Source organism: Bacillus rossius, chromosome 1 (genome assembly GCF_032445375.1).
Source record: "Bacillus rossius redtenbacheri isolate Brsri chromosome 1, Brsri_v3, whole genome shotgun sequence".
NCBI classification, from domain to species: Eukaryota; Metazoa; Arthropoda; class Insecta; order Phasmatodea; family Bacillidae; genus Bacillus; species Bacillus rossius.
In genome coordinates this window covers 183522580-183666758 of record NC_086330.1, presented here as the reverse complement: position 1 = coordinate 183666758, position 144179 = coordinate 183522580, and the positions used below count along the sequence as shown (strand labels likewise).

General features: G+C 38.2%; 1 protein-coding gene across 1 annotated transcript; it reads right to left on the bottom strand.

Annotated features, from left to right (window-relative positions):
- Positions 1 to 57133: 57133 nt before the first annotated feature.
- On the bottom strand, positions 57134 to 112162 carry LOC134540818 (collagen alpha-1(II) chain-like). Its single transcript, XM_063383811.1, has 5 exons — positions 112047 to 112162; positions 110269 to 111984; positions 108880 to 110167; positions 57551 to 57673; positions 57134 to 57214 (listed from the first exon to the last, which is right to left on the bottom strand). Exons 1-5 carry the CDS (start codon positions 112160 to 112162, stop codon positions 57134 to 57136), a joined length of 3324 nt encoding a protein of 1107 aa, XP_063239881.1.
- Positions 112163 to 144179: the final 32017 nt, after the last annotated feature.

Sequence of the window (144179 nt, the reverse complement as noted above, 5' to 3'; positions counted from 1 at the left end):
ATAGCATCGAAATACGCATAAGGCAATGCTTATTTTGAATACTTTACAATATTTAAAGTGTCCGAAAAAATTTAAAAACATAACTTATTCACTGCGAACTGTTTTGAAGTATTCCGAGATGTTTCACATAAAAAAAAAACCTACATGTGTATTTTATTCAGATTTTTTTATTAATAAATTAATGCCTTAGGACGCCACCGAACAAATGTTAAAATAAAAACTGTACAGGTTTCACTTAAATAATTTTTTAATATAATGAAATACATTTTATCACAAACTGACACATCAAAAAGTTTACCAGTGGAAAATGTTATTTTTTATTAAAGATTGATGGGTGACGAAAGCGTGAGAAATGTTCACAATGAATTGAATTAGTTTTTAAAAGCAGCTCATCTCAATTGCTTTTGCAGTTTCCGTGGAAATAACTGTTAAAGATGTGTCTTATCAGTACAAGAGCGCGCTGCAATAGAGGTTTCTCTCACAATCTGCCGTCGTACGAGGAAACAGGGTCGTGTGTTTAGATAAGTGGGGCTCTGTCCTGCAAGAAATTTCAAAAAAATGGTTTTTTTTTAGTCAACCATGTATTTCCTTAGACACGCATTTCTGAAAACCAGCCTGCCAGTTAGTATCACGTCTCGCGACGAAGCAACGCGTTATGTCCGGTGACTCGTTACAGTTATAATTATGACAAATTATACATTAAAATACGTGATTTTATTTTCTACATTTATTTTTATTACGTACATATAAAATACGGAAGATAGAACACTGAAAAGAAAATATATCGGTAGGCTACGCGGGAGGGAGCGCAAGATTGTGTTGTATGTATTTGAGTATTTTTCAAAAAAATATGAGTGTGTGCAATGCAATTAAAGAAGCTTCCAAAGCAACCGGCAGTTCCAAACGAACCATTTACAACATACGGACAGAACTGCAGCGACAAGGTACCCTAAGTACACCTGGTAAGGTACAATCAAAAGGGAAAGACAAACAGAAAAATTGCCGAAAACAAACTTACGATGGCATTGTGCAGATTGGGCTACGGCGGATCGTTCACACTTTTTTGTTTGCCAACATTGCTCCCACTTTAAATGTCAGTTTAGCAAAAGTGAATAGTGACGAATCACTGCCAGATTTCTCTCGTACCACCCTTCATAGGTTCCTTCACGACATTGGGTTTGAGTATTTAAGAAGAGGAAACAAGGCAGCATTCATAGAACGTGGCGACATAATTCGGTGGCGGCATACCTACTTGAGAGAAGTATAAAGATTTAGGGATTTAGGAAAACCAGTTATCTATACAGATGAATCTTGGGTACATGTGGGGCTCAGTGTGGAAAAGGCATGGAAAGATACAACACTGAAGAGCACTCGACAGGTAGCCATTAAAGGCCTTTGTTCAGGCTTTAAGCCTCCTACAGGACGAGGTGCACGTTTTGCATTAGTGCATGCAGGTAATGAGGATGGTTTTGTTCAAAATGCTGCCCTTACTTTCTTGTGCAAAAAGAACACAGCTGACGCTCATGATGAAATGACTGCATATGAGAACATAAAAGAAAACTATAAGAAATTTTCGTCTACAATAGGTAGTGTTTATTTGAAATTTATATAAAAGTGGCATTATTACAAATGTATATGTCTAATAGTATAAAATATTATAAATTACGATATGATTTCTTAAAATGCTTCTTGTTCGATCCGAATTACAAATACACACATATCCTGAAATTCGTAATGTGTTAGAGATTTGGCAACAGCGCGCGCCATAAGCCGTGTACTGCAATCTAAGAGTGGGACGGGCTGTTTAAGCGGCACATTTACACTGACTGCTTCTTGAACACGGTTCTCTATTAGATGCAGTCGGTATCTTTCTGAAAGCTGTAGCTGTTGCTGCTCAGCGAAGGCTGATTTCTTCTCGTGTTCCGTCGCGCCGACTGCAGCTTCCCTGCTGGACCGGTGGGCAAACTCCCCCCCCCCCCCCCCCGACCACTTACACCTGTCAACACCAGCGGGCCACTCCAAGCGACAAAAGAAGTGAGCGAGGGGATTACTGCTGCGGAGCGGCTGCCTGGCTCTCGGTATCGTCTAAACGGCCGTTTGACGTGCAGTGCTGCCAACTACAAAAGGAAACTTCGTAATACCCTCTTCCGCACGCTCTATCGACACCCTCCCAAATCCTCTATGGCTAGTCCCCTCCAGAGAACTGCCAAGATAAACACGTTGCGAACGTCTGGTAGGTGGTGTGTGTTGAATCTGGAAATATTTTTAAACCGGAAATCTCTCACAAATGTAGGTTTTCCAAGAGGTAAGAATTACACGACATTTTTCAGAAGAATTACACGACATTTTTCAGAGTTAAAAAACTAAATTTTTGTTATTATTTGACTCAAACGAAAGAATGTTTCTGTGTTACGCATAAATTTGCATAAAGTGCTAATTTGGTTAAATTTACCTTATTTAGGAGATTTTAAACTACTTGGCGTCAGAATCAATGCTTACTAATTTATGTATTCATGTCCGTGATTAGGATGTACAAATTGAAATGCCGTTTTAGTACCACAACATTTCAACTCTAGTGAGATGACAAATATTTACTACCCTACAATTTTTTTTTCATTTAGAAAGCAAAACATTCCTATACCATGATTTTTATTCTTTCAAAACGTTTGTCATGTATATCATTTATCCTTCAATAACGAAACTTTATATATTGTAGCAGAAGTATTAAATTCAATTTTAACAAATGATTAGATTTATTATTTTACAAATTCTTGATTAATTTATCGTTTGGGTAGTATATTCTTGTGTGGTTTTGTTGTTTTTTATATGCAATTGAAAACAATAAATTACTTAATAAAAGTATTGATAAACCAAACGTATTGAAGAAATTCTTCCAAGTTAGTGATGTAATGGTTCATTTTATATTTAAGTTAATTTTTTTTAGTTATTAAATTATTTTTTTTTAAAAAATTACAAAATACATATAAGCTATAAATATAAACTAAAATTGAACTCCAGTTTATAAATAATTTTGTGACTTAACTTTTTTTTATCTTCTAAACATTATTAAAGCACAATAGTTGTTTGATGGTTGCTACAAATTACATATTACGAAATTAGATATATCTGAAACACTTTTTCAATATAAACAGAATTTATTTTTCCGTATTGCCACTTGGACATTTGTTGAAAACTGATATACTGAATGCTTTAACATGGAATTTCATTAAATATCTGGCCTCTAGTCTAGGTATCAATTAACGTGATGTGTGAGGTAACAGGCGTATGTAACATGATTCCCTAATTAATTCGTAATTGTCGAACAAGGTTACTACGGAGGTTTCAATTTAATTATGATCGTTCTCTTTGAGAGTATCAAATTTGTTATGTGTTTTGTTTATACTACACAACATTGCAGCGTAAATAGTAACAAACAAAGGAATAAATCATATTAATGTTATCAATTAGGAAGACTCAGAACCAGTACCACCAGCTCACCAAAAGTTAATGTCTTAATATCTCAGAATTTCCCTCATTTTCATATCCAGATTTTTAAGAATGCAGAAATGGCGTCAAAAACATTTTACATATAAAACTTGTTAATTTAATGTAAGTTAACTTATATAAATATAAAATATTGTAAATAAAAAATAAATTATAACCTATATTTTTTTTTAAATTCATTAGAAAAAATATTAAAAATAAACATTTTTAATGCACTTTTTAATTATATTAAGAAAAAATACGTTCTACATTCAGAAATATTAAACTCATACTATTGAAAAGCATATATATATATATATATATATATATATATATATATATATACATATATATATACACACACATAATAATCTGAGCTGGAGACTATTAGAGAAGAAGGAAAGTGATAGTTAATACAGAAATTGTAGTTTATTTATGAATTGAAATTATTTTAAAGAAAATATTGAAATGAACTCTCTCTATTTCCATTATTATGTAAGAGGATTGTAAACCTGTTTTAATTTTTTGGAATCATATAAATCGTTTAACACATTTATCGTTATGTAATGCATCGTTAATTAGTTCTACCCATAGTTTATACGCATACAACACTTCTCTTCTATGTATACTTGTTTAATGTTTTATTTAAAATATAAGCTCTGTTTGCAGAAATTGACGACTATTTCCAAATGAACTATAGGTTCGGTACAAACTAAGACAATTCTACGGGGGTATAGAACAAACAACTGGTAGGCACGAAGCAAAGGGCCATGACGTCTAATAACGACTGATTCAAAGAATGTGCCAGTTGTGAAGATTTTTCTATTTCTGGAAGTAGACGGAATTGTTGTCTCAGAGTTAGACCACTGTGCTTACAACTTCTCATTGGTGAGTTAAAGGACAAAGGTACAATTTCTGGTTGTGTTGGAGATTATTGAGTAGTAAAAAAAGTTAGTTCCCGAGTTCTAGACTCAGTATTGTAGTGTTCCTTAACCTCATTTTTTGCGAAAGGCAGCGATAATCCAACGTAGTATCGTTTATTACCCCATTCACAGCATAGCCAGCTCCACTTGGCGATAGCTGGTGAATTGAACCATTCTCGAGGTACCACTGTCAGTCTTAAAAGTAGCATAAGGATTTGTTTATTTTAGCTTTGATTGGGTTTTTCATTATAAGATTATCCATAAGCTTGCAGAGAGACTTGAATTAATCTTGTTTTGCAAGCTTACCGCACGAAGCTTCGTTTGGGTGGATTCTAAAATAAACATCGATGATTATGACACAGGCTTGTATTGAAAGCTTGCAAGTTGCTTGAACGAGGATAGATTTGTTAACTTAAAATGAAAATTCTAATATCAGCTTGATATAAACTTTAATCAAGCTTGCCACAAGCTGGACGCGTGGAGATCTGAAACCTTGATTGAATCTTGATTCACGCTTGTAGCCTTACAGGAGCAGGCATTCTGCAAGCTTATAATGCTATCAGGACACCCAATCAAAATTGAATTGAAGTAGTATCAGCACGAAACACTGTGAAAAACACTTTTTAGAAACGTCAGTGGATAAAACGATAAAAAATTCGTGTGTTTATATTCATCCAATTGCTCAGCAGTGAAAATTTTAAGCAATAATTTGTTAATGTTTCTTCATATTATAGGAAAACTCAAAGCTTCGATTTGGATACCCTTTATTATACACATCTCCAAATTTTGTTAATGCCAATTTTTGGGTCGGGGAGGGGGTTGGCAGGTTCGGACAGTTTTAGCAACGTGAGTAAACTATCATAGACTTCAGACACATTTACAAAGCAAGTATACCTTACCAACTACGACAGCCCACGATACATTTTAGTATGTTTACCTCCTGGTAGAAAAATTTAGTAAAACAATTAATTAGAATTTACTGTAAATCATTTGTTAATGTGACTTTTTGCCAGTTGGATATATGGTATATTCTTAAAATTATATACCTATGACAACACGTAGATTTGTTTGTTATATAAGCCAACGGAAACAGCATGATATGACCAAATAAATGAATGAATTTAATTAAATCCAAATAGTGTTTATTTCATGATCCCGAGTCATTATTAAAATTTTTGGTCTGTCTTAAACAACGAAAAATAAATGGTTTTATTACATTTTCATACACAGATTACCAAACATAAATGCTCGTGTAATAATCTTCATCCATTTACATGAAAATTAATATTATATTTTTGTTACTTATTACTTTAAACTCTTTTTTACTTACCAACACGAATAATAAAATGTGCTATTATCTGGATTGACCTAAGCATATTTTACTGGTAATGCTATAAGAAGAAGTAAACCTAGGTTTACATGGGTTCCGTAGCATTATCAAAATTTGAAGGGTAATGCCCCAATAATCACTCAATAAATGCGAATTCGGCGTTTACCCGTGTACAACTATGTCTACCCAAAGCTGACTGGGTAATGTTAGGTGTTGCGTCACTATTGAGCCCGTGGCACAAGCCGCGAAGTGCCGACAGCCACCACGCGCTCAGTGACAGAGTGGCGGCCCAACAGAGTGCACGTACGGCGTCACATGAGCCTTTTTTATAAAAATCTTTAAGATTTATGGTCTGTGATGGGAGCAAATTGTTTTTACCTTGACAACAAATAGTATTTACAATTAACATTAACGATCATGGAGCTATCGAGGAAATGTTCACCAGGAACCAGTTTTCTGTTTGTCAGGATAAACTGATTAATATTTATAATTTTACGCCCGAAAAAAATATGTACGACCACTTGCAAATGAACAATCGCTTTCAGGAGGTCAAAGCAATAATATGTGTACTTATAAAAAAATGTGCTTTAAAGAAGAATGAAAAGGCTACATGAAAATGTTGCAAATAGAAGTGTCACGGCAGCTTGTCTAACTGAAATAAATAACAGTTTTTTTTGTTTGTTTTAATAACAACATAGATTTTATTTTGTGAATGTGCCATTTTGGAATTATTTTCATATTTATAATTTTGACTACATTTCATTACGAATTTTCTCATTAAAAATACTTAAAATAGGTATGTTTAGTTAAGGTATTAATGTTGTGTCGGTCATAAAACGTAAGTTTTTAAACATTTGTTTTATCGAACATTACCCAGTCAGCAAAGGGTTAAACATAGGTGTAAACAATGAAACCCCGAATAAAAAAAAATATTTTGTGATTATTCTGACTTTACCCGAAAAAAATGGGTAACCATAAGTTAAACCGGATACAGCTAGGATTACTTCTTCTTTTTCTTCCATAGTTGCTCTTGACATATATACCCCATAAAAGCAGAATTTACTTAATTATGATAAATTTGGCTCATTCTCACGAGATCGACAAGTGGCCACAACTAATTTGACAAAATTTTATAATCCACTTGTAGCAAAATAATTATCACCAAATAAGCGCACTTATTTGATTACATATATACATATATTTTATTTTTCGAAGTTATTTAGCTTATGATATTTTCGGGCCCGATTGACTGAAAACCTGCTCCACCAACCAAGGTTTTGAAACACCACCTCAACATTTTATCAGTTCATACGCCTCCCCCAAATTCTTCCTTTTCTTCTCCCTCCACTCCTTTAGTGCTAATGAAGACAGTCACCGCACTTGGGAGCTATCAGTGTGCTCATTATTATTCGTCGGCGCTGGAATCGTTACGCTGACGGCGATTTCCTTCGTTCCCGGAAGGGGGGTTTCTTTTTGTCCCGCGCTTAACGGCTAGAAGGTTCTTCGCCCTGCGTCCCCTCCTACAACTCCTATTTCTCTTCCAACCCTTGATCAGCCCTAAACTCCTTTTTTTTAGACCACGTGCGAACCGAGTGCTGGAGTCGTGTTGCGGTTCCGCTCTGCTGGAGCCGCGATGGGCAAATGTTCTCTCTCTTGTTTCTCTCTTTATTTCGAAACTCATTTGTTTCTTTTTCCCCCCTCTTTTTAACTCGCGGTGAGTCGAGGTGCGATAATTGCTCGTGGGCACGGGATAGCCTCGCCGACACTCTAGTGCGCAGGGGCTTTGTGCTATCCCCTCCCACCCGCTTTTTCATTCCTTCCAACATACACCCAGGCACCTCCGGAACATCTAATGGCCATCTCTCCTTTTTTTTTTAATTGCAAGGATGCCGTAATGCGCATCCACGTGTGTGGGTGGGTACGTGTTTTTTTTATAACTTTTATTTTTCTTTCCGCGGTTTCGATGTCAGGTAATCCACAATACGGTGTACACTGTGGGATGCATGTATATCAGGATTGTGTAGGTTACTTACACAGCACGTTCGCCTTTGCAGCGGAAGAAGATAACGCCTAGATGTGTCGCTACATTAAAAAGTTTATATTCTCACTCACATTTTATTAAACTGAAAAATAAAACTTCAAAACAATTATGTCTATAAGTTATTTTTTCCAAAACACCCTCAAACTTAACAGGGATTGAAATACATCCGGTTACGTGTAGGAGAACAGATTCGAAAAGGAGAGCCCAATTAATTAACGAGAGTTTATTTCGTAGCTAATATCATACTATTTAAAATATAGCAATTTAACTGTCTGTCTACAAAATAATCATACTTTCATAAAGTCCAAAGTTTACTCTCCCCACTGAATCTTGGTCCGGCAGTGGCTCTTTACTGCTCGTCTCTTACCGCGCACCTTTGCCCAACACACTGCCTCGCACTAATCGCTCGTCCGCCGCACATACAACACCCGGATGCTTTGGTCCCCGATGCACCAAAATTCGCACACGAAGCCAGTCGCTCGTTATTCACTTTTGCTCAACAAGTAGTCACTGACCCTCTTCCATGCACTGTACTTGCATATAGACCTCGTTGCTTATATACATTCCAGCTATGTCCTGGAAAGGTGTCGCAGCCCTTCTAGCCCAGGTAATGAAAGGAAAAAATGTATAAATGTCGGGAAAAATTAGAGACAAGCTGATATTTTCGCAAGTGTTAGGACCTAACTAGAGGTATATTTTCCCAAAAGTCCCCACCCCTCCCCTCTGTGCTTCCCCCCCCCCTTTTCCCTCCTTTAAACATCTGATTTGCAAGCATTTGGATTATCCTTCATATCTCCGTTGTTATTTATCGCAGTCACATTTTCTATATATCGTTTTATTCCTTGTATTATTATCTACAATAAAGTTTTTTATAGTTTTGCTCTAAGATAAGCAGTTAACTAGTTATTATCTGAGGAATGTCAAGTTTTACAATTTTATGTTAAGTTTGTTAAGAATATTTAAGTTAAAAATTTTAATTTGGGACAACTTCACGAAACACTTAAGATAAAAAGTGTAGAATGATTATTTAGCTGTCTAACGGTATTAATTTTTCATAGTTTGGATGACGATAACATGAAGTAGAGGGCCGTAAGTAAACCAAGAACTCACCTCTCGCAACCCAGACTTAAAAGCAATCTGCCGCACCCTATTCAAGCTCGCTCCGCTGGCCTTAAACGTTACATGTAATTCTTTCAAATTATTCTAAATATATTATATATACAATTTTAGTTCAGAATACAGAAACAAAGTTGGTTTAATTTTTATATTATTTTTGCCAGTTTTGGTTCGGGGGGGCTTCAACCCTAACCCACATAGGATCGTTCCATTATCCACCACCTATGGACCCGCCGTGTTCTGGACTGACAACAACCGGCAGCTGTGAACTAAAATACATGACTGCTTATTCACAGTGTGTGATAAAGAGCAATCAGTATCATCCACAGCATCATGGACCACCCACCCACTTCAAGCTGTTGAGACATTTACTGAATTATTCACTTCTTTATGTGCATTTTTCATTTCCAAACTTTGCCATTATTTACACATCATGCTATTTAATTTGTATAGACAATTTCTACTTACAACAAAAGTAATTCAATGTATTTTACAAACAGATCTATTCATAACGTTTTCGACTCAACGCCTACATACATAATTATTCATCATCAATTGCATATTGATCTTCATCTATGACTGTTTCATTTTTACACGAAAGACCATTGCAGTATTCACACATAGCTGAGCAATGTAAACCTGTCTTTCGACATCCACAATAGTTCCCACATGCAGATTTACATGAACATGACACTAAGTGCAACAGATCGTTTAGTGCAAAAGGCTTAGATGTGGTAATTGGATTACGTACGTTTCTCTCGCCTCCAGCTTCTCTTACACACTCCAGCTTCCATCCCACTCAGAAGGTGGTAAATTATTTCCCAACCATGTCTGGATTTGCAAATAAACCCTTAAAATATGTTGCTGACATGCCTCTGTTGTTGGAGGCATTTTAGCCAAATCAAAATTCGACCTTAAATTTGACTTCTTTGCCATCATAGTGAACTTGAAGTATCGTGCTTCATTCAAGCTAGAATATTTGTTCATTCCATATAGTTCTAGTACGAATCTTTCTCCGCTGATCAGCAATTGTTCTTTCAATACATTATATTCTGTAAACATCAAAGCATGTTTCTTTGCCTCAGACGAAGATTTTAACATTTCAATTGATTTTACCTTGCCTAAACCATAAAAGCATGATGTCGTATCGCAGCCACTCACTGCACGTGCAAATAAGACAGCTTTTCTGATGTCATGTTGTTGTTCAATCAACGTTTTAACATTGCAGAATACTTTGGCTGGATCTTTACCACCTCTTGGTTTACAAAATTACATATTTACATTCTCGGGAGTTAGGGAAACTAACAGAACCAGTAAATCAGTATCGGAACCTACAACCACCACCTTGGAGAACGGATTTAGTTTTTCCATTGCAACCTTCACAATTTCAACATCGGCATCTTCTTCTGCATTGTAGGTGGCTAAACCCTTTTTATCCATTTCAGAAGCTACTGCCTGTAACAATTTTTTTCTTGTTTCTTCAATTTCCTAAAAAGTTTTCTTTAGGCACCATACATTTAGCATTTTTGTTGAAGTTTATGTCACATGAAGTTTTTTTGCTGATCTTCTTGTTTTTTCTTCGTTCTTCGTGGTTGAGTGCTCCGGATATCCATTAAAGATGATAGTGGTATGTTCTCCATAGTTACTTATTACATATTCGCAGTAGTTGTTAATTATATTTCCATGTGTGGAAAAATTTGGCCAGCTGACATAATGAATCAAAAATCCTCCATAAAGTGCAAATATAGTATCAGTTTCATTAATATCTCCCTGCACGCCATTTTCAAATATCTTCATTAATGAAGATATGGTGCCTTTTTGGAGTGACACATCTTCGAATAATAGAGATGGTGGCCTAGATGCCAGCTCATATGCAAGGTATTCTTTTAATTTATTTGGACTATCGCAAACACACAGTATTCTGTTGAAAAGCTGTTGAGGATTAACTGTCACTTCTTGCGATCGAACTTTCACCATTTTCGGTTTTCCTTGAGTTCTAACCATGTCCCTTCTCTGCAAATGTAAATCGGCAAAACTCTTTCCTTCCATTTTCCTCATTGCTGCAATACTGATTTAATAAGCCTGATCACAGTTCACGAACTCGTCAGACACATAGCCACATGATAAAGAGACAAGTTCACCAGATAACTTGGTGAATGGATTGTGATCTCGAAGCCACACAGTGAACTTTTCCAAATCTTTGTGGTCTCTGTTTCTTCTTGATTCTCTAATTTCTACGTGTTGTTCAGTGAATGTAACAGCACATCCCAAAAATTCTTCAATGGCCTCTTGTATCTTCAAAAAATGAGGAGTTCCATACACCCCTTTGGACAGTGTGCTTTCGGTTATGCCTCTGCTGTGTGTCAAACCACCTACATATTTCATTGGGCGCATGAGGCACTGCTCAATACACATATCTGTCCAAGTCCCTGACCAAAATTTGCCACTTCGTCTTACTGTGAACATTCCCCTCTTTGTAAACAATTCTAGATCCCTCTCTGTCAGTTTGGAGTCGATGTCCATCATTTGCTGGATACATAAATGTGCAGATTTCGAATAAGGTAAGTGTCCTGCAGCATGGAAGAACGGAAGCATTTTCACAGTTGTAGCCAAGTGCATATCCCAATCTCCTGTTCTTTCTGCATGAATGAATTGCAGAATTAGGTCTATACATTTTAAAAGAGTCAGCCAAAGTTTTGAAGTCCTGCTTGATGTTTCCATGTTTTTTATAGAAGTAACTATTTAAGCATGAGCTTCAATATCTTCTGGTTTCTTTACTACATATTATGGATCCATCTCGTGGTTCAGAAGTTGCTCGTGAAATGTCTCCAAGGTGGCGATGCTTTCCTTCAGCTCTTCACAATGGTCTTTCATTACATTAACAATTGCAGAAGCTGTGAGTGCATATGCTCTGACACATCTAGCATATGAATGACTATTAAGCATGGTCTGCACTGTGTTTTTACCATACACAGTAGCCCACAAACATTCAAGTCCACTGTCTTCCATTATTGGTCCCACAGAGCCCATAAATGACATTAAGAGGTGAATCCACCAAGTCTCACAACTACCTTTGAAATTTCACTGTCGCTTTCAGCAGAAGCTACAATTTCTGAAGCCTTTAAGAATAAAGGTTGGTCAAAAGTCACTATGCAGGACTGATTTTGTTTTCTGCTCTGTTCAGCAGCAAAACAAAGCTGTAAAAATTGTAGACATATCAGTAGCATCCAAATTAATAAATGGAAGAGCCAAGAAATATATGTTGAGTCACGTTTTCCCCTTCTGCTGTTAATGAGGGACCATGAAACCATTCCATCCTGGTTGGACATTCATTCCAGAAAGCCAAATAGAGTTTAGAGGAAACATGGTTGCTACTGTGAAGTCTGAACTTTTCAGCTCAGCTTTTAATTCGTTGTAGTCTTTCACAGTAATGCTATTAAGTCCGTTGTGGGCTTTTTTCTTTGGGTAAGATCATATCCTAATGCATTCTGGATTAAATTTTCCAGAAGATTTCCTTGCAACCTTTACTTGAGTTTCAACACTATAATCTGGGGTAATAGTTTGGACCCCGCCCATTACATGAAACGTGTTCACGCCATCCAGTGTTTGAACATTGACATCAGCATTATCAAAAACATGCTGTATGAAAGCATCTTTATTGACATTTGGTGATCCTGAATTTATGAGAGCATTAATGTACATGCACATACACGCTAGAACGTTACCGCACGCTTCAAAACCACTCCAAGAACGAGTCTCTAGAAGACGGGCTACTCAAGGCAGTAAACATATCTTAAGAAATTTATGGTCGGGGTGGTTAGGGACATTTCCATGACTCAACAAACCAGCTCCCTCGCTCTTGATAGTAAGCCTGTTGTTTAGCCTCCTGAGGCCACCTACTGCAGCATGCACCAAGGGTAGAAGAAAATGCAGCGCCTTCATCGCATAATCTAGTGTTATACACATGTTATCGTCATCCAAACTATGAAAAATTAATACCGTTAAAAAGCTTAAGAATCATTCTACACTTTGTATCTTGAGTGTTTTGTGAAATTGTCCCAAATTAAAATTTTTAACTTAAATATTCTTAACAAACTTAACATAAAATTGTAAAACTTGACATTCCTCAGATAATATCTAGTTAACTGCTAATCGTAGAGCAAAACTATAAAAACATTTATTGTAGATAATAATATAAGGAATAAAACGATACATAGAAAATGTGACTGCGATAAATAACAACGGAGATATGAAGGATAATCCAAATGCTTGCAAATCAGATGTTTAAAGGAGGGAAAAGGGGGGGCGGGAAGCACAGAGGGGAGGGGTGGGGACTTTTGGGAAAATATACCTCCAGTTAGGTCCTAACTTTTGCGAAAATATCAGCTTGTCTCTAATTTTTCCCGACATAAAACCTTCTTTTCCTGGGCTATTCCGTGTGTCGCGTCATCAGGGTCTACTTTACACTCGAGGACTTCTTACAGGCGGGGCTCTGGAAACGTGCCAAACCTTTGAAGGAGACGACAAGCACCGTTCTAATCGGAACCAAACTCGTGGGCTGACGGCCGCTACAAGTTCGGGAGGAGGGCCTTCCCCGGACCCCCCCACTGCGCAGGCCTGTCTCGTTGCCTTACCTTTAGTGTCCTTATATCAATACAGTCACTTAAAAGCTTTGAGTAACAGTGTAATAGCTCACGACATGGTTATAAATAAATATAGTTTAAAAAACTAAAGAAACATGCTTTTAAAGATTATCAAACTAAAAAGTAAAAAATAATTTTAAAATTAAATTTATGACAATAGTATATAAGCAATACTAGTATAAATGAGAAAAAAGCTTGAGGCGCTTTGTGCCATATTTTTTGAATATTAAGCGCCCCATGCTTTTTTCTCATTTATACTAGTATTGCTTATATACTATTGTCATAAATTTAATTTTAAAATTATTTTTTACTTTTTAGTTTGATAATCTTTAAAAGCATGTTTCTTTAGTTTTTTAAACTATATTTATTTGTAACTTTTTAGTTTGATATTCTTTAAAAGCATGTTTTTTAGTTTTTTAAACTATATTTATTTTTAACTTTTTAGTTTGATATTCTTTAGAAGCATGTTTTTTAGTTTTTTAAACTATATTTATTTTTAACTTTTTAGTTTGATATTCTTTAAAAGCATGTTTTTTTAGTTTTTTAAACTATATTTATGTATAATTATCATAGGGAAATGAGTTACCGACACTACCTATTACCATCTGAGATAACTATTTGGAGTTGCAACGTCACAAAGAAATGGTAAAGTCTCTACGAAACATTTGCAGTTAGATGTATGGATATAATATTAGAATTTACCGGGGAAAAAAAAAAAAAACATTTGTTTTTCGGCGTGGCCGGGAGTAGAACCCACGATCGTTGATTCCGAAAGCTGACGTCACAGAAGTCGCGCGCCTTAGACCGCTCGGCTAACGAACGTAATGAAATGGGTGGGACATTTTACAGTGATAAGTCACTCACTCTTAGTCGAAAGAGTTACAGACGGACAGACAGAGTTACAGACGGACAGACAAACATACAGGTGAAGCTAATATAAAGCATGTAAAAAAAAGGTTGAATGTTTATTGTCTACAAAAATTATTCGTATAATTTTTTTCCTGCGCCGTGCTCCTTAGTAACACATTAATGTAGACATTTTCAGTTAATTAAGGTTTTTTTCAATTTTAGTTATTTTAAATTTGATTTTGATGAATTTGAGAAAACAAAAAAAAATATTAATGGCATTAATTTAATTCATGATATTTTTTATTATATTTAAGAAAATAAAATATAAACAAATGTATAAAAGTTAATTTTCTATAAGGGGAAAGCCTTTTTATAGTGTTTTCATAATCTTTATACAGCAACTCGATCAGTAAAGCCTAGTAACCCTTAGGTAAAAGAGCAATACAAAACACCTGTTATAAAATTAAAATAAAAAAATGTTTCATTCAAAAGTGAGAAAGTGACATAAATATGTTTTGTACTGCCGATGGGTGTTCTCGGAGTACCGCTGCCCATTATGTAAAGTGAGTTAATTGCGATTTTTTCTCTCCGAATTTGAAATGACGTTAAGAGACAGCAGGATCCCGTGAGTTTACTCAGGGGGCACCCGTTTTCTCCCCACCAATGCATTATGGCAATGCTCCATTTTAATCTCTTAACCCTTCACCGTCATCTATTCTTTCATCACTAGGAGGTTTTAAGCCACCTAAGTCACCTGAAATTTGATTAATACAACAAATACTTTAATTATAATACACGAAATATTTATTAAAATTCTTTTTTAAGTTGCAGAAATGAGAATTATTGCTGATATAGTAAAGTGCAATTGTGCTATTTGCCAATATTTAATCAGCAATAACTGAAAGATCACAAAAAACATAATATAAAAATTAAAAAAGGCGTAGTAACAAAAAGAAAATTACATTTACAAAAAAGAAAAAACTTTTCCGGCGTTTTTTTATCTAGAGTTAAAATTATTGAGGTTGACGCCTTTTTAGTAATTATAAACATAGATTTTTGTAAAGCGCGTATGGCGCTCATTGGAAAAGTATGAATATACCTGTAAAAAAGTACTTTAATTAAATAGTAAAGGCAAGTTCGATTTATGTAGCTCTATTTTAAATGTTTTACTTCCATTTTCTATTTTATACGCATGTCTATATAGCAGGCTAATATTTGTGCGGCATGTTACACTTACGTCCAAGGTATACATATCTATTTGTCGTTAGAGAGTCAGTAGGTCAGTGCTGAGCGTAACTAAATATACAATTGGAGTTAGTTGTTCATTCTAGCAGAAAATTTAGCTGCAATCTTCATAGCGAGCTTGACGCACGGGGTAGATCTACTTGTGAAGGGGCCACTCTGATTGTATTGATTGCTCCTCTCCGATTTGAAAATTTGGTAAAATATTAACAGCACACACTGGCTGTGCTCACCAGCTCTAAAAGCGCTGGGATGCTAAGGGTGACACTGGTTTATGCTTCACACGTCTCTTCGCCTCTGTGTGTAGGACACTGACCTAGCGTGCTAAACATCCCCATTCAACATACAATACTGTAAACTCTGTTTTTAAAGTGTAAATATCTTAGCTCTCGGCATACGACATTTGGTAGGAGTAATTTCGTGAATGGAATGAAAGTTGCCTAAACAGAAATGCTAAACCACGGTGCTTCCGTCTGTAGCAGATGGCACGAACTTAAAGTTCAAAGAGAGAAAGGGAAAATATACAGCTCTAAAATTTTATTCCTTATCGATAATCAGATCCAAAACCGGGGTTTAGTCTTTTCGCTTGTAACGGGTCTGTTTCATTATATAGTTAAATATTTATGTCTGCAATTTTAATGTTTTGATAGTCGACGTAGCTGCTGAAGCAGTGATTTCTGGCGGAGGTTACATAAAATACATGTGATTCGCGTCAATAAATGTATTTGGAAAAATACAATTTGTCGTATATTTACTCGCTAGGCATTATTTAAAAAAATTCTACGGTAATTGTTGTGTCCGAGTTTCGTATGAGAACAAACGAATTTTCTCATTATCAAAGTTCTATGTTTACACATGAAATGCTAGTACTGAAAGACTCGCTTACATTTTTATGTGTCCGTGAAACCTCCTGGTTAACATTTTACGCTGTCCGAAAAAAAAATAAGTTCAATCAATCATAAATGAATTTATACCACAAATAAAATGTTTTGAGTGTTTTGCGTGATAAGATATATTTAATAAATATTAAACTATCTGTTGATTAATTTTTATAACTTGGAGCTCTGCACGTCGTTTGGCGACCCAGCCAGGAGGTGATCGCTCGCATGGTTGTGCTCGGAGTCTTAGCGCAGCAGTTCTTTAACGATCACAGTGTATTCCGGACAACTCAAACACAGAACTAATGCTGATAACATGAGACATTTCAATAGTGGAGGTGGAATATCTGACGTTCTCCACAAGAACCTGCCACCTGAAAGTGGCCAATGGACACTATTTGTTTATGAGCTCTTTTTTTTCTCTGGTTGATTGGGGCAAGATGGCTTCAATAACTCTCATCGAAACAGTAAATTTTACTCAAAAGTTTAAGCTGAAACCTACTTATGACTTTAAAATAAAATGACCAATTTTTCATAAATGTTTTAAATATTCATAGCAATTGTTTATGAAGTTAAACTTACAAACAATATATTAAAATGATTTTTAATATAAAATAGTTAAGAAGTATTATAATGTATGTGTTGGCCACAGTAGTATATAAAAGTATGTCCTGTGCCAAGCTTCTGCAGGAGAAGCCGGAGGATCCTACCGCCATCTTGGATTGGCACGTCACAGCGGCCATATTGGATGACCTTGATTTCGACATCAACCATGACCTTAAAAATTGGCCAAAGTTTTTCAAATATTTGCCCAAATTTGCCCTATAATTCGTCCAAATGTCCAGTTTTTTGAAGGAAAAAAATCAGCAAAAAAAATTACAAAAAATTTTAAAAATAAAAAAATTTCCCCATTAAAATTACACTATTTTGCGGAATTCCAACCTTAAGGTGGTTAAAAGGGGTAGGGGAGACCGGGGATGGTTGTAACATTTCAACTTTGATGACAAATAACTAAAAAAGGTTTTTGAGTTTTAGTCAAACAAGTCATGGAAATAGAAAACCGGTAATGTTATTTACGATTGATAGCAGATAAAAAGTATCTTAAGTGATACAACTTACAAAAATTTTGTGAAAACTATGTGGAGGCAGAATGGTACAACCATCCCCACGGCGGGGTTGATTGTAACAGTACTTGGGGTTGGTTGTAACAGCACATTAAGACAATGAATTTTAATCAATAAAGGCTGTAGACTACATGAAAAGTAACATGGATAGTATCTAAACAAAAGGATAATGTTCAAAACACACATCAAGGAAATATTTACTTAAAATACATAAAAAAAAATCCGTATTTAACAAAAACATTTCAAAATTTAGGCCTACCCTATAAAACAGAATTTTAATATTTACATAATTGTCAGAAAAACACTTTCTCTGTCTGATGCATTTATACTAATAATACACAAGGTATATTTCAATTATAAACTCATGGGATTTCACTTTAAATAAATCAAAGAAAATACCATTCTAGCTAATTAATATATTACAATGAAAACAAAGAAAAATGTTAAATTGCTTCTGCAAAAATTTTACTAGGCACTTCTTACTCGGATATCCCATCTGACATGCAGTTGAGACATATATACCACTTGGACTTCTTCGCACATTGAAAATGAGCCCATTGCTTTCAGTCCAAATATTGTACCCACTCCTCCCCAGGTTTGCTTTTTGAAAATGGTTCTATGCAGACTAAACACAAACAAGCTTCGTCATAATCTTCCTCTTCAGATGAAGTTATTTGAATATCCTTCGTTATTCTTTTTTTCAAGTGTGCTCTTGTAGTAACTTTCTTCTTCTTTTCTATGTGTTCGTCCTTGGAAATTTTTCTTTTCTTGTATTAATTTTCGATGACTTGCTTCTCAAGAGTATCTGTAAACACAGCACTCTTACGCTCAATCCTCTTCCTTGTTGTTTTCCTTGTTCCCGATTTAGGAAATGGTAGCACTATTTCAGGAGAAAATTTAAGTTTTGATGTTATCACTTCAGAACCAGATGATGTAGACTGCTTTACTGGTGTTGACGGGAAAGAAGACACAATAACTTAAGTAGACCTAGGTGAAGTGGCCATTGGCCTAGAATACCCGTCAACTGAAGTGTTCTTCACTGGATTAGGCAACAAAGACACATTAGCTTGGGCAGCCTGTGTAAGTGTTTCAATTGAGGCCTTGCCGCGATCAGTTTTCCTCTTGGGATCTCATCTACAAATAGAAAAAAAATCATTCAAACATTTTAAACATAGAATATAAATGATTTATTCCCACATATTTATTCCAATATGCTGTTTGAAAAAATATATTAATTAAAATGTATTAAAATTAACTTTAAACAACGAAAAAACAACATCATGTGTGTTGCATTGTTACACCAGAGGGGCCGGGGCAGGTTGTAACAACCTGCCCCACGCGACATTATTACCGAAAAAACCCTGTGTGAACAGAACTTTTCAAAACATTTGGAAGATAGAGCCAGGTATTTGTAAAGCACAATTACGTTATCCGACAACGTATTTTAAACATCATCATTGCTGCATTACACAAGAGATGGGAACGTAAGTTCGATGAAGGATGTAATTCACTTACCTTTAAAAAAATCAAATAATTTTATGTGGTGAACGTATTCTCCGGTGTAGGGCGTTGACAGTCACGTATAAACTGACTCATGAACAGGCACGTCGCTTGATGTAGACACAGCTGCGCTCTGTTGAGACCTGAACGAACTATGCCGTCTGTTACAACCTACCTTGTGTTACAACCATCCCCGGTCCCCCTACGTAAGTTTTAATTCATTTAGAACTAGAAGTATGAAACAAAGAAAAATCAATTTTTATCTAGAGTGATGTATTGCATTTTTTTAATTTATCGAAATTCTTCTTTTAAGTTGGTGAAAAGGGTGTAAGTTATGATTTATTTTTAAAAAAATTGTATCTACAAAACTAATTGAGTAAATAGTAAATTATTTGATAAAAAAAAAATAAACTACAAATTTGTATTTTACTACTTGCAAGAACCCACCCGTTAAGGGTGTAAAAGGGTTAAAAATGTATATTTCCGAATATACTAGATCTAATTGTATAATTTAAGAAAAAAACAAGCATATAGTGTTAAGAATAGTTTTTTTTTCTTCTGGATTTTGACTGGTAAAGGTGTGAAAGTGTGTCAGTTTTGTTTTATCAAAAATTATTATATCTTAATAGCAAAAAATCAGGTTATAAAAAACTGAGAATGAATATCCTAAATAAATTACTACGTAGGGTACTTTTACAATTTTTTGAAATTCGACCCCGAAGGCAGTGAAACTGGTGCATGTTTGTTTATATAGTAACAAATCATATATCGTAGGAAATTAATATGGAAGTGAGAAACTGAACAAATATAACGGACATTATTATAGTTTAACATAATTTTTTTACCTTTACTATTTTTCTATATTCGACTGTACATGTGGTGAAAGAGCGGTAATTATTTTATTATGGAAGTCATGTCTCTGAAGCTAATCAAGCGGTATGCAAGTTATGGTGTAATATTCATAAACATAAAAATTTACTAACTCTCTTTTATTATTTACTAAAGTTCTACTTATAAAAAAGCTTAAATAAATATGATTTTAATATAAAATATTAATGCCGTAAATTTTAACATTAAATATGTGGTTTTATATAAAAATTAAATATTGTAATCAAATTAAACTTTAATTAAAACATTGGAAATAATTAATTAAATATATGTTAAGCTGCCTTAGATTAGCCAACGTTCTCCGAAATATCATCTCTTATTTTGAAACAGGGTTTTATGTATTTATAAAAATATATTATAGAATCCATTAAATTACTATTGGCAAGATAAACTTAAAATCATTATACATTAAAGTTTATTATTATTATTCTGTTGTTCACATCTACGGTAGTAAAAGTGATGAGTAAAGGTTTTCTTTCGATTAACGGATTTTTCCATATTTACTTAGTTCTGAATTTTTACATAGGCATCCCTGGGTGTGAAGGGGGGGGGGGGGGAAGAGAGGGGTGGAAAATTTTGTAATCTTGTTAATGAAATAATTAGTATAAATAAGAATAAAATAATACGTTAAAAAATAAATATGTTATTTGTGCTCCACATTTCAAATAAAAATGCGATTTTATCAAATTTCTTAAAACAATGGAGGTATTATTTTTAAGTGAAATTAATTATATACGCTTAGAATACCTTTAAAAATAATATATATTAGTTAACGTGTTTATGGTGGAATTAAATTAATTTAAATGAAATAGGTGCGTCCAAAAAATCTTTTCAAATTGTCTACCTAATGAAATGAAAATGAGGTATGTGCGATTTCATCAAGGTCAAATATATTTTCGAACATACTAAAACAGAACTTATAAAATCATATTCTTAAGTTCTATCAATAATTATAAAGACCTACGAATAAAAGTTTTAAATTTTATCAAACGATTTTGTTCAAAATAAATATTATATGTACCTGACAATTTATTCTATTTCTTTAGTAAAACTGTTGGCAATTAAGCACATACATTTCTTTAAATAGTAGGACATTAAAAATACCCGGAAACTGCGGGAGAAAAGCCGCCGGTTTATAGTTTAGAATATAAAAGCTTATCTGATTTTTTGAGGTCAATTTTTGATATTTATGTTTTGAAATTTGTTACAATCTGTACTAATGTGACTACATGTACATACCTAAGTATATAATTGTGCCAATAATTTGAAATAAAATGCCCTTTACTCATAATACTCTCCCAGAAGTGTATCAGCCTCATATAATAATATGTTAATATATTTTTATAGGTAACTTTAACTCTGAAAAATAAGTCAATACACTTTAAACATTATAAGCAGCAGTATCACTTACAACGTTGTTATACTTACCTCAATAGAAGGTAGTTTTCCGGAAAAAGGTTGATTACCTTTTTTCGAAATACATTGCCTTCCACTGTCTTCCAATGCCTTTCGTTATGCACTTTCCGTCTTTTACCTTTAATATTTTTGGATCACTTTTTGTAAGTGACACAACTACAGAACTTGCTTGCAGATACAACGTTTGAAATATTTATCATAGTGTCAAAAGTTTTTTCCAGTAAGAACAAAGTTCCTTATTGAATGCTGGAAAATAGATACAACTTTCTCCCATCTTTACTTCTTTTTACAAACTATGATGGTTAAAAATTTGTTCAGGTGAATGGTTAATATTTTTTAATGTTAACACTTAAAGAAAATATAATAAATATTTTAAGATGTGTTCCTTCTTTTTTGCTGTTTATTTGTATTAAGTTCTCATGAACACCGTGAAATTTTCTTAACGTTTTAACAGAAAAATGTGTGCTCTATTTATTTAGCATAGCAGCACAATAATTGAAATGTTGTTCCAGTGAATTTATATGGAGACTAAACGATATGTCACACGATCTTTGTACGCATAATTTTTATGAATTTTAAAAAAATTACAACAATGATTTTCATGCAAAATTTTGATAAGTTTATCTAATTTGTATGATTAAGGTGTTAAATATTTAGTAAGGTCTGCAACTGCAGCTATAGTACTGTACTTTTAAAAGGTCGGAATTTAAAGAAAGCTTGAAAAATTTCCAAGAATAGAATAAACCAATTTAAATTTTACAGAAAATTAACGCAAATTTGTTATTGCAGTAGCACCAGGGAAACGATTTATATTATTTTCGTAAATTTTCTAAACGCCTTTTTTTAACTTGGAACACTGTGAATTTGTTTTTGTATATAGACAAGAAATATTCATGCGTATATTTTTTTGTATATTAACATGAAAAGAACAGTATCATTACACTATAGTGTTGGCAGTAATAGTTGGTTCAGAATAATACCTGAGCATTTAAGATTTGTTGTGTCCCAGTTCTTCCAATAGTTACAGTTATTTGTAAACCTTTCCTTGAGTACTTTCCAATTTTAACTGTGCACTATAATAGACATATCAAAAAAATTCCAATCACGGAATATTCTATTATCTTTTCCATAATTAAAAAAATATATAATGCTTAAAATGCACCAATTCTTTTAACAAATACTATTATTTCCAAAAACGTATCTCATAAATGAAAAAAAAATAAAACCATTGCAATGTGTTGTACAAATTTACAATATCTTTCTTGTTGTATTACAAACTATTTCTTGGCGACTGGTTTTCAAATAATATTTTGTAAAACAACGAATATTGTTTCCTGTGTATGACATGGTGGCTAGTCACCTATAAGATTCGTTATTTAACGGCTGCCAGTGACAAAGGTGTGCGTAGTCAAGTTCACGTCCTTGTTTATTGGCTTCTGAAAAATTTTACCTCTTCCGCGACGCTCGTGATTCGGTCAGGTTTTACCCAGATGTTTTTCATTGGCTTCTAGACCTTTAGGTTGTGTCAAACATACCGTTATCCCATTAAGAGGGATGTTAGAGTGTAAATAAATGGGCACTGTTGATTATCGCCAGATAATTACGCGAACATAGTGATGTCTTTGTCAAGCCACTTCAGTCATGCTTTGATAAATTTCATAAATGGGCATATATAAGAGCACCAAACCAGATGAGTTTCAAAACTTTTTTATACACATTTTTTGGTTTAATATTGGCTCCTTTTTCTTTGAACTTATGTCATTTTAGTTCAAGCTCGTATATTTTAATCATCTTCGTCGATTACCCATCCCTAACACCAAACAATCCCTTGCACGCACTTAACTATTTCCCAAAAAAAGTGAGTAAATTTAAAAGAAACCCGTAACTCAGTTTCACGCTAGTCCTTTTTTTTTATCGCACTCAGTTGAACTCATCATAAAGTTATTTTTGCTTTCCAGTATTTTTCTTTCTCTCACGGAATCACCTTTACCTTGCGACTTATGTTAATACTTCTAATAAGACTTTAAAAAGTTAAACTTAAATGCTTCGCAGGAGAATATGATTTTTTTCCAAGGTTCTGCCTCAACAAGAGAATTGCTCAATTAAGTGCCAATTCTTTGGAAGGTTTTAATCTGTTTTCGTTTTCCAAGTATCAAGGTTTAAAAACTTCTTGCTTTTACAACTTTGCAGTTAAATACTTTAGTTCAGAGCAATAGTGAGTTATGGTATGTATAAGCCTTTATTTGTTGCAATATTTTATTTTCATTTCATGTTGAGTAATATTTATCTGTGGACTTACATTTCATAACTTTTAAGCCGAGATAAAAAAAACTTATCCCTATTGATGGATATCTGCTTTAATCCAAAAATAACATGTAGATTATTAAATGCTCCGTAATTCTTTTAAATATTGGTTCAAAAATGTATCATTGATGAAACAAAGGCTTGATAAATTTACTAAACTCCTTCAAAAATATGGCACAAATTTATAAGGAATAATGTTTAATAAAAGTGTAACAAGTCGTATATGGTTGTCGGTGGTGGCACAGGAGTATGAGCTTGGTGTCGGTGCCCGTAATATTGGATTGTGACGTCACGGCGGCCATATTGGTATCAGAATCCTTCGAAATTCCTCATATTCACTATAAAAATCTTCAAAAATTATTAGAATTTTCCTAAATACGAGGGGAAAATTCCAGTTTCTAAGGACAATTTCCCAGTTTTTCCCTCAAATAATCCAGAAGGGTCAAATTTCCTCAGAGTGGGAAATTTTACTTAGAGTGGAGTAATTTTCCTAAAAAGGCCCAGCATAGGTCGTAACTGTGTCCTTTTTTGTAAACAAGAAATTCTTTAATTTAAACGAAAAAATCCTAAACAAATTCCAAAAAAAATATATATATATGGTTTTTCTTCCATGTTTTGTTACCTAATCCATTTCAGCCCACGTTTCGATTTTCGGTAAGAGTAAATACGTGATTTTTTATTTAAAAAAATACTTGATTAAAATTTCAATTAAAATATTGCTTACGTCACAACAGTCAACTTGGATTCTGGAAGCTTCCGCCAAATAAAGAATCCGTAATTTGAATGCAAAATTATTGAAAAAAATTTAAATTTCATAAAAATATTCAATACATAAGATTTTTATTTAAAAAACGCACATATATTATGGAGCTCGGAGTCCTCGGTTGCAACCCGGTGAGGTCATTCGATTAAAAATGGCAATCGATCCTTTATACACGGAAGCCACCATCAAACTGACCTCCCACCATTATGCCAAGTATGATGTCATAGCGGCAATTTTATATTAAATATTTTCTTTTCGTCTGCTAGAGGGCGCTGCCACCATATTACTTTAGTTTTTAAAAGCTAGAGTGCAGTGATACTATTTAGTACTAGCCGTCGCGACGTCCACCATCTCGTCTGCAGTCTTAGCCACCATTTTTAAATTCTGTAATTGTTAACCTAGAAAATGGGGAGAAAATCCAAAAATCATCAGAAAATCAGCAATTAATTTACTGATTGACTAGATCGATTCATGTCCTTGGTTCGTTTTTTGACTGATACAAAACAGGTAATTTTATAATATATCACACCAATTTACCATTAAAACGACAGGTTCGAGGGAAAAACACATGGTTTTTAAAATTAAGAATTTATAACATTAATTTTACTCTACTAAGAGTACGCAAATACGAGCAAATTATAAATTATATATTTTTAAGTGTGCAAAGTATGTTTGTTCTCAGTTTCACTCGATATACATGACTGTGTCCATCCGCTACCTTTTCCCTGGTATGGGTTTCTTTGCGCCACATATTTCAATAGCATCACTTACAGATTCTTCTACATCGTGTGATAGGCAAAGAGCAATATTCATTGTCTTGAATACTCTTTTGAAAGTATCATCTTGAAACGTCTCAGGTTTAACATAGTTATATTCCAGTCACAAGTTAAACTTTACTCACCGATAATGTTCCAATACTTTTTAACGTGATTAATAATATTCTTTTTGGCATCTGTTAGAAAGGCACAAGGAAGCCGTTCAGGTAATAACAGTATTAATACTGTTAAGATCGCGCTTGGCTGCAGTGCTTGGCGTCGCCGTGCTCGTTCGGTCTGTCTGCGCCCCCTTCCACCCGCATTCTCTCCCTGGTATCTAGTGTCATACTACCTCGCGACATCCTGACCTACGCAGCGCGCACCTGCCTCAGATCGAGTTACGTAAAAGAGGCCGCACTGCGGCATAAAAGGACTGACATGTTTATCGGCGTGTTTTGTGGAAACCCGATGCTTGTTGCGTTTATCGGCGTTCTTTGAGCAGCCTCCGCGTCCTTCGACAGGACTCACGACGCGTTTCTGGGCATTTCGACGGTGAAGGTCGCGCGATATCTCAGAGACATTCCCGATTGTTCTGGACGGGAACCCAAGGGCTACATAAGGAGGTGGGGCCGACCTTCGAGTCAGCCTGAGTCTGAGTGAGTTCGGAGTGTTCAGTCGGGAGTTCTCCCGCCGGGGAGATCCGGGCGATAGTGCCGCGGGTGCGGCAGAGTGGCGAAGTCCTTGGAAGAAGGATCCAGGGCAGGGAGTGAGTGAGTTCAATGGAGTCGGGAGTTTCCCGTGGCGGAGTTTCCGGGCGCTAGAGTCAAGGGCGCGGGAGAGTCCCGAACAAAGTTGCGAGCGAGGAGTCGAGTGGGATCTCGTTCAAGAGGAAGTGCGTCTGCGGCGGCGGAGTGCGGCGACGGAGTCCCGCGGCGGAGACCCAAGAGGGGTGCTGCGGCAAGAGTTGCGCCAGGGGTGCGGCGTTAGTGAGGTGTGTGGAACCAGTGACTGGGGAATTGACATTTCTTTAAGTGTAATTAATTATTTGCCAGTTTAGAAGATAATTTTTAAGTGACAAGTAGTGGTAATAAATAAAACTGTGTGTGATAAAAATCTTTAATTGGGCTATCCTTTACGAACCCGCGGCAAATCGTAACAATACATTCCACGGAATGCTGAATTTGCCAGGTAAAATCAATATTCATTAGGTTGAAGGTTGTGTTGCATGTTTGGTTGATATCGTAGCTTCTTGCTGCAGATTGGTTTTACTGTTATAGGCATTGAATGTACGAGTCTCAACCTTAACTTGTGGAGCAGACTGCAACACTAGCTGGTCCGAAGTAGGTTAACGGATTTCACATTTAATTATCTCGCATGTAGTCTCAAACTGTCAATACGTGTGAACCATACATCACACTTATCGCAGTAAAAATCGAAGCGTAGTGAGTTCTTCACACATTCTTTGATTTCATGTCTTCGTGCACCTCGAAAGAACGCAATTGTCTTTTTACATAAGTTACAGGGTTATCTATAATATGTATTCATCGATGTATCCTTACACATTTATGCACCAACATGGGTTTTGTGCAATTACAGTCTTACCTGTCTAATGGGAAAAACACTCTGTTTGCAGCTTATGTCATGTCTTTTTAAAATATGATTACCCGCAAACTCCTTTCGACATTTCTCGCAGTTAAATTTTGTAAGACAAGGATTATTAGCACATTCTCTCTTCTTGAGTCGACGAGCATTATCACCATTCGAGAAAATCTTGTCACAGTACTGACACCGTTGTTGGGAAGATACCGATGTACATTCAGTGGACACAATAGATGCTGGTGGTATTGCAACCATTGAAGTCTCCTTCGATGGCGAATTTTCATTCATCAAGGTTTCCTTTGCAGCCAGCACTGCAGAGGAACCACGCCTGTTCAAGTCTCCTCTAATGTTGTTGCTGACGATGATACATATTCTTTCGGGATTTGCGTCGTCACTTACTAGATCTCCCTATCTATGGTACAATTTCCATTAAGGTCTTAGTGGTTGACGTCGGCATCGCTACCATCGAAGTCTCCGCTGCTGATGGTAAACTGTTCATCGAGCTCAACATTGGAACAGCAACTAAATTTCAGGTAAAGTACTGAAGAGAATTGATCCTCACTGCAGTGCAATCACTGAAGGATTGGGAACACCGTCGTTTGGACACCACATACATACTCGCAGCGACTGGTATAAGGCACGAACAGTTACATACCTCCAACTGCTCCAAACTGTCCAAGAACTCCAATTACTTCAAGTGTGCCAAGTGCGCCATGTGCGCCAAGTGCTCCATGAGTTCCAACAGCTACAAATGATCCAACTGCTCCAATTTCTCCAAGTGCCCCAAGTGCTCCAAGAGCTCCAAGTTCTCCAGAAACCAAGTGCTCCAACTACTCCAAGTGTTCCACCGGCTCCAAGTGCTGAAATTGCTCCAAGTGCATTTGGCTCCAAATAATTTTTAGTGCATTTTGCTGGAATGACTATTATTAATCTCAATTTTGTTATTCATTTGTGTTGATTTTTACATCTTTAATTTAGTAGTTGTGTTATGAGAACTCAGATTAGAAATCAAATTTGGAGAAATAAAACCATTACTTATGAAATCCAAAATATGTAATTTTCCAATTTTATTAACATGTGAGAAAAGTAAATCATTATAGTGCGTAGTCAAATTCCCTCAATTCTTTGAGTACAGAGGCTACTTCGTTGATGTGCGAATAGTTTTTTTGTCTCAAGTGAAGCCAGCAGCAGTCTCAACGATCGACAAATATGTTATGATTTTCCCATGTCGTGTAAACAATCTATTGTATTACTGTCATCTTACTTGTGTGTTTAGTGATATGAAAAATTATGTACAGTGCCAGGCTTAAGCTCAGTTAATCACCAAAGTTGTCACAAAAAACAAATTATGGTTTTGTACGGGAATAATATTTTTGATGAAGAAAGGAGAAGTTCACAAGCTGACAGAAGTGTTTTGTTATTTTTTGTGATTTACTGTGCTTTATTTAGCCAAACTTGTGTTGGTTTTCTCCATGTAGCCTACTCCTGGTTATTCCTCTCAATATTTTGTTGGTTTTCTACAAGTTTTTTTTGTCGTTCCTCGCAAGTCATCTGTTCGTTTTATCCGAATGCTCCTGGTTATTTCTGGAGAGACTTCTTTTCTCTGTGTTTAATATGGTTATTCCTAGGGAAGAATTAGATTTTTTTTCTATATGGGCTATGAAATTGTAATCCGTGATATGTTTGTTTGATTAGTGGATTACTGATTGAAAATGAAAACTAATATTTTTATTCCAGGTCAAATTCAGACAAAAACATTCTTTACTCAGTCGTATTCTAAGCCTTAAAAGAGCTGAGATACAATGACATGCAAGACGAATTTGTTTCCCCTTGAGATATAGCAAAGCCCTCCTCTTGAGATTGATAGTAAGCATCCCACATTTCCCGTAAAACCGTCACTGTCTTTACAACACAGCACATGTCTACAATTTTTGACTAGAAATGGAACTAATTGCAACACTTTTTTTGCATGATTTAAATTAACACACACAGTGAAATGGAACCATTGTAGTCAGTTGGAGAAATATAGCCTCGTAGCCTCGTAGCCTCGTATCATTGTAGCTTCGCAGTCCTGTAGCCTTGTAGCATTGTAATCTTGTAGCCAAATGTCGCTGGAGCAATTAGGCCAAATACAGTTGGAGCCAAACACAGTTGGCGGCCTACCGTAAATTGGCGAATGTATCCTACTGAGTTGAATGATCGTGTAAATGTACATCCTTTTCGATAAATGCACGTAGTCAAGTCTGTAGTATCGTGCAATACTGATAGGATCGTATCGTTCTGATGAGATCCTTTCCCTCGGAAGAGATCGTATCGCCCTGGCGAGGTTGTATCCTACTAAGTTGAATGTTTGTACAAATGTTCATGTTTTGTGAATGTGCTTTTAAAGGTGCTTCCTTTTTTGAATCTGCTTCCTGTTATGCTTCCTTTTTAACGATCGTGTAACCAGTCTTTATCTGTTTTAACGAGTGTGTGTCCATTGTGTATAACTTTATGTCCTTTTTTGACGAATTTGTGTCCAGCATTAGACCATATTGACAAATAAGTGTCCTTTTTGTCAAATGTGTTACCTTTTCGTTGATGATGCATCGCCAAGTCTTTAGTCAGGTAATGATTTGCCTCGTGGTTCGGAGATGCCTGCTATATACGCTTGACATTGTACATCACTTGTTTGAAAGTAATTCAAAGTATCGAAAAATTATACCTCTTAGTTCAGGAATGCTAGGCCTACAAATCTGTAACTGTAAAGATCCTGACCTCTTGGTCCGAAAATAATTGTCTTATACGCCTGACATGTAAATGATGTGTTTGAAAGGTATTCCAAAAATCGCAAAATTTTACCATTTGGTTCGGAGTCTCTTGGCCTACAAGTCTGACATTGAACATGACCTGTTTAAAATGTCTGTAGAGTAGCGACACTAGAGGCCACTTCCTGATCACTAAATAGACATGCATGACCAACCTACAAGTTGAGCCTGGCAACCCTACAAGATGTGTTTGTATAATCTATATGAGGTTTCTGTCACACTCTGGAAGTGCCTGGCCACCGACAGGGCGTACCTTGCCACCAACTGGACTTGTTAGCCTGACCAACCGACTGTATATGTGTCTGTCTAACCTACTGGGCGAAACTTGCCACCAACTGTACATGTTAGGTTGACCAATCGACTAAATGTGTGTGCCTGGCCAACCGACCGTTCGTACCTTGTCACCGACTGTGCATGTTAGGCTTATGACAGAATAGATGCGCCTGATCACTGACTGGGTGTACCTTTCCACCAACTGTGTATTTTAGCCTGTCCAACTGACTGGACCTGTGTGCCTAGCCAATCCACTGGGCATATCTGGCCACCAACTGGACTTGTTAGCCTGACCAACCGACTGGATATGCGTGTCTGACTCCACTGACTGGAGGTGTATAGCCAGCATCTGGATGTATCTGGCCACCAACTGGATGTGATTGGACACCAACTGGACATACGTTGTGCCGGAAATAAGGGAATTTCGGCACTTTATTTTAAAATTGTAATTATAATTTTAATTTAATTTTGGGAAATTTTATTTTCTATATAATTTGGTTACAAAAGGGTGATTTGCACTTTGTTAGGCTGTTGTACTCTACGTAGTTAAACTTTTCTGCAGTAGCCAGAGGCACATTTTCTCATGGACCAATCTGATATTTTGCAAGTCTAAGACGTCGTTGGCAGTCCGTTTGACATTTCTCCCGCTTACAGTCACGTCCGGAGATTGTAATATTAATTCCCTACATGACTAAAATTGCATAGAGCAGTTTCTGGCCTGAAAGCTCTATTTCTTAGAGACCTGCTGAGACTAGCGATTCTCGGCACGAACGAGTATCCTGTGGAGGCTCGTTCCCAGCCCCTTTTGCGTTTTTCCTACACTCTCCCCTCCCTGTCCACCACCCTGGTTCTGAGAATTTTGCCCTGGATCATTGACCTGATGTGAAGCCCAGCCGGCAGTGGCCGACTTCAAGGACAATTTTCCATAAACAAAAATATGTGCAAATATGGACCACCCACGACATTAGCAGCCGAAATAGTAAGTTCTTCTCTTGTCAGCAGTGAGTGGAGCTAACGCCCGCGACACCTGTTTGCGACCTTACTAACCCCCCTTCTGTCCCCTTTAGGCCACCAGAGTGCAGCACCGGCTGCGCCATAAGGCCCTATGCTTCCTTCTCGCGTCCTGTAAAAGTTGATCCTATGGGGCTTTCTGTCCCCGCTGGTAGAGAGCGCAGTGGGCGCCTCCTCGACTAAACAACAGAAGGTGTAGTTGCTCTTCACCTCGGTCACCTCCGGAAGTATTCGACCCCTCAGAGCCGAACCTTCCCCCTCTTTTCCCTAGGGCCGAGCGCCCGTTTTAATTAGGAGCTTTGTCCGCCATAGCGACACTTTTTGACTTCGGCTACTCACCGCGTCGTCTCGGCGTCTCCTCTGTTAAGAGGCTTTTTCGCGGCAACTACGAAGTCTGCCTTCGAATTAGGGATGTAATCATCGGTGCTAAGGGATGTGATCCCAGCTTAAAATTTTAGTAGTAGCCAGTCAGTCGTAGTAATTAGAAAACAAGTCATGTTTTAATTTAAAGTTTTTTAATTTTTTTTTATCTTATTAAATGATGATTTCTGCCGCATCATTCGCGCAATTCTCAGTCCGCGCCTTTCGGATGTCGGCGCGAGACATTTCCTGAGCCCAGGAGCTACACCCTTTTCGGTGAGTTACTTCGGTCCTTTTTTTCCTCCCCGAATTCCCATTTGTTGACCTTTTCGCGCTGACTGTGTTTGACTGTCTGGAAGCAGGTCTAATTCGTTGGAATTTGGCTTGTGTTTCAGACAGGGTACAACATTTGGGCGCCGAAATTGCACCCATCATGTTGTCCAGGACCTCCAGCTTCATTTCTCTCTAAATATAGCTTCCTCCTGGGCAGATGTCCTGCTTGAAGCCCCGGGAAAATATAACTTCTCACTACATCCAACGAAAGAACTCACATTTATTAAAACCAGGGAGCAGTGCCATAGAGAACTTATCAATTAAGAAAATTTGAAATTGTTACAGTAATGATTGGATGAACATAACCTGCTATACAATGTATGTTTTGTTGATAACAGTATAGTATAATTTGTGTTAATCCTATCGGGCCAGCCCTCCTTTTTATAACTTATTAATAACATTTTTTTGAGAAACCAAAACAAATTGGAAACAGATTTATTCAATTATTTTTAAATAAAACAGGAAACCTATAGCCTAATCTACTTATTTAGTGTTTATTTATTTATCTTTTACCTATATCTATTTAAACGATCCACTAGCTTCCAAGTTTCTTGTGTGCAGGGAGTATGTGTGTCTTGTTCACCACCTCGTGCCACCTCTGGTAATACTTGTTTTTTTTTTTTATAATTTTGCTCAGCTGTTTCCTAGGCCTTTTTATTAAATTAAAATTATATAATTTTAGGGAACGAGGGGCGTATCAACCTGATCAGAAACAGGAAGTTCCTAACGAACATCTCGATGTGCTTGGCCACCAACTGGATGTGAATAGCCACCAGCTGAACATAACTGGCCATGTAAGTGCCTAACTACTAACTGGACGTGTCTAGCCAACAACCAGGCATGCCTGCCCACTGACTGGACATGTCTGGTCACTGCACCTTGTTACCCAATGGACGTGTTAGCCATTGTGTGTCTGGCCAACCGACTGAGCATACATCTCCACCAACTGGACATGATAGCCTGACCATCCGACTAAACGTGTGCGCCTGGCCAACCGTCTTATGTGCATGGCCACTGATTGTAAATGCCTGGTTATTCGACAGTCATGTGGAAATGACCTGAAAACACATGTAAAGGCATGCTAAGGACTCGCTTCTCCTTCTAAGAAGACTGCAGAAAGCGAGTAACACTGGTAATTTGCTAGTTTTTGTATTTGTAGGATTAACGCAATCAAATATTTTTATAAATTTATTTTGAAACTGTTTTGGTACATTATTGTAATACTTACAACAGTAATATAATGTGCTAATACAGGTTTCACTTGTCAGTTGGTATTGGTTTATACTTTCTTTCTCTTTTTTCTTTGAAGCTTCTTGTGTAGCTTTTTCTGCGATGAGTTGCTTGCTGAACTTCTCGGTGAAGTGACCAGCAGTAGTCCCCCATCATGTTGGTGTTCCAGCGGCCCTGGTAGCGTTTTTCCATCACATTAATGTCCTGGTGAAAACGCTCACCTTGCTATTCACTAACATCTCCCAAATTTTCCGGGAAGTAATCTAGGTGACTGTTTAAAAAGTGAACTTTCAGGCTCATCAAACATCCTAAATTTTTTTACTTGGTTAACATCTTAGCTACAATAGAAACATATTCTGGGTGTTTTTCATTTCCCAAGAACTCTTTAACAACTTGCTTGATTGATAACCATGCTTCTTTCTCATTTAAGGTCATTGTGGATTCAAAGTTAACGTCAAACATCATTTTTATAATGTCAGGTCCGACGAAGACGCCTTCAGCTTCTGAAAGGTGTGGAAACTGTTAGCAGAGATACTTGAAACATGGTCCATCTTTAGGCAAAGCCTTGACAAACTGTTTCATGAGGCCTAACTTTATATGTAGAGGTGGTAGGAGTACGTTTTGTGGATCTACTAGGATTTTGCGCAGAATGTTCTTCTCGCCAGGTTTTAAAGACTCCCTCACAGGCCAGTTCCTTCTGCACCAATTTTGATCCCTTGCTCTACTGTCCCATTCACACAAGAAACAAGAAAATTTTGTAAAACCACCTTGCTTACCAAGAAGCATACATATTATTTTTAAATCGCCACATATCCTCCAACCATGAGCAGAATCGCCTTTTTTATTTAACAATCTATCTAGGTTTTCATAGCTTACTTTCATATGAACAGAATGACCAACAGGTATAGATGCGTACATGTTACCATTGTGCAATAAAACAGCCTTTAAACTAGTTTTGGATGAACCAATGAAGAGCCTCCAGTCTTACTTTTTGTATTCAAGACCAAATTCACTGATCACGCCGGGAATGTCTGAGCAGTACACTAATTCACCTTCCTGTTCAAAAGACTTGGAAAATTGCTGCTCCCTCTTTTTATACACATTAATGCTGATTCCAATTGCCAACAAGTTCTTTTCTTTTAGTCTACAGCCAAGCAATTCAGCTTTTTATTTCGTTAAGCCTGATCTGAGTAAACAATGTAGGCCCTGCATTTTCTGTATTACATTGTAATTCTTCAACATCTGGTTCATCTATCTCAGATACATCATACAAAACTTTCGTTGGAATAGAATTTAAATTATCTGGTGGTTCAGGGACCGGGAAAACCTACACCATGCCCTACTGGTCGGATAGCGGACGGAACGTTAGGGTAGCATATTACCTTCTTGTTTTTCGAGTTATGCCCAGTAATATCAACAACGCAAAAGTAGCAATCATTGTAATGATTTGTTGGCTCCCTCCATATAATAGGAACAGCAAATCTAAAGGTTTTTTACCCTTTTTTTGACCATTTTCTCAGATCTTCAAAACATACATAGCATACATTATGCGGCTTGATCACCAAGTTTAATTCCAAAGTATGATAGATAAACGTTTTTCACAAAGTCTGAAATATTTCTTTGGTGTTTCTTAATCACAAACTCACCACAAATATAACAATAACAGTCAGCAGAGTTTTTACAACCACGATTAGACATTGTACTGAGCACATGTACAGGAAACATAAAAGTGAGGTTAGGTTGACAACAAACCAAACATCAGCTATTTACTGTAAATTAGATTCAACTTTTTTTTTTGCCAGCAGTTATGTTTGAGCAGTGATTCCAATGTCCTTTACAACCATTATAACTACTTTTTCAATTAATTGAAAAAAATAAAAGCTGTTAAATTCTGTAGTAAATCGGTTAATTTTATATGTTTATTTATAAAATGTGAACAAATGGTGGTTGAAACAGCTTCTTAAGTATCATATTTGGATTCAGCACCCTAAAAAACATAAGAATTTGGTATTTTAAGTAAAAAACTTTTTTCAATGTTGGCCTGTGTAATTAAATAACGTATGTAAAAATAACACAAATTCGTAATTGTATTTTTTTATAATTAAAGGAATAATTGCGACAACCGCTAGATGACGTTGCTGCGATCATTCTTTTCAGTACACTATACCAGGTGCACTAGTTAACACACATCACCTGCGAAAGGGCACCACTGCCAGCTTGTTTCCTGTATTCGATACAAGAAGCGGTTTTGTCAAGTAGTACAATTACGAAATAAACTAGAGTGTTTTGCTGTCACATTGATTTAATTTTTAACCTGCTAGAGTGTCGTAGTATTTATTAACAGAAGTAAACTGTCACGACTTTCGCCATCTTGGCTGCCGTCTTATAAATCTGTATTTAATCTAGAAAATCGGGAAAAATTACAAAAATTTAAAATGAAATAATCACTTATTTAAATAATGAATAATTTTGAAAGGGCCTTACTAAGTGTGGAGGGAGGCCAGAACCTGGCATGGACTGGGGTATACTTGAATGGAGCAGATCAGGTATACAAGGTAAATGGTTTCAGGTACACAGACATTTTATTTAAATTCAAAGTTAAATCAAAACATTACGTTAACATTACTGATAATGTTAAGTGAAAACAAGGCAAGGCTATATACATAAATTGAGAACAATTTTTTCGACAAAACGTGTTTGTTACATTAAATTTTAAAGGTATGCCGGCTACACGGTAAACGATCCAAACACCATCAAAGGGGACAATGCGCCGTTGACTCGAAACAAAAGCATTGCCAAGTATGAAGTTAACTTCACATCAATAAGAATTACAAAACTACTGCAAAGTGCAGGTACAATAAAGAAAGAATTTACATTATTACTTAATACATAAATAAATACGTGCGACGACGTCTCAGGGGGAGACAGTTACAAACAAAAAACGGAATCGAAGATGAAGTTAATTTAAAGCAAAAATCCAAACTTATTTTTCTGGGTGGCGGCCGAAAAGGAATTTAGACAGAACAAATGACTCTACATTAGGGCGAGGGCCACCGCCTCACTCATGACTCAAACCAAATTACATTTTTCCTCTGAGGTCGCACACGCACGTAGTTCAAACTGAACCTAACGGACAACATGCTAGTAGACAACCAACAGATCAGCTACCGCTGACAACCGAGCCTGACTAAACAAACCAGTAGAAGAAGGCTCCCCACATGGTTGCAGCTCAATTTATAAAATCGCGCCGCAGAGCGCGCATGCGCCGATCAAAGGGGGGGGGGGGGGACGAGTACAAATTGAACAAGCATTAGGAGGGTGGAGGACAGGAGGATGGTGGGGGAGGAGAGCGGAGTGCCGGAGGCCCGCGACGGTGCGCGCAGTTCGAAAGTAGCGGACCTAACCGCTACAATTTGATCGATTACAGTACTTTGTTCGATCATACACAGATTCAAATTTTAAAATTTTACATTATATTACCAAAAAAACAAGATAAAAACAACAAAATTACAAACGAAAATTACCTAGTAATTAGAAGTACAAAGAAACAAACTACTAGATTTTTTAGTTTGTTTAAGCCTTCATAGAAGACCAAGCGAGTTCTTTGCAAACCTAGGAATGGGTTTTCAAGGCAGTTCTACATGACGGTCGATTTACCAGGCACGTCCACTCAGTGGTCACCCACAACCAATTGTTGGCCATGAATGTCCAGTTGGTGGCCTGTTATGTCTATTCAGTAGCCAGACACATTCAGTAGGTGGTCAGACGCATATAGTCAGTAGCGAAGACGTATTTTTTGTCGATATTTTCAGCAAACGTTTTTAACAGTTCATGTACAATATAATGCGCGTAGGCCAAGCGTTTCCGAACCAAGATATATTATTGATCAATACTCGACCAAGATTTTAAACAGGTCATGTTCAATGTCAGGCGTATAAATTATATGTCTCCTAACCACGCGGGAAATCATGTCCTGAGTACAGACTTGTCAAAGCTCATTCATCAAAAAGGAAGCACTGTCCAAAAAGAAAGCACATTCGGCAAAAAGAAAATAAATAAGGGAGCACACTAGATAAAAAAGAAGCATATAAGGTAACACAATCGTCTTAAAGGTAGTACATTCGAACAAAAAAGCTCATTTGTATACCCACTGGACAAAAAAAAAAGGAGGCTCATTAGGAAGCACATAGGCAAGAAAAATTTTAAGTGCTTTTGTAGCTTGGCCGTGCCTATGTATTTTATTATGTAAATATTGTACATATTTTCTGTTTATTTAAGTAACGTTTGTTTTATTAAATTATAATTATATTATAGTTTGTTATTTAATAATTTAATTTGAAATGCTTGTGATAAATTTGCTTCGTAAGATATCAAGTTGTAAACTACTTTCAAAAGACTGGAATGAGCTGGAAGCTCAGACAAACATATGCTTATTTTGGCTTAATTTTATAGTTAAATTTAATCTAACTTTTTATTTGTGGTAATATTTATATTAAATTATTTGGGGGAGAGCATAGATATTTTAAGGATTTACTCTTATTACTTATTTTGTATCTGTGTGTGCAAATAGAAAACTATAGAATGTGCGAGTGAGGTGACTTGCAGGATAGTGATTCTCAGCTGTTTTAAACATAGTAATCGGCCCAGTAATGATTCATTTTTTGTCTGAATTTCACAAGTACATAAATATTGTAAATGCTAATTCAGCAACAAGAAATCATCAATTAAAACATATTACAATCAAAATTCAATACCAATGTCGAATAAAATCGCATGCAGGGGTTATTTTCTAAGAGTAGTATAGGAATGTATGTCCGAGCGCAGGGTTAAGAGTGTGGTGCCGAGTGCCGAGCCACATCTCTGACGTCACGTCCATCTGTGACGTCACGGCGGCCATTTTGGATGAGCGTAACGGGACACAACGTAACGGACACAACGTAACGGACACAGTGTAACGGGACAAGTAGATCACGGCGGCCATCTTGGATCCGCCATCTCGGATGACGTCATTTAGTTTTCTCGAACATTCCGGCGTTGTGTTTTCCGCCATATTGGATGATGACGTCACCGTTGCAATCATCGTTACGGTCGTCATCTTTAACTTTTTTATTTATCATCCGATTTTAATAAAAAAATAAAAAATTATAAAAAAAATTAATTAATAAAATTTGAGTAAAAATAATAAAAAAACATATATTTACGACACAAAGTTCGGAGTCCTCGGTTCGAACCCGACGAGTGCAAAAAAAAATTTTAAATGTCGACAGGCTCCTTCCTCAATGGTGGCTGCAGGCAGACTGACTCCCAACACTTTTTTAAAAAGCATATATATAGTCACCTAGCATGATGTCATGTCAGCCATCTTGTCTTCGTTGCTGGAAGCCATCATCATTGTATCGTCGGCGAGAGTGCGCTGATGACATATTAGTTTAATTCTTACCTGCTAGAGTGCAGTAATCATTTATTACTGTGACACCCGCCATCTTGAAATTTGGGCGCCATCTTGGAAATCCGTAATTATTTTGCTAGAATTTCGGGAAAAGTTCCAATATTCAATAAATAAATCACTCATTATTTACATATTAATTGATTACAGTCCTCGGTTCGATAACCGATCGATGCAATAATGTTTAATTTTATGTAAAAAATAATAATTTCAATAAACCATGTTCAACATTCGTAAAGGGACTCTAAATCCTCTACTACCATCATCCTATCAGACATTAAGACCACCATATTGGAAATTCGTAATTTTAATGCTAGAGATTCGGGAAAAAGTTCAAAATTCATTAAATAAATTTTTAATCTATATAATGATTGAATGGATCGACTAAGGTCCTTGGTTCGATCCCTGGCCGATAAAAAACTTTAATATTTTAAAAAAGTACCACTAAAGTGACAGGTTGGAGAAAATAAAAACACCGCAAGTTCTTTTTAAAAAAACTTTTATTACATGCATACTACACTACTACTAGAACAAAAAACATACACAGTCAAATTACTTAAGTTTTGTGGATTCCTCGATTTCCGCATCAGCCACCCACGAATTAAAGCGAGGTGGAAAGCCCCACCACTAGACGAAGGACCGTCCTTTTCTCCGTTTTATAATCTTCTCCACCAAGTACGTATCGGGATACAACGAAGGCTGAATCTCTTCAGCATAGAAGTCGCCATGGATAGGTTTGTGGTCCAAATCTTCGAGGTAGTAGGTCCTAGGCTCTGATTCACGAACATGTGTCACACGGAAAAGTTTGGGACTCCAGTTCGCAGTGAATCCTTTCTCGAAGATACCTTTCTGCTTGGAGATTCGCAGAATGTCACCGACGTTAGCTTTACGCTTTCGTGGATCTATCTTCTTCGTGTTGGAAAATAGTGTTTGAAGCAGGCGATTGTCCGTTATATCATTTGGCTTCATTTTCGTGGTAGAATGCACAGTGTAATTATACTCGCTTATTAGTTTCGGCAAGATATCCAACCACTTGTAAATTCCGTTAGCCGTGAACTGCCGCCACATGTTGGAACGCAAAGTTCTGTTAAACCTTTCGACAACGGAGGCTTTGACGTTACTAAATGTAGAGTAGTGTTTGATGCCATACTTCTTCATCAAAGCCTTAAAGGTTGCATTGTAGAATTCTTTCTCGAGGTCCATTTGCAGGTGCGACGGTACACGTCCATCATGCAAAATATTGTTCATGGCCTTGGCTACTTCAGTTGCAGTCTTTGATTTGACAGGTCTAGCCCAAGCGAACTTGCTATAAACATCGATGAGTGTCAACATGTACTTGAAACCTTTGTTCAATTGGGAATATAGTATCATCTCAAAAAGGTCCGCCTGGAATAAATCATTAATTCTACAAACTATGACTTTGCGACGAAGGTATTTCCGTCTAGCAGGAGCATGAAGTTCGTGAGCGATCCCGGTTCGACTCATTGTATGTAGCCGGCTTTCCTCAGTTCTTCAAGTATGGAGACTATTTCGTTGATGTGCGAATAGTTTCCTACACTAAGCGAAGCATGTAGAATTCTAAGACGATCAACTAATTCATCGGGGTCGTCCCAATATACATAATCAAATACCTGATCACTTTCTAGCTTTTTTAAACCTTCGCCATGTATTGTTAGTTCACTGAAGAGATTAGCGAGAATGTCGATTTTTTCATGATATTCGTCTTTATATACACCACTATCTGGATCGTTATCACGAAAAAGTGCATTGGTTAGCTCTAGCAGATTTTTGTACTCTTTTAAGTCTTTGTGAGAATATCCCTTAGGCTCCCTGCGAAACAGCAATTCGTACAGACCCAGAGTCCCGCACGTTTTGAATGCTTCTACGCGCACGATATTTCCTGGTAGAAAGTCTTTTTCTTTAGCACCGAGGAACCACTTATTATGTTTTCTGTACACTCCGTAGGTCGTGTCATTATTCCGGCTCATAAACGATATCAGGTATGGTCGGACCATTGCATTAACTTGATGTCCCTTTTTCGGTATTTTCTTCTTGTGCATGGACTCTGCACTTGTTAAGTCCTCTTCTTCTCGATCTGGTTCATACTTTCTCTTCTTTATAGTTGGCATTTAAACTTCAACTTCTGTCTTCACAATGATGGCTGGTTCTTCCTTGTTTTTAAGTTCTTCGAGGCGACTAGTGATTGGTTTAAATATCTCCTCATTTTCCATCTCACGTGCAAGTCTGGTTCGTCTAGCAAGTAAATATTTTTCACTAACAGACTGTATAGCTCGATGAAGGTCACTGGCCAGGTCCGACATTGTACTGGCTGAAAACTTATTGCAAGACCTCCTTTTATACTTTTTTATTCGTTCGCAGAAACTTCTTTCTTGTGTTTAGCTAAATCTGAATTTGTTGACAAGTGAGATAGTAATGCTTTCAGACTACTTTGAAAAGTCCTCAAATCGTCACGTCTTTATGCATTCGATACTTCGATCATGTCGCGAATGCGAGAATCCGAGGCTTCCACGCGCTGGTCGATGGCAACGAGATACTCTAGTAATTCCTTTTTCACACTTTCTAACTTTTGAGCCAGTAGCGAAATGTATTTGCGGATAACGTCGACATGAGACTTGAGAGCAGTGCGTAAGTCTCGACTGCTGCGTCCAAATTTGGAAATGCTATGACTCATGTTTGACGATAAACTGATCGAAACCTCATCTGTACCTGCCCTTATATAGCGGCCAGTCTTTGACTATAACTAGGAATCCGTGTTCTTCTTTCCAACACAAGGAGCACAAGGCTTTAAATTCCTGGAATGTCATGTCGGTGTTTACGTGATTATCATAAGCGTAATGTAAATTAAGTTCGTCCATGCGAAAAAGTACTATGACATATGTGTTGTCTCATAGGAGATGTTTTGGAATACGATTGTACGTCTGACACAGGTAAACGCAGTCTTCCTTGGCGTGTCTGCCCATGGAAAAGTACTCCTGTATTATGCCTTGTTTCTCGCACATTACATCGTCGAAAACAAACACGGAATTGGCTTTTGTTTCGTTTGGAGGTACCACATCTGCATTATCGCTAAACGGAAAATACTCCAGACCATCAACCGAGCGTAGAACAGTTACTAGGCGCTAATACTTTGGATGTTGCAACGACTTGGAATACAAGTAAACGTTCTCGAACCGAAGACCATTTGGTTCCTCCAGTAAACTCAGCAGAACGCACGTTTTGCCGCAGTTGGACGGACCCGACATTATGCAATGTACGGCAGAAGGCAACAGTCAGCCATGTCGTGATTCACGCGCACTAAATACATCGTCTTGCATAATGCGTACGGGCAAACACACTTCTTGCTTGACGACCTGCATTGTACTAAAGTAATTGTACAAAATCAAACACATTTATACTTTCTGGTCAGTTGTGCGTAATGACTCGAAGAGGTAAGAACAAAAAACACATCGATGCAGGACTCGTGAACTCGCTGATAAACAAACTGCCATTCGAGCTACACATTCCCGGCTACAGATTCTGCGGCCCCGGCACTAAACTAGCGAAAAGGTTATCTCGCGGTGACGTGGGCATTAATTCTCTCGACGAAAAGTGCAAGCAGCACGAATTCGCATATTCATTAAGCAAGGATCTGGAATCCAGACACCAGGCCGACGAGATATTGGCACAGGAAGCCGAAGATATAAGTAAATCGTCGAACGCGGGACTAGAAGAGAAAATCGCAGCGGGGGGCGTTTCCAAAATCATGAAGGCAAAGACGAAATTAGGACTGGGTGCTCGTCGACCCAGCTCCATCAAGTCAAAAACATACTCACGCAAGACCAAACGCAAGACTGGTGCAGGCATGCAAAAAGCCAAGCAAAAATTACAGACTCTCGACAAGAAGATTATAGGAGGATTTCTTCCTTTGCTTTTGCCTGCATTGGGTGCTCTCGGTGGCCTCATCGGTGCAACGAGCGGTATAGTGCGGGCAGTCAACACTTCGAAAAATGAGCGCAAGCAGTTAAAAGAAGCAGAGCGACACAATGCCAGCATGGAAGCCATTGTCATGGGTAAAAAAACGGCGCAGGACTCTACTTGCAACCTCAAAAATCAGGTCGAGGCATGAGAAAGAAACGAATAAAAAAATCCTAAGTTCTTTGCCGAAACGTCCGCTCACCAATATAGAATTGTTCAGGTATGCTCGAAAACTGAAAATACCAAATTTCCGCGGCGTGTTTATGCGAGACACTTTGCCCAGCAAGCCAAAAACGCACGAACGTGCCATCATTAATTTAGACACGTCGGCGGTTCCAGGCACGCACTAAGTGGCTTATGTAAAGTCTGGAAAAATGGCCGAGTACTACGATAGTTTTGGAAATTTACGGCTTCCGTCAGAACTGCGACAGTACCTGGGCCGGTTCACTACATTGTTATACAATTACGAAACGGAAAAGAGGCCTAATCAAACAAACTGCGTACACTTGTGTCTTCGCTTTTTAACAAACAAAAATTAGCTGACAAATAAAAATTGCTACTTAAAGGTTGTGCAGTGATGATAATTTATTAGTCATGTCGATAACGCTTACATTGACAGGTCACGCCTCTGGATTTAGACGGAGAATGGTGTATCGGACTCGTAGATTTTCAAACTTATAATGCCATACCTAATATCGACGAGGAAAACTGCAAGATCTGCTTCCTGAAAAGCGATGGGACCGCTCATGAAATACAGTTACCTGTTGGCTCTTACGAAATTGACGACATTGCATAGTACATCAGGGATATGTTACCACAGGATGTAGACTTTCAACTGCGTGGAAATCCAAAAACATTTAAAAAAAGCATTCTTACATGTAGTGAAAATGTCGACTTTACGAAACCTGGGACCATAGGTACGATGCTCGGATTCGAATCAAAGGTGTATGATACAGGAAGAACGTACGAATCTACGCGCGCAGTAAACATTTTGCCTGTGAATGTCATAAGAATAAACTGTAATTTGGCAAGTGGAACGTATCTCAACGGAAGACTAAGCAACATGCTGCACGAGTTTTCACCGATGGTCCCGCCAGGATATAAACTGGTCGAAGTACCGCAAAGTATCATTTACATTCCAGTCGTCGTAAAGTGCGCACACGAAGTCGTCGTCAAAATCGTTAACCAGCAAAAACGATTGGTGAATTTTCAAGACGAAGAAATTACATTACGTCTGCACTTGAAGCGATGGGCATAAAGTTCGTAACACCGAACAGTTATAAAAGAAATCGTATTGCAGTGAATAAGAACAGTTCTCTACCAGACATCGGTGCATTAACACCTGACAGCATAAAGTATCTTCTCAGTATTGGACAAGTGCCGAATAAATATGGGAGACGTAATCCTCAAGGTGGAAGATCCGGTCATTTTTGAAGACAGCATTACGAAAATGGAATTACACGAATACCAGCCTTTCCTGCTCGGACCGTACGCACTACCATCAGAAGTACGCATTGCAGTACAGCACCAAGATATTTGTACTTTACCCTCACAGTCATTTCTACGTATAAGAGGCACGCTGACAAAAGCGGATGGTACGCACCCGACAACGACGTCAATATCCTGCAATGGTATTCTTCACCTAATTGAGGACATTACTTATGTACTCAATGGCGTCGAGGTAGACCAGACGAGAGATGTAGGCATAACATCTGCTATAAAAAATTACCTTTCGCTCACGCCAAATGAACTGTCTGCTGCAAATATGGCCGGTTGGGTCTCGAGGATGAATATAAGCTTCTGGTTTATGACGAAGGGAAGTTCGAAGTTTGTGTACCTCTGTCCATGCTTCTTGGGTTCGCTGAGGACTACAAGGATATAATCATTAATTCGAAACAAGAGCTCGTACTGCTTCTAGCCAACCGGCACATTAATGCAATTGTCGCTGCTGCAGAAAACCCTCAAGATGTCTCGCTAACACTACAGTCTATCGAGTGGATTCTGCCACACATCCAGGTGAGCACAGTTGAACGAGTCAAGATGTTGAAGAACAAAGAAAATGGCAAGAACTTCGATGTGCCATTCCGATCCTGGAGCCTGGAAACTTATCCTGGCTTGCCTCATAGTCAGCGTATCAATTGGATAGTAAAGTCCAGCTTCGCTACGGAAAAACCAAGATACATCATCGTCGGGCTTCAGACCGGAAGACAGCTCAATGCAGGAGTGAGTCTCTCCGTATTCGATAACTGTCAAATACGTAATGTAAAAATATTTTTAAACAGCGAAAGTTATCCGTATGTAGACATGAACATGGACTTTGAAAGTGGAAGTTTTCTTCTCGCATATCAAATGTATGCCAAGTTTCAGCAAGCTTACTATGGGCGGAGACAGTCACCGATACTGAGTCCCGACAGTTTCAAGAACAAGGCTCCATTAATGGTGTTTGACGTTTCCAAACAGGATGATCGAATAAATTCAAACATCATCGACTGTAGGATCGAGATAACGACTAGCGGAAATATTCCGCCAAACACCTATGCTTTTTGTCTGATACTTCACGATCGGCTTGCATCGTACAATTGTCGAGACAAACTTGTGAAAATTCTGACATAAATACTGTTTCGTTTTCGATAATAATTTAGTTACGACCGAGCATTGCTAGCGACAAGATTTACTGCAACCTGCAAGGTTTCCAGAGTCAAAATGGATTCGTGCTCAAGGAAATTAGCTTCACCTCCGGAGACAAGACTCGAACGAACACGCACTTTCAAACCTCCGTATCCGTGGAAACTACTAGACGAAAAAAGTAAACGGTCGAATGAATGTCAATGTAAATATTATTACGGACTAGAGTGGGACGAAGGAAAAATTCCGTACCACCAAGTGAAAAACCTTATTGAAGATTTACTAGTTTAAAACGAAATAATCTACGTTGCCGGACCTGAACAGAAGCAATGGCTGAGCAAGTTGTGTGATGCGTCAGTTGTAATTGTAGACTTACAGACCGACTACGGCTGTCCTTCCCTGCGCAAGCTTAGTGCAATATACGACATGCAGCCACGTGACAAGTTTGAACGTGTCTGTGCCTGTACAAACTCGCAGTTAATGCAGAAATGGCATGCACAGTGTTAGTAGGAGCCTGCATATATAAATGACGTACCTACGTACGTGCCTTCAGTTGTCGTTTTACCTGCAAGAAGATGTTTACGTTTCATCCTGCTAACGTGTACGTGAGCGCAAGACCTAGAGTACAGCTACTGGGATTCCGGGTATCTACTTACATATACAGAAACCTGTGATGGAGGCGCTCAGCATTGGCGGTTTGCGCACTTTCCTGTGTCCTACGAACCGACTCAGCAGCTGGTAGATTGTTGCGAACCTGGAAAGTGTGCCATCTATCACATGAGACCACACACAATCCTTCCTGCTAGCATCGCTGAGGTAGTCGCCTCGTCTGCATGTGCAACACCAAACATGAACGTGTTGCAACCTGTTGCGACCTGTGATGCTTCTATGCAGACGAGCAAACGACGAGCGTCTCGTCATCGAAGTTCAGGCAGTTAATCTGTCCCAACTGGTACTGAGCCAAAGCCCAGGCATAGACGTGGTCACAGACGTCATCGGCCATGTCATGTCGGAGTTGTCGACGTCGCAGAAGATGACCAGCTGGAAATCTGTGTTCCTGATCCCGTGGCCTGTGAACCAGTTGGAACCGGAGTCGATGTTACAGTGCGTGCGGCATTAAAAACTTTGCTTGTGAAAATGCTTGATTCCTTAACCTAATTTGTATTTGTGTATATTTCATAAATAAATGTGTAAAACTTGAACTTCTGTGTGTTTTTATTTCTATAATTTTTAGGTACCTAATAAAAAAATTATTTTAAATACAGACAATATTTTACTCATGTAGTATACCAGTAGGCCGCGGGTATATAAGCGAGGTTCAGACGACTGGACCCGCAGTTTATCTCTGACCACGGTGCAGTACGGAATTGCTCTCTTCAGGTAGTTTCGTGAGGTTTAGTTATGTCGACCGGAATAGACTGTTTACCGTCAGCAGCGGAGACCTCGATGGCAGCAACGAAGATGGAGTCGGAGATCCCGATACCGACTGCAGAGGAGACAACGATACGTGCTGTTCCATTATCAGCTGAAGTTTCATCATCTGCATTCCAGACTTCAATTAATGAAGAGCGTCCAGCGCATCAATGCAAATATTGTGGCGCATCTTTTACTAAACCTACAAATGCGCGCAGACATGAAAGAAGCAGCTGTCAGAATAATGCTCAAAGAATAATGTTTCAGTGTATAAAATGTAATAAACTAATTTCACATCTCGATAGCTTACATCACCATTATAAAAAATGCTCCGAGAAAGTTAAGTGAGAGTATAATGAACATGGTTATTGTTTTGACTCATGTGTTGTACCAGCTGATGAGACTATTTAAGTGAGACCCTGGTGATATGAACTTCAGTCCGTCTCTGACTGCGGTGATGAACGGATCAGATAGTTAGACTTGTATAACATAATAATAGACCGATATATAGCTATTCTTGAGAACTCGATGGCATCATTACCACTATCTACACCAACCTGGATCGAACATCTACCATCATCAGTGCAGAGCACGATGAGAACGATGTCTACAGCTATACCTGCTCTCTCAGCACAGCAGGAGATTTCGATGTGTGCAACATCTTCTGCAGAGCAGACCTCAACGGCTTCAGAAGGTATCATGTCAGCAGTGTTACAATGGTTGTCAACAGTTCCAGTGTCATTGATGAAGGAAGGAGCATCCAGCGGTGTTCCTTCACCCGACTGCACGTACTGTGAGAAGATAAAAAACTTGAAATTATGGGATCATGTAATACACAATTGTAGTAATAACTCTGAACGCATAAAATATCAGTTCAACAGGTGTTTAAGCAAGTTTGTACAACATGGAAGATTAAAACGGCACCTCAGGAATTGTGATAGATTGGCTGTACATTCATCGGAATCAAGCTGTATATTTTGTAACAAAACATTAGCAAATATTCAAAGTGCACAACGACACGAAATATATCGCTGTCCTTTTAATGAAGTCGATAATTCGTCTTTGTGTGAAAATTGTGGTGTACCAATATGTCGACCAGATAAACTGAATAGACATTTACGAACATGTAAAAGACTTACTTCGTCCATTAAGAAGACTGTTTGAATCGAGGAATCCACAAAACTTTAGTATTTGACTGTGTATTTTTTTTTGTACAAGTAGTAGTGTAGTATGTATGTAATAAAAGTTTTTAAAAAAAAACTTGCGGTGTTTTTATTTTCTTAAACCTGTCACTTTAGTGGTACTTTTTTAAAATATTAACGTTGTTTTTTTTATCGGCCAGGGATCTAACCAAGGACCTCAGTCGATCCAATCAATCATTATATGGATTACAAATTTATTTAATAAATTTTGAACTTTTTCCCGAATCTCTACCATTAATATTACGAATTTCCAATTTGGTGGTCTTGACGTCTGATAGGATAATGGTAGTAGAGGATTTAGAGTCTCTTTACGAATGTTGAACATGGTTTATTTAAATTATTATTTTTTACATAAAATTAAACATTATTGCATCGATCGGGTAACGAACCGAGGACGGGAATCGATCGAATCAATATGTAAATAATGAGTGATTTATTTATTGAATATTGGAACTTTTCCCGAATTTCTAGCTAAATAATTACGAATTTCCAAGATGGCGCCCAAATTTCAAGATGGCGGGTGTCACAGCAATAAATGATTACTGCACTCTAGCAGGTAAGAATTAAACTAATATGTCATCAGCGCACTCTCGCCGACGATACAATGATGATGGCTTCCAGCAAGAAGACAAGATGGCTGACATGATGTCATGCTAGGTGATGATATATATGCTTTGAAAAAAAGTGGCGGGAGTCAGTCTGCCTGCAGCCACCATTGAGGAAGGAGCCTGTCGCCATTTTTAATTTTTTTTTGCACTCGTCGGGTTCGAACCGAGGACTCCGAACTTTGTGTCGTAAATATATGTTTTTTTATTATTTTTTACTCAAATTTTATTAATTAATTTTTTTTATAATTTTTAACTTTTTTTATTAAAATCGGATGATAAATAAAAAAGTTAAAAATGACTACCGTAACGATAATTGCAACGGTGACGTCATCATCCAATATGGCGGAAAACACAACGCCGGAATGTTCGAGAAAACTAAATGACGTCAAACCAAAATGGCGGATCCAAGATGGCCGCCGTGATCTACTTGTCTTGTTACACTGTGTCCCGTTACAATGTGTCCCGTTACACTCATCCAAGATGGTCGCCGTGACGTCACAGATGGACGTGACGTCAGAGATGTGGCTCGGCACTCGGCACCACACCCTTAACCCTGCGCTCGGACATACATTCCTATACTACTTCTAAGAAATAACTAAAAGCACTCGTAGAAAACCAACAGAAGTCTCGTCAGGAATGACCAGAAAAACTGGGAGAGTGCCAAAAAAATACTGACAGTAATCAGGCGCACACAGAGAAAACCATTGCACGTTTTTCTAACCCATAATCAGTAAATCACAAAACATTTTTGCTAAAAAATGGAATAATTCTGTCTTGTGAAAGAACTCTATCCTTGTAAACAAATGATAATTACACAAGTTGACTGAAGTTGTTTTGTGAATTTAAATTTTTTTTAAGACAATTTTTGTTATTTACTTATCTTGATTTAACAAAACGTGCGTTTATTTTATCCGTGTGTACCTAACCTGATTAGTCTTGTCAATATTTATTTGGTTTTCTCCAAATGCTTCTGTTCATTTCTTAATAGACTTATGTTGGTATTCTCAGAGTGCTTTTTATTATTCCTGAGAAAACAATCACTCCATGTATATTTTTTTTTGAGATGAGACTTCAAATTTTATTTTGGGTTTAATTTTATTGGTGAATTCCTGTTACCAAATAAGCACTTCCAATATTAAGTAACATTTTTAATTCAGAAAAAAAAGGATTCATTTCTGAATCGAATACTATGCCTCAAAAAAACTGAGAAAAAACTAACATACAAGACGAACTTTCTTTTCCTTGATGTCTAGTTAAGTGCAAGCATAATGAAAATGGTTGCTGTTTTTACTTATGTATTGTACCAGCCACTAGACGTATATAAGTGCGGCCCAGACGACGAGACCCTCAGTCCACCTCTAGATTTAATGGAGTGCGGATCGGATAGTAAGACTGGTCTAACATTATAGTACAATATCTGGCCATTCTTGAGGACTCATTGGCAGCATTACCACTATTAACGTTGACCTGGATGGAAGGCCTACCATCCACAGAGCATAGCCCGATGGCAATTGTATTAACATTTACAACTACTCTCCCCGGACTGCAGGAAATTTTAATGCTGTAGTGTCTTCAGCAGAGCAGACCTTTAAGACATTCCAGGTTGATATTTCTCTGTGTACCAATAGTTTTCAACAGTGCCGTGTACATCGATAAAGGAAGCAGCAACTGGAGGTGTTCCATCATCCGACTGTATATACTGTGACAACATCAAACTTCAACATTTATGATTATGTAATACTCAATTGTAATAATAGCTCTGAATCCATTAAATATCAGTGCAACAGGTGTTGTAGCCCGTTTATACATTATGAAAAATTGAAAAGGTACATGTGGTTTTGCAAAGGACTGGTTAAACATTCATCATAATCGAACTGTATATTCTGTGGAAAAACATTAGCAAATATACCAAGTGCAAAATGTCAAGAAATATACTAATGTCCTTTAAATGAAATCAATAATTCTTCTCCGTGTGAAAAATGTGGTGTACAAATTAGTCGACCTGATAAACTAAAAAACAATTCCAGACATGTAAAGGATTCGCTTTAATTCGTAGGTAGCCTATGCAAAAAACGAGAAAAGCATAACACTTTATTAATTTGCTGTTTTTTTGTAGTAGTGAAGAATTAATGTAATGATATATTTGATTTTAAAAGATTTGAGATTATTTATTTTTGATCATGTATTTATTATTATTTATTTATTTTATTTTAATCGAGCAAGGTTCGAACCAATTAATTAATAAGAAAGAAAAATTTTGTGTTTTTTTTTTTCGATTTTCTAGCTAAATTATTAAAATTAAAAATGGTGTTCAGTATATCTTCGGATGACTGGTGGTCGGTAGAAAAGGAATTGTTTTCATTGATCAAGTATCGAACCTATGACAGTAATCTATCGAATCAATAAATATTTAAACAAGTGATTTTTTTTATGAACATTCGAATTTTTCCTGAATTTATAGCTAAATAAAAAGAGAAGTTCCAGATAGCCACCAAATTTCAAGATAGCGGGCGCCATGTTAATTAAAGGTTACTGCTTTTTATCAGGTAAAAACTAAACTAACATGGTGGTAGTACATTCTGGCCGTCGACATGACACTAGCGCTCGTGGTAGCAAGTACTGAATATATAGATGGCTGCCTATAGTAGACTAAAACAATATGGTGGTTATTATGTCATAATCTAAGATGGCTGCCTCCAACAGACAAAAAACAGAGTGTGGACGTGACGTCATACTAGCTGCTTCTATATTTACATTGATGTTAGTGGTGGAAAGTCAATTTGTTGGTGGCCTCCATGGAGGAAGGATACATCGCCATTTTTATTTTGTCCTCACCGGGTTTGAACGGAGGACTCCAAGCTCCATTACTTAAGTGCTTGTTTGATTTAAAATTTTATAAAACATTGAATAATTGATTTTTTTATTAATTTAAAAAATATTCCATATTTTCTGATGATTACAAATTTTCAAAATGGTGGCCATAACGAAAATTGCGACGATGACATCATAATAAAAAATGCCGGAAAGATCTAGAAAACAAAATTTTGGAAAACTAAATGGCGGAATGTGAAATAAAAATGGCGTATTGCAGGAGGGTGGACACAAGATGGCGACAAGGGCAAAGGTCAAAGTCAAAGTTCGTGGTGAAGCTCATCAGGAATGGCTGTCGTGATGTCAGAACACAAGATGACGGACACCGACACAACACCCTGAACAGTGCTGCCAGAGGGACTATTATATAATTCATATAATGTTTTTTTTTATTTATTTTAAGCGATAAATTGAATTGTAACGTTTCTACCTGCGTACACACTCAGAATCGACAGTGCCCCTAACAGTCTGTCGATGCCGCCCGTGCAACACAAGAGCGCACGGGCTTTGAATGCTGCGGTTGGTGGTCGGGCTTCTCATCGATAAGGCGCCGATCCGCCGGAAACGGAAGTCGGCCATCGTTCCTCCAAATGTACGAGACTATTCTGTTCTAGCCTGGGAAGAAGACCAGCGAGTATAGAAGGGCATGCTTCGAGTCAACAGAGGCAGAACAACTGGGACTTCACCGAGGCAGGCCGCCCTCCACGCGCTCCCTTGCTACGTCACCTTGGTTGTAGCCAGCGCTCTTCTTCCAGGCGCTTCCCATCCATTTCATCTGCGTCTCGTGCGAACGTAGTGTAATGTAGTTGAAATACCAAATTGTGCAGTGTTCGGATGTCACAATCATTTGAAAAAGACTCGAGATTCTGGCATAAAATAGTTTTCTTTTCCAAAAAATGAAAATCTTTGCAATAAGTGGGTGAACGTATGCAAAAGGAAGGACACATTCAGTGTTAGCAGAGGTAAGTTTATACAAACGTGATTTTAAGTAGAAATGTCACTTGTTTTATAATACAAGTATTTATTTTTAATTTTTTTATATGATTAACTGTAGGTTGATATTAGGTCAAGGAATATATTTCGTGCAAAATACTGAATTATTATCTATAATAATAAAGTCTTTCGCGGTAAAAAGGTTATTAATTGAATAAATTTATTAAAAATGAAATTTCAACATATTAATAAAAACTCAAATCAATTGTTTTTAAAATGTTTGTGTGTTCGGGCATCAGCGAGAACTACAAAATTTATTTCAATTTCACTTTTTTTCTTGTTTTTTATAGAACTAACCTAAACTCTAGGTTGTGTAGTATAAATAAAGGGGGGAAAATATTTTTTATTATTATAATATATATATTATATATAACATTAATATATAAATAAATTACTGTCACATTATATAATATATAAAGTTGATATTAGTCAGTTTAAAAACATTCGACTAATATATTAGATTGTAGAGCTATTTGGTTTAATAATATGTTTTAAATAAAATTAAAATTAGTAAATAAATCAAAAGCGCTTATGTTTATGTAAATTACAAATACGTATTTATAGAAACTTTGCTTTGTGTCAGATGCTTTTTTTTGTAATATGTTTGTATTATTCTTTGTCGCCTGCATCCTGAATGTTTATTATATCTATTTTATTAATGTTCATAATAAATATTTTCGAAGTATATTCATTCCAATTCCCATTACCATTCTGTGTTTACAAGACCCAATCAACATTTTTAAGTGATGAAACAGCAGAAAAATATTGCTTCGTTGATTTTATTATTAATATAAACCCAGCCTTTGGATGCTAATACATTTATTTAAACTGTATGTTCTAAATGCATGCTATACAATGTACACAGCAAAGTATTTTTACACTTCGTAGTAACTCTTACTATTCAAACGATTGTAAATGAACTGTCTCTGCGTCGTATTCCTGTAAGCGCGCTGCGTGTAGACCGGGCGGTGCGACCAAGTTGACGTAGTGCGCAGTGGAGGACGCGTTTGGGCGGGCGGATGGTATCACCTCCTCTTATTTACATCATGGCCGCCGCGCTGCCCGGACACCACTCGCCGCCTTCGTGAACTTCGTAGCATAGTTAAGGAACTTGTGCGTATAGCTGTCGTAGGGTGTCGCCGGGCGCAAACTCCAATCGCCGTCCCCGTTTTTGCTGTCTGTTCTTCGCTGGGTCCTGTTGTGTTCTCTTGTTGTTTTTTTGCTCTATTGTGTCTGCTGCTGATTGCGTTTTCTGTCGCCTGCTGTCTGTGCCACCTATTGCTTTTCGCTGTTTTCGGCTGTGTTTTGTGCTTCAACTATGGCTGATCGCTCATTCCAGAGGCAACCGCAATCTGCTCATCCGGCCGAGTCCATCCCGGACTCTGCGTCGTCCTTTTTGCTGCCCACAATCAATCAATTTGCTGCGGCTGGCTGTGGCCGCGTCCCCACTCGCCCGATGTTGCTGCAGCCGCTATCGCGGTCTCACTCCAGCCGCATGTCGTGCAGTTCACCCGAATTTTCCCGTGCAGCTTCCTCGTCGTCCCTGGATGAGTCGGATGGTGCTGCCCTTTCCCAGGGGGTGAAGAGTGCTGCCCCTGGCCCGCATCACGTCTCCGTGTCGCCATCTTCTGCAGTGGGGGAACTGCCAGTGCCGGCCTCGTCGCCCACGACGACACTGACAACGAGCACTTCCACGACCACTGTCTGCTCCACGCACATGTCTGCTGCTGCGTCTCTATCTCAGCCGTCCACCAGGTCCTCTACTGTTTCCGATCAGTCTCCTTTCCTGTCGCAGATGTCTTTGTCACTCTCGGTGACTGCTCCGCACCCTTCTGCCGAGTCGCACGACCTCCTTGACCCGATTTTCTCTTTCCCATGCCAGTCGGCTACCCCTTTCCTTCTGCTCTCGTCGCCATTAGATGATTTTGTCTCTGCCTCGCCTGCTGGTCTTGCTGTTCCGGCTGCTGCGCCGCTTAGTGTTGTGCTGCCCGGACCTGAGGCAGCTTCGACTACGCTGTCTTCGCTGCCTGCCCTCTCCTCTGCTGAGGTGCTCTCTCCATTGCCACTGCCACCTACGCAACAGGCTGGCGCTGTTATGGGCCCACCCACGCCATCTGCTTACCGATACACCAACTCGTTGGTCCAGCTGCCTAATCCTGACCTCATGTATGTGGCCGAAGGGCGACTTGGAAAGCGCCCAGGCCCAACAGCTTGGTGTGATGACTCCGACGACTGGACTGCCTCTCAACCCAAGCACCAACGTGCCAAGTCTACCCGCACAGCTCGAGCGTCTGCTCGTTCGTCTGCTGGGGCCCCTGGGGCCGGAAGCCGTGATGTCACACCGGCGCGTTCCGAATCTCCTGCTTCTCGCCGACCGTCGGCCAGTCCTGCTGGGGCCCGTTCCATGTCTGTCCATGCTCCCGCCTCGCACGCAAGGGGTCATGCTGTCTATCCTTCTGTCCCTATTGGCTCGCGCCCTTCTCCCTCTGGTACTCTTCATGGATGTTCTACCGCCGTCCATGCGTCCCATCCGTCCTCTTCTGACTCCCGTCGTGTCGCTCCATCTCAAAAAACCATGCGCCCCACCCGCGAACGAACGCATGGCGAGGTCGCGCTGGCCGCCTCTTATTGTCTGTTGTGGTGTCTTACCACCATCTTCCATCAAGGAAAAGTCTGCCTTGCACGCCGAGTATGGTGCCGATTTCATTGCTGCGCACTACAACGATTCCTCTACCTTCCAGATGGCCAACAAAGCCGACCATGTCAAGATGACGGACCTCCTCCGGCAGCGCGGCATTCCTTATCATACGTGGACTTCCCCGGAAGATAGTAATGCACGTGTGGTCATTCGGAAGCTACATATTGAGACGCCGATGGATGATATCTCGGACAGTCTCCGCGAGGCAGGCATTCGGCACTCCCGAGTTCTGTGCCTTGAGAAATAGGGGTCGTATCGCGAGCCATATCTGCTGTTTTTGGTCATCTTGGAAGGCAACGACCAACTTCAGGATGTGCTGAAATTGTCCTACCTCGGCCACGTGGCGGTGAAGATCGAGCTGTTTCGGGGTGTTGGCCGGCTGGTCCAATGTTACCATTGCCAGTCCTTGGGTCATACATCCCACAGCTGTAACGAGCCTGTTCAGTGTGTGCGTTGTGGGGAAGGCCACATGGCGAAGGAATGCCCTCAGCCACTGACTGAGAAGCCCACCTGTTGTCTCTGCGGTGGTGACCACCCGGTTAATTATGCCGGCTGCCCCAAGCGTCAAGAAGTGACTCAGCGGAAGGCCCGCCGTCAGCATGCCCAGACAGTACGGGCTCCTGCGCAGATTTCTACTCCAGCTTGGTGTGACCCAACACGCTCCTTTGCTGCTGCCGCTGCTGGTCTCCCCGGTCTTCCGGACTCCGGGATCCTGCGGCATCTGCCTCGACCGAATACGTGCCGGTTCTGGAGTCGCTACGTGAGCTCTTCGCCTTCTTCTGTCGGCTGGAACTTTGTGCATGGCTCGGTCATCTCCGACACCTGCTGGCTTCTTCGAGCAGCGCGCTCTTTGGCGGACAAATGCGACGTAGTCCTCATGGCCCTGTCCTCGCTGTTCGATGTGTGCGGCGATGCTCCTCTGTCGTCCGTTGATATCGCCACTCACCATGCCTGACAACCTCCTGTTGTGGAATGTCCGTTCGCTGGTCTGTCCCCGCGAAGAATTCTCGCTTTTGCTGGACACCTTTCGCCCTCTGGTCGCTGGCATCACTGGGACCTGGTTCACGCCGCGGATCACCTTTCCCCCGGCTGGCTATGTCATCCACCCTGCTGACCGCTCGGATGCGATGCGCGGCGGGGTTGCGCTTTTCGTTCGCCGGGATGTGCGCCATTATCAACATGTCCTGCCTCAAGACTTGCCTTTTGAGGCCGTTGCTATTCGCATTACTGGCACGGCACCTCGTTTCATGTTTGTGGCGGCCTACCTCCCACCTCATAGGCCATTTCCTTCAGCGAGCATCTCGCTGCTGGCTCAATTGGATGCAGCTGTCATCATCGCTGGTGATTTCAACAGCCGACATACCCGCTGGCACTGTGCCACCACGGACTATCGGCGGCGAGGCCTCCTCCGTGGTGCTACTACTGATTGTCTCTGCATACTCGCTCCTCCATCTGCCACATATGTGCCCACGCGTCGTGACCAGCGGGCTTCCACGCTGGACTTGTTTTTGACCACGCCTGACATTGCTCTATATGCCGTTCGCATTCATTTCTGCCTTGCCTCTGACCACCTGCCTCTAGTGGCCAAGCTCCAGGTGGCACTTGAACTCTCGGACGCCACTCTCCATTGGGACTTCCACCATGCCGACTGGCCTTCGTATAGGCGTTCTGTGGACGGGCAGTTCAATCTTGCTGCTTCTCCTCGCTCGCCGGCCGCTATCGACGCCGCTGTACAAGTGCTCTCAGCTGCCGTCTTCCGTGCTGCGGAACTGGCCATTCCTAAATGCCAGCCGCGGAATGCTGGGATGCCTTTCCCGCGCACCATCAAAGACCTGATTCGCCACCGGGACCATGCTCGCTCCCGCTGGCAGTTGTTGCGCACAGAGGCCGGACTGGATGATTACCGTAGGGCCCGCCGTGCTACCAACTGGGCAGTCATTCAATGGCAGGCTGCTGTCCATCTCGTCGGGCTCGGTTTGGCGCCACGTCCGCAGCATGCGAGCCCACCCTCGGGCATTCCCCCCCTGCACGATGCCGCGGCGATCCTCGAGGATCCCCGCGACAAGGCCGAAGCTCTCGCCGCACAGTTCACAGCTACGTTCCACTCTGTTGTCTCTCCTGTTAGCGCCGTGGGGGCCGAGCTGGGTACCACACATTTTTCGCCGGCGGCTGACTCGAACCTACCGTACAGCTATCTGACTTCCCCCAGGGAAGTGGCCTGTGCGATTGACAAGCTGTCCATCCACAAGTCACCTGGTGCGGACCGGATTCCGGCACGCTTCATTCGCTCATTTTCGCGCAAGGCTGTGATTTTCCTGGCGAACATCATTAATGGCATGCTACTCCAGTCGTACTTCCCATCAGCCTTGAAATCGTTGTGCCAGTGCCCAAGCCTGGCGGCCCGCCGCATCTGTTGACATCCTACCGGCCCATCTCATTGATCAACATCTTGGCCAAAGTGTCGGAAAGTATCATCTTGGGTCGCCTCGTCCTTGCTGCCGTAGTCTTGGAACTCCTGCCCGACCACCAGTTCGGTTTTCGCGGTCGACACTCTGCCATCCATGCCATCACGGCCCTTATCGGCAAAGTGACGGAGGGGTTTTGCTTGCACCAGCACTCCTCGCTCATTTCACTCGATTTCTCCCGGGCATTCGATTTTGTACATCATGAAGGTATTCTCTGCAAGCTTCGGTCGCGCCAATTTCCCGAATGCCTCTTGTCGCTGCTCTGTAGTTTCCTTCATGGACGCCGATTCCAGGTTCGAGTGGCCGACGCCCTCTCCCGGCTGCTGTCTGTTGCCGCTGGCGTGTCATAGGGCTCGATCCTTAGCCCGTTGCTGTTTTCCCTCTACGTAGCCGATCTCCCACATCTGCTGGGCGCCACGGTGTACCAGTATGCTGACGACACTGCTGTCCACCGGGTCGGGGAGAATGCTCTGGAGCTTCAGGCCCGTATGCAATGCTGCCTCCGTTCTCTGAGCACATTGTTTCAGCGGTGGGGCGTCTTGCCCAACGCGGCGAAGACCTCCGTCATGCTCCTGACCAAATTTCGCCGGCATCCCCCTGCACCGCTGACCATGCTTGATCACCCACTGGCATTGCAGCCACGCATCAAGTACCTGGGAGTCCACTTGGACTCTACGCTGTTGTTGACCCATCATCTTGCCACCATGGCTGCCAAGGCCCGTTCTGCTCTCTGTTCGGTGCGCCCTCTTCTTGTGCCTGCTTGCCCTCTGGACCAAGATACCCGTCTCCGGCTGTGGGAGTCACTCATCCTGCCCATCTTAATGTACAGCACCGTCGTCTGGGTGTTTGTGCCGGAGTACTGTAAGCGGCCTGTTTACTCCGGCTACAACCATGGACTCCGCACCGTCCTCGGCTGGCCGCTACATACTGCAGTCCGCCTTCTCTACCGACTGGGGAATGTGCCCTCCTCGCAGGAGCGAGTTCGACTGCTTGCTGCCTCTTTCTTCCGGAAGATTAGCCGGCATACCAACCCGATGATTGCGGCCATCGACGATTATGACGTCGCTGCACCATGTGCTCATCGCCGCATTCGTGATTTTCTGCTGCAAGATCCCCCTTAACCTTAGTGAAGAACCAAGGCCTGTACTCCCAGCATTGGCATGACTTTGCCTGCTCCCTTCTAACGTGAAGATTCTTTCCCCTCGTGACTTCTTGCGGACCGCCCTACCTGTTCATCAGCACCGGTTCTTCTTTTGCCCCGTACCACTTTATTTCTTTTGTTAGCGAAACGTCCTTTTGTTTGCTTTTGCTGCCCCTCCACCATGGCTGCGGGCTGGGTTTTCCAATTTTTCCCAGCATCTTATAACTTTGCTGGTTTTACCTTAATTTCATTCTTTGTTTCATTTTCCCCTGCTCGTAGCAGTGTTTACGAAAGAGCTCCAAGAGCTGGAGCGATTGATCCCAACTGTTGATGGTGGGGTTGTGTAATTTACACGAGTGAGTATCTTGCTCAATAGGTGATACTTGACTTGTCAAAACCTAAAAAAAAAATACCTGCTCGGACACCGCTCGCCACCCTACGCTGTCAACATCGTGGAATTGCTGCTGCCTAGAGACCCCGACGGACTTTATATTGGTGAGACCACTACATGTCATAAACATTGACCGAGACAAGAAAAGGAAGATAGTGTCGCTTTTGAAGCATAAAACTCTGAATTCAAGTCTCAAGATAGAAGACGTAATAGGTGAGTGCAAAGGCAATATCCAGGAGAGCGAGCGAGTGGGGGCTACAGAAACATTAACAGAATACAACACGTAAATGCAAACACTGACGTCGACAGAGATCTATCTACATAACGAACACTGGCAAACGTACCGCCGTGGTCACGAGACAAGTTGCTGTGTGAACACAGGTTACAATGGGGATAAGAATAACCACGGGGAATATGTGTGATTTGGGGACGGTGAGACTTTTTATGGACATAATTAGAACTTCTACGCATATTAAATAAGTTATGTACATGGTCAGCCATATTGTCTTTGTTCTATTTGTTAAATTGTTTATAATCTTCATGTAAAGCTCACCCAATAAATCTAAGGCAAACACTTTGTGATTGACGATTTATGCGGCGTAGTTTGAGCCGAGGCAGGCGACTTGATTAAGGGGATTGGTGCAGGACAAAAAACAGTCATTCGTCAGAATTTGTTGGAAATGAGCTTAAGTCTTTCATAAATGCATGTTTATTACTACTGTACGGCCAGCCAGCACGTATATAAGCTAGCGGGTGAGATTTGGCCAGTTAGTGGCGAGAGAGCTTCCGTGAGGGGAGGTTGTCGAAGGTTGTAGCTCTGAGGCCTGCCATCTAGTGGGAATCTTTCGAAGGTCTTCCGCAATATCGCCTTTCTCTCTCTATCTCTCTTCAACACGGACACCCAACTAGCTTTTATCTTCACTTCCAATCTCACCCTATCCTTCATTCTCGGATCAGGTAGCCGCCCTTCCCCGCGTAGACTTTCGTGTTACTCCAGGAAACCAAGACAACCTGTGAAAAATTTGTCCAAAGCTGAATTTTTGTACTGTCGTAGAGTTGACTATGCTTAATAACATACCGAAAGTTTACCGCTGTAGACCTTGTGCGTTATCGCCGAAAATTTGCATTTATGTCCTAGGTGACAGCAACTTGCATCAGTCCATTAAAATAGTACCCATTTATACAGTTTTTAATTTTGATTGTCTGTAAACTTACCAAAATAATCTAGAAACTGTAATACACCCATTAATGTTAGAAAAAATTTAAATTTTTAATATTTAAGATATGATATAAAACGAATTAATTTACGACATATATTTTTTTTTTATCTTTGCCACCCAGATAAAAATACGATTTACACCGATTTGAAGAGCCTAGTGCGAAAAAATGTCTAAATAAATGTTTTTGAATATACTTTTAGCTTTAAGATAGTATATTTATAAAGAGTCTAGCATAATTATTTGCCTCATTAAAGCTGCCCGAGCGTTGCAGTGTACTGCGGCCGTACTGATCTTTCACGCCTGGCGGACTTTGCAACACGCTGCGTACTGCGACACTCAATAAACTTTGTCTTATTTAGGGATTACTTAAAATATATTTAATGCATATGATAGGGTGTATTCATGTTACATCTATTGAGATATACATATTCTTTTTTCTTATATGAATTATTTTTGATACAATAAAATTAACAATAAACAATTTCTGCTTGGAACTTGTAAATCAAAATTCTAGAGGACCTCTGGTTTTATATATGTGTGTTCGTATTTTATTATTAAAAATTATTTTAATACCAAAAAATATAATTATTTTTTATTTCTAAATCATAATATTTTAGATCAGAACTGTGCAAAATTTTAATATAGCCTATATTATAAAATATATATATATATTTAATTGTATGAAATTAGTTTACTGCAAAACAATTGAAGAAAACGATACACCGTAAATGTGCTTATTGTGATTTGTCACTTTTATAACATAACTCGTATGATAATGTTATTTTATATTCAGAAAATAAATAAAACATAAGTTGTGTTGTAAAATGTACTGATAGAATTACATATTTAGTATTTTTTTTTCTAAGTTAATTCATTGGAGTGCTGCGCCTAGCTTACTTCGTTGAATTGCTAGTGGCAAAGAGCGGTGGTGGATGTTTTTGCAAGAGTTTGACCGTATTTTATGACCCCAGCTGTGAGAGGGTGTTCGTCCCAGAAATCCTAACGGTCAAGGAAAATAGCCTTTCTCTGTAGTCACGTACGGGTCTGCTACTCATGCTTCTCTACCTTCATAATTTAATACAGAAAACAAATTAAAAATGCACACATCACACAATTTTTCACTAGTATTGACATAAAAAGCAAATTTTAAGATAAATTAATATGCATAAGTTTGATTACGGATTTGACTATAATATTTATCTGAAAAAGCAAACTGTAAATTTATTTTCTTCTTGCCGAACAAGTCAAGCACTTTGTCCTCGAAACCAGGGTTTTTCACTCTTTTCCTGTGGACACTTAGAAGGCATAAGCTGGACAGACGGTCCTCGCCAGTAGTACTTCTCAGCCACGTCTTCACTTTACGCAGTGTGCTGAAAGAACGCTCTATTGTGCAAGTTGTGGGGGTATGGTTTGGTAGAATATAAGCAGTCTCCTTAGGTACTAATGGGTAAAACATTGTTTCTGAAAGTATATCATGGAGCTTTGTTTTTTCCAAACATTCCGTATTCGTCCAGACGTCATACCATACTCTGGCTTCTGCTTCCAAGTTGTCGATTTGATAAAACTTTTGCAAACTTTTTATGTCTCTCATGAAATCTTTCGTCTCCTTTTTCATCTAATGTGGTTGAAGAATTCCACCTTTGAAAGGTATGCCTTTATCTCTTTCAAATCTTGTAGTAAGTGACATAATTATAGAATCCATGTACGTATTGTAAATTGCAACTTTGAAATAGTCTTCAGGTGATGAGCACTGGACATTCACGTTACATCTGTGGGTCTGCCTTCCGGCCAATATTGGGATTTTTATATCTATGTCAAGCTCATTACAGTCTTCTTTTACTGCCTCGAAAATGGTTTTGAATTCGTCATTGCTTTCTCTCTGCTTTTGAAATTTTTCTAGCAGGTCAGTATTGGTGTATCTGTCACCACACAAAAGTTAACATGATGCAGTGCGTGGTGCAGCTGTGGTTAGTCGCTGTGAGGTCACTTTATATCACTCGTGCAATGAGGCAAGTTATGGAATGTTAAAAAAATAATAAATAAGGGGAACGCAGGGGAGGGCAGAGGGCAGACGGCAGTCATTGTTTTTACTATTTAATATTATATATATTCCATTCAATAAATTATAACATGTATCTTCAGGGGGTGGGGTGTTTAAAATTTTATGAAGATAACGTTTTTACGAATGCAATCCAAGCGACCGTGAGCGTACGTAAAATCGGGATTCCAGTGTGAATTGCTTCCGAGTCTACTGAAAGTAGCGGAATCCTTTTAAACACTTTTGAAGGAAAAAATAAAGTTTTCCTCTAAGTTCAAAATTCCAACATAAATTTTACGTTGTAGACTTTTCTGAACAATAATTCTTATTTGAGTAACTTTAATGGTGTAAGCTTACCTTAAAAATTATTGTGAATATTCTGAGCGGATGTGATGAATGAGGAAAACTAAGAAGCACTACATAATAACAATGGTTTTTATCTTTACACTTTTCACTGATTTATTTATACTTAAGTTATTTATACTGACTGAATACATTAAACTAAATCTAGACCAGATGCATAAAACTGTAGATCTAAAGACTATTGGAAAATCTCTGTTTTGAGATGTTATTTGTGAACATACACATTATTATGACGAAAAAGTAGCAAAACATTTCGCCGTCTGCAAGCACATGTCAATTGTCGCGTCGTCTAACTCTGACTGGTCTAAATCTGTTGTGTTGTGTTATCACATGAGCTTGGGCAGGATTACGAAGGGGAATGACTCGCCACGGGCGTTGAGCTTGCCCACATTTTCTCCCTGTACACAACACCTTATATCGCAGCAGCAGAACTAATGCTTGAACTAACATAAAAAATGAAGTAGACATGTAAAAAACGATATAAAATAATAGATTCGTGTTGAACCACTTCTACATAATACCGAATTTAAATAATTTTCTTTAAAGTAAAACACCTGACTACACTATATATTTTTTCCTTCCCTGAAAGCTAGGGGGGGGGGGGGGGGGCACGCCCCCCCCCCTGCCCCCGGGTATGGGCGCCCTTGTTTTCAGGTGATAAAATTTGCTAAAACAGAAATGCCGTTATATTCATTGAAGGATGTTCATTAGAACCCACGTATCTCGTGGTGAACAATTTGCGTTCTACAAAATCATCAGACGCAGTGCAAGTTATTCAAGAATAGGAAAATTTTATTTTTGGGGGTTCAAAACTCCGAATCCATTTACGAGAAAAGTATGGTACGCAGGTTTTCGTCTTGTATTTTCGCCAGGAATATTCTGCCAGAATTTGTCAGTATGTTTTAGATACACGTTTTACATATATAGAAAGCATTAGAAAGTTTACACACACACACAAACACACACATATATATAAATAGAATACAGGAAAAAAATTGGTTGTCTGTAAAGTCGGTTTACGGAAGATAGTTTAACGTCATAACAAAACATTGATGAAATGATGCATACTTTTATGAATAAAATTGAATTATTTTTATTGAATTATCACTATTTTGTATGGATACAAAGGAGTGAAATGAAATCTACAATTTAATTGATAATTTTACTTTTATTTGCACTCATTAATTCAATTATTTTTATTACTTTAACGAAGAGATTATTTTAACTATAACGTTTATACATGTTTGCAATTTAACTTCTTCCAATCTGTGTTATTCTGTTAAGAATATGACGATGATAGGAAAAGTAGGAAACGAATGGGAGTATTCCAAGGATGATGTGAAGGAAAATGGCTTACCCAACACCAAGATGCTGTCAAAAATAATATATTTGCGCCATGGACTCTGCAGCAATGCTAGGAGGAACGGGTTAGCAAAGAGCAATGAAAATGTTACATTGAAATGCATGAAAACAGAATTACGCCACGGACTCGGTCGCAATGCTAGGAGGTTCAGGTTAGCAAAGAGCAATATAATATGAGCGTAACGGGACACAGAGAAACGGGACAATGTGCGTAACGGGACACTTTTTCGTGCGTTCAGCTGGCGTTCATAGATTTTTTAGACGTGGTCACGTCAAAAATTTTACACATATAATATATATATAATACATTACTAACTTAAAAAATGTATATAGAATAGATTAGAAAGTTGACATTCCGTGTTCGGCTCTTACAAGAATCGAAGTTTTACAATTCGCATCCACAAAATAATAAGTAATGTGTGCAGAAAAGATAAAAGATTATGGAGTATATATTAAATTAACGATATGAAATGAATTTACAGTAGGATAGGTCTTACAGTAAAGCACACAAAAACACATTTACTATGTACTTCTTGCATCAGAAAATAGCTTTGGCAAAACCTTGTATTCATTCAAACCTTCTTTTCAAAGTTAGCCTATTTTGTGTACATGCATCGTAGTTTAAACAAAATTTTGTTTCAATTTATACAGTTAAAAATAGTAAGGAACATATTTACATATCATTATAATTTAGGTAACTATTCTATATGTAAATTAATCATGAATATACCTTACAAAATGGCGGGTTTTAAAGCATGCTTACTTATAATAGGCCTTTTTATACATTTTTATATTGAACCCTATAATACCGCACATAACATATATTTTGGGTTAAAGTTACAAGAACAGTGAGATACTTAATTACTAACAATATGTAGGCTACACTGATACAATTATTATTGCTACAATGAATATTTCAAACAACATAAAAGAAAACATCTGTTGTTTGAGTTAATATGCACACAACTGGCACTTGTAAAAGCTCAACTAACCAAAAAATGTTTTCATAAATCGTACGCATCTAGGTACATAATTACTTAACGAAGTAGTCGTTTTATTACATTATTCTACTATAGCTGGGAAGTTACTCCACCTGGCTCCACTTGCATTCAAACATGCTAAATGTTACTAAGATTACTTTCTTGTGTAACTAGAGAATTTGACTTGGAATAAATTAATGTTGTAGATAAATTCAAACCTATAATGTCGGTTTTTAAAAAAATTAAATGAAATTATACAGATGCTTTGAATAATAATAGACCATTAGCTTCATTTTGAATACAAATAGTGAACGAACGGTGCGCGATTGTTAAAGTCGCTAGTAGCTAAAGTATTGGCGCCTACGGAACTGTATTTGATGTTCTGAAACATTGTTAGATAGTGTTATAAAGATAAGTATTAGTAACGGTTGTTCTTAAATTTCATTAAGATCTTCGGGGTATCGAATTGCTTCGAATCTGTAGGTTCCAACAAGTCTTTGAGCGATAAAATACATAAACTTTCAAGTTATTTTCCACCAATAAGTATTTTAAATTTACTATATAAAGTATGTCAAAATTTATTTTGAAATGAAGCCTAATCTTAGTAGAAAACCACATATGATACCACAAATAAACGATTAATTGTTAAAGAAGCTGGAATAGTACTTTAGTAGTCATTGCAATTTGTTTTCTATTCATCTGTTCATGCGTATTTATGAAATTTTTAGACACGTGAGATTTTTTACAATGTTCTCCAGTATCAGTCGCGGTGAAAATTACGATTATTGTAATGTACTCGCACAAAACAGAACAAGGGTACAAAAGGCTTCACCACCAAAAGTAGTACACATTAAATAATTGGAGCTATAGCATCTCGTAAGATTTGTTTACCGTGCCCAAAAGTTTGAAATACTCCTCACTTACAAATAAGTGTAACTATGTTACACTGCGTACTGATACAAACATTTCGGGACCAATAACATTTTACGATGTAATTATAATATTCTATTAAACTGTACTCCTCCCCCGTGCATCCATGTTCCCCTCTGTCAAACCCATAACACCCATTCACTTGCCTTTTATGGTAGACGCGGTATTTGCTTACAGCGCTACACCTTATCTATCAGGTCGCACGTCGACCTCGGCCGGCAGCTAGTGCTATAGCACGTCCCACTCAGACTGGAGTACATGGCTTATGGCGCGCGCTGTTGCCAAATCTCTAACACATTACAAATTTCAGGAGATGCGTGTCTTTGTAATTCGGATCGAACAAGAAGCATTTTAAGAAATCATATCGTAACTTATAATATTTTATACTATTACACATATAAATTTGTAATAATGCCACTTTTATGTAAATTTCAAATAAAAACTACCTATTGTAGACGAAAATTTCTTATAGTTTTCTTTTATGTTCTAAAAATCCCATATATATATCACATTTTCATGGGCCCGATAAATTCCGTATTTTTGGACAAGTCATGTCCAAAATGATAAATAAAATACGGTAATGGAAATTCTCGGTTGAGTAAGTTATGGGAAAAATCCGAACAATTGGTTCGAAATGGGGAAGATTTTTTGAAAAACATAAAAATCGCAACAACTCCCATAATATGAATAATATCGAATCCGTTTTAACGTATGATAACTCGGAGTACCTAATGCCGAAAAATGTTTTCTAAATAAATTTTTGATATGACCAGCCCTAACTTCATGGGTTCGAAAAAAATTTTCACCGGACAAAAAAAAAACTTAACTGCCTTAGTAGACACCTTATAAAATCTGTTTAAATTGTTTGTAAAAATCATAATTATTTTCCAAAACTTTGTCTAAAACAATGTTTGTTAAGATGCTTGGTGTTGAGAAGGATAGAAAAATAATTCAAAATTTTGTACCATGATCGCTATTAAATTCCTTCGTATTTATTTCATACATTTTACATATTATGTTCAAGAATCGATTAAAATATTTTTGTTGACTAACGAAGCCATGTATTTGAAATTGCTTGTAGGACAGAACACCACTTATCTAAACACACGACCCTGTTTCCTCTTACGACGGCAGCGCACGCTCTTGTACTGATAAGACACATCTTTAACAGCTATTTCCACGGAAACTGTAGAAGCAATTGAGATGGAGCTGCTTTTAAAAACTAATTCAATTCATTGTGAACATTTTTCATGCTTTCGTCCCCCATCTATCTTTAATAGAAGAAAAAATTTCCGTGGGTCAACTTTTTGATGTGTCAGGTTGTGAGAAAATGCATTTCAATATATTAAAAAAAACTTATTTAAGTGAAACCTGTACAGTTTTTGTCTTAACATTTTTTCGGTGGCGTCCTAAGGCATTAATTTATTAATAAAAAAAATCTTAATGAAATACACACGTAGGTTTTTTTCTTTTTATGTGAAACATATCGGAATACTTCAAAACAGTTCGCAGCGAATAAGTTATGTTTTTTTAATTTTTTCGGACACTAAAAATATTGTTAAGTATTCAAAATATGCATTGCCTGATGCGTATTTCGATGCTATACAATATGAAAAAAGCTTGGTCCAAAAATTAAAATTTTAATTTCGTTTGTTATTTGGCAACAACGCACGAAGAAACAAGGACAGTGCTAACGGCAATCGGCGTTTGTTAGAGAGAGAGAGAGAATGCGCCCATTTACTTCCACACTGCAATCTAAGAGTGGGATGCTCTATAGATAGTGAACTGGCAATGCAGTTGTGGCGTATACCTATATTTTGGACGTTTAGTATTTGTTTATACTGTGTTATGTGATGTCAGCAACAATTAACATTAATGTGTGTCCAGATGTAGCAATCCCAAATATGTAATGACCAAAAAGAGTCCTGGATAATTTTTTTAAATTTTATAAACTAATGTTTTTAATATACGCGATATATAATTGCTATGCTACGCTTATTTGATAAGTTTCCATTCACGTGTGACATTTGAAGAGTAATATTGCATAAGGCTGTACGAACGTTCGAAATTTCGAACTCGAACCGAAATTTAAAATAGTTCGGTTCAAGTTCGTGTCAAAAAATTTGGGTTCAAGTTCGTTTTTTGTGACAACACTAGAACTTGTTAGTTTCCACATTTTAATAATACTAGAACCACAATTTTATGTATGCTCACGGCAAGGGCACCCATATGGCAGTTTGTAAGGGGGGCCAGACTATAAAATATTTTGTAAGGGGAGGGGGCAGACCTTCAAAAATTGACAAAAAGTGTCAAAAATTACAATTTGCCAAAAATCCTCAAAAACCCATACATTTTTTCCTCTTCCTGAAAGCTGGGGTAGGCGGCCACAGCCCTACCCTGCTCATGGGTATGGGCGCCCTTGGCTCACGGTTCCAAGGATGGCATTCGTAAAATCGCTGCCTTTGTAAAATCGGGGCTGGCCCATTTGCCCCCCCCCCCCCCCCCCCTCCTTTACACACCATTTTATTTCTTTAACTTTTCGAACTAAATATATTTGGTATTACTTGTGTGTATTTTGTCGTTATAAATAACATATAATTAAATATTAACGACTATTACTAAACGAGGGGGAGGGGGAACCTCCGGCCGTAGCGTGTGAACTAGAGCTGTAGCAAACCGTATGTATTCGTTACTGAGTAACGGGTGCGCCGTCTATATACGAGTAACGAAACGTTACACACGGCTGCATTTCGTTACTCGCATTTTTCGTATGTTTTACGCATGCGCGCGCATATTCGATGAATTTACGTTACAGAGAACGATGTTTGTTTATTAAGTAAAGTATAATTTGGAAATTCGTCGTCCAAGTTTTTTACTGTTTATTAAATGTATTGTGTGTGTAGACAAAGTTTGAGATTGGAACAGAAACAACGTAAGAAAGTATTTTTTACAAATTAGAAATATGTATGTTTTTGTTTTTTATTATCGCGAATTTTCACGTTTTTTTTATTATCTTAAAAGCGATAATATAATAAAGCCGCTCTAATGAGATTTAATTGTTTCTTGGTTAACAAAAACGGTTAATTATCAATTATTGTTTATTGTATATATTCTATTTATTATTATTTACGCGACGTCATACTGTACGCGTACGCAATACGACTTGATTCGTTGCATGTTATGCGGTATCAGAAGTAACGAGTAACGATAAGATAGTAACGAGTACTGATTGAGTGATTGTTATAGTAACGAATACATACGGGTACACTTTTTTTCGTTACTTTTACACCTCTAGTGTGAACGTGGAATGCGCACTGGCCCGCCCCGCCAGCCCGGCGCCGCGCCGCCCGCCCTTTCCCGCGCTATCTTCCCACGCTGCGGCCGGTCTCGGATGCTACAGTCTCTGCGCTGCTGTTATTTGAAATATTCAGATACATGGAAAGTGTTATACACTCGTTTTAAAGATTTTGCAATCAAAAACAAACTAATATCATCAATTTAAAAATAAGTTACCTAACTTTTTTTTCCGCCTTGCAGAAAGATGCAGGTTTCGTTTGTCACTATTATTTTTGAAACGCGTCTTATTACCACCAATTGCAGCGTTTCCCACCTATTTCAATTTAAAAATGTGGCTTCGTGGTAGCGCGATACAACAAAACAAGTAGTGACGATCTCCGACATGTGCGAAATCTGTTACGTGTTACTGCAATGAACCTCTGCGTGCGGAGTGCCCGACATCTGTGTGTGAACGCGTGAACTACGATGTGTAAAATTCGTTCTTCGTTTACCGATTACAAAGGTTACGGCGGAACAGATTTTTCAGCTGGTATTGCTTATAAATGCATCCTGCTGTTTCTAACTCATGCACACATATGTGTTGTATAATATTATTATTTTGTTTCCCATTTCCAATCAAATTAGGTATACTAGCATTCGTCTACTAAACTTCGCCGTTTTTAGGAATAATAAGTTAATAAAATAAGACGCATACCGAAATTTCGAGTAAAAACATTTTAAGATCCATCCGTACTCTGTAAATAATATTTTACCAAAATCAAATTTGTGTCATGGCATTTACAGAATCTGCTCCACCGCAAACATCGATTTTGCTGCTCGGAACCACGTGTATCGCGCACTCTTAAGTGTCGTAAATGAATCGTTATATTTTGTATATCCATATTATATAGGAGCCAACATGGCGCGAAGCGATGGACGCGATACGAATAATATTTTTTTTTTTACCAACCACTACATCAGTAAATATTTGTGGTTTCCATTCGCTATGAATTCAAGCATGTAACATGTGTACTGCTTCTTCAATTCGGCCACAGTTAAATGGGAGGCTCTGAATCACTGAAAACTCCTCAACAAAATCAACGATGAATCACAGGCATTACAACAAACAGTTGTCACAAGTCAAGTAGCCAATGAGCAGGAGACATTTTTCGAGTCCGTAGAGGATTGTTGAGACTATCCTACAGGTCAATGGCAAGGCGCCCTTACGCGCATGAGCAAAGTGTAAAGGCGTAAGCCTGAGACACATGTAGGTCCTCTCTAACCGCGCACACTTAGATTTAACTCAGGATAGGGTGAAAAATGTTTACTAATTTTGCAGTTCTAACAGTCACCAACGAAACGCCAGAAAAATAACTAAATAAGTTCACGAATATTGTTCGTGAATGAAGGCGAAGCTGATACCTTGGAAAAGTTACCAGCAAATATTAAATAATGTTTAACTATTATTTACGTAGCTTACTTCTTAAAACTGCATTCATGTAAACTGATTTTGTGTGAGACTATGTTGAGTGTTTTCTGCTACACTTATTTTTCTGAAAAAAGTCTATTGTGGCTTAATAAACTTGTTATTATCTTTGAAAGATTTGTGCAATGGGAGTGCATGACTTGATGTAGGCTTTTGGACATACGCCATTGCTTAGCACATGTATGTCTGCAGAAGAAAACTACAAAAAAAACACAAATTAAGCAAAAAATTGCTGTTGTCAGGATTTAACGCCACACAATATTCCACAACAGGAATATGGTCAACAAACAAGGAAAAAACAAAGAAAAATGGACTAACAGAACAAAAAAAAACCCGCACCTGTGTTTCCGTACCATGTGCGTCTCTGCCTGAGGACGGGAGCAGATAGCAGTTCCCGAAACGTCGCTTGTTTCTGTTTTAGAAAACTGTTGTGTTTGTTTCGTATTTTCGTTTGGTCGTGTTTTTGTCTCGTTTTGACTGTTGTGCTGAATTTTTTGGGTTCAATATTTTTGTGCTGTCATCATTTGTGGTTTTTTTTTTTTCGTTTTTCTTTTAGTTTTTAGTTTTTTTGGAAAACTATTGTGTTTGTTTCGTCTTTTCGTTTTACTGTGTTTTTTGTCTCGTTTCAACTGTTGTGTTGAATTTTTTTGGGTTCGGAATTTTTGTGCTGTCATCATTTGTGGGGGTTTATTCGTTCTGTTAGTCCATTTTTCTTTATTTTTTCCTTGTTTGTTGACCATATTCCTGTTGTGGAATATTGTGTGGCGTTAAATCCTGACAACAGCAACTTTTTGCTTAATTTGTGTTTTTTGTCATTTGTGTTTTTTTGTAGTTTTCTTCTGCAGACATACATGTGCTAAGTAATGGCGTATGTCTAAAAGCCTACATCAAGTCAATAAACTTGTTTTCATTGATGCCTGTCATAAAAAAATTCAAATGTAATTATACAGATACATGTTGAGTATAGTTTATGAATGGTTCACGCATTGCTGAAAAAAAAAACATGTTTACAATTGTACACATCTTTTTGTTGTCGCATCGCTTCCATCGCGTTGTACATACGCAACTCTGAAAAATAAATGTATGGTAAAAAAAGCTATAGTAAAAAAATCTCTTATCTTTCTTTATTCTTTTTTTATGCGCTCTAATGGCTTTCGATAGTTTTGTTCTTTTGTGTACTCTGCTTGGTGGAGGTTTCTTCGGCATTTTATTCCTGAATAAATCTCACGCTTACAACAAAAAACATCTAGCTAAAGCACTGTGCTAAATAATAACATAGGATAACCAATCAATTTTACGCCGAGCTAGACCAAACACGTTCTCATATTTACTGAAAATGAGTACGTTGACCTTCATATCAGTTTCCCGCGAAATCCCGTCTCCCCTTCGTAAACAGCAGACAGCTATGGCAGGGTGGGAACGAGAGAAAGCACTGACTGCAAAAAGTTGGGGAAACTGTCGGAAGGTGTCACTACTGTCCAGCGCGCTCCATAATTCCTCGTATCCGAGCTTGCACGCTGCTCAAATTTCTACAGCTACGTTTTTAATTTTGGTCCGACTGCAATAAGCTAAAGACTAAAATAAAGTCAATCATTCAGCCGACATATATGTAGGCGTTTGAATTACAAATGAAAACGCGAATGTTATTAAATTCGCAAATGAATATCACGCAATTTCGTAGCAGCTCATTTATTAAAATTCAAATTGTAAATATGTTTAATTAATTATGATAACAGATAAAATAATGGTCACAGTCATATCTCCAGTGTCTGAAAATTTATCTGCGAAAGTTTTACCACTGAATTATTTATAGTTTTTTAATAAAGCTTAAATTCAAAAAATTCCCGAAAATCAGCAATAACTTAATTAAAATAAAAAAATAAATTTTACACCAGAATGGTTCAAATCTTCTCTAGCAGCTGAATCATTAACAAATATATTGTTTTTTTTAATACGATGCTGGTGCACCAATCCCCTTAAGGGTGTTGCTTTGATAAATTATCAGATTTTTTTTTGTGTGTTTGTGTTATAGCCGTTCACGACGAGTATTCAAGCCCACCATTCAGGGGTGCCCCTTCAAAAGATCAATGTCAGTTCGAGATTGAGATGAGCTATTTGTTGAAATATTGCTGTTAATAAAAAGTTGTTTTTACGAAATGCTCTGGCACCTAATTCTGACACACTCGCATCCGTTCTTCCCTGCATTGTAAGGGTTTCCTATTCCTCTAGTGAAACACGCGACAGAATATTTCCTTACTTTGAGAAGTTAATACTTAATCATCCATGATGTGCAGGAAAATGGCTTACCCAACACCAAGATATAGACATTTAAGTTAAACTTTTCTATCGGCTTATTTGCACGTAAATTGATGCAACAAATATACTACATTTAACACTGAGACTTTTCAGTGGCCAAAATGTGGAAAACTTAGCCATGGCTTGCTACTTTATCATTTAATAATGCTGAAACAATCGGCCTTGTCAAAATATGACTCTTCGCCTCCAGGCAAGCCGTAACAATGGGTCCCAGAAATGTAGCAATCTTCAAACAATACTAAAATTTGAAACATCATTCCTAATATTATGTTTGCTTTACGGACTCGGCAGCAATGATAGAAGGAACAGGTTAGCAAAAAGGAATTCATATGTTACACTTTGAGCGCATGAAAACAGATTTCATATAGCGTTACAATGTCAGTCGGTGAGTCAGTGATGAGCGTGAATATTTATGTTATTATATCTTTCCCTGAGAGAAAACTTCCACAATTATATTGGCTCGCCCTATTTTTTTACCGAACTGCTTGGGAACACAGTAGTTTTCACGACCACATGATTATATGCCTGCACGTGTGTCGACCCGATTCACCTGGACATGCAGATATGGGCTAGCTACCGATGCATGTGTCTAAGAAGTTTCGTTGGAGCGTCTCGCACGGCTTTACACTGCACGCCACAACTGAGAGTTATTAGTTCTATTACATTACAGCACATTCAATTTCTTAACAATAAATTATGGCGGTTACAAAAACATTTCAAATTTTTATGGCTACTTTGGAAATTTGCAATTCATTATAACATTTTTATAATTTAGGTAAAAGCTCACTTTATAAAAAAATATTTAATATCTCTCTGCAATATATAAAATTAATAATTAAAACGATTCTTGAGTTCAGCCGGATTTTTTACACGAACACACTGTTAGAAATTACAGTAAATTTACGGACATTCCAGCGAAGAAACACCAATAAATAAACAGAACGCTCTTCGTATTTCTGTAAAACGGAATCTCCGTAAAATTACGGTGGAATGAGAGAGAGAGAGAGATAGCTCTGCTATCGCCCCTCTCTCTCATTCACCGTTTAGTACCCTCTACGCATGCGCGTAATTTACTTCGGCGTACTTCGGCCTACTTCGTGAACTATCTTTTTTTTCATGCATTCCGTGTTTTGTTTTGTTGCTGTTTCTTAATTCGCATATATATATATGGAATTTTTCAAGAGATAATCCTAGTGATTTTATATTAATAATTATTGCTAAAATGAAGTTTACTGCTTTTAAGATTGATAAAATACCTCCTATATGTAATGAAAAAGTAGCTGAGTCTAGAAGTTGACCGAGGTCAGCCATGTGTGGAAGAAGAGAGAGAGCAAGCAAGTTTTCGAAGTTTTATACAAAAGAATTTTGTGAGTCCATGCGCAAGGTAAGTTGAATTAGAATATCGGTTTTTATTTAAATAAATTATATTATATATATATAAGTTTTTTATCCCACCAATAATATAACCAGGTTAAGCGCATGGTGTTCAGACACGCAAGTTTCGGTATATATGTAGTTTAGCGGTATTTGCGAAAACAAATGTTAAAAATCCGAAAATACTTTTATTATATGCTCTTTCACTTCCTATTTTCATTAAACTCGGCGGAGATAAAAATTCCAAATACTTTAGGAGATATCGAATTTTTTTAATTTTCATAGTTGGGCGATATTTGTTAAAAAAAAATTTAAAAATTCCGAAAATATATTTATTCTATGCTATTTAACCAAAAATGCAACTTTTATTCAACTTATAATCTTTATTTATTGTTCTACCTGAAGTTTAATTATATTCAGGATCTAATTATGTACTTAATTTAAACAGTAAGCATTGTGTACTACAGGGTCAAAATGTACAGTTTAATGCCATCAAGATCAAGGCCTTAACTTAGGTAAGCGATACGGAACTTTTACCATTAAAATTGAACAACTTGAAGTATCAAATATCAGCTTAGAAAATGATTTGAAAACAAGTCCGGAAGTAAAAAAAAAATAGCCATTTGAAAGTTTTTTTTCTTAGGAAAGTATCCTTCAGTATTATCTAAGCATGTCTTCTTTGCTTTAATTTATTATGCTTGCACATATTCAAAACATTGTCAGTATGCAATGAACATTAACAACGTACTTTCTGATGAACAAAATTTGTTTCTGGAATTATTAATGTAATTTTTATGTTCTAGTGGATTTTATTTTGGACTATAAACTTTTTTTATGCATGCACTTAAAAGCTTTTGTTTCGTACTAATTTACCCAACCAAAATTGACAAATGGGGTTAAAATAATGTTGGTTTATTGTTTCCTGGCTACCCGCTGTACTCTGTTGGCAATGTGCTAAAGCAGGTGCTCTTCAGAAAGTATAAAACTATAATTTTGAGGTTTCTACTTTTGTGTTCCTCTCATTATGTTTAACATTATTAAAAATTGCAAGTTAGAAAATGCTGTTGTAATTGGTATAGTGCATTCATAAGGAAAAATGTTCATCATTAACTCATAAAAAAATGTTCATCGTTCCAGAATAAAATCTAAAACACATAAGTCACAAAAATATATACAGAAAAGGATTTGGCTTTCTTAAAAAATGTTGAAATGTTCATCACATTTTTTTTAATTTTTTGAAATATGTTGTTAATAAAATAAATTAAAGAAATAAATTGTATTTCAGTAATTCTGAAGGAGAGATGCTTTCATTCCTGAAAACAAAAGTTTTAAAACTGCGTTTTTTTAATTATTCTCGTGATTTCGAAACAATTTCTACGAGGGTGAGGAATAGGTTATGTAAGCTAAAATAAAAATGGCTGCAAATTGGTGTGAATAGGGGTCACATGAGTTTGTGAAAAACATTAAAAATAATTAGGTAACTGTGTTTTTCTGCACCTTCTTACCAGTAACCCTGCTGAGATCTGATTGTAAGGGAAAAATGTTAATAATTCACTTTAATAGATTTTTTCGTTTAGGTCAGCTACATTTTTAATGTAACCGAATGAACATAACCAACTTTTCATCTAAGTTAATTTTTGCCTGGTTTCCCAAAATTCACTACTCTCCATAATAACCTTGTTGTAAGAATTAATGTACAACCATTTAAATATCTCAATCAATATTTGTTTCATGGTAATATAACAGAACTAGCCATTTACCTTGACTTCAAAGGCCTTAAAATTTAACAAGTTTTCAGAAATCAGAGGATAAAAAGGAAGCTCTTTTATGATAATGTTAATATTGACAATTTTACAGATTTAAAGTGTGGCTGATTACATAAGAAACCTTTCACTTTTGATTTTGATTGCTAGACCTATACACTGAGCATCTGTGCATCTCTAGTCCTCTCAAAAACACTTAACTTCCATCAGAAAAACCTTACTTTTACTGGAAAAACATTTACAATATATTAAAACCACAACCAAATAGGACAGGGGTGCCTAGCACCCGAAGAAAATTAAAATTATGGGTAGACTGAAGGTCAAATTAATCTCACCGTGCCCCTGGGGCCGGTTACCTACCTCAAAATGTGGTCCTTAAATAAATTCAAATTTAACCTATGCACTTAAACTATAATTCGGTGAACCGGGGAAGTAGCCCCTTCCTAACTTTACTTAAATAATAATAATAATTTTTATAGGCAGGCTGCCTGTTCCAAAGATAACCCAGTCATAGCTGCTACTTTAAGTGCCTCAGAACTGCATTCCTAACAAAGCTATTAGGGGGAGCACATTTGACCAGCCTCGGAGAGACCAACCAAGCATGGACACCAGGATGTATTGAAGTTCCTACAAGCCCCAGCCAGAGTACAGTCATGTACGCCGCTACCCCCTTCACCCCGCCAACTCCAGGAAATGGTACGACAGGGGCGGGAGCCTATTAGTTAACCTGACTGTTAAATCTTTCTGAATGCTGGCCTACAGTTAATGCACAAGCCCTGTTGTATGCAGGGCTGAACCGGGTAGGGGTGTCTTTCCCACTCATTAGGTTTTTGAATAATTAGTGGAGTGAAATTGATTATTATGTTCAATTTTCCATTTTGGCCAGGTATTATTTCAAAAAGCAAACACCAGATAAAATGAAGATAAAAAGGGTGGCAGCCTTTGAGGGCACTAAAGGTCTGCTCATGGCAGACCCTACCACCCAGACACCTCAGGTTAGCCCTGAACACAAACCAAGTGATGCTAGATGTTAATTTGGCAGAGTTAACATGCCAAAGCAAGTAAATATCTTGTGGACAAGCATTCAGTTATTGCAATGGAGAAATTTGAGTTAAAAGTTGAGAGCAGACATTTACACTGGCCTAATCTTTATACAAATCTAAGCATGCCTTAAGTATCTCATGTTATACTTTGGAAAGAAAAATAAATACTAGTACATAAAACAATTGCCAATATACCCTCACAAAATTAAAAAAATTCAGACCTGCAAAAAAAACTGAGCAAATAAAAACTTTGAAAAAAGAAAAGTATTGGTTTGCTTAAAGAGCTTGCATGATGCTTAAAGAACCAAAGCTTAAGATATTTCAAGTACAGATAGAAAATTTGGCCAATAAAATATGAACAGCTAAACATTGTAAAACTAATTGATGGTAAACAAAGTGTCTTACACCCACCAGACTTTACTTCAGATGGTGGGGCAAGCTAATTAATAATAAGGAAAATAAAACAATGAAAAAGGTGAAGTTGATTGCAATTATTATTTTAAAAAAATATATTTGTTGGGGGGGGGGGGACCTCAAGTTTGGTTGGAATTGTGTAGTTTTTATTTTAACTGGGTGTAGTGTGGTTGGATTAAAATTTTGTGTTTATGTAGTTATTGTCTAGTTTTTATGAGCAGAAGGTAGCATGGGGAGTAAAAATTTTAGAATTTAACAGAAACAAAACATAAGGGAAGCACAAGAGTTAAAACAAAAGTAAAGCAAATTTAGGTAAATTTTAATAATGCTGATTGGTCAGACTGTTTAGTTGGCAGACTTTAACATAACAGCAGGTAATCTTATATATTTATGTAGCTTGAACTGAATCATGAGTGTGGGAGAGGTAAAGTAATGGCTACGACGGGTGAAACTGGCAATTTTTTCTAATAACATTGGCAGGGTTGTTAAGGATTAAATTTACTATAAAATAAAGTATGTGAAAAAAGTCTGCTTGTAGAAAAAAGCTATGACAAGGTTGAAAACAATTAAAAATAAATTAAAAAGTTATGGGATGAACAAAATCAGTCTGTTGTATATTATTTAACTGGGTTGTTATGGTTATGAAGATTATAATAAGTGGGAGGCAGCAGGGAAGCAAAAACAGTAGAATTTAGCAGAAACAAGAAGCAAATTAAACATAATTGGGAAAACAAAATATAGGAGAAAAAAAGTAAGTTGTTCAGGCTATTTAGTTGGCAGAAATTAACAAAGTGGCAGGTAATCAGTAAAGTTAATTTAGTTCAAAGTTAGGCTATCAGTGGAAAGTTATTCTAAGCCAGGGGGTAGGTATTTTATGTTGGTATAACTGGATCATTGGTGGGGGATGTAAAGTTATGGCTACAATGGGTGAAACTGGCAATTTTTTTTAATAACATGGGCAGTGTTGTTTAGATGCAAATTTATTATAAAATAAAGTAAATAGGAAGGGCTTGAATGAATATAAGAAAAACAAAATAAATAAAAATACAACAAAATGTAAAAAGAAGAGAAAAAATAATTATTTATTTATAAATTATAAAATTAATAATCAAATAATGGGATAGGTAAATCAGTGATATTGTATATAATTAAACTTGGTTGGTATGGTCAAGTATAGTGTTATGTATTAAATAACTGAGAAAAATTAAAATACATAAAATTTGAATGTTCAAACACAAAGAAAACAAAATAAAAGCAGGTAGTGCCAAAAATTAAAACATCAACAGCACAAAAAATACAGTAGAATACAGTGTTTTTTTTACATTGACTGACTTTAGCTTGTTTTCTGTGTTTGCATGTGTTCATCTATTATTGTAAATGAATGTTTTTCTCCAAATTTAATGTTTCTTATGTACAACAATGGGGCATGTCCCAGATTGTATCAAGATTTCATGGTGATATTTGAAGAAAAATTATGGTGTTAAGAAAGCAGAATTTTGTGATCTTATTATACTTCACATACCCACAGCGAAATTTGCACAGTTACTATACACCTAAACAACATTTTTTATAATTTTTGTTTCAATATTACAATTTCAAAATTGGTTTAATTTTTATTAGCTGTTACTTTATGAAGATGGTGAAGTATTAAATTTATAAGAATAACATGTTCTTAACTACTAGTTACACTAAACTTTATATAGTTAAAAATATATGTTGGTACATATGAGACAGACACCATTTGACCGATCATCATGAAAGTTGGCATATGAAAATGTTTTTTTCATGGAGAGGGTTTTTTATGCTATCTATTTTAGTAACGCGTCACCAGACAGTGCTGTAGCACATAAACGTCTAGACTTTTCAACCATCACCATGGGTGAATTCATTTTTATAACAGAAAATCATAGATCATAGACATACAAACAGTAATTGTGTGTCATTTCTCAGTGTCCACCACACTTGTCATATAGCACTATCCATTTTCATGTAACTCATGGATAATATATCACCCACTTTTTGGGGAAACCCAGATACTGCAGCTAATTAATTTATACCATAGAAGTTGTATTTGTTTATTCCAAATAATTGTATATATTGTGTGGAACAAATTTTAAAAATGGGGGCAACCATTGATCGTGTATGTACCTATTAGGATCAGTAATTTAACACGTTGATGATAAAAGCATGATCAATCAAATTAGGTAAATAAATTTTATAATCAAATTAGTACATTCAGTTTGTTACCAACTACTCACAAAATCTCTGACATACATTGCATAAAAAATAAGGAATTAAATTTCAATGCTATTGGTAAAGTTTTCGTAAAATATTATTTTATTTAAGTAATTGACTTGTTTCTTTAAATCAAATGATATATTGGCTCCACGCTGTATTATGTTTACTTGCAATTCATCATATAACCTTGTTTCTTTGCATGCATACTTTATGTTTTCTATTATTTCTATTTTGTTTCCATACAGCTTGTGTTCGCTTATAGTATATTCTGGGACATGAGGCGAAATGCTTATTTTTCAGGAATGTGTGGTTAGTTTATACTTATTGCTACCAATTCTCAGTGAGATATTAAACTAGGTTTAATTTTCCTCTTATTCCAAGTCTCCTGAACAGATTTAGATAGTAAATAGTCAGCTTTTGGGGGTTTTAACATTGCTGAAAATTTTAAGACTGGCTGCAGTAAGATGGCTTGCAAAGTTACATAAAATGGTGAGCGAGTGGTTGTCATATATTTTTGCCACATCCATCAAGTTACCCGGGCAAACCTAGCACTACGAATTTCACTAATTCTGCGTTACCCATGTACACCTAGGTATACTTAATGCTGACTGGGTTATGTAAGAAAATAAAAATATTTGATAACTTCAGTTCATTGATACCCTAACCAACTTAACCCATCCAACTAACCTAATTTAACCTAACGTAACAAAACCTGACATAGATACTCAAAATGATGCAGCATCTAACAAGTATGTGTGCAGTATGCTTACACAGTTCTATAGGAATTCTGAAGCCACTGCTACAGTTAGAGGCAAACTGCAATGTTTTTTTTACAAGTAATTGGTTTCAGTTGTATTAGTATTACCACTTAAAAGTGAGGGTGAGATATAACAATTATTTTTTTTTATTGTGAGAAAGGCTAAGCACAATCTTTTAGATATTGCAGCCTGTTGCCTAGGCCACAATGCTGTTGCTTGTTTGCCTCTACCACATGGATACTTATTGTAACTCATATAGCATATCAGATTTTGTGCTAGTCTGGTTAATGAGCTATTAATTAATTAATTATTAAATAAATTATTAAATACAAATTTCGTTTAATTGCAGCGTCGCTAATTTAAATGGATGTTGGCAATAATATCAATGATATAAAATTATATTTTAGAAACTAAAAAACATGCCTTCATTAAATATGAACTAAAAAGTAAAAATTATCTTTAAATTTTAGTTTGTTGTTTAACAGCTACAGAATTAACTACAACTATGTATCACGAAATTTTTTAATAAGCTTAAAATAAGAATCACTAAATAAACAAAACAATGAACTTTAATGAAAAAAAGGCTAGGGTACTCTCTTTTTATCATTTTATAAATCTTGCCCAAACGAATAAACACTAGAGGTAAAAATTTTAAGACTATTGATATGAATCATCCTACGCCTTTTTTAAAATTAAAATTAATTGTTTGGTTTATTTCTTGAATCTTATTTTTTACTTGTTTAAAAAATTTCGTAAAACAGAGTTGTAGTTCATTCTGTCGCTGTTAAACAACATACTACTTAAATTAATTTTTTTTAAATTTATTTTTGATTTATGTAAAAATGAATGTGTGTTTTATTAATTTTTAAAACTATAATTTTATTTGTTACTTTTTAGTTAAAATTGAATTAATTGTTTTTATAAATTTCACGAAATGCTTACTAAAATGTTTTCAAAGTTCCGAAAATTTTTGGGGCAATCGACCCCTCACCCGCCAAGGAGGTGAAATAGTGCCCGAAGGCCCCGGAAGCACATCAAAATTAATGTACTTTCATTGTCCCGACTTTAAAAAATCGGGTTCTAATCGCATTTTCTCTGAGGGGGATATTGGATTGGGAAACTGAACACTCCGAATGGTTTGGAAACATTACAAATCAAAAAATAATAAATTTTTGTAATTTTTAAATTTTTTGTGCTTTTACCCCCTCCCCCTCAACCCAATTGAGGGGGCAGTCGACCTTGGACAAATTAATCTTCCACCATGCCCCGGACCTATGGATATATAAAAAGCATGGTTATTTCTCATAGCACCAAAGTAGTGGTTTTGTTTGCATATATTACCTCACACTTCTGGTCATGAAAAACATTGTTGTATTGTCTTCTGAATTACATATACTTGAAAAGTTTCAAATCCATACGACAATTAGAATCCAAATTAACAGCGTAGTGCCCATCGCTAAAGCCCTCGGCTGTTGGTGGGCATGTTACAATATTAAATAAATAAATAAGTAAATAAATCTTCATTGTCTAGACTTTTAAAAAATCGGGGGCAAATAACTTCCCTCCTGAGGGTGGGTGGGGGGGAGTTTGAGGACCCTGAATGGCTCGGAAACACTCCAAATTCGAAAGAGAATCCATTTTTAAAATTTTTGTGTTTTGACATCTCCCTCCCTTTTTTTTCACAATTAAGGGGGGGGGGGGGGAGCGTTGATTTCGGATAAATTTCGCACCATGTCCCGGACTTATGGATATATAAAAAGCATGGTTATTGCCCATATAAAGAAAGTTTTTTTCCCTTGCCCCTCCCCCCTTTTGATTGTTGTGTCAAAGTCATTAAATTATTGTATTGCCACCCAGATTGCATATACTTGCAAAGTTAAAAATGTGACATTACAATTAGAAGTAGGTTGAATTCGACTTCCTTGATTTAACTACACAGTTAGTTACAAGTGAAGCTAATGTGTTAAAAAAAACATCCTAAAGGATTTATTTTATGAAAAATATTTATTTATTAATACATAACTGTTGATGTGAAATTTTTGGCCAAGTGTAAGTCCCCCACGGAAAAAAATTTGAAATAGCTCCTAAATTTTTTATAAAATAAGCATCCCTGTTAAATTTTAAAGTTTTTAACTTATTATTAAGCACAATAAATGATCATATTTATAATTTAAAAGCTTAAAATTCTCTGTACAAAATATACACAAGATTAAATATAGTAAAAATTTTATAAAATTTCATTTACAAACTAGTCATTTAAAAATACTAGCCTAAGATCTAGTTTTCACTAACAGATAGTTGCATGTATTTAATAAAGTTTTAAATACAATATTATATAAATGGAAATATTAGTAATGCTTTAATTCTGTTACAGTTATTGTGTTCCTATCATTGACAGTCATGCATGACACAATTAACTTGAACCAAGAAACCGTAACATATTATAATTGTTCTATAAATTTTGATTCAAATGTGGGTAATTAAATTTACCCATTGATATATACATAAATAGTATATATTAAACTTGGAAGCTGTGATTTATAACTCTTCACACATATCTGGTGAGTATCGTGGGGACAAAGTCATACCCCGAAATGACCGACATTTGTGAGTACCAAGTTTCACTAAAGTAATCTGGAGTTCATTATAAGATGGAAGATGCAGTAACGTTAAAATTTTATTTTATCGTGAGATTTACCTTGCCTACTTACATACCAAGCGTCCTTCTGTAGATAAAACACGAACATAAATTTTAACACTTTCAAATTTCAAAGTTTTACATTGAACATTTTTATAAACCTACATGACTTTCATATACTATCGTTAAGATACACAAAGTTAATAATCTAAAAATCTAAACAAAACGTTATTTTCTAAAGCCAATTTGTAAACAAATAAACAAGCTATATTGAAATACAAATAACCCTATAAAAATGATTAATATAACATTTTGGGCATGGATTTACAAGTGAAAAACATAGTAAAGATATTTACATGCTGTACATATCATCAAACATTTGCATACACACATAACTAAAGATATTTTATTTTATAACTAATGCTGATTTATTTTTAACACAGCCAGTAAAAAACAATTTCCATTACATAATTGAAATCAACTAAAGTGGTGTTATAATAGGTAACTTTGGTATTTTGTCAGAAGGAACTAAATAGTGTAGAGTAGCAACTCACAGTACAAAATTTGGTTGTTTTTTTATGATTCTGGAGGAATTGCACAAATCGTTGTATATCTCAAATTGCTGATCTGGTCTCAGACAACATGCAAAATAATGCCGTACAACATTTAGCCCCAATTGCCTGTTGTATATTCCAGAGTCTGAAGATGGTGTCGTTGCAACTATCACTCGAAAGTGGTAGGTGCAATTGGATTTCTTCAAAGTAATTGTTCTGGGGAGATTGTGGAGTGCTTTTAGAAAAGGATATGCTATGTCTGAAGGATTTTTCACAAACGAAGAATTAACAACTTCAATCACTAAATGTTGCTCAGAATCAGTGACGGTAATTGTCTTCAGGCCACCACAGTTTTCTGAACACTCTACCTCTATATCGGTTAGTAATTGATCAACATAAATTGTCAGGTTATTTACAGAGTGGGTCTCCATAGCTATATAAATTACTGCTTTTTCAATTCTTCTATTTGCCATGCTTTTGTTGTTTGTATACACAAATGTTTCAGTGAATGAAGGAAATTTTTCTAAAAGTCTACTGGCCATCGAAATTGCAGTTGAAATTGAGTTAATTTCTATTAACTTTTTTGACAGAGAAGATGAGCAGAGAGATTGTAAAACATGAGCTCTACATTTCTAAGACCCAGACAGGATAGTATTATGTGATAGGTTATCAACAATCTTAACAAGAGTGATATTTTTATTTCCTGCTATAAACTCTTTGAAACGTGCACTGTCGGTGTAAGATGTAGCTAACACCTCAAGAAAAGAATCGAACGCGCATGTGTTAGTTAAAACAACTTTATTTCCATGCAGGGATATGGCTTTCAGGCTGTTGGCTCTGTTGCCATTTTTAAGTAAGCCTACTGGAAGCGCAGCATATAATGTCGTAGACGTACCTGGCTCTGTGAATTCGTTGCTAGGTTCCAAATACGAAAATCGTCGTCTCTTTTTTGGCGGAAGTGAAGCCAGCCCTCTCCAAAATTCTTTTGCAGTGTCTTCGTGAATATCTATATTAGAAGTGGAGCTATTTTCTTTAGTGTATAATGTATGGACACTACCATTCTTTACACAATTCACGCATATACGTTTATCACCATACCCTTCTTCAGAACTTTCATATGGGAGTAAACATTCAGTAAATGCAACATGGACAGGAATGCCGTAGACATAACAAGTGTGAGCACCTGTTGGCAAATCACCTCTGGCACATTCAAAGCTTTTATTGGGTTCATTAATGAGCGCACCTATGTTGTGAATTAATCGCCACTGAGTTTTCAGTACTTATTTTTTTTTTATTTCCAAATTTCTTTGTTTTGTTTTCCTTTACATCGGATGATAAAAGGAGTTGTTCAATATAATCATGAGATGCTTGTTTCTCTATATGCTTGAACATGTTTTTCGCTGCGACTAACTTCATTTCACCATCAACAGATTTCAGATGTTTTTCCATAAATTAGTCCCCAGTCGTTGGCAGACGTACGTTATGAAAATTACGGTGCTTAATGTCGTTGAATATGCTTTCTACTGAAGCACTTGAAGCTGTCAAAGAACCATACCCAAAAATTGTCACCATTAAGGCAGACCACAAAGGTAGAAACTTTAACATTTTTATAATGACTGTTACAATTTCTGGTAAGAAATATAAATTGTCATGGTCACTTTCATTATTAACCTTACCGTGAACTTCTGCGGCAATTTTAAGTGGCCATTTAGTGAAATAAGTGGTAATTCCTTGTGTATTTGAAACACAAAAAAAAAACTTCTTTCTCTTGGTTCACTTTCGTCAAATAAAATAATTTACTATATTGTTGCTTGTAATGCTGGGTTTGGTCCTGTTTGAAATATATTTTTTGAAACATCGTTTGCTTTTTCACTTTGCATCTTTTCAAATGTGATTGCACTCGTTCCTTCTGTTTCGCTAAGTGCTACTGTAAAAATGTTCTCCAGTAAAATTTTAACATAATTAATATTCGCGCTTTGAACCATAAGGGCTGAACTTCGTATATAGAAATGTCTAACCCTTTTTGTCTTGCCGTGAAAGGGAGGTAAATTTGATATTATTTTTTATGTGTGCGCTACATCACAACGTACGAAACAGTCAGGAATTTCATAATAGCTGGAACAAAAATGCTGTTAAAACAGTTTTCCACGTATTTTACAAGAGAACCGAATTGAGTGAAGCTTTTTACTAGTCCAGACAGAAGTGCTAGTGAGTGATCACTGATAGTTTCTTTTGTTGTCAGAGCACCACTTCGTAGCCAAGTTTGTAGGAAATGTTGAACTCTCAAATTGTGATGACTTTCTGAAAGCATGTTTGCAACTGTGTACTGCAAACTAGCTGTAGAGTCATGAACTGCAACAGAATACAGGTACTCTACACCTGAAACATTTCCAAACGGGCGCTGAAGTTTGCTTACTAACCCTCCTGTTGCATCTATCATAATTTATGGGTTTGAAATAATTTTGCATTACTTTTGGTATACAAAATGTTGTGCTGGTGTCCAGTAATAAACATGAAATGGGTCTAGACCTATTTCCACTATACTGCTGTGATACTCGGCTGAATATTTAAGTTTACCAATAGCCAATCAAAGGTTTTCATCAACGCGCCTTGATGGCACTGAAGCATATGATTTCATATATTTTAAAATACTTTTGTAAACGTTTAGGTATATACTTTCTCATATGTTTGCATACTCTTATCTTCTTTATAATAATTTCGCAACTCGTAATTCGCAACTCTAAAGCTGGGTCCGTATGTTGACATTAAAATTGTGACAGTTTGTACAGACATTTCCAATAGAGTTAATATCATATTTTTTTAGCTATCATAAAAAATTTATTCATTATTATAATTCCTTTGAGACATTGTCATTCACTAGAATATCTACAATCAACGCATGATTACAAGTCTTCCAGACAAGGACAAACTGGAAAATTTGGGGCACAAACTGAGCAAAAATCACTGAAAAAATTCTATATTGATAGCTCATTAACCAGACTAGCACAAACTCTAATATTTGCGGCACAAACTAGCACAAACTGAGCACAAACCACTGACAAAATTTAATTGATATCGGCGGAGGTGTGGGGGCTAGCATGTTGCCAGCCCGCCCACTTTAATTAATTAACAGCTCATAACCAGACTAGCACAAACTCTAATATTTACGGCACAAACTAGCACAAACTGATCGCAAAGCACTGACAAAATTTAATCGAGATCGGCGGAGGTGGCGGGGCTAGCATGTCGCCAGCCCGCCCACTTTAATTAATTAATAGCTCATTAACCAGAGTGCACAAACTCTAATATTTGAGGCACTAACTAGCACAAACTGAGCACAAAGCACTGACAAAATTTAATCGAGATCAGCGGTGGTGGGTGGGCTGGCGACATGCATCTTCGGGATCTTCCATTGGTGATCCCTTCTCCCTCAGTACTCCCCTCATTTCTGACATTAATTATTTCTTAACAACTTTTCCTAAAACTACAGTAAATTTTTATTGAATTTAATCCCTTGAATTATATGTCATTGCTAGATACAATATTTTATGGTTTTATTTTTAAGACGATTTAGATTTTTAAACAGGAGACTTTGATGTCATTGTTTATTAATTTTATACATAAAGGTGGTATGTTTTACAACAATTAATACATAATAAATACATACTTCAATATTTATTAATCCCATTTTGACTAATATAGGATCCACTTTTACATTAAAATAATTATTTAATAACTACCTATGCCTTAAACAGAACTATTCCGAATAAAAATAAATTTACAAGGGATTGTGTGTTTTGGAAATGTACAAACATCAGGAGTTTAAAAATGAGTTACTAATAATAGATGATAGCACAAATAAAGTAAAATTAAATTTTTGCGACGTATTTTGATGCTATATTTTGCAACAAGTTTTACGCTGACAAAATAATATAAATTGAATGAATATATTTACATTTTTGTGATTTACTGAAGTTTTGCTAAAATATTGATTGATTTCTGAATGAAATTTGGAGATTAATGACATTTCATGTTTGATGTTTCATGGTGAATTGATAGCCTATGCTTTCTGGTTTCATCCAAATTTACCATATACGTAATCTTGTCCGTAATCATTGCTAAAACACTAATTGTTAACAGTTTTGATTTTCAAGATTTTCAATACTTAATTTCCTTCAAAAATGCTTGTTGAAACATTTTTTTTTCTATTTTGAATTTATCTACCTTATAAAATAGAATTAATATTTTTGTATCATGAAACTCATCCTGCAAGCAATGAAATTATTTTAAGCTTTCTTATCATAATAAAATAAATGGCAACCTAAATGAGTATACCCCAATAAAAATTGAACGAAAGAAATGTTCTTGTAACTGTTACATTATCAAAAAGTGCTTGAGCATTATGCGAGATTGCATGTGATATTGATTGAAATCATGAGCATTTAAGTCAGAAACATACTATCTAACAGGTGTTATTTGCCTTACTTTATTAATTAGCAAAACTAATTATGAATTGGGCTGTTATTTGTAATATTTACATAGGTAGGTGTAGTCAGCAAACTTATTTGACTTAATTATATGTTTTTGATAGAAATCTAACACATAGAGGATGATTCTGAATGTGACTGAAAACTTGTGCTTTATTTTCCATATACTTTTGTGATTTGTTGCTACCCCTAATTATTTCAGGAAATATTTACAACAGTAACACAATTCATGGTTGTTGTTGAACTCATACCCAGTGTTTCATCTTAAATACGTTCACTATTATTTACAATAAATATATTGTTCAGCCCCAACCACAAAGACGTATACAAGCCTTGAAGCAAGTCAGAACATAAGTCGTACAAATGTTATTTTGTCGTGATGAACCTGCAGCTGATATTTGTTGGTCAGATACAGACACGTTCTGTACAAAAACTTGTTTTTATTTATGTATAATCATAGTACGTTATGTGACAATCTGCCAAGTACATAAATACATATGACACTTTTAATCACGTGCCAATGTGGTGAATAAAAAGGTGTGTGCTTTCTCTGTCAGCAATGAAAACACATTTTTTGTCTTTCAGTATCATTAATTGCAAGTCTTATTTGACAAACACTTTTCTGTACAACCCACCAATTTTATGGATAGATAATTTTATTTAGATTTTTATCAGTTTATACAACCTTTCACTGATAGTTATAAATTATGCTTTTATTATTTTTCAGGTCCATGATGAAGATGAATCCTACTGGATAAAAAAAGCATCAAGGAAACCCCAGAGTTGGAACTTTGAAGAAAGTGACAGATACAATTACTAAAATTGTTGAATTGTCAAAATTGTTGGATGATTTGTACATGCAGATTTGTGTGGTGTTTCAAGATTTTTTTTTTAATTATTGTGACTAAACAATTCTAATATGAATATTTTACATTTATATTTATTTAAAATGTTGGCTTATATTAACAATGCATTTTGTAAATAAATATTTATAAAGGTATAGCTCATTTACTTATTTTAATTTTGAAAATTTGACCAGCACATAAACAAAGGAACTGTGTGCTACGACAATGTTTCTTATGTCTTACAATGGCATATTCTGTACGTTAATCAACTAGCAGTGCTGCTAACTATTATGTTTTTTTGTTGTGTAATGTTTCAATTCTGTAACAGAAATTAAAGTCTCCTAAGCAAAACTTATTGTGGGAATTTTTAGCAAAAACTTTGGGATTTACATATCATTATAAGCTCTATTGAAGTGTTTTTGCACTAAAATAATAATAAAACATTTTCATTAATTTGCAAGATGTAATGTATATAGGTAAACTGATAGCATAATGCAAATGTCAAGAATATAAAATATTTAAGAACAGTAAATGGATATTTATTCAAAAATAGATTATTTAAGTGCAATATCTATACTTTTTATTACTTCACTAGTTAACATACTTTTCCATTGTAGTATAAACACTGCTCCTACTTCCTACAAATATATAAACTTAAAAATTTTAAGGTTATATGCTTTTCAATTGTGTCTTTTACACTTAACCAATTTGGTTACAGTTTGAAACATATGTAGCCCATATACTGAATTAAAACAAATGCTATAGAGTAACTTCTCATTAAAAAGTATCCAAAAAACCCATTCTTTGGTACTTTTTAATACTTTATGCCTCTAAGTATGTTGCTTTGTAATGATTTTTCACTAATAAAAAATTCCACTCATCAGGGAGGGGTGATAAGTATCATAAAAATACCTCACAAGTAGGCTAAATGAAGCATAATGCAAGGTTGGGTATCATATTAATGTTTAAATTATGTAATTTTTTGAATTTAAAAATTTATTACGTAATGAAGTCTTTGCTACTTACCTGATTGTGATAAAATTTAAAACAGGATTCCTATCTTCTAGTTTATAATCTAACAAATAATGGAGTTAATGTAAGAATGTGAGCAAATAGAACATTTTTAACTATGACATTTTATCATATTTAGATAAAGAATACGATTCTTTTAATTGGGAAGAAGTCAGGGCTTAGTATATTCTAAATGGCTCCTTCTGACTTCTTATACATGAGGCCAAATAAGAGATTTTATGTAACTGGATTTTCCACACAAAACCCTCAACATACACTGTACATGATTAAAATTCCACCTCTAAATTGGGTTTTTAATAGAAAATGGTAGAAAGTAATTTATTTGGTGTGAATTGTAAAATGTCCACCAAGTAAAACATGTACAGGCTTAGAGTTATGTTATTGCTCCAAAAGTAAGCTATATAGTTATTATAAGCACAAACATTAAGAGTGCTATGTATGAAATTTCATTCTAAAATAGCATGACTTTACTGTAATTATACTGGTTACAAAATACCCAGAGAATTTCATAAATTAACATGTACTACACCATGAAAAATAACTTTATCTTTGTAAATTTTACATCAAGTGCTGTAAACATAACGTTAAAACCATATTTTTATGCTACGGAGTTTCAGTAATTTTTACAGAACTTTTGTAAATTTGAGGAACAATCTGTATTTGAATATTACGAAGTTATCGTATATTTACTGCATTGGTTTTGAAATTTACAAAGAATAAGTATTTGAATTTCACAATATACTTGTATATTTACAGTTTTAATTATAAAATTCACGAAGAATACATTTATTAGTATTACAAAGTACTGGTATATTAACGGCATTGGTCGTGAAATTTACGAAGAATCCATATCTGAGAATAACAAAGTACTAGTATATTTACGGCATTGGTCATGAAATTTACGAAGAATCCGTATCTGAGTTTTACGAAGTACTAGTATATTTACGGCATTGGTCGTGAAATTTACGGAGACTTAGTTTTTTTCAGTAATGAAGTAACCGTAAATTTACGAAGACCACCGGTGAATTCGTAACCGGTTCTTTTCGTAAATTTACGGTGAAAATTTTTAATAGTGCTGAAAACATTAATACAAATATTTTCGAATCTTCAAACCAAGGATTAAAATAAACATTGACAAATAATTTTTGCAAATACAGTTTTGCTGTTCCAGTCGCAACTCCTTAAGAAGCCACTCCAGTGTTTCAGGGGCACTACGCAACCCGCGTTAACCTCATAAGATTCAATGCTATTTTCATTTTGCTTATAACTTATTAACTAATATAGATTTCGAAATGATGCTTGCTTCATATGTAAGACAACGATGCTCTTATCAAAGCCCCTTTCTTCAAAACCGTGCATAAATTATGGTTCGATCCTAGACAATACACTTATGCATATTAGTAAAGATTAGTATAAAACCATAATTTATGCACGTTTTTTGAAGAAAGGGGCTTTGATAAGAGCATCGTTTTCTTACATATCAAGCAAGCATCATTTCTAAATCTATATTAGTTTATTAGTTATAAGCAAAATTAAAATAGCATTGAATCTTTTGAGGTTAACGCGGGTTGCGTAGTGCCCCTGAAACACTGGAGTGGCCTCTTAAGCAAAGTTTGTAATGAAATTATTTTCGGTTGTATTGTTTGTTCTGACAGCTATTCGTCACAAGGTTGAGTTCTACAGTTAATCATCTTACTGGAAAACATGTATTATTATTATTATACATTTTAAACTTGGTAAGTCCTTCTAAAAATTTTCATAATTTGTTAAAAACAGTGAAATTATTACGACAAACTCTTGGGTTTTACTGGGCCAGTTTTCAGAAAAGGCACAAGAGGCAAACAAAAATAATGTTAGTTTTATGTTGGAAATCAAGTAGAAGATCGGGCAAAATAATTAGTTTTATAGTTTTTAACATAAACAGAAACGATACTTTCTTTAATTTTGATTGAACGCTATCACGAAGCGATCATTAATTGAAACAGATTAGTTATTTTAATATTAGAATTCCTTAATACATTTAATATGCTTTTTATTTGTTTGATATAGTAAATATAATTTAAATCAATTTAATATTTTATTTATTTTATTTCTTTTAAATACCGATATTTTAAATATACCTAAACCCTTAGGACGCCAGACATTACTTGCATACAATTATAGGTTCCTTTTTATGGCAATAAATTACAATCATGGAAAGTACACCGTATGAGTAAAATCAAAATTATTATGTTATTATATATGCTATCAATCATGATGTAATGTTAATAACAAAACGAAAAAAAAAATATTACTTTAAAATTAATTGTGTTAAATTTCTAACGTTAGTTATTTAATCAGTACAAGCAAGCAAAATAAAAACATACTTAATATTATGGGTTAAAAAAATTTATGATTAAAAGAGCTATAAGCATTTAACCCTTAACACACTGGACTACTGAGTATATCTAACAAATAGTTCCGCTAGCTACACATAACAATTTAAATATTTATGAAAATTAGCACACATTGAGATCTTTAGACTAAAAACTAGTCTATATTTATAGTTAAAAAGTAATTTTTTTATTGTTAAAATAAAATTGTGTAGTTTACACAAATTTTGATTGCAATTTGTCGATTTTGTTCATCTATATTTTAACCAGTGGCAACCTTGTCCACTCGTAGACTTGTAGCCTTGACGACTTTTAGTCTGGTAGTCCTGTAGCCTCGTAGTCTCGTAGCTTTGGAGCCTTGTAGCCTCGTAGACATATAGCTAAATAGTCTTTTATTCCAGTAGCCTTTTAGTCTTGTAGTATTGTAGCCTCGTTGTACTGTAGCACTTGTTTTCATGTTGCCTCGTAGCCTTGCAGCCTTGTAGTCTCATAGACTCTTAGCTTCGTAGCCAAGAATCGTGACGCCCTGTCAACTCGTAGCCTGTTACTATGAAGACTCGTAGTCTCGTAGCTTTGTCATCTTATAGTCTTGTAGTTTCTTAGCCGAGTCGCCTCTTAGGCAAATGTTCTTGGAGCAGTTAGGCTTAAGCCAGCTGGAGCCAATGAATTTTGGAGCCAAAGACTGTTGGAGCCAAATACAGTTGGAGTCAAAGACCGTTGGTGACATTGCAGCCTACCAAAAATTAACGATCCCATCCTATTGAGTTAAATGTTCGTGAAAATGTACATCCTTTTCGTCAATAGTACTAAGTGATGCCTGTATTATCGTATCGTACTGATGACATCGTATCCATGTTGCGAGATCGTATCCCTGCGATGAGATCGTATTTCTGTAACAATATCGTATCCCTGTGGTGAGAATCTATCCCTGTGCCGTTTCCCTCCTATAAGATTGTTTCCTACCAAGTTGAATTTACGTAAATATATGTGTCCTTTTCGTTACATGTGTTTCCCTTTTGTCAAATGCCTGTTAAAATGTACTTAGTGGTTTTGACAAAAATGCTTCCTTTTCTTAAATGTGCTTCGAAAGTGCTGTCACTTTGACGAATATGCTTCAAAATGTCCTTCCTTTTCGTTGATTGTGCTTCGTTCTTTGATTGTACTTCCTAATGTGCTTTCTTTTTATTGACTGTGCTTATGATTTTGCTTCCTTTTAGTTGATTGTGTTTCCTATTTTCGATTGTGCTTCCAAATGTGCTTTCTTTTCTTTGGTTGTGTTTCCAAATGTGCTTCCTTTTTGTCTAATGTGCTTCCGCTTGTCGAATGTGCTAAAAAATTTCTTCCTTTTAAAATGTGCTTCTTTTTTAAGAATTTTCTTTCTTTTTAGATGTGCTTCCATTTTTGTAATGTTCATTGACGAGACTATAGTAAGTCAATGATTGACCTCGTGATTCGGAGACGACTGGTCTAAACATCTGATTTTGGACATGACCTGTTAAAAAATTTCGTATCTTTGAAAAATACGTCGTGGTTAGGATATGCTTTGCCTATACGCCTAACGCTGTACAAGTTCTGGTATGATGGTATTCCATGCATCGAAAATTTAGACATCCGTGGTAGGCACATTTCTAACATAGTTATTTTGTCAAACAGGTATCTTGTGTAGAGTAGATTTTCGTAGAGAGAATGATAAATACACTCCACGAAATGTAATAGGTAAAAGAATTAAATATTTATTGAAGCGGTAATTATTCTAATAACTGGTCGAGAATCAAACCAAGGACGGAAATTTATCGAAATAATAGTACTTTAAAATAACATTAACGATTTTTTGGTGTTTTTTAGAATTTTTTTTTAAATTTCTATTTTAATTATACCGGAAATTCCAAGATGGCGGCCAGTATGTCATCAACAGCTTACTGGAGGCTGTTAGGAACCTAATTTGCTTTTAGGAGTTTGCGCCATATATTATTGAATAATATTTTTCCCCTAAAATGACCTTTTTTGCATAGACCAGGGATCTAACCGACTACAGGAATTGATCAAAAATTGATAATTATTTCAACAGGCGATTTTTAAAATTGTTTTAAGATATTTTTTCCGAATTTCTTGCTTAATAATTACAGATTTCCAAATGGCGCCCAAATTTCAAGATGGTGGATACCGTGACAGTTAACCATCTGTTTATAAATTATTCCTGCACTATAGTGGGTAAAAATTAAACTATTATGACTGCAATGCACTCTGACAGACTAAGTGTATGCTAATGCTCCTGCTATCGATTACTGAAAACAAGATGGTAGCAGCCCTCAGAAATCAATATGGCGGTTCTTTCTCGAACAGGTGATGATACTATTCCTTCAAATAAAAAAAAATACATATCGCAATATGTGTGTTAACTTTAATATGCCTTAATTAATTCTTGGTCTAGTAAATGTCTCGATGGCCGTGTGGTCAAAGGCGTTTATTTACCAATACATAGGTCCGACGTATCAAAGTTTGAATTTAAAACTAGAATATACATATAAAACTCTCCCCACATATCTTCGCTCGGTAGCCGAGTGCAAGTCCACCCCGAGCTCGCGAGGTAAGCGGACGTGTGCTACGTGACAGGTCATGCACTTTGTCTCCCATACTGTGATTGCGAGACCGGTTAAGTGTTGTTCGGCCAGACACATAGCATACGCTATTCAATGTATATTCTACGAGTGAACTGTCACACTAAGCCACTCGCGGTGGACTGCTAAAATGGTTGGTCGAGGTGCTCGGCCTTCAAGACGACGAGTTAATTGCTGTACAGGTTGATGGGCATGAAATATGCATCTTTGTCAAGCTATCTATGCTGCACTGCGAACGAATATCAGAGACATCGGCGGAACGTCCCAGGTCCACACATCTAACGGTGAGTTCATAAATGTTGACATAGACCTAGCTCTGTACAACTTGAAATCGATCCGCGTAGTCAACATTCCGGTAGAAGTAGCTAACGAAAATATTGTATATTCTCTCACACCGTATGGAAAAATTCACTCGCCAACCTACGAACTGTGGGATGATTACCGGAACATAAAAGTAAAGACAGGGGTCGGCAAAGTGAAATTGGAACTCGATAAATACATCCCCTCACAAATGACGGGCGATGGGCATCAAAGCTCGGTGGTCTACGATGGCCAAACATTATTGTGCAATAACTGCTTTCAGGTGGGCCACCACCGCGCGGCCTGACCCACTTTGCAGCGCGAGCGGGCGGCAGTGCCACTCACTTGGGCATAGATGTTGCAGGGAAGTGCACAGAGCAGTCGCTTTACAGAGGCGCACGAGACACGGGACAGGCCAAACAAGTCTGGCATCTCTATAAGATGCTGGTTCAAACATCAATTTTGGATGATAGGATGGAACGGACACATGAGATGGTCATATTAAACAACTTCCGCAAGCACAATACAAACTTCCGGACAAACAGAAAACGACACCGCTACCCGTGACCCGCAACAAGGAAAACATACTTAAATTATGATGAAGAAATGTTCAAGTACTCCCAGGAGATTAAAACAAGCATGGCTAACATACGAATAAAAGCAGCTGGTAGAGACAGGCCTTCAAGTGAGCGCAAGGATAAGAAGGCTTATGATGCGAGCCGCAGCCCCAAAGACCACGAAAACATTACACCGGACATCCCGCGTTTACAACGTGAACATTCGCTTCGCATTATTAAAATAGTGATAGAAAAATCAAACAATACTCTAACAGTGCCAGGGGCCAGAGTGGGAGTGGAAGAATGTCAAATAGTGGAAAGGTAAATGACCAAAGTTCTAAAGATAGTGATGGTTAACATTTGCGCAATCGAAGCTTTATATAAATTCTAGGCTCTACACTGTGTTGTACGTGCACAGGCTATCGACGTGTTAATTCTACAAATATGTACCATAGCTCAGCTTCCATATTTTGATCATTACAATGTCTACCCCAACATAGGCACTCATGGTTGAGGCACTATTATTGTCACAAATAAGCACTTAGAGCTTACATACATCAGGAAGCATGCGTCCGAAAGAATAATTGTTGGCCCGCCCATAGTGCTGAACTCTTCAGGTGTGTCAGGACGAAGCATTATCGGACAGTGCATGAATGTAAATGCCCCACCAGGTACCCAACACCGATCGGAGTGGCAAGAATTTTTTATAATGAAAATTCTTCCATTCATCTGGAATTATGGCACAGGCATTAATTAAAGTGGGCATTCCAATTGCATAAATAAACCTATTGACCCCATTGGTGGCCACTATCCAATAAACATTTCACTGCAATAACTTGTTACAGCTATAGAGGTAGAAGGCATGATATATATCCTCCACATAACAATACCACATTACACTTTCCAAGGATATATATCTCTAGCTCACGCTTGGGTAGGTTTTATGTGTCACAAACCCATTGGAACAATGCCAGAACTTATACTTAATATGGTACCAGTGGCGGTGCCTGATCACGCCATGGTAGTGTGCACAGTGGCAGTCCCGGAAGTCTCACCAATGCCAGGATGGAATTATTGGAGACTACAAATGGTAATACTGGGGGAAACAGAATTTGATGATGATTTCCGAAGGCGCTGGCAACAATGGTTGCGGTATATGCAACGATATGCGGACATGGTAGAGTGGTGGGAAAACTGTGTCAAACCAAGCATTACCAAACTGTTTAATTACCACAGTGCACGTTGCCGACGGAACAAGACTCTGTTCTCTACTTGTACGAAAGGGCTCTGAGAGATCTGAGTGCACAATCAGTGTTGGATACGAACGTGAGGGAGAAATCCCATCGACTGAAGGAAAAACTATTGGCCATACACCGAGCTTATATGTAAAGTCGACTCCTATTCAATAACACCCAGAGTGCACTCCAACAAGAATGTCTTAGTATCCACTCCTTCATGCGGGAGTGGAAGACGTGGACCTAAAAGCACATAATCTCTATAACAAAATGGGATGTTACGGTAATTAAGGATTCAGACATGATCTTAGAAGCATTCACGAGTACATACAAGGAGCTTTATGCCGTACATACAATTTACTTTGATGCAGGAACACGATTTATCAAATATATACGACAGCAGCTTCGGTAATGTAGCACAGTATGGACTGGTAGCAGTACCAAGAGAGGAAGAAATCACTCACATCGTTCGTCAAGCTCCGAAAACAAAATCCCCTGTTGTACATGGTATGCCATATGAATTTTACCACCATTGTTGGCCGATAATTCAAAAAGGAATTCTGCAAATCGCTTGAACAGACATCGAATGAGGACTTCTGGGAAGTACACAAACAGAAGGAATTATTGTTCTCCTTCCTAAGGTGAAACAACCACATGAGATCACTGATTACAGGCCTGTCATTCTTATTTGTGCTGAATACAAACAAATTGAAGATCAGTATGCTAATCGAATTAAAACAGTGCTCTCGGATGTAATTAGACATGATCAACACCGTGTAGTGCAGGGAATGCCCATTCCACACACCATCAACATACTTCGGGATGTTCAGATACTGGCACAAAAACCCTGGATGCTCTAGCACTAATAAACATTTATCTCGAGAAAGCCTTTGACAGGGTGAATTTGAAATTCTTGGACAGGGGTTCTCAGCACCTATGCCTCCCACCAACGCTCCTGGCAACATTAAGTACATTTTGTGGGGATCCATCTTCGAGTATGTCTAGCAACGGCAGATTTGGTGATAAATTCCAGATCCGGTCATCGGTTAGACAATGGTGTCCGTTATATACATCGAGCCCATTATAAGGAAGTGCAACGTCACTCTCTCAGTCCTGAGTATTAATGGGAACCAATTAACATGCATTGGCTACACAGAGAACATGTCAATGATTGTGCGCAATGAGGCGGAAATAATATATGTTCACAATATTCTATCCGGGTATCACCAAGCTACGTAGGCTTAATGCAACTTCTCAAAAACACATGTCCTTAACTGGAAAGCAGAACCCTATGTGATCGCTCCACCATATCCCTTCAACCCATGGATGCGATAAGAACGCTTGGAATAATCCTTAACAGCAACATAGAGCAGACAATTCTAGAGAATTGGGCAAAAGTTGTTTAAAAGTTATGTAGCAGACGGCTCGAAAACCTCCAAAACCTTTAAATTTTTCAGAGAATATACATAATTAAGACCTACTCACTTTCACAGTTATGGTACATGGTGCAGGTATTTCCAATGCCAGCATCATTAGCGGCTCGCATCAGGCAGTATGTAGGATGGTTTATTTGGAAAGATTCCCTTTTCAAGGTCAGCAGAGATCACTAACGATTTCTGCCATCAAAGGAGGTCTAGGACTCATTAAACACGAGCAGAAAGCAAAAGCTTTATTCCAGAAGTCCATCACACAGCATGTTTTAAAGGGTGGACATTCATCGGCTTTGAACTCAGAAGCATTTAATGCTATAGGGAGGTTTCCCTGGCACTACAAGACAGCCGCACGGAATCAGAGGACAACCATGTCAGAACTCCCAGATGGAACGAATGTGACAAATGGTTTCCTCTATGATTTTTATTGAAGAACAACAACTACCATAACGAAAATCCATACCATGATTCTCTCATTGCGTTGGATGCAAATACGGAAAAAAAATATCGCGCACATATCCGTGCCGCAGTATTTGCTTTCGTAAACGAACTGACTTCCACCAAATATTGCAGGAAACGAAACGCGCTAACCCAGGACGACCGGTGTGAACTCTGTGGCTATCGTGACACTGCTATACATCGAGTATATGACTGCTCTTTCTCGCACAGTGGTGTCAACGAACTCTTGCAAGACTTCTAGCCATACCACAGAGAGACATGTGTGCAGACAGGATGTGCAATCTTGACTTAATAACGCTTCTAACCGTGAAGAAGAGGGCTGCCGTGTGGCTCAAGACAAACTTGATTGCTTTAGTGCTCAAAACGTCAGTGCATATATAATGCGAGACGTTATCTTTTCCTGTTTTGAATACATTAATGGTAGAACATGTTGGTTTGTTAGTATGAGAGTATGCAACCCATTTGTATACCCTTCTTCCAAACTTAGTTCTGTTATGTGAATGTACAAGCAATAATCTTCTCAATAAACAAAACAACAAAAAAACAATGAACAACGCACTGAGTCAGTAATCGTAAGATCTTAATTTGAATCAGCGCACCTCCGAAATATTAACTTTTTTTAATATTTTACAGAGCCATAATAATAACAAAATACGATTTTTACAGTAGAAGTAGCCAATACCAAAAAAAAAAAAACAAAAATATGACTATCCACGATGGAAGTGCGCCTAGCAGGTGAAACTAGCACCAACTGCGAACCACTGTGCAGGATTGCGGATGAAAGAAAAGCAAAAAAGCCCGAAGATTGTCGAAGAGGTCCCGATCTTAGGCATCCGGCGACGGAAACGTCCCAACATGGCCGAACCCTTACGAATGGCAAGCCACCACAAAAAGCCACCATAAGATCGTAGTCCCATAAGAATAACACTGTCCCTGACTCGGCCATTCATTATGTACTACTTATTTAAAATTAGGGTTTGATAAACAGTTGTTAAAACAGTGGGTTAGTCTTATTTGAAGAAAACAACAGCTTATGATAAGTTTCGTGCATTTTCTTGGATTTTGTTAAATCAAGCAGGTGCAATCGCAATAATACAGTACTGTTGTGGCTTATTTAGCGAAGCACACTCTCTGCCAGAACTGCTCGCAGATCGCGTAACACCACAGCACCGCTGAATCATTGAAGCTCTCGCCAAGTTTACGTGCTCGGGTAAATGGCCTCCAGGCATCCCCTACACGCTCGCAAAACCTGGTTATGACCCCAACATCTCGTGTTTACGCCACGCTGCCACAGGTGATGGGCCTCGTTTACACTTCGCCGCAGAACATTATACTTTAGAACCTTCCCGGGTTCCTCTTTGGGTAACGATGGTTGATGTTATGTTAGTTATGGTATCGTAATAGGACCTCTCCCGAAACACCCCGAGGGCGCTATAAGCGAAACAGTTTCCATGAATACGAATAGCTGTCGAAACAGACCAGCGATTTATAGATCACTAGCAAAATGCTGAGAATACACAGGATATTTTTATTATGTCATTAAAAACTATAGTTTTTTTCTTATTTTAAGCATCGAGGTAATTTATTTTATGACATAATAATAAAAATGTTCTAAGGAAAAAGTTCACAAACAGACGAAATTATGATAAATAACCATAATAAACAGCTTTTTGTAACTCAAATATATATGCTTGTTATTTTTCTGTTTTCTGCAGCATCGCTCGATAACAAATGGATTGATTCCATTGAAAATTATTAATCTAGTTATGGCATATAGCAAACTTAAACACAAGACTATATTTAATTACGAAATTATTACACTTCTAAGACAGTGAAACGAAGGTAAATTAAAGTTTTTAACAATTAATCATATTATCTAAGGTAATAAAGGAAAAGTAATAATACAATTTATGAATTATAAACGAATATCTGAATATTTATTCATTGTTTTTTTTTAATACTGATTGTGTAAAAGTAGGCAGTTATGTTTTAAAAAATTGCATCTTAGATTGTACTAGAGAGGGAGTAAACTAAGCAAAAATACGTCAAAAACTTTATATTCGGATATTTATTTATTATTTAATTTAATCACTATTAAGATGAGAATGAGGTTATTTTTTTTAAAAATAATAATTTATATTTCCGAAGCAATTTAAGCGTCAGCTTTAAACTCGACAAAAATAAAATAAACATACGTAGTAACATAATATATTTATAATATGTATTATTTTATGTATAATTTTATTATATATATTTAGATTTATTATATTAAATATATATATTTTTTTGGAAAATTTTGGAAAATCACACACAAAAGAGATGATAATAGGGTTGGTTTAGATACATTGTAAAAATGTATCCAACCCAAGTAAATCTAGCAAGTAGGAGGTACGTAAATAAGCAAAATACACATGTTTAGAGAATAACAAGTTAGGATTGTGGGTTGTTTTAATTTTTCTTTTCCTCTCTATGTGTTTAATTTGTTTTTTTTTTTCTTTTACTAGAATTATTTTTATTATTTTTAATTAATTTTCATTTTTCGGACCATTAATAATTATCCTCTCCCGTTACAATTCTTATATATATATAATTAATATATATATATATATATATATATATATATATATATAAGCGTAATACCACTCACTGACTCACTCATCACGAGATCTCTAAAACTATACACCCGATTGACTTGAAATTTAGCATAGTTACTCATTTTTTGATGTGGACGCTCACTAAGAACGAATTCTGCGTAAATCCGATCCCAAGGGGAGTTTCGGGGGCGTAATATATTAAAAAAAAAAAAAATCCAGTTTTTGGTAGGAAATCACCATGGCAACGGCTGTTGCTTTGTTGATGCTTAATTCGTCTCTATGGCAACGATTATTTTATTGTTAGTGCAGTCCTCATCGTCGTTGAAATTTTGCGGGTACTTTAAATATCAAAAATTGCCCTTTTTTTCAAGTATATATATTTTACAGGCTTGAAACTTCACAGTAATGTTCCTTATGTTACGCAGGATGACATTTTCCGAAAATTATATCCCATGGGTGGTTAAAATCAGGCAACAGTGTGTACTTTGTCTGCATGAGAACAGGATTTTGCATTGTTCATGCCTTCTGCGTCTCCATGGCAACGAGCATCGCGCGGCAGTGGCGTACCCACAAGGAGGGGCATGTATAATGAGCGGTGCAATAGTGATCTGCCTGTAGACTGCCGTAGCGAAGGACGGGTACATCAGTTTTACGTTGCGTGCACTAGTCGGGAAACCATCGGTGCTATTCATTTTCTCTCCGGTACATTATACAGCATTGAAATACATTTTCACTGAATTTTTTTTATTTACCATTACTGTAAATGGGAGATGTGGCTTAATTTTTTTCCATTAGTATAGCCGTGCGAAGGCGGGTCGGGCAGCTAATAATATATATATCCGAACTTTCCAAACCAAGAAGGAAGAAAACGGAATGAATATATTTAATAAAATTCTTAACATTGACTGACAGTTAACGCACAACATAAACGGGCGGGTTTAGAAACATGACATTTGGATGTGTATTCCTTTAGTATCATAGGGGTGCTCAAAGGAGAGATTATTTAAAATTCCATCCATAAAGAAGTAAAAAGGGGTGATAAATTGTTGAATATAAATAATATCATTTCCGAATATAATCTGATATTGGGTGCCAGGAGTTAGCATACGAATGATACCAACTACAATGTTACCATTTTGCGAAATTCAATCCTTAAGAGGTGAAAACGTATTTAATATGATTTTCGTATTATTAATAACGTCTCTCAATTTAACCAAGCCTAGTAACGAAATTGGGTTACCGATTATGTAAATACGTATACTACCAACCAAAATTGTACCTTTTTGTGATATTAAAAAATTTGTAAATATGGTTTCAAGATAATTAATTATATCACCAAATCTACTCAAGCATAAAAATATATATTAGGTACCAAGAATAACTATACGAAAACTACGAAACACAATTTTAACATTTTGCAAAATTGAACCTTTAAAGGAAGAAAAATGGGTAAATATGTTTTTTAAATTATCCTTTATACATATAAAATAGTACTGTCACTGACTGAGAGACAAAGCACAGTCTAAAATAGTGGACCTAATGATTTAAAATTTGGAGAAAATTTTGCATTGTTGATGCATTTTTGTATATTCTGACATCATTTTTAAAATCCTAATTCTCTGTCACTTGCATATCTTTATTAGCTACCACGGCCTATTGGGAGGGGCTAAAGATCGAAAATTCTGGTTTTATAAGTAAATGTTCTATAGACTTTAAACTCAGCATTGATGTTCTTTACATTACATAGCCATCAACTAAGAACAAGGATTTTCCCAAGATCAGCTTTCAAGTGTAGTTCAGCCCGGACAACACCGATTACTTCAGCTAGTAACGCACATAAAAATACAATTATTAGAAGTATATAAGGGACTCCTGGCGATGAAAGCTGATTGTGGATTAGAATGGAATCAATGACCGACCACCCTGAAGTCACGGTAGCCATCTTAGAAGACCGTTGACCTTGACCTTGACCCCGGCCGACATATTTCATTCCACCATATTGTCATCGAGCTCCCCAATCTTCCAACTTTGCAATTTTCTATTTACGGTCACTATCTTTAATTCTAATAACATGTCCTCCATCTATAATCTTAAGTCTCACAAAATTTAAACGTCTGCAGTGTCTTTAATAACAGAAAAATGTATGTCAACAGTGTCAATGACGTCGTTAAATTATACTGCAACTACGTTGTTCCATTGCCAGACTGTACGTAACATGACAACATAAAAAGCTTGAAAATTCATGTTTACATGATATACAATTGTATTTATAACTCTGTACACAGTATATATTAGTGCAACAGTTTTTGTAGTCAGTTTGTATACTACGGAAGATTAAAAAGACTGATAAGTAATTGTGATGGTCTTATTATGAACATTCTTCCGAATCAAACTGTATATTCTGCGGCATGACATTTGTATGCATAAAACATGCAAGGCATAATGAAATATACCACGGTCCTTCTAACGAAATTGAAAACTCTGTGCTGTGTAAAAAATGTGGTAATCAACTGTCATGTGGATCTGCCCTGAAAAGACATGTCAAGACATGTAAATGAATTGCTTCATACTCTAAGAAGACTGTGTATATCAAGAAATGCTTGCAATTTAGTTGATTTTGTTTTGTTCTTGTAGTAGAGTAAAAATTATGTAAAAGAAAAATTTTCTTGTATTTTTTATTTCCTCGAACCTCTCATTTTTTGGTAATTTTAATTTAATCGTCCTTTTTCTCATTACTCAAGGATCGAACTAAAGTGTTACAAACAATAATTATTAAAACAAGTGATTTATTTTACAATTTTAGGAATTATTCTGAATTTATAACTAAAAAATAAATGAATTTCAAGATGGCGGCTAAATTTTAAGATGGCGGCTGCTCTAGCAATATATAATTCCTGGACTTTAGTGGGCAAAAATTAAATTAATATGGTGGCAGCGCTCTCTAGTAGGTATTGTCTTTAACTAGCGCTCCAGGTAGAATGTATTGAAAAAAATATAAAAAATGGTGGCTCTGTCTCGAACAGGTTGTGCTGTTACATGACTGTTCCACGCACAGAAAGTGTATTGTTTTAATTATAAATAACATTTTATAATTTATTTTATTATTTGTTTACATTTTTATGTTTTGCTCTATTGTTGATTATTTGGACATATCTACGAGTACAATACTCTATGGCGTAGCCCAAGTGACTTTGAAGCTCAATTAGCATGACCCCTCTAGGGAGCAATTGGCTTAAACGGCAAATTGAACTTTTTATACCTAATTTGCATAACAGAACTTTCATTGTTGGAAAATCAAGTTTTAAATTTAAGACATTTTAGTATATTCAGTTGTATTGTTGAGTGTCTGTATTTGGTTTTGATGTGATAATTAAGTCAACGATATTTGTGTCTCGGCCAATGAGAGGCCATGTTACTTAAGATAAGCGTCATTACTGAAGTTTAGAAAAAAGGCTTGGAATAACGACGGCGTTGGCTAGACAGCCTGGGTTTTAATCCCCTTAAAAATCTAAAATATCTACGAGCTAATTAGATCATCTGATTTCTAGAATGTTTTCAATCGTCGTTTGAAACATAATTACATGTTATTTAAATAGGGCACGTCCCTTATGACGTGTAATTAGGAGTGAATTTACCGTGAGTAAAACTGACTCCTGATGCTGTTTTGAATGAACCGTATTTCTGCATTAAAGTAATTTAATCTCGCCAACGGACACATAAACATTGAATTTTGAGCTGAACACAGTAAAGTTCTACTGAGATAAACATTTTTTAAAGCCAATTACAATTCTGATTTACACTTTAATTAGTTCTAACCCAGAGGTGAAATGAGACGGAGATCTCATGACGTTCTACCATATTTACACACTGAATTCAGCCGAGGTACACTAAATTAAATTAAATTACGAAGATAATAAACAGTATTTTTACACACTAAATTCGATCTAGAGTGAGAGCAACAGGCAAAATTAATTTGAACTTATGAACTTTTGTTGTGTTTTATCATGTGTGCAACATACCTCCTGTTATTTAAGAAAACATAATAGTATACCACTGGTCCAACCAATAATTATCTATATTTTGTGTGATTAAAGATTATTTGTTTAATTCTATATAACCCTGTTATTATTTTACAGTGTATATGTTTGTTTTACTTAACGACCTTAAATTACATTTTGTCTATCTCATTCCAATTCTAGATTTTAAGTGTGAAATTATTTACTTTTTCTCTTATGTACCACACTACACTAGTCCTATCCTAGTAACGAAGTTAAGTTTTACATACGGGTGGCGCCCAGATACAAATTTAAAATAACCAAAGAGTCTATACTCGACAGAGTATTAATAGTCAGAGTAATAATTATCCAGAGAGAACTATTAGTATTAATATTATATATATTTATTTATTATTCTTTCTGACAGAGAGTGGCAGAAGAATACAACAGATTATATTTTCAAGGTGATATTTATTTTCCCATCAAGTTAAAAAAAACTTCATGTTTGAATATTTGTGTTATTTATTTATATTCCTTATTTAATTTTCAATGTGGTAATTTTCTTGATGGCCGTGAGGTTATAGACGTATCTTTTACAACCCACAGATCAGAGCTATGATGGTTCGAATCACTGAACTTCCAATTTATTTTGTATAAAAAAATTAAATATGTCGCTAACGACCATAACAGCTCTGGTAGGTGAAGGAACGTAGACCTTTTGTAAAAATCAACAGAGTCATTGCCGTTATAATTGTTGTCAATTTCGATTTCGAACATTTTTTTTTAAAAAGTTAATATGTACATTTTTGTTAATAAAGTGTTTGTATTGTAGTTGTTACGGTTAATTTTCATTTCAGTGTAATGAAACAGTTTGGACATCAAGAATTGTTTGAGCAATACCCTATCGTATCTTCTTTTTGTTCATTGTAGTGTATTCGATTTTCAGACAAATCCATATTAAAAATACAAATGAATGTAATGTAAATGTAATGTTTTTTTTTTGTTTTAACACTTTTTTTTTACTTTATTCGCAGGTTTGTACAATCCCTGGAGCCTGAATACGTTATGAACGTCATTGGTTACAATGTTTGTGGAAATTACAACAATGTGACTAACACAGCAACCCATTGTATTACATACGTCGTTTTCATACCAAGATTTAGGAGACAACAGTGCCTGCTGCTTATCAACCTGGCCGGGTGAGTTTGAGACATTTTTTTTTAAAATATAAATGTTATTTTGGTCTTTGGTATTCCGTGTTAATATTGAATTTCCATAACATTTGTTTAATATCATACAATTTGAATGTCAATTACTCATGTTAAATGAAAAGTCGTAATATAAATAACAATAATGCAATTTGAGTTATTTATTATTTACTTAGTTTTTATATTTTTTTAATTACATTTTGAACGATACCAGCCGAGGGTGGTTCAGTTAAGCACTATGGTGTAACATTAATTGTTTGAATATTTTTAGTAGTTTTTAGGTAGTATACTAATGACTACTTAAGTGAAAATAATTCAAAACAATTACCATTTTACTATCCCTCTATTTGTTGCATTACCCATCTAACGCCATGGCAGCTGCACACTTTTTTTGATTTATAAACACGTTAGTTTTCAGTACAAAGCAATTGGTAGAAATAATACAGTAAAAATGGAACTGAAGTTGATAAACGTAAATGTGTCTGAAAGATGGTAGTATATAAACTGGGTACAACACCTGTTGCATTGACATTTAATGTGTACAGAGTTATTATTACAATTGTGTATTATGAAAACACAAATTTTCATGTTCTTGTGGTCATGTTACGTACAGTCAGGTGATGGAAAACCGATAGTTGCAACATCGATTAACGACGTTATTGACACTGTTGACATACATTGTTCTGCTGCCGAAGACACTGGCGGATTACTAATAGCATGCTTCAGGGTGTTAAAAGCCCATTCCTGTTCCGCTCCCCAATTGCTACTTTCTTTTTCAGTTTGTTCAAGGCGCACAAATCTTAGTGTACTCAGGAATAAACCTGCTTAAATATCCTTACATTCCCAGGAACCTCATTTATAAATTTACGTTCTTTGAAACAGGGAAATTCACGATAAGGTCAACATTTTCCTTGTCCGTATAAATTTTTCCATCTGCTACAAGAAAAAAATAAAAATTTATAACTAGCTATATTTTTTATAGCAGGTTTAGAGTAATTTTATATTGTGCTTTGTTGCTACACTTGTATGTAGTATGAGCTATTTTGTTTTAATCAAGTAGTGTTTGTTTTCTAGCATAGCTATGACTAGCTTATTTATATCCACGCGAGCTCATCAAATTGATATTGTGTTATTTTCATTTTAATTTTGTTTTTTTTCCGTTCGCTTACTGCTAGGCTGTTTTTTGGACTATTCAAAAGGCTGACCAAAATAAACTTATTAAAATTTTTTGAAATTTGAGCAATTCTTTCAGTACTCGTCAGTAATGTGTAATCATCTAACCTCGTTAACAAGTAAAACATGTGTTCTTGTGTTGTTCATGTTGCAAATTAACTTAAAATACGAAACTCGGTCACGAAATTTAGCGTAGAGTTCTTTAAAATAATGCTGAGCGTAATAAATAATCCGATAAATAAAACTGTCTTTTTTCAAGTACCTATCAAAATTTCTGGATGCGAATCACACACGTACTTTCTGCACCCGCCGCTTCAATTCGCTGCCTGAATTCAAGCGTTTCTTACCACCATCAAACGCAGATAGCAGTTAGCTGCACGAAACAACAGGAAATTATAAACTATTATAAATTTATTTTCCTTGTGTAGTTTTTAAAAAAGCTTTAAGCTCATTTTTATATCTAGTGAACTCAGCTCTGGTTGAAACATGTGGCATTACAAATTTTTATTTTATTGTGAATATTTTGTATATTTTGTTCGAAATTTTTCTGTGAGCAACTCGCATAACGTAATAAATATAATTTTCTGCGTCACATAAAAACATAGAAAAGTATTTATTTGGTTGTTACAAGATCATACGTGCATCGTAGGTGCTGATAGGCGGGTTTATTATGTCGAATGGCATTGTCTCAAACAATGAATTCATCACGTTGGAAACAAGTAATTCTGTAAAATATTTTGTGGTGATTTATGGCTTTCAGCGACATTCAGTCACTCATGAGGTAAAAATGCTGGTACTGCCAACAAAAAAAAAAAAGTCCAATTATTCAATATTTGATTACAGTTTAGAACTTTTAAAACATTAAGCTTGAATGAAAAATCCATTAAAATATATAATTATTGGCCAATTTCGGTAAGAAATACTCAGTATCAACTAGAAAAACGTATTTCATATATGTTAAAATAAGCGTAGCAATGTGCTGTACACAGTTCCAACTATTATTCTTGTTGTATCACAAAATATGTTTCGGCAACTGGGTTACGAAGGAATATCATATGCAACAGTACAGAATATATTTTTCTGGCAGAGTCTCGTGCAGCCGAGAGCTGCTGGTCGGCTCCTTGCCAGCCCGGCACAGGCACGGCCTCTCCGGGGCCTCGCTGTCCTGAAGGCACTGCTCCTGGGTTCGCTCCCCGCGCGGCGCAACTGCAGCCCGCGCTCCGGGGCCTCGCTGTCCTGAAGGCACTGCTCCTGGGTTCGCTCCCCGCGCGGCGCAACTGCAGCCCTCGCTCCGGGGCCTCGCTGACCTGAAGGCACTGCTCCTGGGTTCGCTCCCCGCGCGGCGCAACTGCAGCCCTCGCTCCGGGGCCTCGCTGACCTGAAGGCACTGCTCCTGGGTTCGCTCCCCGCGCGGCGCAACTGCAGCCCGCGCTCCGGGGCCCCGCTGTCCTGAAGGCACTGCTCCTGGGTTAGCTCCCCGCGCGGCGCAACTGCAGCCCGCGCTCCGGGGCCTCGCTGTCCTGAAGGCACTGCTCCTGGGTTCGCTCCCCGCGCGGCGCAACTGCAGCCCGCGCTCCGGGGCCTCGCTGTCCTGAAGGCACTGCTCCTGGGTTCGCTCCCCGCGCGGCGCAACTGCAGCCCGCGCTCCGGGGCCTCGCTGTCCTGAAGGCACTGCTCCTGGGTTCGCTCCCCGCGCGGCGCAACTGCAGCCCTCGCTCCGGGGCCTCGCTGACCTGAAGGCACTGCTCCTGGGTTCGCTCCCCGCGCGGTGCAATTGCAGCCCGCGCTCCGGGGCCTCGCTGTCCTGAAGGCACTGCTCCTGGGTTCGCTCCCCGCGCGGCGCAACTGCAGCCCGCGCTCCGGGGCCTCGCTGTCCTGAAGGCACTGCTCCTGGGTTCGCTCCCCGCGCGGCGCAACTGCAGCCCGCGCTCCGGGGCCTCGCTGTCCTGAAGGCACTGCTCCTGGGTTCGCTCCCCGCGCGGCGCAACTGCAGCCCGCGCTCCGGGGCCTCGCTGTCCTGAAGGCACTGCTCCTGGGTTCGCTCCCCGCGCGGCGCAACTGCAGCCCGCGCTCCGGGGCCTCGCTGTCCTGAAGGCACTGCTCCTGGGTTCGCTCCCCGCGCGGCGCAACTGCAGCCCTCGCTCCGGGGCCTCGCTGACCTGAAGGCACTGCTCCTGGGTTCGCTCCCCGCGCGGCGCAACTGCAGCCCGCGCTCCGGGGCCTCGCTGTCCTGAAGGCACTGCTCCTGGGTTCGCTCCCCGCGCGGCGCAACTGCAGCCCGCGCTTCGGGGCCTCGCTGTCCTGAAGGCACTGCTCCTGGGTTCGCTCCCCGCGCGGCGCAACTGCAGCCCTCGCTCCGGGGCCTCGCTGACCTGAAGGCACTGCTCCTGGGTTCGCTCCCCGCGCGGCGCAACTGCAGCCCTCGCTCCGGGGCCTCGCTGACCTGAAGGCACTGCTCCTGGGTTCGCTCCCCGCGCGGCGCAACTGCAGCCCTCGCTCCGGGGCCTCGCTGACCTGAAGGCACTGCTCCTGGGTTCGCTCCCCGCGCGGCGCAACTGCAGCCCGCGCTCCGGGGCCTCGCTGTCCTGAAGGCACTGCTCCTTGGTTCGCTCCCCGCGCGGCGCAACTGCAGCCGTGCTCCGGGGCCTCGCTGTCCTGAAGGCACTGCTCCTGGGTTCGCTCCCCGCGCGGCGCAACTGCAGCCCTCGCTCCGGGGCCTCGCTGACCTGAAGGCACTGCTCCTGGGTTCGCTCCCCGCGCGGCGCAACTGCAGCCCGCGCTCCGGGGGCCTCGCTGACCTGAAGGCACTGCTCCTGGGTTCGCTCCCCGCGCGGTGCAACTGCAGCCGTGCTCCGGGGCCTCGCTGACCTGAAGGCACTGCTCCTGGGTTCGCTCCCCGCGCGGCGCAACTGCAGCCCGCGCTCCGGGGCCTCGCTGACCTGAAGGCACTGCTCCTGGGTTCGCTCCCCGCGCGGCGCAACTGCAGCCGTGCTCCGGGGCCTCGCTGACCTGAAGGCACTGCTCCTGGGTTCGCTCCCCGCGCGGCGCAACTGCAGCCCGCGCTCCGGGGCCTCGCTGTCCTGAAGGCACTGCTCCTTGGTTCGCTCCCCGCGCGGCGCAACTGCAGCCCGCGCTCCGGGGGCCTCGCTGACCTGAAGGCACTGCTCCTGGGTTCGCTCCCCGCGCGGCGCAACTGCAGCCCGCGCTCCGGGGGCCTCGCTGACCTGAAGGCACTGCTCCTGGGTTCGCTCCCCGCGCGGCGCAACTGCAGCCCGCGCTCCGGGGGCCTCGCTGACCTGAAGGCACTGCTCCTGGGTTCGCTCCCCGCGCGGCGCAACTGCAGCCCGCGCTCCGGGGGCCTCGCTGACCTGAAGGCACTGCTCCTGGGTTCGCTCCCCGCGCGGCGCAACTGCAGCCCGCGCTCCGGGGGCCTCGCTGACCTGAAGGCACTGCTCCTGGGTTCGCTCCCCGCGCGGCGCAACTGCAGCCCGCGCTCCGGGGGCCTCGCTGACCTGAAGGCACTGCTCCTGGGTTCGCTCCCCGCGCGGCGCAACTGCAGCCCGCGCTCCGGGGGCCTCGCTGACCTGAAGGCACTGCTCCTGGGTTCGCTCCCCGCGCGGCGCAACTGCAGCCCGCGCTCCGGGGGCCTCGCTGACCTGAAGGCACTGCTCCTGGGTTCGCTCCCCGCGCGGCGCAACTGCAGCCCGCGCTCCGGGGGCCTCGCTGACCTGAAGGCACTGCTCCTGGGTTCGCTCCCCGCGCGGCGCAACTGCAGCCGTGCTCCGGGGCTTCGCTGACCTGAAGGCACTGCTCCTGGGTTCGCTCCCCGCGCGGCGCAACTGCAGCCCGCGCTCCGGGGCCTCGCTGACCTGAAGGCACTGCTCCTGGGTTCGCTCCCCGCGCGGCGCAACTGCAGCCGTGCTCCGGGGCCTCGCTGACCTGAAGGCACTGCTCCTGGGTTCGCTCCCCGCGCGGCGCAACTGCAGCCCGCGCTCCGGGGCCTCGCTGTCCTGAAGGCACTGCTCCTTGGTTCGCTCCCCGCGCGGCGCAACTGCAGCCGTGCTCCGAGGCCTCGCTGTCCTGAAGGCACTGCTCCTGGGTTCGCTCCCCGCGCGGCGCAACTGCAGCCCGCGCTCCGGGGCCTCGCTGTCCTGAAGGCACTGCTCCTTGGTTCGCTCCCCGCGCGGCGCAACTGCAGCCGTGCTCCGGGGCCTCGCTGTCCTGAAGGCACTGCTCCTGGGTTCGCTCCCCGCGCGGCGCAACTGCAGCCCTCGCTCCGGGGCCTCGCTGACCTGAAGGCACTGCTCCTGGGTTCGCTCCCCGCGCGGCGCAACTGCAGCCCGCGCTCCGGGGGCCTCGCTGACGGCGCGAAGCCTTCCGCGGCCCGGGTCTGGAAACCTACCTCCATTCTCCGTCCGCTTAGTGAAGCTTGCGGCCGCCTGTCAGCTAACAACGCCATTGGTATTTTAACCCATCTTTAACATAGTGTTAAATAGGAGATTCATAAAAAATATTATTCCCAATTTCGTCACAATTTATGAAAGGTTTTACTTTATTAATTTATCATTCGCTTGGGTGCTTGGTAACTTCCTTAATATGCAAAAATGCAATAAAAATTGCACAATGTTGTTACTTAAGTTAAAGTGATTTTTCAGACATAAGTTTTAACGTAATATCAATTAATGAGCGTGGCGCGATGGCAAAGCGAATGGCTTGGCAATCTGCTGACTCTGTTTCGATATCCGCTGGTACTGTTTGTTTTTATTTTTTACATTTTTTTATTTGTAACAATACAAAATTATTAATTACAGAAAATTTATTTACTTAAATGTTCAATGTTTATATTTGAAATTAAACTATAGTAAATTTTACTTTGAATCAGTTGTTTAATATTGTCACGTGCACCTAGCCGGTGCCACCGCCATTTCTGTCACGATCCACCTTCAGAGGGGGGGGGGGGGGGCGAGAATCGTAGCTCTTTACATAGAAACAACTCGCTTGGCATCAACTAGTCTTAACTTCATAAAATACTTTACTGTACCTAGGATCATAGGTTCGTCATCCCGTACAGGATGTCTGGTGAGAGCTGAACTAAGGAGATTTTGCAAAATAACATAATACTTAATTAAAATTATTTTATTCTTAAAGTCAAATACTCAACATCATTTTAAAGAACATTTAAATAGCAGGATTACAATTTAAAACAATAATCTCTTTACTTCCTTAACGATTGAACGACCTTACAAGAGAGAGAATGAGAGAACTTCACTAAACACTTCCCTAGTCCTTCCGAATACCTCAAATCATAATTAATACTTAAAATTAAAACAAAGATAAGTCCATACTCACATTTTCCGAAAAGCCTTTCTTGATCGATTACTTTAAAAAAAATAACGTAGGGGCCTCTCCTGCCCTTGAAATCCCGAACGAACATTACATTTTAAAAACTATGACGCGTGACCCCTGACGAGGGCCATAGCCTCCGCCCGAAAGCTTGACGACTACATTATGACCTAACTTAAATTAAACGACTCGTGGCCTCTGGCGTCGACCATAGCTTCCGCCCGAAAGCTTGAATTCCTACATCACGAACGAACTAACAACTCGTGACCACAGGTGAGACGCATAGCCTCCGCCTGAGTGAGCCTGAATTCCTACATCACGAACGAACTAACAACTCGTGACCACAGGTGAGACGCATAGCCTCCGCCTGAGTGAGCCCCGAGTCACCACTCACTTGCGCTTAAATTCGCGCGCCCTGCCGCGCCTACCATAACAAAAGCTCGTTATTGAAGTCAAATTTACTAAACAACTAACTAGAACATCTGGGAAGACTACCCCCCCTCTACCCCAATGTGCAGGCCACACCGCGCGGCTTGTTACGACAGCGCGCCCCAGTAACTGCGGCCCGTGGCTGCGCCAGCGCGCGGCCAAACAAACAAACAAAATTCTGCAAGCCCGCAGCGCGCCGCGCCGGCCCCGTGCCCCAATTACATGGTCACGCCACTTGCGCTGACGAGTGAACAGAGCAGCCAGCCCAGAGTCCCGTCAGTAAAGTCCCTAAATTTGATTTCAACAACCCTGCAAAATTTCAACCCGCGACATAACCCTCCCCTCACAGAGCTCGAGCCCCATCGAGCTACCTCAAAATTACAAATTGTCTTTTTCCATTAAATCATAACTATAAATTCCTCATTTCACAAAAATAATAATTTTCTTAGTTCCTTGCTGTCTGAACATACATCTAGATTCTGCATAAGATTTATTTTAAAACAACAAGTATTCATAAAATTAAATGTAAAACTTTTATCTGGTTTGTTCTCACAGGAACCTTCAGAGGCTCGAGTTCTCAATTCTAAAAAAATTGTTCTGTTAGTGAAGCTCTCTTTACAAATTAAATTACTGTTCTTAGTTTCTCAGTATTCGTTAAACAATGTGCAAATTCTTGATAATTATTATTTTTTTTTTTTTCAGTTTCCGTTTATTACCATACTTCTTTCGTTCTTCAAAAAAAATTAAGTGTCCTTACAATGTTTCAATTAATTAAACTCTTATCTCGTGAAGGTTGGTGCAACTCCTCGAAGTCAGTGTTGTCGAGAAGAGTAGCTCCCTGGGCTGGCCATCAGCAAACACCACTCAACTCCAACAGCTACTGGACTGGCTTCCAGGGCAGCTCACAACTTCTCCCCACATCTGCTTCGGAGTTGTGCCATCCTCATCACGAACAGATTACAATTCTGAAACATCATCAACAGGCATTACCATCACGCCTGACAAATACAAAACTAACTACTAAACTGCAATCGATGGGCAAGGATGCAAACACACAAAAAAATAAAATTAATTAATTCAACTGCTAACATAAAGTATCCCACCCTTAGCATAATCTAATCAGGCAAATAATTTGATAGGAAAAACTTAAGGAAGGGAAACATGACCTCCAATGATTTTCCCTACCTCTTGAGTCTTGATCTTCTCTATACAGCAAATAGTCCCCACGAAGTAACTGGGTTGAAGGTCAGTTCACATGACCCACCCATAACCTCTTCTACTCTTCTTTTCTTCTGGGGGCAACCACAATGCCCACCAATCTCTCTCCATGGTGCCGAACCAGCTATCCCATGAGAGTAAACAACGTAGTCAATAGAAGCGCAGAGGGGAAACACCAATCTCTGGCTTGTCGAGTCATAAAACTGCTTTATCTTCTTCTTCTTCTGAGTAAAAATATCTGACTAACCTTGCTTCTATTCTTCCAAACAGTAAAAGTTCATCAGGTATCTTCATGAAAGAAACATTCTAACTAATAATTCTTCATTTTTCTTCTTCTTTATTTCTGTTAGTTGTAATAGAAGGCCATGTTAGGGAGGTTATAGGGAAAAAGAGTGGCCAATTCCCACCCCATCACCCACCTAGATCATGACTAATTAACTTTTAAATTTTCTATTTCAAACAAATAAAAAAAACATTTTTTTATTCAAACTTTTAAATTATAATTACTTTTACTTCATAACCTCAAAAGCTAATCAATAATTCTAAATGAAATTGTGATTTACTGCATCCTTGTTCCATCCGATCTGTTTGTTTATAACCTTTCTTGTAAAGTATAAAATTTTCAAACATTACTAATTCAAAAAAAAATTAAATTCTGGTGTCCTTTGAGTTACAATTAACTTTACTATTTCTTAGCTTGAAATAATTTAAGTTTTCAGAACTATTTCATTGTCTAATTCACAACACTTAAAAATCAACTCAAAACAACAAATCATCAAAATCAATAAGATCATCTGACCTACCTATCAGTACTGTGAACTTGAACTGTTCGTACACATTTATAATAAGCTATTGTATTTAAATTCCAACCTAAATAAGGTTTTAAAAAAAACTACTAATCCCTCTGTAAATTAAGAAAATTAACTTTAAAAATTAAACTTAAGGTATTAGTTCTTTTTGACAGCTACCACAACTCACTAGTTCCATTACATTACTATAACCTAAAAAGTTCTGTAAATAATGTTTATAACAAAAAAAAAACTCCAGTTACTGTCTTCCATAAAAAAAAATAAAACTTTACATGACCTTATTAATCTCCACTTGTAAGTCCATGGCTGCCAGCTTTCTCTTCTCTTGAATCTTCAGTCTTGGCTCTTGTTTCAGTGATCTTGTATCTTGTCTCTCGAACTCTTGTCATCTTGTAAACTGGACTGCTGCTCAGCTCATCTTAAGGAATCTGTAACAGTTTCAAAAATACATGTTAATTTAAATTACATAATTCCTGTTCTTTGGTCCTAAAAAAAAAATTGTATTATTAGTACACATTACCCTGAAACAACATTATTATTCATTGTTTATTACTTAAAAAAAATGCTTTACCATAAAATCCTTTTTTGTTCTTTTCATTAGGCCTATTTATTTTCCTTCTTCTTTATTAAATTCTGCTTCAAATGTTAATCCTAACTTAAGACCTACCATCTATTTATTATTCATTACCTACATTATTTATGTTACCCTAAAATTCCCATAAGTTTCTAATACTTCCTATCAAAGACATTCTCTCTAAAAAAAAATTTACTTGTGACTCTTAACTTAACAAACTTAAAAAAAACTTTTACACTAGACTTAACTTATTATTCATTCTTAGTTACTAAATTTCTATATGTAAACTTTAGTACTTACAAACAAAAACTGCCTATTTCTCTCTACCTCTTAATCTCTTTCAATTATTACAATAATAATGTTACCTTGCATCTTTAAACTTTCTTCTTTTCAATTAAATTAGACATCTCATAACAATAAAAATTCTGCCTATACTCTTCTTATGGGTATCCAACCCAACAACAAAATTTCAAATTCTCAAGTTTCCTTATATTTAAATTATGCAATGCACATAACCTCTGTGGTGCCTGTACCCTTTTAGGCCTACCACCTTCTCCTCTCACAGCATGACAACTCTTATTCCTCGGGGTCTGTATTCACTGTTCCAAATCAAATATCTCAAATAAATTAAAAACAAATTTATTATTTTAAGAAAACAAAAATTTACATTGAATTTACTATGGAGCCTGGAAATCTTAATGTCTCACAGCAGCTAACATGACTAAATCCCATGGAACCCCAGGTTTACCTAACCTGTGCCCAAAAATTTAAGCATACCAGGCTTTCCCTGCACTGGTTTTACAGCATCACACACTATTTAGGGCCCCTGATCTGCCATCAGTCCCAAGGAGTTTTCCCACAACCCCTCTCTACACAAGCGCCTACCGCATTCCTCTCAATTGGCTATCGGTTTTACGGCATTCTTTTGGGATCCGACCATCAAGTTAGGGCTAATCGAACACTAAACCACCATACTTCCAAACTAATGTAAATCAATTAAATTTTCTCTGTAATTTCTTAAAATCCAAATAAAAATTATTCAAACATGCCCAAGAAACTTTCAAAAAAAAAATTCATAATCTTATCTTCAAACCCTTAAAATAAAAATAAATAGATTACTCTGTTTTCTCCTTAATAACTGTAAACTGTCAACAAATATTATGTCGTAAATTTAACTATGCTTACTGACTCTAAATCATAAAATCTCATTCGTCCTAATTAATAAACAACCAATTTCCTTGAAATCTCACTGTATCTCTCATACTCAAACTCCACTGGCTGAATATCTCAATAAATTCAAAAACAATTATCTAAACTCTTAAAGAAATTCCTCCCCAATTATTCAAACTTCTTCACATTATTTTATTTCATTACTTAAAACACCTTACTCAAAAAAATTAATTAATTATCTAGCTATCTTCCATTATTATTTATTTACCGAACAAAACTTTCTCCTAAATTAATTTAGTAAAATTCAATTTCACATTAGGCAAGTACACTAACTCTCTACAGCAATGTTTCTCATTTCCCTCCTTCCTAACTGAATGCAATCTTACTTAACCTCCAGGGAATTTACCTCACAAAATAACCAAAAATTTCACTGTAGTGCCTATCTGCTATACGCCCACTACACAGGGGGCTCTAACCCCACCAACAAACTTCATTGAAATGGTACCCTATCCCATACAGGATAGCCACTTCGGTACTACCATGGGGAACTCCTGCCCCAAACTACTCACAACTCTCAGGATTCTCCTGACCCTTAATTCCGTAGTCAGCCCATCTCCTATGGTCTGCGCTACAATTCCCTACTTCCCAGGGACACAACACCTCACCTTAGGGTCCCTCGCCCTAAAGAAAACATTAATTTTGTCTCTCTGTTCCCTTGGAGTAAATTCCCTCTACACACAAAAACTATCCTTCCCACTTTTCTCAATGCTTATCGATTTTATAATGTACCTCCTTAATAATGTTTACAAATCCCAAAAAAATATTTTTAAAACCGAGGTAGAATTTAACTAACAAAAACATAAACAACTTACAACGAAACACTTCTAGCCTATACATCATACACTTCTTAAATTAAATTACTTACATACTGAAAGTTCCTCTTCTCCTAAAACACACTTAAATTTAAATTTATTTAACCCATAGTCTATTTTCTTATCGCTAAGTTACCGTACAGCTGATCAAAACAAGGTCACGGCCTGTCCACGTCTCCGTATGAGCCCGTGACGTCACCGAATTCCATCAGGTGCGCCAACCCTCGCTTGCGGTTCCTCCGTTCTCCGCTAGGTCTCAGCACCTCCCCGTCACGTGTTCATTCTGCCACGTCCACTGACGTGTCGTTCTGAAACAACTCTCAACATTTTTCTAATTAAAACAAAACATCACTATAAATTCTATAACTCTCTTTTACATAAACTCTCGTTTTCTCTTTAATTCCTTTCTAACGTTTATCCTTCCCTCGACTGATTTAATTCGTACGTCTCGTCTCCTACGCGCACGACAGCAAAACAAACTTCACTTGAAAATAATTCCTATTTACGAAAAAAACTTTATTTTAAATTTTAACTCTCTTAACCTACAATCTTAAAATTAATTTCAATTAAATTAAACCACTTGCATTATCTCTATTAATCATTTAACTTATAACGTATTCTCCTCACGTAATAATCCCCGATATAAATCTACAATAAATTCAACGACTTAAAACAACTTATCACTATAAACTTTATCCTTACAAGTATCCTCAAATAAACATCTGTTACGTCAAAAAAAAAATCTCAAAGACTTCCTCCACTATAGACTAAAATTCCGTAATCCTCTCCTCAAGTAAACTCTTAATAACCTGCTATCAGAAGCTGAAACTAACTTAATAATAAACATAAAAATCTACCTCTCTCTCTCTCCAGAAATAGAACCTATCCGGCGAACTCTACCATTTCTGTCACGATCCACCTTCAGAGGGGGGAGAGAATCGTAGCTCTTTACATAGAAACAACTCGCTTGGCATCAACTAGTCTTAACTTCATAAAATACTTTACTGTACCTAGGATCATAGGTTCGTCATCCCGTACAGGATGTCTGGTGAGAGCTGAACTAAGGAGATTTTGCAAAATAACATAATACTTAATTAAAATTATTTTATTCTTAAAGTCAAATACTCAACATCATTTTAAAGAACATTTAAATAGCAGGATTACAATTTAAAACAATAATCTCTTTACTTCCTTAACGATTGAACGACCTTACAAGAGAGAGAATGAGAGAACTTCACTAAACACTTCCCTAGTCCTTCCGAATACCTCAAATCATAATTAATACTTAAAATTAAAACAAAGATAAGTCCATACTCACATTTTCCGAAAAGCCTTTCTTGATCGATTACTTTAAAAAAAATAACGTAGGGGCCTCTCCTGCCCTTGAAATCCCGAACGAACATTACATTTTAAAAACTATGACGCGTGACCCCTGACGAGGGCCATAGCCTCCGCCCGAAAGCTTGACGACTACATTATGACCTAACTTAAATTAAACGACTCGTGGCCTCTGGCGTCGACCATAGCTTCCGCCCGAAAGCTTGAATTCCTACATCACGAACGAACTAACAACTCGTGACCACAGGTGAGACGCATAGCCTCCGCCTGAGTGAGCCTAAATTCCTACATCACGAACGAACTAACAACTCGTGACCACAGGTGAGACGCATAGCCTCCGCCTGAGTGAGCCCCGAGTCACCACTCACTTGCGCTTAAATTCGCGCGCCCTGCCGCGCCTACCATAACAAAAGCTCGTTATTGAAGTCAAATTTACTAAACAACTAACTAGAACATCTGGGAAGACTACCCCCCCTCTACCCCAATGTGCAGGCCACACCGCGCGGCTTGTTACGACAGCGCGCCCCAGTAACTGCGGCCCGTGGCTGCGCCAGCGCGCGGCCAAACAAACAAACAAAATTCTGCAAGCCCGCAGCGCGCCGCGCCGGCCCCGTGCCCCAATTACATGGTCACGCCACTTGCGCTGACGAGTGAACAGAGCAGCCAGCCCAGAGTCCCGTCAGTAAAGTCCCTAAATTTGATTTCAACAACCCTGCAAAATTTCAACCCGCGACAATATATTTAACAATACATTGTTTTCAATTATACAGTTTTTAATTGTATTTACTTTAGAGCGTGGTTTCTCATTTTATTAAAAACCTCACACAATTAAGTAATATAACTGTTTGAACATATTTAAATTCTGTGATTAAATATCAATATTGTGAGAAATAAAAAAGATAACATTACAAACGGTACTAGTGGGTAGCCAACCCTGCCCGGCAGATGCCAGGCCATGAGCTTGACCACTGTGCCAAGACCCTTACTTGCCGATAGTTTAAAACATATCAATGAAACATCAACTTAATTAACATATTCGGAAAATATTTTAAGGCATTGGTACAGATAAGCAGTGGCGGTTATTGCATTATAGCACACTCGCACGTGAACCCCCTAGCCTCATTCAAACAGGCGCCTACTGTAATACTTAAATATCATACACATCGAATAATAAATAAATGCAACCCATTTGGTCTTATAAACATTAGCAGTATTTTTCAAAACCGCCGCTATAGAGTAAGCGCAGCTTGCTGGGATCGCACGTGCGATGGGGGCAAGGCGGGCGACGGGGCGCCGCTTGGCTCGGAGCGACGTGGTGGGGGTAGCTCCCCATAAGCCAGCCTAGGAGCACAGCCCAGTCGTGCGCAACACTATCCTGTGCGCGGCGCGACATTACTTGTCCTGTTTCTCCCATTTTAGCGCGATCTTCGAGAATGATGACTGCGCTGTTTGTCACGTGTTATTGTTCTACTTTAGTGCGTTTAGTGCGACGTTTCAAAAGTTTGTTTTAACTACTAAGTTAAGTTACTCGTTATGGCACTGAGTAAGTTAACAGTCTCGGACATAAAAACACTGGTGTTCTCTAATTTGTCATTGGAAAGAAAAACCAAAATAAAAAAAGCAGGCAGGCCAAACTTACTATAGTGCAAATGACTAATTCAAAAAATAGGGAGTTCAGGAGAAAATTTAAGCAGGACATTTACTTGGATCTGTGTATGCGAAGAAACCAACCGGCTCTGTTGTTTTCCCTGCCTGTTCTTCGCGAAACGAAGTGGTGAATCTAGTTGGGTAAGTTTTGGCATCTCAGATTTGTCTCACTTAAGTCAAAAAATAAAGAAGCATGAGAGTGCAGAAAAACATTTGAATTCCGTCCTGGAATTTCATCTTTTGGGGAAATTAGACATTCGCTAACAATTTTATTGTGCCTACCGTTTGAACATTAAACAACATAACGAGCAGGTTACAAAAAATCGTTATGTCTTGTCTAAAATTATAGATTGTATAAACTTCTGCGGGGCGTTTGAACTCGCACTGCGAGGTCACGACGAGACAGAAGAATCTACTAATCCTGGAATTTTAGAGGGTTAGTTCATTTTTCAGCCACCGTTTCCTCATATGCTCGGCCGGGAGCGTGTGACAGCGATACCAGGAACTCTTACGTTCCCATAACTCGCTATGTGGTTGCCAATATAAATATTGCGACCCCGTCACTTTGTTCGAATCATTGGAAACGACGGCGGGGTGCGAAGTGTGCAGAGTTAGACAAATCTTTGAAAGACCACCTTGCAAATGCAACTGTTTTCAAAGGGACTTGTAAAGAAATCCAAAACGATTTGCTAGATTGTATGCTTTAAGTCTGCCAAGAATACATCAAAAAAGAAATTTCATGTGCAAGTTTTGATTCAGTGATTGCAGACGAAACGACAGACATATCATCTTTATTCCAACTGCTTATAGTTTTTCGCTATGTGTTACCTAACGGGCAAGCAGTCGAACGATTCTGGCAGTTTGTTAATCCTCCAGGACATGATGCTGCGTCAATCACAGAACGTATTCGCATTGTTTTGGAAAGTATTATTTACAAACCCGAGAAATTGATATCTCAGAGTTATGATGGGGCTAGTGTAATGAGTGGGCATCACAATGGTGTTCAGGCCATTATTCAACAAAATTTTATATAACATTACGTGCATTGTTATGCGCATCAGTTGAATTTAATTGTGGCACAATATACAAGCCAAAACTAACATGTCCGTGTATTCTTTTACAATTTGAGTGATATAACTAACTTCTTGAGCCACTCACCACAGAGAATTGCTGTTCTTGATGGCGTTGTTCGCAGGATAATTCCTCGTGCTTCTTCTACAAGATGGAATTTTAAGAGTCGTACTGTTAACAAGGTGTACGAGTACAGAAAACAACTTATTGAATGCATGAACGAGATTGAGTCCTTATGCAAGCAGTCAACAACAATCAACCAGTCGGGAGCTATTCGGTGCATGTTGAATAATCCAGTGTTTGTATTTTGACTGACAGTTTTTCATGATATAATGCCGCACGTAGACATTTTGTTTAATCAGCTACAAAAAAGGAGCATCGATGTCGATAAAGTCAGGAAACATGTTGACAGTTTTCGACTTTCATTTGAGAAAGAAAGAGAGAATATGGATAAAGTGAGAATTCGAACTGAAATGTCGGTGCCAGAGCAGCATTCTAAAAAAAGGAAAGTGGAAGATGTTAATGTAAATAGAACTGTTGCAGCCAAGGAAGTATGTGATGTGATTACCTACTAATCAAGTAAAGAAGAGGTTTACTTTCACAACATATTATTTTGCGGTATGCCTTTTTTGATTGCGAAAACTTCCAGGAATATGATAAGCAATTTCCTGTTCATCTTCTTGAACAAACAACCAAAACGTATCCTTTCTTAGATAAGGCTCGTTTTAAAACTGTGCTAGCAGTATTTTACAAGCGACACGATTTCCGAGATATGGGTGGATCAGCTAGTCTTCTGCAGTTTTTCCTTGAAAACAATTTACAGACCACGTTTACGGAAACACACAAATTGTTACTTATTATTTCAACGGTTCCGATGACTACAGCTGTAGCTGAACTATGTTTCTCAACCCTTAAGAGGATAAAAACATTTCTAAGAAGTACAATGTGTGAAGACAGACTCAGTACGTTAGCCATGCTTTCAATAGAAAAAAAACATGATAAAAAAATACAAAATTTTGATGACATGGCCATTGCATTATTTTCTTCTAAAAAACAAAGAAGGATGGATTTAGTTTATAAGAACTGCACTTTAGCATTTCAATTTCATCAATATTCTAAATAATATCCTCACATTATGTTTTCCTACGTTGTTAAAACCAGAGTTCGTAAATTGTTCAACTTAATTTTTAGACGAAATGAATTGCTCAGCTCATTTTACAGTGAATTGTTCAGATTAGTTTCAAGTTAAGATGTATATAGTGATGCTCAAGAAAGTTCTGTCAAAGGAAAAGATTAAAAATTAAATTAAATTTGTGAATACCATATGTTTATATTACTATTGTGTTACTGTAATTATATTTTAGTGCTTAAGGAAAGTAAGTTAAAAGGAAAAGTATAACCTACCGGTACTTCAAATTTTTTAAGTCAATGCTTTATTTAAATATTGTTAATGTAATGCTGTTTTAATACAATATATATATTTATATATAATTACCAACAAAACAGTGGATAAAATGATAGACCTTATTTTAAAACTGGTCACATCAATAAGACTCTTGCTAGCAAACTGTATCAGAATTTTGTGTACTTTACATTTCATGGTAATCATTTGTATTTATTTTAAAAAGACTTTACACTGCATAATTTAACATTTGCTTTATTATCAGTGTGAGTGGCATATCCGGTGGCTATTTTGGAGGTACCTAAAAACTTCACTTTCGCCCCACAATAACTTGGAAAAAATTGTTGGTGTTTATGTGATTTAAAATGCCCAAAAAGCACCATTTTACACCTTAAAATCCTATTTGTTTCCAGGGGAGGCGCCTGGACCCCACGCTTTAAAAAGGAGAGGGGGTGTCGGTGATTCTTTATATAAAGAGCCCAATGCTGTGAACCCCCATTTTCAAAAGGCAACAGCCGCCACTGCAGATACGGCATTTACCAAACACCAAAACGAATGATAAAATAATAATTTAGGAAAAGATTTCAAAAATGGAGATTGAATTAGGAATAATATATTTTATACGAAACACTCATTTAACGCAATGTTAATGATGGGTACCACTAAATCTAGCGCCGTTTGTTCGCAGGCCACCGCGAGCTTCACTAAGCGGGCGGAAAATGGAGGTAAGTTTCCATACGTATGTTATCTATATAACCGTGGTGAAGATAAGAGGGCTCCGTACCTCGTCTCTCATCCATAGAATTATTTGCTCTTAAGAAGGCCGCCTCGCTGGGTCACCAAAAGACGTGCAGAACTCCGGGTGTTAACGCGCCAATTACAAAATGTTAAATATTTCTTGTAAGTTTCTAATGAAGATTCGCTTTCAAGGGCCATCACACTTGAATATAATTAAATTTGTATTTTTTGAATAGTGAAAAAGGCTAAAGAAAAGTTTGTTTTCACGTACGTTTTCGCGCACGAGTATATACATCGTATTGTAAGTGGTATAGGAAAGATTTGGAATCTTTTATGTATAATAATTCAGCATTAAATTACAGGGTGACCGCAGGTGCATAGAGGCGCGTCACCGACGAGAAGACTGCTCGCCAGTTCGGTGCCTGGCGCGTAGAGGCGAGGAGACGTGTGATGCGCGAGCTAGTGTCGCCCTTAGCGCCCGCCCCGCAGCCACGCTTCAGCGGCCGGCGACCGGAACTAACACCCGATTAATTGCGTCGTCCGTGATGGTCGGTCGACGGCGTGGCGTGTGATTGCGGCGATAAACCACTGTTGCCAAACCGACCACCCCAGTTCCCGTGGCGCAATAACACGCCCGTGTTGATTTATCATCGCCCTCCCTTCGCTCTCCTGAGACAAGTCGCGCGGGGAGTTGGCGACACTGGGCGCAGTGCGCTGTGGACCGATGCGTGTCTTCTGCGCATGAGGCCCACGAGGCTTGAGGAGCAGGTCCAGCGTGACGTTGTGCGCCCAGAGAGTGTTTCCCTTCACTGTTAGAAATCATAATAAATTAAAGGATTTATCAACGAATAATTTAACAAAAGAAATAAAAGATCTTTGTAATTTCAAATAACTAAATACGCCGTATTTCGACTTCAATGTTATACGTTTCGTAATACAAATAGGTAGACATACACGTGGACAAAAGAGTGTTCTTGTGTAGACTTAATCAGTTTTTTTTTTTTTTTTTTTTTTTAATAAACCAAAAGATTTTTTTGAAATCATGACGAAGGTAAGTGAACTCAGTGGACGTAAATTTACATAGATTCCTGAATAATTTGTAACCAGCGTTCTTCGTTAATTTAATGTGAAAATATTTAACTAGCGTGTTTTAGGTTGTCAGGCAGATGGGCTCTGCGTATGGTTTTCCTTTTAGAGTGCATTTTCAGATAAAGAAAAGTAAATTAATAATTATATTGTTACTAAATAAATATATTGAGGATGTTAGGAGGAATTAGTGCTGTGACAAGGTGAAAACTTTCAAATCCCTAAACATTGGATAACCACAAACTATTTCAATTAATTCTTCATCTCCCGCATTACAATTAAGCACAAGTTGTGACATGGTTACAGTTTTGTTGTGGCAATAGTGTATTCTTTCAACAGGTGGAATGCAACAAGTAGGTATATCCCCTTTTACGATTCGCCAGCACAAGTGACAACTAAAAAAAATTCCACGTGCGTTATTTTTGCAAGTAGCACTTTTATAACAGACAGAGTTTAAAAAGTATAAATTTTTTATATATTGTTTGACGCTGCACTAACTATTAACCACCAAAACATACAAAATGGTACCGGTCTTTTTTTACCTCCAATATTCGCTGGCTGCGTTCGCCATGACGAACAATTTTTGACTGTTCCTTTGGGTAAAGCAGTTCAATGCTATAAAAAAAAGGTATTTTACTGCGCAGCATGTGTGTTCGTTCTGTTTCATTATTAGTCAATTGCTAATTATAGTCCACGGCTTTGCTCTTGCAAAATTCAGGATATTGTTGAAATTTGACAAGCGTAATAAATTAATCTGATAAATTATAAAAGATTTTTTTGATAAAAATATACGCAATAAAATGTCTGGTTCAAATATGATTTCATTTATAACAATACCTTTAAGAGTTGAAATTTTGAAATTAGTAATTCGAAAAACTTAAAAAGGAATTGATCCTTAAAATATGTTTTGAAAAGAAATTAAAATACCTTAGTTCTTACAAAACATAGCAAAAGAAATGTTTACGTGATTAACCCCAAGACTAAATAAAATAACTTAATTATTAAAAAAATTCTTTAAAACTATAAGTAAGATGTTTTAGGAATACTACCCTGATAAGTTTATTTATCTGCTGAAAATTGAGAATGAAGTATTCATTTTGAGAATGTGACCCTAGCAGCCAATTATGTAAAACCCGTTCATAACTTTGGAACACCTTTTCAACATGTTTGCTAGGAATTAGTTACCCAACTTTAGTACCACCAACAGCATGATTTGATTACAGTACATCCCAAAACATAACCAGGTGTTTCATGAACACTTACAACATTGCCTATTTTGTCCCTTTTAATGATGGAGACATGTTTTGCGACATTCTTTTCATTATTATGTAAACTACCCCACAAGTAAAGTATTGAAAATCATAACTTACCTTGAAAACAGAGTCTTTTAACAGGTTCTCATGTTCTGGCTTATACTAAGTAACATACATTATTTTACTTGAGAGATCTAAAAAATGAAGGGAAATGACGTATTAATATTTTACTGTAGTTACAGATGTAACACCATTAAGTGCATCTAAATAATTATAAGTAAGAGTTATTATTTGTGAATTAATTATATCAAATTTAAAAAAAAACTCGATTGTAAAATAAAGTTGTACCGGAACACACATTAAATAAAATACAATGCAGAAATGTTGGGTTCATTTAAACGGTCTGTTGTTTCTATGGCCATGTACTTTCCTCGGTGTGTGCGCCGACGGTGTGGAGGCTGGCTCGCTTGTGCCGGTGTTGCAGCGACGGTCTCGCTGGACGGAGGTGAGCGCGTGATTACCACGGGCCTGATGGGAGCCTCCATGTTCCCCCCCTGCTGCCCCCTGGCACACAAACTCCGGTAATCTGATCATCCCGCGCGAGGATCGTCCCTGGCGGCTGCTGCGCGGGGCCAGGTAACCCCCCTCCCCTCAACACTCTAGCATCGCCGGTGCTGCTCCCGATTGGCTGGTTGCTGGGTGCGGGGCCCTTGCTAGCCCTTCCGCCTTTCAACAAACGTGACGTCATTAGGCGTAAGTTGCACAAATGACATTTTAATTTTTCGTTTCTTGGTTCACATATTTGATTAAACTCGCGTTTACCCGCTTCGAATACACTAACAAATACATGAACTTGGGTTATTTTAAGGTAGTGGTAATACTTACCTCTAATAAAATAAATAAAGTTACGAATATAAACTACCCGAGGAAAAATATTGTTCAAAAATTTCAAATATATTGTTATAAAATATTTAAAGTTATAAATAATTAATTTGCTCATAATTACTTAAATAACATATTTTTAAATAAGATTAATAAAAATTCATTAATATAAGTCTGAAATGATGAATAAAAACAATTATTTAATAAATTCAAACTTACTTCGTAATCGATATTTTAATACCAGAAAGTGTACATTCAGTATTTGCCCACAAAATACCACGAATAAAAAAAATATTTTTAACTCTAAATAACGTACATCAATTCCTATAAAATTTATTCAAACAGTTTCTTCAAAGTAGGTACTTCTATCACCTACTAACACAATAGGTACGTCTCGTGTTCACAAACGCTCACCGAGCCAGTACAATGTTTTCGCCATTTTGTCAGTCTGCTGTCCTTAACCGCACAATACACTCTCTCTTTCAACACGACACAGTAATCGCTATAAATAGTAATTGTAATCTCACAAGAATTTAGAAACTACTCATCTCACTACCAAACCCACCAACTCGCAAGCCAACCAACAGAGTCAGACCGCGCATACGTCGGTCTCGAGTACACATTGAGTCAGAATTTGACCGATAAACTGCTTATAATCATAAAAAAACGCACATCTTATGACTTTCAGTCTAAAGAACTTCCCAACGTCTATAAATTTAGAGTAGAATTTTTTTTTATTGTAAATTGTTGACATAGAAAGTATTCAAGATGAAACAATAAGCTTTAGGATAATTTTAAGTTATTTCGCTTCTACTGCCACGCCAAAATTTATCACTGTAGTAAAATATTTTAATGAAATTTTTTGAATTAATAACTTTATTTAATAGACTTTCTATGGGCTCTACTTACTCAAGTTATTTCAATGAAGTAATTTTAAATAAGCGACAAGCTTTGCAATGGATGTAGATAAGCATTGCCTTATACATAATCTAGATGCTTAATAAAGATGGCAGGCTTTCACGGCCATTGTTAGCCGCGTTAAAGGCGAATATACCACCGACGTTCCGGTCGAAATTTTAGTCACCATCGTCAGGTCGTCAGGGTAGAGTTACCAAGCACTACAACCCAGAAACCAAACTACTTCAGCTGATAAATGTTATATCTTAAATACTTTCTCTGCCATTTGCCATACATTTCTTGTACAGCTACAACACGAAAAGCATAAACCAGTTTTGGGAATCACATTAGAACTAAATGTGTGTTTATCTATTCAAACTTGTTTTCTAGTGACAATCCTGAAACTGAAGTTGTTCGACTGAGTCCTGACTCATTCTGAGAATGATTCCACACTTTCGACATAATCATGTGTACAGAAGTGTCCGTGTGCCGGCACCTTGTAACCCCCCCCCCCCCCTCCTCCGAGTGATCATGCCAGGAGTCTCGGCCGAGCGGGGGAGGGGCGGTCCGATCCTCCGTCGCGTCCTGGTGGAGTCGCAGCGGGCCTGCTTCTACAACACGACACATGGTTCCCGGCGAATAACTTGGCTTTGTACAGACTTCTTACAGAGTGACAATATAGGAAACTAGGTGAAGTACCCGGCGTTTCCCGGGATAAACACACATAATATCAGGAACAACATCACTACCGAGTTTCAAGTCTGTAGGAGATACACTTGATAAACGTAAAATGTTGATTCTAAAGTACCATTGAATGCACAATCTCGGTGCATCATGTCTACGCATAGCAAAACTGAGACGCCAATCTTCAGCTTCATTCTGTGGGAAGGCAAGATAACTTGAGGCAAGACGTGACGGACGCACCAAACGATAGCGCGTTACAAATTCGCAACATCATCAATTTTCGAAGTTCTAAACTTAACTATTATAAGCGTTTTCGTTTCGCTTACAGCCACGAGATTCACTAAGCAGGTGGGTTTTGCCAAGGATAACAATAGGGAAATTGCCAGACCTTACTATATAACCATGTGTCGGACATAGAGAAATGACACAAACTCATTGTTGTGTGTCTTTGGTTTGTCTGCTATGATGTTTTTTTATATAAAACTGAATCTATTCCTTGTCACTGGTGTCTTGTCACACGGTATATTTTTTTTTTATTATTGTAAGAAATACAGAGTTTTCTGTATCATTTACTGGAAGTGACCCGTGTCCCAAGAACGAAGACCCGTGTCTCGTGAACGAATACCGGAGACATATATGACCTAGTCGATTAGCGCGAGTCTTGAGTCGAATAGACTTGAGGGGACACGGTTCAGTGAAGCGTGACTCGTGACCTGTGAACCGGGTCATCCAAATAACGTGACTCTCGACTACCTCAAGACATATTCTGGAACCTGGTCCTGGGAGCCGAATTCAATGAATGACCCGTGATTTGGGTCAGCAAGTGTCGCGGTCGAGACCATCGGCGAACAGCCCAGAAGAGAACCGGATGACTGAACGGTGATCTGAAAGTATGAACCGGATCTTTTAGCAGCTCTCTTCGGGTATATAAGTGGGCCCCGTCGGAGCCCCGATATCTTCATTTCTCAACTAGACGACATGGGATCGCCACCGAAGTGACTACTCTGGATTCAACCATCGCACCCGAGCCGGCCACAGCCCGCCTAAGACGCCACGTTGTCCGAGGAGGCACCCATACCAGGAGGGACTCTGATGGTAACTGCGGCGATAAGGTACTGCGCTCTCACACTTGAAAACCTTCGTCACACGTTAAACAGTGAGAAGTACTGGTTATTGGTTTTGGTGTGGAGATAACGTGTTGATGTTTATTACCGCTAGTAGTTATTGAGAGCCGTGGTGTTAATGGCGAAAGCGAGGCGCATGGTTTTGCTGACATTACCTGAAGTGCTAAATACGAGCTGTACTTGTTGAATGAGGACGCTCTGGGCTGTTCAGAAAGTGGTGGCAGCCATTCTGTTTTGCGAAGGAGTGGTCGGAGCGAGCCCAGTTCCAGCTCAAGAAGATCGCGCGGACGAGCAGCTGAACAGTCCGTGCCACCGCCGTGGCTGTCACGGCGGCGCAGCTGTGTGGAGACGGAGCGGACACTTCCGAACTACAGCATCTTGATGTCGGAGGCCAGAATACGAAACTTGAAGCGGTCGCAGTCCCCACTCATCGTCTACTGGGCATCGCGCAGAATGGAGGCCGCCTTCAACGGGGGCGCGAGTGGACGACCAGCTGAGCTACTGATGTTAGCAAGGCCAGTGGACCTACACACTTTTCGTCCTCAGAACGGGTCGGGATAAACTCTCAAGTAGGAACCTGTGTATCCCCGAGTGGGTTTACACTTCAGATCGTAAAGTACTTGAACCGATGGACATTGACCTTTATTTCTATTTTTTATTTGGTGTGTACAACTAAAGTAAATTTAATACCATTTTGGCAATATGGGTTGGCATAGTGCAAATATTTATTAGTTGTTGGAACTTGAACATATATATATATAAGTTAAGTGCAGTGGTAAACATAAACTTACTAATAATAAAGAATAACTCAGTTACAAATAGCTTGGTCATAAATTTAAACACGTGCGCTGATTGGTTATATGTGGCTTGTCCTCGTTATTTTTTTTTTGGATTCCGCCTTTTTTAAAGGCTCATTTTTTAAAGGTTTATGTAACTGATTCCTGTGAAAACTTTTCTCTAAAGTTTTATATTGTCTGTTCGCCGCTTAATTTTGGAGCCATCTTAGGGAAGCTAAGCGGATGTTGTCAGCCTATCAAGCCCTCAACTTAACACATTTGTTCACATGATGAGCCCTATGTAATTTATTGTTAAGAACTGCCGTTGTTACTGTAAAAACACACCCTCGTGAGTAATTTTTGAAGACTGGAGGTATCCCTAGTCTTCCCTAACGCCCTTTTTCACTCCCTTATGAATGGAACTAGTTTTATGTAGTTTATGTCACTCTCCGGCCCATAAACTGTCTATATGCAAAAAAAATCATCTCGATCCGTTGCTCCGTTGCTGCGCAATAGAAGGATAATACAGGTAAACACTTTCGCATTTATAATATTAGTAGGTATAATCAACGAGTTCTTCCAGTATTCCTCTGTGATTCAAATGCAGCAAATATGAACATCTGCCTTGAAGATCGCTTGCGGGGAAAATGAAGATGCGGTTAGCATCAGCTAGGAGCAACAACTTCCTTATAGACATTGTTACATTTTTATTTAAATTACAATGGAAACTTTAATAAGGGCATTGATAAGAGTAATGAAATTTTTTCCATCAGGTTCTGGACTATCTTTAGATAATTAAGTAGCGTATTTTCCAAAGTTTCCCCCTCTAGTGCGTCCACAACTAATTCAAAAAGTTTCAAAACCCTTAAATCAATTAATATTTTTATGTATCGCACTGAAACGCTTTATAATAAACATTAACAAAATTACATATAAAGATAACTAAACTGGACACCAAAGTATATAGTCAGAACGTATTTCGTGGTGAGTTTAAGAGTGAAAATTCTGTCATTTATATGAAGGCTAGAATTTATAAAGCCGTTAATTATAATGTAGTTTTGATAAAAAGATTACCTCAGATTAGCATGTATTAGAGAGCAGATTTAGTCACCTAGATATTAAAAAAAAAACTAGTATTCAGACACTTTTCTAATAAATCATTTTACACTATAGCTACATTTATTTTTTAATAAACAGCTATTTAATGTATTATGGTAGTCTATGTAATGATGTTTTGAACAATATATAAAATTGACATGAAATTATTTTTAAATATTTCGGAAATTCTAAATATAAGAACAGATAAATGAAAACGGGGACAACTTTGTTGATAACCAACTCGAAAAGTACACTTTCAGTAAGAATTAAAATAATTCAAATATACTTTCTAATTCGCTGCCGTCTTTTTTCTGGTAAATGCGTAGCTGTTATTGGTTGGATTAAATGCCAAGGAATCACTGGCCCAATATTTCTGAGTAGTATAGGATAGAGGCTCCGGGCGCACGGGTTCTGGGTGTGGAGCCGGAGCCGGTGTCCGCCATATTGGATTGTGACGTCACGGCGGCCATCTTGGATGGTTGTGACCTTGACCTTTGACCTTGACCTTGACCCCGGCGGCCATTTTGGATCCGCCATCTTGGATCCGCCATTTTGGATTACGTCATTGTGTTCTAGAAAATTCCGGTGATGTGTTTTCCGCCATATTGGATGATGACGTCACCGTTGCAATTTCCGTTACGGCCGCCATCTTTAACTTTTTTATTTATTATCCGATTTCAACGAAATTTTTTTTAAAATATTAAAAAAAATTTAAATAATAAAATTTAAATAAATTATTTATAAAAAATTGTACATTTACGACACGGAGTTCGGAGTCCTCGGTTCGAACCCGGTGAGGGCAAAAAAAATTAAAAATGGCGACAGGCTCCTTCCTCAGTGGTGGGTGCTAGCAGACTGACTCCCACCACTTTTTTTCAAAGCATATATATCGTCACCTAGTATGACGTCATGTCCGCCATCTTGTATTCGATGCTGGAGACCACCATCTTGTTTTCGGCCGCTAGAGTACGCTGACACCATGTTAGTTTAACTCTTACCCGCTAGAGTGCAGTAATCATTTATTATTACTGTGACACCCGCCATCTTGAAATTTGGACGCCATCTTGAAAATCCGTAATTATTTAGCTAGAAATTCGGGAAAAATTCTAAAATTCATTAAATAAATCACTCATTAACTTACATATTGATTCGATGGATTCCCGTCTTTGGTTCGATACCCGATCGATGCAATAATGTTTAATTTTATGTAAAAAAATAATTGCCATAAACCATGTTCAAAATTCATTAAATAAATCTGTAATCTATATACTGATTGAATAGATCGACTAAGGTCCATGGTTCGATCCCTGACCGATACCAAACAACAACTTTAATTTTAAAAAATACCACTAAAGTGTAAGGTTTGAGAAAATAAAAACACCGCAAGTTCTTTTAAAAAATACTTTTATTACATACATACTACACTACTACAAGTACAAAAAAATACACAGACAAATTACTAAAGTCTTGGTTAAGATTTATTTCCGCATTTAATCTTGTGCTATTCAAGACACTGTATAGCTGTGAGTCCTGATTTTCGAGGTCGATTAGCAAAATACTTAAAGCACATCTTACACATATAAATCTTATGTTGATGTTTTGTAACCTGGGGTCTCACAAGTCGGGAGAAGTTTTTGATGTAGCAGTAGTGTGCAGAACCGCCTTCACTTGTCACAAGCAACAAATCGAAATGATTTTTTCTTTCTTGTTTGGTTACCCGAATCGGACACACCTTATTATCCTCATTTAGCGCATACACATTAACTGAGACTTAAGGGTTATTTTTCTCAAAAACTTTTATCTGATTTAACGGTGGCGGATAGCACAGTCCATCGAAGTTGTACTTATTCTCCAAAGCATAATACCTCTTATCAACACGGTTTTGATGACTTCCCTCGACAAATCTTGCCAAAATACTCCATTTAAAACAAAACTGGTCCTTGAAGTTTTGGCAATTGACTACTGCTCTTTTGTTGACTATCGCCTCAGGTAAGGTAATAAATGATGATGTCTGATGGTATGGAAGCATACTATCACTTGATTCGTTTCCTATGCACATAATCTTGTGCCTGTCCAGACTGTTACAATGCGAAAAAACCTTATCGCATTTGTCGCACTTATATGTCTCTCGAGAGATTGTCAGAGACCTACTGCAGGTTATTGATGCACCACAATATTTGCATTGATGCGATGTACGCTCTTCATTAGTTGAAGAATCCATTGCTGATGATGAAACTTCAGCTGATGGTGGAACAGCACGTATCGTTGTCTTCTCTGCAGCAGGTATCGGGATCTCCACAGCTGTCGACACCTCAGCCATTGAGCTCTCCGCTGCCGTGGTCTCCTCTGCAGTCGGTATCGGGATCTCCGACTCCATCATCGTTGCTGCCATCAAGGTCCCAGCTGCTGTCGGTAAACATTCTATTCCGGTCGACATAACTAAATCTCACGAAACTTAATGGAGAGAGCACGTCCGTACTGAACCGCGACCAGAGGTGAACTGCGGGTCCAGTCGTCTGAACCTCGCTTATATACCCGTGGTCTACTGGTATACCTCATGAGTCAAAATAATGTCTGTATTTAAATATTATTTTATTAGGTACCTAAAAATTGTAGAAATAAAAAGCATACGAGTTCAAGTTTTACACATTTATTTATAAAAAGTACACAAATAGATATTAGGTTAAGGAATCAAGCATTTTCACAAGCACAGTCTTTAATGCCGCACGAACTGACACGTCGACTCCGGTCCCAACTGGTTCGTTGACTCCGGTTCCAACTGGTTCGTTGACTCTGGTTCCAACTGGTTCGCAGGCCACAGGATCAGGAACACAGGTTTCCAGCTGGTCATCTTCTGTGACGTTGACAACTCCGACAAGACATGGTCGATGACGTCTGTGACCACGTCTACGCCTGGGCTTTGGCTCAGTGCTAGTTGGGACAGATTCACTGCCTGAACTGCGACGACGAGACACACACCGTTTGGACGTCTGCGTAGAAGCATCACAGGTCGCAACAGGTTGCAACACATCCATGTTTGGTGTTGCACGTGAAGACGAGGCGACTACCTCAGCGATGCCGGCAGGAAGGATTGTGTGTGGTCTCATGTGATAGACGGCACAGTTTCCAGGTTCGCAACAAGCTACCAGCTGCTGAGTCGGTTCGTAGGACACAGGAAAGTGCGCAAACCGCCAATGCTGAGCACCTCCATCACAGGTTTCTGTATATGTACGTAGATATCCGGAATCCCAGTAGCTGTACTCGACACTGCTGAAGCTAGGTCTTGCGCTCACGTACACGTTAGCAGGATGAAACGTAAACATCTTCTTGCAGGTCGAACGTCAACTGAAGGCACGTACATATGTACGTCATTTATATATGCAGGCTCCTACTAACATTGTGTGTGCCATTTCTGCATTAGCTGCGAGTTTGTACAGGCAGAGACACGTTCAAACTTGTCAAATGGCTGCATGTCGTATATTGCACTAAGCTTGTGCAGGGAAGGACAGCCGTAGTCGGTCTGTATATCTACGATTTCAGCTGCTCCAACGTCGCACAGTTCTCGTAGCCATTTCTTCTGTTCGGGTCCGGCAACGTAGATTATTTCGTTTTGAACTAGTAAATCTCCAATAGTGTTTTTCACTTGGTGGTACGGAATTTTTCCTTCGTCCCACTCTAGTCCGTGATAATATTTACATAGCCATTCGTTCGACCATTTACTTTTTTCGTCTAGTAGTTTCCACGGATACGGAGGTCGGAAGCTGCGGGTTCGAGTCTTGTCTCCAGAGGTGACACTAATTTCCTTGAGCACGAATCCATTTTGACTCTGGAAACCTTGCAGGTTGCAGTACATCTTGTCGCTAGCAATGCTCGGCCGTAACTAAATTATCATCGAAAACGAAACAGTATTTATGTCAGAATTTTCACAAGTTTGTCTCGACAATTGTACGAAGCAAGCCGATCGTGAAGTATCAGACAAAAAGCATAGGTGTTTGGCGGAATATTTCCGCTAGTCGTTATCTCGATCCTACAGTCGATGATGTTTGAATTTATTCGATCATCCTGTTTGGAAACGTCAAACACCATTAACGGTGCCTTGTTCTTGAAACTGTCGGGACTCAGTATCGGTGACTGTCTCCGCCCATAGTAAGCTTGCTGAAACTTGGCATACATTTGATATGCTAGAAGGAATCTTCCACTTTCAAAGTCCATGTTCATGTCAACGTATGGATAACTCTCGCTGTTTAAAAATATTTTTACATTACGTATTTGACAGTTATCGAATACGGAGCGACTTACTCCTGCATTGAGCTGTCTTCCGGTCTGAAGCCCGACGATGATGTATCTTGGTTTTTCCGTAGCGAAGCTGGACTTTACTATCCAATTGATACGCTGACTATGAGGCAAGCCAGGATAAGTTTCCAGGCTCCAGGATCGGAATGGCACATCGAAATTCTTGCCATTTTCTATGTTCTTCAACATCTTGACTCGTTCAACGGTGCTCACTTGGATGTGGGGCAGCATCCACTCGATAGACTGTAGTGTTAGCGAGACATCTTGAGGGTTTTCTGCAGCGGCGACAATTGCATTAATGTGCGTGTTGGCTAGAAGCAGTACGAGCTCTTGTTTCGAATTAATGATTATATGCTTGTAGTCCTCAGCGAATCCAAGAAGCATGGACAGAGGAACACAAACTTCGAACTTCCCTTCGGCATAAACCGGAAGCTTATATTCATCCTCGAGAGCCCAACCGGCCATCTTTGCAGCAGACAGTTCATTTGGCGTGAGCGAAAGGTAATTTTTCATAGCAGATGTTATGCCTACATCTTTCGTCTGGTCTACCTCGACACCATTGAGTACATAAGTAATGCGCTCGATTAGGTGAAGAATACCATTGCAGGATATTGTCGTCGTTGTCGGATGCGTACCATCCGCTTTTGTAAGCGTGCCTCTTATACGTAGAAATGACTGCGAAGGTAAAGTACAAATATCTTGGTGCTGTACTGCAATGCGTACTTCCGATGGTAGTGCGTACGGTCCGAGCAGGAAAGGCTGGTACTCGTGCAATTCCATTTTCGTAATGCTGTCATCAAAAATGACTGCATCTTCCACGTTGAGGATTTCGTCTTCCATATTTATTCGGCACTTGTCCAATACTGAGAAGATACTTTATGTTGTCAGGTGTTAATGCACCGATGTCTGGTAGAGAACTGTTCTTGTTCACGGCAATACGATTTCTTTTATAATTGTTCGGTGTTACGAACTTTATGCCCATCGCTTCAAGTGCAGACGTAATGTAATTTCTTCGTCTTGAAAATTCACCAATCGTCCTTGCTGGTCAACGATTCGGACGACGACTTCGTGTGCGCACTTCACGACGACTGGAACGTAAATGATACTTTGCGGTACTTCGACCAGTTTATATCCTGGCGGGACCATCGGCGAAAACTCGTGCAGCATGTTGCTTAGTCTTCCGTTGAGATACGTTCCACTTGCCAAATTACAGTTTATTCTTATGACATTCACAGGCAAAATGTTTACTGCGCGTGTAGATTCGTACGTTCTTCCTGTATCATAAACCTTTGATTCGAATCCGAGCATCGTACCTATGGTGCTAGGTTTCGTAAAGTCGACATTTTCACTGCATGTTAGAATGCTTTTTTGAGTGTTTGGATTTCCACGCAGTTGAAAGTCTACATCCTGTGGTAACATATCCCTGATGTAATTTGCAATGTCGTCAATTTCGTAAGAGCCAACAGGTAACCGTATTTCATGAGCGGTCCCATCACTTTTCAGGAAGCAGATCTTGCAATTTTCTTCGTCAATGTTCGGTATGGCATTATACGTTTGAAAATCTACGAGTCCGATACACCATTCTCCGTCTAAATCCAGAGGCGGGAAATGAACCGCCCGCAGTTCAGATGCGTGACCTGTCAAGGTAAGTGTTATCGACATGACTAATAAATTAACATCACTGCACAACCTTTAAGTAGCACTTTTTATTTGTCAGCTAATTTTTGTTTGTTAAAAAGCGAAGACACAAGTGTCCGCAGTTTGTTTGATTAGGCTTCTGTTCCGTTTCGTAATTGTAAAACAATGTAGTGGACCGGCCCAGGTACTGTCGCAGTTCGGGCGGAGGCCGTAAATTACCGAAACTATCGTAGTACTCGGCCATGTTTCCAGACTTTACATAAGCCACCCAGTGCGTGCCGCGACCCGCCGACGTGTCTAAATTAATTATGGCGCGCTCACGTGTCTTTGGCTTGCTGGGCAAAGTGTCTCGCATAAACACGCCGCGGAAATTTGGTATTTTCAATTTGCGTGCGTACTTTATTAAATCTATATTTGTGAGCGGACGTTTCGGCAATGAACTTAGGATTTTTTCATTCGTTTCTTCCTCATGCCTCGTCCTGTCTTGTGAGGTTGCAAGTAGAGTCCTGCGCCGTTTTTTTTACCGATGGCAATGGCTTCCATGTTGGCATTGTGTCGCTGTGCTTCTTTTAACTGCTTGTGTTCATTCTTCGAAGTGTTGACTGCCCGCACTATACCGCTCGTTGCACCGATGAGGCCGCCGAGAGCAACCAATGCAGGCAAAAGCAAGGGAAGAAATCCTCCTATAATCTTCTTGTCGAGAGTCTGTAATTTTTGCTTGGTTTTTTGCACGCCTGCACCGATCTTGCGTTTGGTCTTGCGTGAGTATGTTTTTGACTTGATGGAGCTGGGTCGACGAGCACCCAGTCCTAATTTCGTCTTTGCCTTCATGATTTTGGAAACGCCCCCCGCTGCGATTTTCTCTTCTAGTCCCGCGTTCGACGATTTACTTATATCTTCGGCTTCCTGTGCCAATATCTCGTCGGCCTGGTGTCTGGATTCCAGATCCTTGCTTAATGAATATGCGAATTCGTGCTGCTTGCACTTTTCGTCGAGAGAATTAATGCCCACGTCACCGCGAGATAACCTTTTCGCTAGTTTAGTGCCGGGGCCGCAGAATCTGTAGCCGGGAATGTGTAGCTCGAATGGCAGTTTGTTTATCAGCGAGTTCACGAGTCCTGCATCGATGTGTTTTTTGTTCTTACCTCTTCGAGTCATTACGCACAACTGACCAGAAAGTATAAATGTGTTTGATTTTGTACAATTACTTTAGTACAATGCAGGTCGTCAAGCAAGAAGTGTGTTTGCCCGTACGCATTATGCAAGACGATGTATTTAGTGCGCGTGAATCACGACATGGCTGACTGTTGCCTTCTGCCGTACATTGCATAATGTCGGGTCCGTCCAACTGCGGCAAAACGTGCGTTCTGCTGAGTTTACTGGAGGAACCAAATGGTCTTCGGTTCGAGAACGTTTACTTGTATTCCAAGTCGTTGCAACATCCAAAGTATTAGCGCCTAGTAACTGTTCTACGCTCGGTTGATGGTCTGGAGTATTTTCCGTTTAGCGATAATGCAGATGTGGTACCTCCAAACGAAACAAAAGCCAATTCCGTGTTTGTTTTCGACGATGTAATGTGCGAGAAACAAGGCATAATACAGGAGTACTTTTCCATGGGCAGACACGCCAAGGAAGACTGCGTTTACCTGTGTCAGACGTACAATCGTATTCCAAAACATCTCCTATGAGACAACACATATGTCATAGTACTTTTTCGCATGGACGAACTTAATTTACATTACGCTTATGATAATCACGTAAACACCGACATGACATTCCAGGAATTTAAAGCCTTGTGCTCCTTGTGTTGGAAAGAAGAACACGGATTCCTAGTTATAGTCAAAGACTGGCCGCTATATAAGGGCAGGTACAGACGAGGTTTCGATCAGTTTATCGCCAAACGTGAGTTATAGCATTTCTAAATTTGGACGTAGCAGTCGAGACTTACGTACTGCTCTCAAGTCTCATGACGACGTTATCCGCAAATACATTTCGCTACTGGCTCAAAAAGTAGACAGTGTGAAAAAGGAATTACTTGAGTACCTCGTAGCCATAGACCAGCGCGTGGAAGCTTCGGATTCCCGCATTCGTGACATGATCGAAGTATCGAATGCACAAAGACGTGACGATCTGAGGACTTTTCAAAGTAGTCTGAAAGCATCACTATCTCACTTGTCAACAAATTCAGATTTGGCCAAACGCAAGAAAGAAGTTTCTGCGAACGAATAAAAAAAGTATATAAGGAGGTCTTGCAATAAGTTTTCAGCCAGTACAATGTCGGACTTGGCCAGTGACCTTCATCGAGCTATACAGTCTGTTCGCGAAAAATATTTACTTGCTAGACGAACCAGACTTGCACGTGAGATGGAAAATGAGGAGATATTTAAACCAATCACTAGTCGCCTCGACGAACTTAAAAACAAGGAAGAACCAGCCTTCATTGTGAAGACAGAAGTTGAAGATGAAATGCCGACTGTAAAGAAGAGAAAGTATGAACCAGATCGAGAAGAAGAGGACTTAACAAGTACAGAGTCCATGCACAAGAAAAAAATACCGAAAAAGGGACATCAAGTTAATGCAATGGTCCGACCATACCTGATATCGTTTACGAGCCGGAATAATGACACGACCTACGGAGTGTACAGAAAACATAATAAATGGTTCCTCGGTGCTAAAGAAATAGACTTTCTACCAGGAAATATCGTGCGCGTAGCAGAGTTCAAAACGCGCGGGACTCCGGGTCTGTACGAATTGCTGTTTCGCAGGGAGCCTAAAGGATATTCTCACAACCACTTACAAGAGTACAAAAAACTGCTAGAGCTAACCAATGCACATTTTCGCGATAACGATCCAGATAGTGGTGTATATAAAGACGTAGATCATGAAAAAATCGACATTCTCGCTAATCTCTTCAGTGAACTAACAATACATGGCGAAGGTTTAAAAAAGCTAGAAAGTGGTCAGACATTTGACTATGTATATTGGGACGACCCTAATGAATTAGTTGATCGCCTTAGAATTCTACATGCATCGCTTAGTGTAGGAAACTATTCGCACATCAACGAAATAGTCTCTATACTTGAAGAACTGAAGGAAGCCGGCTACATACAATGAGTCGAACCGGAATCGCTCGCGAACTTCATGCTCCTGCTAGACGGAAATACCTTCGTCGCAAAGTCATAGTTCGTGGAATTGATGATTTATTCCAGGCGGACCTTGTTGAGATGATACCGTATTCCCGATTGAATAAAGGTTTCAAGTACATGTTGACAGTCATCGATGTTTATAGCAAGTTCGCTTGGGCTAGACCTTAAAATCAAAGACTGCAACTGACGTAGCCAAGGCCATGAACAATATTTTGCGTGATGCACGTGTACCGTCGCACCTGCAAACGGACCTCGGGAAAGAATTCTACAATGCGACCTTCAAGGCTTTGATGAAGAAGTATGGCATCAAACACTACTCTACATTTAGTAACGTCAAAGCCTCCGTTGTCGAAAGGTTTAACAGAACTTTGCGTTCCAAGATGTGGCGGCAGTTCACGGCTAACGGAAATTACAAGTGGCTTGACATCTTGCCGAAACTAATAAGCGAGTATAATTCCACTGTGCATTCTACCACGAAAATGAAGCCAAAGGACGTAAAGGATAATCGCCTGCTTCAAACAGTTTTTCCCAACACGAAGAAGAAAGATCCACGAAAGCGTAAAGCTAACGTCGGCGACATTGTGCGAATCTCCAAGCAGAAAGGTATCTTCGAGAAAGGTTTCACTGCGAACTGGAGTCCCGAACTTTTCCGTGTGACACATGTTCGTGAATCAGAGCCTAGGACCTACTACCTCGAAGATTTGGACCACAAACCTATCCATGGCGGCTTCTATGCCGAAGAGATTCAGCCTACGTTGTATCCCGATACGTACTTGGTGGAGAAGATTATAAAACGAAGAAATGGACTGTCCTACGTCAAGTGGTGGGGCTTTCCACCTCGCTTCAATTCGTGGGTGGCAGATGCAGACGTCGAGAAATCCACAAGGCTTTAGTAATTTGTGTGTGTATTTTTTTGTACTTGTAGTAGTGTAGTATGTATGTAATAAAAGTATTTTTTAAAAGAACTTGCGGTGTTTTTATTTTCTCAAACCTTACACTTTAGTGGTATTTTTTAAAATTAAAGTTGTTGTTTGGTATCGGTCAGGGATCGAACCATGGACCTTAGTCGATCTATTCAATCAGTATATAGATTACAAATTTATTTAATGAATTTTGAACATGGTTTATGGCAATTATTTTTTTACATAAAATTAAACATTATTGCATCGATCGGGTATCGAACCAAAGACGGGAATCCATCGAATCAATATGTAAGTTAATGAGTGATTTATTTAATGAATTTTAGAATTTTTCCCGAATTTCTAGCTAAATAATTACGGATTTTCAAGATGGCGTCCAAATTTCAAGATGGCGGGTGTCACAGTAATAATAAATGATTACTGCACTCTAGCGGGTAAGAGTTAAACTAACATGGTGCCAGCATACTCTAGCAGCCGAAAACAAGATGGTGGTCTCCAGCATCGAATACAAGATGGCGGACATGACGTCATACTAGGTGACGATATATATGCTTTGAAAAAAAGTGGTGGGAGTCAGTCTGCTAGCACCCACCATTGAGGAAGGAGCCTGTCGCCATTTTTAATTTTTTTATCCCTCACCGGGTTCGAACCGAGGACTCCGAACTCCGTGTCGTAAAAGTAAAATTTTTTATAAATAATTTATTTAAATTTTATTATTTAAATTTTTTTATATATTTTAAAAAAAATTTCGTTGAAATCGGATAATAAATAAAAAAGTTAAAGATGGCGGCCGTAACGGAAATTGCAACGGTGACGTCATCATCCAATATGGCGGAAAACACATCACCGGAATTTTCTAGAACACAATGACGTAATCCAAAATGGCGGATCCAAGATGGCGGATCCAAAATGGCCGCCGGGGTCAAGGTCAAGGTCAAAGGTCAAGGTCACAACCATCCAAGATGGCCGCCGTGACGTCACAATCCAATATGGCGGACACCGGCTCCGGCTCCACACCCAGAACCCGTGCGCCCGGAGCCCCCATCCTATACTACTTTTCTGGTTAATAAGTTTAATTTTTAAATAATAGGTAATAAACTGAGCCTGAGCGTACTGTAGTAATGGATTGAACGCGAGTTGTAGTAAAAACACAGCCGGTTTCGTATATACAAGATCCTGCGCATCGCAGAATGAACAGCAAAGCGAAGGCTGCTCCAACAACCACACCAAGATGCTGTGGAAGCCAAAATCTATTTCATTTTCACTATCGTAAATCTATGTAAACATAATACATGCGCCTGAGGATGACCAGATCCAAGTCCCGGAGAAGCACGCTCCTCAGCGCTCCAGACGGAGAAAGGGAGAGTTTCGCTCAACTCTTTTGCCTCAGACTTTTCCAAGACGAATGAGAGAGTTCTTAACTGTAAGAAACTTATATCTAGAATTTTTTTTACAGGTTCGCATTGGAGCTTTCCTCTCATTTTTTCTCTTGATTTTTCAATGCAGGAAGCGAGGACTATGACAAGGGGAGCTGAGAAGAAAGAGAGAACTGCTAAGTGTTTCTGAGTCCACATAAACCACGTCTCCTGTCTTCTGTTCACTACCTTGCTCGTGGAAGACAAGGGACGTGGATGCGTTGGTACAGTGGTCGCCGTAAATCCCCTTGACTTCCTCTTGTGGCGATTCTCTCCCCATTTCGTACCCTCGCCAACCACCCAACTCCTTTCGGCGGCGTTTTCCCCTTCATCCTTTTTCTTCTTCCAGCCAACCCACGCCAAGCACCAAGTAATTTTCCAGGCGCGAGTAAAAATATTAATGCGAGCGGAAATGACAAGAGGGAAATGGGGTTAGCGACTCGTAGCGCGCTCAGACCTCGGGTTCAGACGTGGGGACGCAAGTTGAATGGGCCATCATTTGTTAGGGACGCGGCAGTAACTCTCCTGCAGGACGTGACTGCTGGTCGAGTGAACCTGCGGGAAACTTCCCTTACTGTTGTTAGGGAAACTGCAGTTTTGCT

What these genes read in the sequence shown, in the direction of transcription:
- LOC134540818 (XM_063383811.1), bottom strand. Translation starts at nt 112,162, where the DNA reads ATGGAGGTAGGTTTCCAGACCCGGGCCGCGGAAGGCTTCGCGCCGTCA. An exon ending in GCCGTGCCTGTGCCGGGCTG is followed by an intron (nt 57,674 to 108,879) that starts GCAAGGAGCCGA and finishes CAATGTGCTCAG; the next exon opens with AGAACGGAGGCAGCATTGCA. An exon ending in AGATGTGGGAGATCGGCTAC is followed by an intron (nt 57,215 to 57,550) that starts GTAGAGGGAAAA and finishes GTGGTCGGGCAG; the next exon opens with GAGTTCCAAGACTACGGCAG.